This window comes from Chironomus tepperi, unplaced genomic scaffold (assembly GCF_022539635.2).
Source record: "Chironomus tepperi strain 1889 unplaced genomic scaffold, CSIRO-AGI_Ctep_v1 contig_13, whole genome shotgun sequence".
In the NCBI taxonomy this organism is placed as follows: Eukaryota; Metazoa; Arthropoda; class Insecta; order Diptera; family Chironomidae; genus Chironomus; species Chironomus tepperi.
The window spans coordinates 534277-651796 of NW_027226135.1; the positions used below are offsets into that span (position 1 = coordinate 534277).

A 117520-nucleotide genomic window follows, 5' to 3' on the forward strand; every position below is an offset into this window, starting at 1 on the left:
ATTGATCCAAAAATCTAGTACAAAAAAATTTATCCAAAAATCTAGTACAAAATATTTGGTCCAAAAATCTAGTACAAAATATTTGATCCAAAAATCTAGTACAAAATATTTGATCCAAAAATCTAGTACAAAATATTTGATCCAAAAATCTAGTACAAAATTAAACTTTTGTCAATAATCTAGTACAAAATATTGGATTCAAAAATCTAGTACAAAATTTGAATCAAAAATCTAGTAAAAAATTGAAATTTTGTCAAAAATTTAGAACAAAATCTAGTACAAAATTTTTAAAAATCACCAAAAATCTAGTCCAACCACCCCAATTCAACCCCAACCCAATCACCCACCCCCACAACCCCCAAAATCAGCACTTTTTACATCATAAATAAAATTCTATAAAATTTTAAATATCTTTAATAATTATTAAAAAATCTAACAAGATTTTTGATCCATTTTTTTTCGCAATTTTTTTGTTTTTTTAAATTTTTTACTTTTGTTTAAATTTTAAACAATTTTTTATTCTTAAATAATTTGACCCGTGCATGGTCAGCATGAACTTCGAGCGTGCCTTGATTTTAAATTTTTTTGGGAATTTTTTTGAAGTCAAAATTTTGAATTTTTTGACAATTTTTGACAATTTTTTGAATTTTTGTCAAAATTTGAATTTTTTTTGACATTTTTTTGAATCTTTTCGAGACCAAAAATTGAAATTTTTTGCAGAAATTTGAACTACAATATGAATAATAATACTGGAATGTTCAAATTTGTCAAAATACGTTGAAAAAAAAGGAAATTCAAGCAAGGCCGCATTTCTAGCGTGGAAGTTCGCAAGTCCTCAAAGTCAATCAGTCGAATACTTTCAAAATTTTTTACTTTTTTGTCAACCCCTGAAGTCAATTTTTTCTTTATTTTTAAATTTAGTTCAATATCAAAAATATTCTCAATGATTTTTCAAAATTAATTTTTTTTTCATTTTTTTGAGTCCTTAAAAATTATTTTTTAAATTTTCTCAATTCTTCATTATGCTAGAACTTTTTATACACATTTTTATTTTCACTTTTTTATCTCAAGACGAAGCTTTTTTAATTGAAATAATTATCAACTTTTCTTTTTTTCAGTCACTTTTTTCATTTTCATCTTTTTAATCTTAAAATGTTCAATTTTTAAACATTTTTTTACCGAAAATTTTCCTCATAGATTTTTATTTTTTATTTTATTGTTTTTTTTGTAATTGAGGTTATTTTATTTATTTTTTTAATTATCGAGTATTGAAAAATTTGGGAATGGACTAGATTTTTTTTGGAGTTTTGAAATTGAAAAATCTAGTACTTTGATTAATAATCTAGTACTTTAGATGTCATTCTAGTACTTTAATTGCGAATCTAGCAAATTCTTTGAAAATCTAGTACTTCAAAAAAATCTAGTACTTCGATTGATAATCTAGAACTTCAATTCTATCAAATCTCGTACTTCAGGTCACATTCTAGTACTTATTTCTTTCTTAGTAGTTATTTTAGTACTTTTAATCTGATTCCAGTTGTTCGACTGAAAATCTAGTACTTGAATTACTACTTAGAACTTAAATCTAGTACTTGAATTTGAAATCTAATACTTGAATTTAAAATTCTAGTAGTTTAACACAAAATCTGGTTCTACAAATGATTCTTCAAAGAAATTTATTTAAAAATCTAGTACTTAGTCTCATAAACTAGTACTTCAAAATACAATCTAGTATTTTTAGTCTCAATCTAGTACTTCAATTCAAATCCTAGTTTTTCAATTCCAAATTCCAGTATTTAATTCCAAAATCTAGTACTTCATTTATGAAAATCTAGTACCTCAATAAAAATCTAGTACTTCAAAAAATCTACTCCATTTTCCCAAAATTTTCCATTATTCTCAATTTGATGATTTATTTTAACTATTTTTAATTAATCTGTATAAGTTAACAATTGTCTGTATTTTTTGTACTATTGCTGCTGCTGCTGCTATGGAAACTGTAAAGTAGTTTAAAATAATTTAATTAAATAAACTTTTTTTGATTGTATTTTTTGTGATTTAAGTAGATTTGCAATATAAAAGAATGTATTTTTAACAGAATCAGACTCAGTTCCGGTGTGAGGAACCAAGTCCTATGTTGGGGTTTAATAAATAAATCAATAAATATTTTGGCATTTTTTTTATGGACGTTTGTGATTTTTTTTTAAATTCTATTTTGATTTCCTATTTTTTGAACACTTTTGTGTTCCTTTTGTTAATTCTATTGCATTATTTGTGGCTTTATATTGTTGTTGTTGTTATTCCAGTCTATTGTTCTGTGGTGGCCAACCCGTTTACACCTGGAAGTTTTTTTGAAAATTCCATGAACCGCATGCTGTGTGCGGTTTACGTCCAAGGTGAATTGAGGGTTAAAAAAGGTTGTCCACCACTGGTTTAGTTTAAAATTTGAAACTTAAAATTTAATTACGTCATTTTTGAAGCTTTTTTTGAAGATTTTTTTCATTTACAGAATATCCAATTTGAGTCTGGAATGGTGGAATTATTGGGACTGATATTCATATGCAGAATGCATTCTCATAATTTAAGGATCTTAATTCGATTAATCATTAAATTAAATATGGTAAATGAAAAAATAGAAAAAAATGTTTCTTTGATAACATTAAACAAGAAATTATTTTTCATAATAAATAGTGAGGTTGTTCAATATGAAGGTTTTTGGGTGAGGTGTTGAAGGGATTGATTGTTGAGTATTGTGTGACAATTAGGTTTTAATCTTGGTCTGTATTAAGGTAATGAAGGACTTTTATTTTAAACCGTAATCTAGTACTTCAGATTCAAAGTCTGGCACTTAAATCTAAAAATATGGTTCTTAAAACCGAAAATCTAGTACATCAGACCAAAAATCTAGTACCTCTGACTGATAATCTAGTTTATAAACTCGAAAATCTGGTACTGAAATTCAAAAATCAAGTACTTTTGATTGAAAATCCAGTACTTAAAACTAAAAGTCCAATAATCTAGTACTTAAGATTGAAAATCTAGCGCTTCATATTGGAAAACCAGTACTTCAGACTGAAAATCTAGTACTTCTGACTTTTAATCTAGTACTTTGACGTGAAAATCTAGTGATTTAGGACAAATATTAGTCCTTTTAACCAAAAATCTGGTACTTAATACTAAAGTTTAGTACTCAAATTTGGAAGTCTAGTACTGCAAAGCAAAAATCTAGTGTTTGAGGCTCCAATTTTAGTTCCTAGAACCGATTTTCCTTTTACTTTAGTAATTTAAACAGAAAAATCTAGTACTTATAATCAAGAATCTATTACTTGATTCCTAAAATCTAGTACTTTAGACTGAAAATTTAGTATTCATTATGAGAAATCTTGTACTTAAGGCCAAAAATCTAGTACTTGTAACTAAGATTCTAGTATTATTGATTGAAAATCTAATACTTCAATCCAAACATCAAGTACTTCAGCCCATAAACACCAATTCCCCTTTCAACCCATCACAAAGCCCCTTACTGTCACAAGATACTCGTTAATCACATCCACCAATCCCCAACAAATCAATCAACCTCACCACCCATCATAATTCAGAACAAAATTAAATAAAAAAAAACATTATTATAAAAAAAAATAACTACTAAAATCAATTAAAGGTTTTTCTAAATTAAAAAAGGAATTATTTTGATTATTTTCTCGGTAATCTTCGTGTGGTGGTAAGCTCAAATCTATCAATAAGTAAGTTTATATCTTCAAATATATTTTCAAATATATTATTTTAAAAAAAGAACATTTTTTTTATATGAAAAACTTTACAATCATATTAAATAATATTTCAGACTAGCGTCATTTCAAATATTGATCGTTATTATTTGAATGAAAAAACGGGGATGAAAACTATATTTTTAAAAAGTAAATGACCGTTGAAAATTTTTAAATTCAAAAAATACGTTACAAACAAAAAATCCATGTTTATTCAAATTCTGATGCATGTAACTGTTTTCTTTCAAATGAGCAATGATATCAATGATCATTTGAGTCTTAACTTTATGGAATTTCATGAAAAGAACTGATAATTTTTAAAAAATATTTATCGTTGTTTATATTTATATCAACGGTAAAATATTTTTTGAATTTTCGCAATCAATTTCGAATATTTTCGAACTAATTTCGAATTTTTTCGAAATGAAATGACGCAAGTCTGTAATATTTAAGAATCATAAAGTGTGTCATTTGGGGGTTTTAGGGGGTTTAGGGAGTTTTTGGTCAATTTGTTTAACATTGGGCGATTGTTAAAGGCTGTAGAGGTGTTGAGGAGGAAGTGGGGTTGGGGGATGACCCCCAAATCTACCCCCAACCTCCTTAATATGCATTGGGTATTCAATTTTGAGTGATCGTAGTCGATGAGAAGGGCGTAAGGTTGAAAGTCAATATCCTGCTCTGGATGAGCATATTCTGGGGGTTGGGGGAAGGGTAGTTAGGTGTCAAACTCGCCCTGGGGGGTTTTACCCCAGATTTTTTATCAATATTTTGAAAATTCTTCAATTTTCTTGGTTAATTCGTGAAATAATTCAATTTATAATGCAACCCCCACCTTGGGGTGTAAGTATACTCACCCCGGGGTAAAAGCTCCCCTACCCCGAAATAAAACCTCCCCAATTGTCCCCCAAATGACTTAAAAAACAATTAATAAAGTTAAAATTTCTTTGATTATTATTTTCTGGTGTATTTTTTTGTTCATTTTGTCTCATTCGAGTCTAGTTCTGATGAAATATTCTTGGTAAGCTTGTTTAGGTCTCAAAACTAGGCTCAAAAATTGTTAAAATTAACGTTTTTTTAATGCACTTTCTATGAGGTATTTTTCATTTCATTCGAAAGGTGACCGAAAAATTCATTTTTTTTTTAATTTCAATTTTTTTTTCAATTTTAAATCTTAAAACTTAAGTGGCATCTTTTAACTTTTTTTACTTCCATTTTGTCGTCTCTACAATGTATATATGTATATATATATATAATTATTTAATTTATATATTTTTTTTTCATTTCATTCCTTAAAATTTATGATTTTTAATGATTTAATTACTTTGTGAAATTTTTTATTTCTCATCTTTTTTTACTTTACTTTATAGACTATATATACCCTTTAGTGCCATAATGAAGAATACTCGATAAACTTGATAACATTTATTATTTTTACTTTTTACTTTTTCATATTCTTTCAATTTCATTTTTGGTATTTGTTGTTGCTTTTTTGATGGATTTATTATTGTGTGGACTTCGTGGTTCGTTCAGCAATTTTGGTACTGATTTGAACAACTCTGGTACTGCATTTTATGAGAGAATCTAGTACTGAAATTTGACAGAATCTAGTACTAAATTTTGCAGAAATCTAGTACTGACTTTAATAAATCTAGTACTGAATTTGGTTAGAAACCAGCACTAAATTTAAGTAGAATCTAGGACAGAATTTTTAAAAAATCTAGTACTGAATTTTAGCAAAAATCTAGTCCTGAATTAAAAGAATCTAGTACTGAATATTGATGGAATCTAGTACTGAATTCAACTAGAATCTAGTACTGAATTTAGCAAGAATCTAGTACTAAAATTTACTAAGAATCTAGTACTGAATTTAGCAAAGAATCTAGTACTGAAATTTACTAAGAATCTAGTACTGAACTTTACTAAAATCCAGTACTGTTTTCCAAAAAATTTAGTACAAAACTTTTCAAGAATCTAGTACAAACTCCTAAAAATCTAGTACCTAACCCTTAAAAACTCTCAATCTTTCCTCATAAAATCTAGTACATCATCTAGTACCTCAACTTATCATTTTTTCAATTTCATAGCAATTTGTACTGGTTAAATGTGATTTAAATGCTGATGTAGATTTTTAACTTTTTTTCAAATTCAAAAATTACCGGTTTTTAAAATTTTAAACAAAAGTTTTTCCAAAAAAATAAAAAAATAAAATTTTTTATGCAATTTACATCAAAAATTGCTTTACAAAAAAATAAGAATAAGAATAAGAATCACAATCAGCCTTACCACAAATTGCATTACAATAAAAAAAAAAATTTCCTCATCAAAAATGAAATTCGAAGAAAATTTTTTTCCGTTAAATTTTCCATCAATTAGTTCCTTTATGTCCTCCAATTATGACTTAATAAGGTATAATATTCAATATTCATTAAAAAATTTCTTTTAAAAAAGATAAAACAATAATAAATAAGGCATATATTTGGTAGATTTTTCATGTCCATCGCATCCACTATTTTGTGAATGGTAAGCTATGGCATGCGATGGCTATTTTGGCCTTTAACGTTGTCAGCCATTTTCATGATAATAATTTAATCTTTTTTTTATATACAAATTTCTTAATTATTTTATGAATTTTTTAATTTTTCATAAATTTTTGATGTTGTTTTTTTGTATTTTTTTTTGCTTTTGCTTTGTTTTCTCATTTTTTACCATTTTCTAAAGTGCCTTTTTTGTGATTTATTTGATAAGTTTTTTGGGAATCATTTTTAAATAATTTTTAAAAAAATTTCAAGTTTTTTAATTTTGAAAAAAATAATTTTTTTAATTTTTTTCAAAAGAAAATTGAATTTTTTTAAGTTTTTTTATTTTTCAAAATTTTGAAAACGATTTTTAAAAATTTTAAAAATAATTTTCAAAAATTTAAGTAACAATTTTGAAAAATTCAAAAATTAATTTTTCAAAATTTAACAAAAATAATTTTTAAATTTTAAAAAACAATTTTTAAATATTTAAAAAATAAAATTTGAAAAATTTAAAAAATAATTTTAACAAATTTAAAATATAGCTTTAAAAATTAAAAAAAATTCAAAAATTTAAAAATATTTTATTTTTTAAGAATTCAAATTTTTTTAAATTTATAAAAATAATTTTTAGTTTCAAATTTAAAGAATTATTTTTCTAAATTTAAAAAAAATTGAATTTTAAAAAAACAATTATTTAAACATTTTAAAAGTTATTTTTTGAATTTTAAAACTATTTTTCTGTTAAATTTTTTAAAGTTATTTTAAATTTTAGAAAACCATTTTTTTAAATTTAAATTAATTTTTTCAAATTTAAAAAATTATTAAAATTTAAAACTTTTTTTTCCTCAAATTTTGAAAAATCAATTTTTTTTTTTTAAATTTGTTCTTAAATTTTCAAAAAAATTTTTTTACTGTTTAAAAAAAATTTCTTTAAATTTTTAAAATTAATATTTTTTAAATTTAAAAAAATAAATTTTCAATATTAAAAAAACTCAAAAAATTCAATTTTTTTTTCAAATTTTAACAAAATAATTTTTTCAAAATTTAAAAAATTTAAATTTTTTTAAAACTTATTTAAAAATTATTAAAAAATTAATTAATCTCAAAAACTATTTAAACCTTTTTTCATATCATGAGATTATACATTATTATTTTTTTTAAAAATCAAAAATTAAAAAGAAATTGTCAAATTTTAATAAGTTTTTTTTATTTTTGCGAATGTTTTTTTTGCTTTTCTTTGTTCGACGATTTATTTTGGCTGAGAAAAATTGGCTGCGGATATTGTTTTTAATTCATTTTTTATGTCTGTGTATTTTGAAGATATTTAAGATGCATTCGATTGATTCTGTGACTTTGATTGTGGTGTTGATGGGGCGGCTTGTTGTTGCGGCGTCTGTTGACCGGATGATGCCTTTGGACGTCCTGAGGCTGGTGGAGGATTTGTAATGGTTATCATCGTACGGATACGACGTTGAGCTGATTGAACGCTGAAGAATGGACCAATTATATGTACAGTGGTCTCTTCATCGACTGTTGGGGTGGAAGATGTCGCGTGTTCTGGTAATTTGATTATGCTGCCCGTCACGCGTTGCAATTCTCGTACATTTTGACCTCCTTTACCGATAATGCGGCCGACCTAAGGATTGACATGGACATGATTAGTTTCATTTATGGCATAATTAATAGCTATTAGGACTAGAGTTGGTGGGGAATTGGGAATTTGAACTTCCAGGTGTATATGGGTTGGACTACTCTTCACTAGAGCAATGGCTGGAAACCTGTTAGCCATGGCACATCCTGGTGGTAAGCCACAACCAAAACCACACACGATAAACGGTTCAAGGCATTTTAAAAAACTTCCAGGTGTAAATGGGTTGGGTCATTCTGAACCAGAGCAATGACCAGCAGCCTGTTAGCCATGGCACACTCTAGTGGTAAGCTATGACCATAAACACACCCGGCATACTGTTCAAGACATTTCCAAAAACTTCCAGGTGTATATGGGTTGGACCATACTGCACTAGAGCAATGATTGGCAACCCACGGCACACTCTGGTAATAAGTCATGGATTGCCTTTAACCATAACAACACATGGCATATGGTTAATGGCATATCTAATAACTTCCAGGTGTAAAACACCTCCAAATTGAAGTCATCCCGTCCCCCACAACTCAAATCTTGACTTAATCTTACCTGTGAACTTGGTACAAGGATCTCAACAGTCAATCGTACATCATCAGTTCCACTAACGAAACCTTCTTCACGCATCTTTTCATATATAAGATATTGTGCCTTCCATTGGGCTTCTGGTGTACCAACAATTGTGACTTTTCTCTCGGTCTGCTGTTCAGCTGGCTTATCAGCCTCTAATGGTGCAATCTTAACGTTTGCACCACTAAATCTAATAATATTACGGATGTGTGAGCCTTTTGTACCGATAATAGCTCCAACAGCATTATTTGGTATGTAGAGGTAAGTAGTTTCTTGTACATCAGCGGCACCGGGTACGGCAGTCATACCAGTTGCTTGATACATTGGTGGATAACTTGTTGTTGATGGGAAAACATTATTTGGACGTCCGGGAAAGCCGAGACCATTACCAGCCGTTGACATCATTGCCATTGGATGTAATCCGGGGAACATAATACTTTGTGGTGCCAATGCTTGCAAATCATTCTCATAACTTTGTCGTAATTTTGAACTGATTTGTGCCTCACCACGTGACATATTCTCAATTGATCCTTTAATCGTTATAATGCGTTCAAGATTAAAACTGTTGATATCATTTATTGAACTAACAGTTATCTTTGTGTCTGTATCTTGCATAATACGCTTAATCGTGTTACCCGATTTGCCAATAATACGTCCGATTAGGTTATTGTGAGCGAGAATTTTTAGGCAAATTTCACTAAAATTAGAAAGAAAATAAGAATTAATTATTGAATTAGATTAAAGATTTTTAGATGTTTGCCAGATATCTGGCAGATGTGTGCCATATTTTGGTCGGATATGAGCCAGAAAAAAGTCGGATATGAGCCAGATTTATTTTGGACATTTTTCATATTTCTGGAAGATATATTCCAGACTTATGGCAAGTATTTGCCAGATATATGGCAGATATGTGCCATATTTTGGTCGGATATGAGCCAGAAAAAAGTCGGATACGAACCAGATCTAATTTTGGACATTTTTTTCACATATCTGAAAAACATATGCCAGATTTATGGCAGAATTGTGCCAGATTCTAGTCGGATATGAGCCAGAAATAAGTCGGATATGTGCCAGATTGTAAAAAATGCCCAAAATTACTCAAAACAATATCTTACCCCTTCTTGGTGTTGTTAGCTTCCTGTTGCATAACCTCAAGTATCTTTTTACAGGCCATTGTACAATTCTCTGGATTACCATAAATCGTAATTGCCTTCTCCAATGATCCAACATTATCCTTTCGATGTACATCAACACGTGCACGTGACTGTTGAGTAATTTGCCTTATTGTACTACCCTGACGTCCAATAATAGCACCAACCATGTCACTAGCAACAAGTACACGTAATGGAAAGTCAGTTTGACGTCCCGGTCCACTTGCAGCACCAAATGTTGTACGACCTTTTTGATTCTTTTTTTGTAGCGATGATGGACCGACACCGGATTGGGATTTATTTTCAAACAGTAGTTCCGTTGAGAGTTTACTGCCTTCAAAATCAGCACCATTTAGGCCATTTGCAGCTCTGTAATTGGAGGTAATGAATAGATAAGGATTAATAATTTGATAAATTAGGTACGGGAATGTAGTAAGGAACAAGGAGGAACAAAAAATTGCAAAAAAAAAGTCAAGGATTTGTGTTAAAAACCTTTGCGCCTGCTCATATGACTCAAAAGTGATGTGAACGGTTTGAGTTTTCGGATCTTTACTCGCTACCGCATCGCATTCTTCGACATTGCCATACTGCTTCAATAATGGCTCAACATCACTAAAATTTGCATGATGCGGAATTCCGCTTATGACAACTTTTGTCGTTGAACTGAGCGAGAAGAAAAAAAAAAAAAGAAAAAGAAAAAGATAAAAATAATGACGAAAAAAACTGACGATTTTGAAACATTTTTTAAGGAACTAAACATTGATTCTAATTTGCTTTAATTTGGGATGATAAATAATAAATTATAAAAATGCATGGATGGAAACTAGCATTTAAAGGATATATAAATATATATAAATTTATGAGCCATATGGAACATTTAAAAGTGCAAATTTATTTAAAGGATTTTTTTTCGTACTTTTTTGAATTTTGAAGCTACAGCGATTGGTCGTTCATTCACATTTTATAGTCATGCAGTATATAGACATGCTTGATAATTTTACAAATTAATTTGGAGTTGAGCATTTAATTTTTGGGATTTTGTAACAAACTTTAAGATTCGTCCGAAACTACAGACCTGTACCCGAATGGACAATTTGACATTAATGTCCAATTAATAACTTGACCTACATGACCACTAATGACATTTTGTCCGGAATGTTCCATAAATGATGTCATTAGTCAATCGCCTAGTTATTAAATAGACATTAATGTCAAGTTATCCAGTCAAAGCAACCTTGGACAAACTATTAAAAAGAGCCACATACTGCTGGCCTGTGATTCTAAATTGCAGGAATTACAGGCCTACGGTTCTTGATGGAACCCTAATTTACATTAATTTAATTGCAAAACTTGAAAATTCATGCATTTTTAAAGGAAATTTATTGATTGGTTATAAGGAAAATAACTTTTAGGCATAAAAATTTGATAGGATTTACTTCTTTAATTTTCGTATGTTTTGTAATATTGGTTCAACTGTGGTGTATTGGTGAAATATGACTTTAAGGAACCTGGAGTAGAATTGAAATTCAACAAGCCACTATCAAAGAATTTGAATTGACCAAATTGATTAATACAGAACAGTCTACATATATTTACTGACAGAAATGAGCTGTTTGATACAAAAGCATTTTGATAAGGCTTGTGACTGAGCAAAATGGACTCTGAGGATACATAAAACTGTAGAAAGTCAAACTGGGTCTAGTAACATCCGAAAATCCAAAAAAGATGTTACCTGAATTATTTAAACCGATTAATCAATCCAAAATCAAGCAACAGATCAACATGACTCTTACATGGTGAAGGATTTAAGACGAATTTGGAAGTCAGAGTCAGAATCACTTGGACCGAATATTTTTGATCGATTAATTGATCGGTGAGATATTTGTGATCGTCCATCTAATCCGAGATTCGAAAACATAGACTTTATTAATGAGTGATCCGTAAGTAGCTAACTAGATTGTTTGTTAATTTGGAACAAATGACATGTAAAATAACTAAAAATTTATTGTTTTTGGTTGATCACAAGGGTCAATGATTCAATGAATTTTTAATGAATTCAATGAATTTTCGGTGGCATTTTGGTTTATTTCTAATTAAGCAATGGTTAAATTATGAAGCATTGTGATCTAGGTGAGATTTTGAGCTCAAAAGCGACTCTTATTGGTTCATTCAGAAGTTTCGTAAAATTTAGAGAGAAACAGAATTTAAAATTTCACTAAGCCCAAATGTTGGTTCATGATTCTGTTTTAAAACGTTAAGATGGTCTAAAAATGATATTTTAGCGTGAAGTAATTCCCAAAAAGTTCCCCAGATTACCCTCCTGATTCATTTCCTCATTACTATTTCATTAAACTATCATATCAATTCAAATCTCAACCAAGGGTTTAACGCATGAATTTATCAGCATAATATTCCAATAAAAATTCATAAAATTCTCAAATTTCCATCACAAAGTCATGCTTAACAGCCAACAATATCTCATAATTGTCATTTATAAATCCGAAGGGTTGACACGGAATTTTTTTTTGCAAAAATATTAAATAATATTAAATCAAAAAGCTGTTAACATTTCCGCATCAAATTACTTCATTACAATAAGCAACAACAACAACAACAATGCAAAAAAACAAGCTACAACATCGAGAGATGATACTGACTTGATGTCAATAAGAAGTGGTTAAGGAACGGTAAGTAAAGGATGCAGCATAATAAGGAAATACATTTTTTTGATGATTTATGAGACATAAAGCAAGGAACACGCGGAATTAAAAATAAAAACTTGATTTCCATTGGCAAACCTGTGTGCCTTTAAAGGATCCTTTCCCAAAAATACTCAAATTCTTCCGCCTTTTTTCACTCACATGTGCTGCATGTTAAGGAAGCAATGGCAATTTGCCTTGTGTATGTTAAATCAATGAGCAGCACATACATGCACAGATTTTTACATGCTCAATTCCAATTCCATCTGGCGGTTTTTTTGCCAAAAAAAAATTCAGTTCTTCTTGTTGCTGCTTTTCAGCATAAAAATAAATTTGCCTTGAATGAGGATCCTTTCCTATTCAGTCATAGATAATTGAATAAGTTATGGGATATGTAAATAATATTTTTTTAATTTTCTGTGCCTGCGAGCTGTGATTTGAATGTCCAAGAAGAAGAAAACTTTTGAAAAATGGAAGCAATAAGAAGCATAATTACAGGAACTTATATAATAATATTTCTATTATACTTTTGTGTTATTAACCTTATTTTTTTGAGATTTTTTTGAGATGAACTATGGACAATGGATGGATGTTAAGGTATTGAGAGAATTTGGAATTTATTTTTGAGGATGTTTACCATTTGAATTAGGCTATTTTGAAAGGTATTGAGTTTACCTATGAACTCAATAGGTAAATTTTGATTATTTAATGTACAAACAGAATAATCTGCAAAGATGCTAGAGTTCGAGGCCATGGATCACAATTGATCTGTACTAAATATGGAGAATTTGAAACCTGAATATCAAGAAAGGATTTTTCAAAGATTTTTCAAAGATTTTTCTTAAAAATTGTGGAAAAACGTGAATTTGAAGGAAATATAATTCGTATTTCCAGAAACTGGTATCGGTTTTACAGAACAATATGATCACAATATAAGATAATTCTAAAACAATCTTAATATTCTAACTTGGGTTCTTAATTGTAGGATTAAATAGAATGATTTTCCGGGACAAATCTTTAGTTCAAATAAACAATAACATACTTATATGCCAAAATATACAGATTAACATTAAACTGTCTTGAATGAACTGTTTTCTTCATCTACCAAATACTCTCACAATATTTTCATTGAATTTTATTATAATCTATCAAATGCACTATCCCAAAAGGCATACGGCATCAAAAAGTTGTGTCCCCAAGTCCGTAAGACTCTGATTTCAAGCTAGATTCAGCAAATTTTGTGTTTTCACCACCAAAGTCATGTTGGCCGATATTTGATGATCTTTTCATTCAAAAAAAATCATCATCAGCTCATTCAGGCTTTTTCTGTTACTTATGTGGAGTTTTTTGTATGAAATAGAGATCATTTGCTTAAATCCTAATTACCTAGTGTTTAAAACTAGGAATTTATCCTTCATCAAGCAAAACTAAGATCAGTTTTCAAAAACAGTTAACTGAAGTCGATAGATCTACTCTTACTTGCCAATAATTTATTCGTTAAGAAATTGCTTGTCAGAGCAAACAATTCAGTGAGCAAGCTGCATCTTTAGTTAAAATTTCATATTAATCAAATAATTCGGTTAAGTTATACCATTAAATTTGGTTAAAAAAATGAGTTTTCTACAGAAAAATACGAATTTCATTCAATAATATTTCAAATAATTTATGGATAATTTGAATGCATGAATGAATTAAGAACGCAGTTCTGGATCTAAATAATCTTAATAGTTAATGAATCCCATTCGGCAAATGGCTTGATTTTTGCTATTTAAGTTTGCAATATGGATGTAAAAATGAAAAGAATCAGTCAATTACGTCGATATTGCACTTAAAATTGACAATTAGAAGACATAAGCTTAAATTGCATTAGATTGACAGTAACCAATCATTAAGCATAATCTTAGTGTCCTCAAAGATCTCATTTGATCTGTTCACCCATCAATGCCAGATGAACCTGAACAACCGGTCTATAATTCCTTTCAGACCTAATTAAACAATTTTCAATTGCCACATATCTTCAGCTAAACATTCATCACCCAATAAAAGTGTCTATATTGAGACTAAGAAAAGTTCTTCACAATTTAAAATAAATAAATATTTAAATGATCAAAAGAAATAAAAAGTCGACCCCTTTAACAAAAACAGCATAAAATAAAATAAAATAAAATAACAGTTAAATAAACTAGACACAATTCACATCCAGTAAGTGCACTTGATAATGCACAAAACCAATTAAAGTCCACAATTAGCCCCTAAAAAAAGCAGTCATATCCGCAGTCTACACTTTCATCCACTGACCCACAAAAAAAAGAGCTAAAAGCATAAAGGCATAGACGAGTGAGAACAGCAATGCAGCGAACGAAGGTCTCAAAGCAGCATAAAAGGAACAGGCAAAAATAGAAGCGAAAATTGAAGAAAAAGAAGCAAAAAATTTGGGAATTTTTTTTTTTTTTTGGTTATGCTGCATATCAATGTATTGGTTCCGTTCACAAATACACCGTCAATATCCAATACCCTTCACATAATTTTTTTGCACGTTTTTTTAAGCCCGCTCCTGGCTGGATTGTTGTGCCTACATTTATATTTTTGTGCTGCTTCTGTTGCTTGCTTTTTCAAAATTTCTTAGAAATTGACAACAGCCACAAAAAAAGGTTTTTTTGATGCTAGTTCCTTTTTTTTTGTGTCTTCTGTCCCTAATCAAAAGACTCGAAACTTGAATGGATTATATAAGTTGTGCTTCATTGTGGGGTCTTGTTATGTCAACATAATCATTTTAAAGCTTGTTTATAATTTTTTGACGAAATTTGACTACTTCTGTGGACTTAATGTGTTTGCATTGGGCATATTGCAATGAGTGGAATTTATGATGATGATGAGATCAGTGAATTGTTTTGTAATTTGAGGATAAATGGCGCTTGGTGATATTTTTGAGTGTGGAGGTATTTATTGAGAGATGAACTGTTGTAAGAGACTGTATTAGAGTGACACACTAGTTTGCCACGGCATATAGTTTACAATTAGTAGCTTTCCATAGAGCCAGCGACCGGCTCTATCTAAAAGAGGCTTTGAAATGCAAGTGACCTGTACTGTCAGTGAAATTAAGTATCTAAGTTGATAATACTGAATGCAAAAGGATGTCATTTGCAATAAATTAACCAGTCTTGAATAGACTCGACTAGCTCTGGACTAGTGATTTTCTATATTTGGAACAGATTAAGCAGTATTCCTGAATTTGTACTCCACTGGAGATTAAATTAGAGGCTTTCCAACTCTGTCTGAGAGTCTTCGATTTGATGATTTTTGATTTAGAATCTTCGTTTAAGATCAAATTGGATTCAAAACGGCTGTTAGGTGTATCTAAGGTATCTCAACTAATAATTAGTAAGCATGAATAGGATTCGTTAAAACATTTATCTCAAACTTTAACCTAAAGTGTGGAATTCGAGCACTTTTTTATTAGAACTGATATTTGATTGCCTACATAGAAGTTTTGATATTATTGTAAATGTCAGATACTATCATGATAGTCATGACAGTATTGGTTCTATCCCTAACAATCTCAGTGATGAAATTAATGAATGAGATGAAATAAGGTAGGAACATTGAGTGTTTTCAGGCTTCCTTTTCTCTATATCGTTATGCTTTGTGAGATAAACATGATCCAAATATTGTAATCCGTGGCAAAACTGTATCACGTGGATCAGGAAAGAACTCTTCGTCCTTTTTATTTGTAATATACAAACAGAAACCAGTGATAAGTAACCCAACTTTATTGCCGTAATAATTTTGAACCGTTTCTAGAAATATCTAATCCTTTACATGATTACATACAGAAAGTAGAATTGTTTGATTCCGACTTTATGTCAAATCTAGTTTATATCCATGCCAGAGTCACACCAACCTACTCCCCAGTTTTAGAACAATTAACAAACTTATACTGCTCGGGATTAGCATTGATATATTGTCAGTTACAAGAACCTTTTTCCATAACACATATCTCCATAGTAACAACACCATCAATATCCCATAAAGACTAATAAACGATCACATAGTGTGATGTAACAATCAGATCCGCTAATGATGTAAGAATCTTATAAATATTCAGATAATAAAAGCATTGATTTCATGAGAAAAACAACAAAAAATTTGGCGCGCAAAATGGATGTGGAGTAAGTATCAAAATATAACATGAATAATGAGCAAGAGAGAGAGTGAGAGAGAGAGAAAGAGAGAGTAAAAGGAAGAGAATTTGTGAGAGCAAATAAGCAACAACAACAACAAAATTAAGAATCACAGAATATACACATTAAGGTAAGGTTGTGTGGATGAAGAAGAAGTAACAAGAACTAAAAAGTATGGATATGGGACATTGGAAGGCATTCGTGCAGGTAAAAAAAAAAAAGACACAAGCAAAAAAAAAAGATTGAAACTCACCTGGAACCATTTTGTGGTGTATGTGATTGAGCGCCTTCATGTGGATCCTCGAAAATTTGTTCGCGATCCTCCTTCGACAGCTCAAGATCAGCAAATTGATCAGCGTTTGATGCCATTTTTAAATTTTAAACTTTTTTTGAATTTTTTTTTTAAAAATTAAAAACTTTTTTTTTATGTCCAAAAAATGTACGCCAAAAATTTTTAAAAACTTTTTTTTTTATGCTCAACACTCCGGAAATTCTCACGGACACATCGATACGTCTACTTATGCCTTTTTGTGTGTATTTTTTTTATATTTTTTTAAAAAAATCCTTCTTTTCACTTTTTTTCACTTTTTTACTTTCAAGGCTGTTTCTTTGCCTATTTTTTATGTATATATCCACTACGTTATGTGTATTAATAACAGCAAGGGATGTAGTTTGATGCCTTCAACTTTGAATTTCTAAAATTTTTAAATTTTTTTTAGTTTTTGAGGAAAATTTTAATTTTGAAGATGAAAAACTAAAAGGAAATTAGAGACCGAGACTTTAGAAGCTGGATTTATGCTTTATTGGAACTATCGCGATATTTTTTATATGTGCTGGATTTGATGCTGCCTGATTTTTTTTTTCGTTGAACGAAAAGAATGAAAATAAAAAAATTTTAATTTTTGCTCAGGAGACTGCCTGCAAATAGAAATGGAAAGTTAGGGATTAGTGATTGATTTTGTGATATTTTGAGGTTAGAATTTATTTACGGAGAGAATTTTGGATGTTAATTTGTTGAGGTTCTGGTGATTATTGTGGATAAGTTGATGGTCAGTTGTGAATTTTATAGTTAAAAGTTTGTGAATTTTGGTAAAGTTTGTGGATGTTTTGGAAACTTTTATAACAAATTGATAACAAGTACAATTGTTATCATGACTTTTTGATTTCAAAATCGATTGAAATCTGTTAATTTTTTTAATGTTTTGAAGTTTATTAAATTTCGAATTCTAAGATTAAGTTGTAAATTAGGGGTTTGTAAAGTTTCCCAAAATATCTTAGATATTCAGATATTTTGAGCTGCGATGGGACTATTCGCGGTTAATCATTGTTTAACGAGTGAGGATACGTCAGATCACTGCACACAGAGTTTCCTAAAGTATTGGCTTTTCACCGGATTTTCGGGACCAAGACTGATATCAAGACTGAGACTGAGATTATGAGAGTACAGTTTTTCTAAATTTAAACTGTTTCATGATTTTACATGTTTTAAAAGTTTAAAATTTTCAGACAAATTTTTGTGAAATTTTCAACAAGACATTCAATCTTTAAGTAAAAACTGCTGTAATTTACAAATTATTAAATTCAAGGGATTGACACTCAAAATGATTTCATCCAAAGCAAAGAAGTTTCATCCAGGTGAAATTCAGTGTCAAAGCCTTGATTTTACTCATTAAAGGAGCTTTGAAATTTAGTTTCTAGAAAGATTTAAGGATGTTAATAGGTTTCTTAGGTAAATTTACAAATTTTCAATATTACTGAAGTTAGGTAGTAAGACAGTAAGTAAGTCAATTTGTTTAAAACCTTTTGAAATTGTTGAATTTTAATGAAAATCTTCAAATTTTTGGACTATTTATAATTTCAGAAAATATTTAGATTCCAAAAAATTCTAAATTCTATAAAAACCAAAATTGTTTAGAAATTGATACAATTTCATTGATTTTTAAATTCTCATTTGTGATAAATTTTGAAAAAGTTTAGAAATTCTTAAAATTTTAAGCTTTTTGAATTATTAATTTCAGAAATTTAGTTGCAATTAGAAATTAGAAATTTTGAGAACAAATTTTGATTATTTTGATACTTAAACTAACTTCTTTCTCAATAAACATAATTGGCAGAGGTTATCAAAAGATAGAGCTGTCTACAAACGTTCTATAACCGGCAATGAGGCCGGTTAAGGGAATAAGTAAGAATATAACTTATTGAATATTTTTATGGAGTATTATTTGAAGTTCGTGAAGAAATTTCAATCAAAAATTGACAAATTAAGTCAAAAAGTCAATAAAAATTTCATTTCAACTTTCCCAAAAAACTTTCAACTTTCAAGTTAATAAAGAATTTTGGTTCAATTTTTCACATTTTTAACAAAATCTTCCAATTTTCAATTTTTAAACAAACTTTTAATTCACAAATACAAGAAATAATCTTCAATGTTTTGAAGCTGACAGAATCTCTTTCCTAACAGCAGAAAGTAAGACAGAGTAAAAAAAACAAGTCCATAACAAACCCCACTTAACATTTTTACCTAAAAAACAACTCACAATAAACAACAAAAATAATTCTTTAACCAATTTTTATGCTCAAAACTAAGGACACAAAAACTTTGCATTTTGTACTGAATGAAATTTTTATGCTTCCAAAAACATCTGCTATTTTCGATTATGTATCTTTAATAATTTTTTGAGCAGTTCCTCAATTAATTATTAAGAATTTAAAAATTTTTAAAGATTTTTATTTAAAAAAATTTAAAAATAATTAAATTTAATTGAATTTAAATCAAATTAAAATTTTTAAAAAATTATTTAAAATTGTCCTTTTTTCAACTTACTTTGATGAAATTTCAAACTAAACTAAAATCGAGTGCAAGGAAGAATTTTTGAGGCAGAGTTTAGAATTTTTTTTTTCTGCTTCTTCTTGTTCTCTCGCCTCTTTTTTTGAGAGCAGCACTGCTCTCAGTCCCGAACCAAAAATGCCAAAATTGAGAGAATTAAAATTTTTTTTTTGGAAGTTCTGCTTATTTTTTTTTTGGTAATTAAAATGTGGAATGTCTTTTCTCTTAACCCTTTTTTGGATGTATTTGTGTGCCTGAATAAATTATTTCGGGTTTCTGCTTACTGAGCGGATTTTGTGGCTGTATTAGTTGAGAATTTATGCTTAGAATAAGTCCCGAGCGCATGCTGCTTTTGCCCGCATTAATATGAAATGTGAGAGTTTTCTAATATTTTTTTTTTTATTGCTTTACTTTTTTTTTTGTATGTCCCTAATCGTAAAATCGTTCCTTTTATGCATGCTCGATGGTATATTTTTGAGCGTCATCAATTTTAGATGAAGAATTGATTTTTTATTTGGGAAGATTTTTGAATCAATTTCTAATTTTGATTTTTGAAGGCATCTTTTAAAATTGATCAGGTAGCGACTTATTGCAACATTGTTGCATATTTTGAAATCTAGTCCCAATAAGGATGCTCAAATTAACGAATTAGTGACTTAATCAGTGACTGTCTTAACAGGCAAATCACCGCTTTTAGGTACCTTAGTTGTCTTTCTGTAATAGGAATGCCAATAAAACCTTCTTGGCTCTTAAAAGGCATACGGAGTAGAAATAGTTGAAAATAATTGGAAAATTCGGTCCTAGTCTATCATGACTCTGGATCCATGTCAGATTCAATTAAATTTGACCTCAATATAGTGTCAAATCAGCCTGTGACCAGAATTTTGACATTTTCTACGTCGTGTGCTTCCCGGGGCTGTCGCTTGATTCATCAGAAAAAATAGTCTTACAGACAATATAATTTTGATGACAGAGCTGACAGAAATTCATTTTAGAGTCCGAATTCTTTCAAGTCACTCGAAATAAGAAAACCGAGTAGCGGTTAAGTGCCTTATTGGTTAAATAGATAAGGTGCCTAGCTCAAATATTGTATGATAACTCGAAGATCTTGAGGGAGGCCATGGATCACAGTTGATCTGTTCCTCCAGTGGAGTAAGTAAGCAAAATACTCAAAAATTGTCGCTTCGAATCCAGCCATTTCCAAATTTGCTTAATGTAACATAGCAAACCTGAATTGGCAACTTTGGATTAAGGATCGGGTGAGTAACTTGAAATGTAGTGGGAAACAAAGGGATGAGAGATACAAGGCTACATGATGGTTGCAATATTGACAGAAAGGACCCAAAAGTGTCATTTTATGACTTTAGAAGATCGTCAAGAGAGTCTGAATTTGCTTTTTTAATTGAGACTGAATGTGAGACCGAAACCAGCAACAGAATCGAGACCAATACTGGAACCAGGCCGAGACTGAGACTTGATCAGATATAGAGACCAAGTTGGAGTCATGATTCCCAAATTTCAGGCATTTTGCCCCAAATCTATCAATTTGACATCCATAACAAAGCATTGACACACGTTTCATCGGGATGAAAGTTTGTATGTGCCGAATGAAAGCTGATGAAGAGTGCCAATGCCTTGATCCACAACAAAGTCTAAAATACACCGAAACCTCGCTAATCTATTGACCTGCAGACTTTAACCGCCACAATTTATTAAAAGCCACTTTCAAATTCCAAAAAGTCATCCCATCCCCAATACTCATAATGCATTGTCTATAAATAAATCCACTCTCTCTCATAATCTCGTCCATAACAGCCACAACAATACAAAATTTAGTCAAACTCAATCGAAAACCAGCAACAAAAAAAAAAAAAACTTTAAAATTTCATCGAAATAAGCCAAAAAAAAAAAACTGAAAGCTATAATTTTGGAGCACTCAATAATTCTGCCTGCACATTTCATTGTTTTTGTTGTTTTTCATCATTCTCAATTTTGCTCTAATTCACGATATATACGGATGCATGCTCAACATTCATATATGTGTGTATAAATTTTGGGTCTCGCTAGATCAGAAACAAATGAAAATAATTCTTGGAAATCCTTGAAAATCACAAAAAATCACTGTTTTTGTGCAAGATGCAAACTATAAAAAAATACAGAACAAAAAAATTGTTTCAATCCGTTCACTGAAATGTGCAGTGTGTGGATAGATAGAGTAAGTTGGAAGTTAATTATTTGGATTGGAAATTTCTCAGAATTTTTACGGATAAGTATTTAAATTTAGATTTGTTTGGATCAGTTGTGGACAACCTGTGTGTCATGATGCCCATTTACACCTGGAAGTTTTTTGGAAAATGTCATGAAGCTCATTCATCCAATGTGTGGTCTTGATCTAGGCTTATCAACAAAGGTGTGCCACGAATAATAAAAGGTTGTCCACCACTGGATTAGTTTGAAGGAATTGAACAATTTGAATAAGGCTGGGAATGAGTTGCAATCTGCAATTGTCTGGAATTGCGGTTGTGTGAAATCAAATTCAACAAAATTGAGGATTTGAAGATCAACTAGGATTGTTGTTCTGTACGATTAATGACTAATATGAATTATTAACAAAAGATACTGATAGTTGAGTCATCTTCTTTGACATTTAATCTCATTTATCATTATTTGGTGACATCAAAGATCAAAGTCGATTCGAATATCGTTTGAAGTTAAGTCAACTCATTTCGACTTTTTCATACAAAACCTGACACGATATTGAGCTCTGCATGACATTACAAATAAGGGCACGTGCAAAATTGAAGGCCTTTCTTCGACGGCTATGAGGTACAGCTAAAAACTGCAAGTAGACTTGTTGTTTCAACTCGAATAATGTTAATAAATGAGATTAAGGCTCTCATGGAAATATGACAGCTTAGATGGCTAAAAATCTATCCCGAATAGCACAAATTGCCTAATAGACCCACAATGCGACATCAAACTCAAGTGTCTCAGGCATTGGAGTAAATTTTAACTGAATCTGGTATTAAGTCATTGTCCCGGACCATAACAGGCAAAGAAATTGCTTTTAGATGCCAAATAGGCCGGTTTTGGGCTGTATTTTAGATCAATTAAATGATTTGTGCTATTTGGGAGTCACCAGATGGGCATAACATTGGCCTGAGACCGAATTTCATCAAATTTGGTTTAAACTCTAAGTCAGAGTAGGTAAGAATCCGGGTATTTTGACTTTGGACTCTATTTGGAGCACTAAAATCGAAATTATAGGGAATTTGACATCAGTTTTTCTTTTAGGGGTAAAATACCCTCGTTTTTGTATATAAATTGTCTAGTGAAGACACCATTTTGAAGATTTAGAGCTCAAAGTCTTGTCAACTCTGTTTTAAGCTCCCAAAGTCCTGGCAATCCTCTACATCCCTCTCTATCATCCCATAATTATCTATATTATAATCATTCAATTCCATTGCTGATACAAGAACGGAAACCATGTGAAGCCGAAAATTGAGGGATATCGGGGGAATGTGGGTGTAATGTGATGCCACATGAAGCTTTCTGAAGCTGAAAATTCTGAAAATGGGCGCCACGGGCGCTCCCGATACTCTAGTATATTATAAGAGCCATATTGACCATACCATAGTAATGCTAATTGTCATAACTGAAATAATTTAAGTCTCATTAAAAATAGAATTTCCAGTTCCTTTAGACTTCATTTTCATCCTTTTTTTAATATATTTAATAGAAATTCACAGATTTCTTTTCATTTATTTGAATAGATTCACAAAATCAAAAAAAGATTTATTTTCTCATATTCATCACGTGATGCTTAACAATATTTGGACGGTGTTATGAGGGGTTATTCATGTCCTAGGACTATCAAATTCTATTTTTCTGCCGCGAATTTCAATTCTTCTTTTGTGTAATGTAAAACTGAATAGATTTTTTGGTAATTTAATAGAAGTTGAGCTAGTTTTTAATAGAATTCAACAAAAAAAGAGTCTATCCATGTGCTCGCGATACCCACAAATCCGGACAATTGACACACACAAAATTTAGAGACTGGGGTTGGCAATAAATTTGCAAGATAAAAGGTTCTGACCTTTTGTTCATGGACTGGTCCATGGGAAAAATAAAAAGAATGGACAGATTCTTGCTCCAGTTCTAACGATGATTTTATGGAAATTTCTTAGACTTGCTGGATGAGAAATTGATATTTATGGCGCGATTTCTCACGAGATGCTGACTGGTCATGAACGAAAAATTTGTGTCACTAACGATTTTTCTATTCTTTTTTTGTGTTACAGGCACAATAAGAAGACTAATGGTCAATGAATGGGAATATCAACGGATTATTGTTACAGTTTGAAGATTTTTGTGTGAGAAAATTGAATTTTTGGAAAGGATTTGAGCAGTTGGAATTGAAAAATGATGCAAATTTGCGACAGCTTGCTCTTTTTGTTGGTTTTACAAATCAAATGTGATTCATGGCTTGTAAGACTTGAGACAGCATCTAATGTAATGAATGTAGGACTCAAAGTTGTTATATCGATGCTTAACTGTATTGTGGGAGCTTTTGGCTGTACGTATGCATGGCTTGGCAGAGTTAAAATGGTTTGAAATCCCATTAATTTGCCTCCGCCCTGACAATCAAAGTAGACTTAATTTTGGTAGTTCGAACTCCAAAGAGTCATTTCCACTATTTTGGAGGGAACAAAAGCAGGCTCTTCTGCTGCCTCCTCTGCTTGGTATGCCTAGCGACACTTCTATATGCAGGATGGGCCTACGATTCATTCACGCACCCAAACAGGCAAAAAGCATGCTTTCATGGTACAAAAATGCTAATACAGTACCTAAAATTGGTCTTTTTGGTTGTAAGGGACATTAGGTAATGCCAATAATCGAGTTTTTGACTCCATCCATATCAAAATCTCACTCCAACCCTCCCCCAAAGAGCATAATCCCTTCCTCCTGATTATTTTCTTATTATTCCCAATTTCCTAAATTTTATCAATTATATCAAATATCCCACAATTTAATACAAAACCCTTAATATGTCATCTTAAATGCCAACAACATCACACACAAAATTTAATGATTTCTGGTTAAAAACCTGTAAATAACAATTACAGAAGGTGTTGCAGGAGTTGGCGTGATAATTAATGTGTGGGAAAATGCTAGCATAAAAGTGTGCAAAAATTGACACCCTTAACATTTTCAAGCTTGCTGATGTTGTTATGTGCTTTTAATAGCTTAAATTACTAGGAAAAGACTTGATTTTAGGAAGCTTTTTGATGATTTTAGATGGAAAAAATTGAAAATATATTGAGTTTGGCTTTGTATTGATGTCATGTGAGGTGGTTGTGAAGTTACGCAGATTATGAGAGCAGAAGATGAGATTGGATGAACATTTTGAATGGCACAAGTCGGATAGTCGGTCTAAACTCGACACTAGGTCGATGAAACTCTAAATTGAGGCTAAATTCGATGAAATTTGGCTTTAGGACAGAGTCAAGTTGGTCTGAAGCTCAATTTTGGTGCGTTTTTCAGGAAAACAAGCTTATCGACCAAATGTTGGCACTTGTAGATTCCTGAGCTTCCTGTGATTTCACTAAATGTCTCATTTAGCCCTATGTGGGCCCTAAATAGCTCTAACAAGCTACCAATCTACCCAAAAACCCCTAAATCTCTCTAATTCTTTTCAATTCCAACGACATAATTCAAACTATTCCTTCTATTTCTTCAATAAGCCACCGACATGGCCTTGAACTTAGAAACATGTAATTTTAATCGTCTAAAAACTCTAAAAGGCATCAAGAATCTTATCATCACATAATTTCTACAGAAAAACAAAACAAAAATTTTTGCTATTTTTAAACACAACCAAAAAGTGACGTAAAGCAGGGCCAAAAATAAGAAAAAAAGTCACAAAAAAAATGAACGGAAATGTGAAATTAAAGAGCTTTTAAGGGGAATTTTAAGTCAGTCCAAACTTCCATGCTTCCCGGCTTTTTTGTGTCACAAAATCTGTTTGTAGAATTTTTTTTTTGTCAATGAAATGAAGTTATGAATGAACATGAATGAAGTGCTTAGTCATTTCTTATCATGTTTAGTCTACTGAGAATCCATATGTTTCGAAAAATGTGGAGCATATGTTGAACTACTATGAACATTTTGAGTAAAAATGTGTTGAATTGAGAGAATTTTTGAATGAATTTAATGCTTTTTTTGTTGGAGTTTTAGTAATCAACATAAAGTTGGAATTTTATGAGTAATTTTGCGGAAATTTGTCAATTTAGACTTAAATGTTGGTGAATTAGGGGATGTAAGGTTGCTTGAAGACTCGATTTTGATGAATTTTTGGAGACCGAGACCAGGACTCAGACAAAGACTCTAAGGCAATTCTTCAAAATCTTGGTCTTAGCAAATCTCAAGACTCAACAGACTTGGTCTTGGTCTTGAGAATCCTCAAGAGAATGATGTCAATTTTAATAGATATAAGGTGTTAATCAGGAAGGAAATAGAACAACTCAAATCGGTTAATCGATCAAAAATCAAACAACAGCACGGTGCAACTTTGACTTAGTATTTAATTCAAACCGAACCATGTTGTAGTTATTCCAGCCTGATGTCGGATATTACATCAATTACTCAACATTTTCTATTTGAGAATAATCAGAAAAATGTATTACGAAGGGTCTCAAGCTGTATCATGGCAGTTTTAGCATTTTCCTAGAAATTATCTAGATTTATAGCTAGTATTGCGTAATGTACCTTATGTTGACGCATTGCCTAGCTATGTAACCAAGTAACCAGGCTAAATTTATTCAAAAATGTTCATTTTTCTCATCGTTCTTCATAAATTATTGAACAGGCTTAAGACAATTTCGGTTTCGATCATGATCTAGGGTCAGTTTTAATCTCGAAAATGCATCGAAATTGGGATTTAAAGAGACAATACCATGCTAATAATTGTAAAGAGGATTATTAAATACTTTTGACATTAGTGCCATATTGTGCTTGGATTCTAAGCATTCTCGAAGTCCTGATTTCAAAGAATTCTCGAAAATCATGATTGAAATTTATAGAAGAGCTTGAAGTCGACTTGAACCTTACATGGAGTCGAGTAGACTTTTTTATACGAAATTTGAGTCGATTTCAAGCTTTGCTTTCTAGTTTGGTTCAATCATCGGGAAACCTCGGTAATATGTGCATTATAAATGGAAATTTCAACAGATTTCAGAGTCTAACAGGCAAAAATCATGCTCTACTCTAAATGTACTACATGAGCTTGGTCTTGAACCGTACTTTGCTTTTAAAAGCATGCTGATTGCCCCTTAGTAAGCATTTCAACCCCATTTCATCTAAATTTCCCTATTTACTGCTAACTTCAATCTGAGAACTGAAACTAAACCGTTTCAAATAGTTCACTTTGTTTCAATTCCAATCAATCTCAATCCGTCGTCTTCTAATCAAAATCCAATCTAATCCTTCCCAAAGCCATTCCAAAAATTGTACAAAATTCAATAAATAATCAAAAAAATAATAAATAAAAAAATTGTTCATTTTGTGAATGAAAAAATAAACAAAAAAAAAAAAAAAAGTTCTTATCATTCTTCTTATTCCCAAGATTAATATGAGTGACTTTTTATACTTCATTATGTACATTTCCACTCTACAACTATACGTAAAGGAACGGAATGAGAAAAAAAAAATAAAAAGAATTTCATTCATTGACCGGCATATTTTCAAATACATCCACAAAAAAAAAAGAGTAAAAATGTCGAATAAACAACCGCGCAATTCATCATTATAGTCATCTCTAGATTTGTGCCTGTATGCTTGACAAAAGGGGAAAATTGGACTAGAGTGAGATGGAGATATGTGCTGTAAACAACTCTTACTCACACATATACAGCATGTCTATATACGATGTCTTATGTAAAAAATTCTAGTTTGACTTCTTCTTGTTCGGTACGTAAATATGAGTAAGTGCGTAAATGCGCGTTTGACGGGGAACCAACATAACCATAATTATTCAATAATCATAAAGAAAAATTTGGGAATTTTATGAAGCTTGAGATTAGTCTTTTATGCTGGATATAAAGTTCCATGTCCCAGATTATTGACCTTGAACCTGATAAGAATTTTCACTTTTTAATTTTTTCTAATTTAATTTTGGACATGCCAAAAAATCAATTATTTTGTAATATTTCCCATGTAACATAACCTCAAAAAAAAATTTAATTTAATTATTGCAAAACTAGAAAATTGAGAGAAAAATCATCAATTCCGAAGGACCATGAACAAGTTCATTCAACTTTGGAAATTTTTTTTTTCTCTCATTTTTTCTACGTTGTGCTGCATCACTAGCTCCTGTCAGCCTTAATACGCACCCTAATAAACTAATTTCACTTTTAATCACTTTTGTAATCCAACAATCAGGATGGAACCGGACCAAACACAAAATATTTTTTTTTATTATTGTGCCTTTATTTTGCCGAAAACTTTTTTTTTTTTGTGTCGCGAGAGGAACAAAAAATATGGAATTGCAACCACGTTTCCAACTCAACTACTACGCTTATGTTTTTTTTTTTTCTTTTTCGTTTTCTTCTTGCTTGTTGTTGTACGGCCAAAAAATAAAAAATAATAAACGCAGAGACTATCATAGATGAGAAGTAAATGTTTGTATATAGAACATACATTCTTATATGATACTAGCATTGGGGTATCGACCAGATTACATTTGGATGATTATACGGATTATCGTGAAATCTTTGGAAGGAAGGGAGCAAGTGAATGGCATTTAGGAGTTAGAGTGCATCATGTTATTCTGATTCTGACTATGCTTTCTACCGAAATTCGTCCCGATCCCGTCCTGGTCCCGAAAATCTTCCGGGATTTCAAGAAAGCATAGATTCTGATGTACCTTTTAATGGCATATCATTGACATTTTGTAAATTCTTGTGTCTTAGCATTGATGACTTGCTCACACTCGAGTTAATCAACATTTTTGGAATTTTCACTCAATTTTCACCATTGAATGCTCTTACTTATGTCTGAGCAAAGTGAAATATGCAATATCAAGCCATATCTAGGCAATACCCTCAATTTGTGAACCCCCAAAAACCCAAATCGATTAATCGATCAAAAAACCGATCCTAATTCGGCGTGGATCTGAATTATTGCCATATTCGGTGTAAATTTGACACTATATCAGAGTCACACCGGCCTGGTGTCTGATTTTGGATCAATTGATCGGCTTATTCTATTCAAATCTGTGAACGAAAGGATAAGAAACTTAATATCACTTCTTATGAGTACCTGGATTCGATTACCACGAGAAATGATGCATCTCAATCATTCATCAATCATATTGGCATTTTTACAAGGATTCACACAATGTTCATGACATTACACTACAAAATCGATTGATTATTAATCATTTTGTGTTCCATATAGGACAGCAATGTTACTGTGTTGATTTACTTGACATTAAGTTATTACATTTTCAGTTTCTAGTGGGAAAATCCTAGAAAATTTTTGTACAATGTAAGTAATTTGGATTTGTGAAAAATTGATTTACAGGCAATGGTGGAAAATTGGGGTTTTTCACAAAAATATGCTTTTGGCTTTGTAAGATTTTGATCCTTTCGAAAATCAGATTCAAGCCGAAACCAGTCCAAGACAGGGTCACTCTGGTCTTGGGGTTTGAATTTGAAATTAACTAGCAAATAAGTGTTTTTCGAGTATGCAAGATTATGTTGCTTAATTGACTAAGAATTCATAAAAATTTGAATCTACATGACATCTTGTAATCGCTTTTATTTTATCAATCATTAGACTTTTTAGGAAGGCATACATTGTAGAAATGGCTGAGTATATAGTCCTACACATCCATGACTCCGACCCCAAACCAGATTCGATGAAATCCGGCATCAGACCTGAGTCAAGCCGGCTTAGGGCCAGGGTTTTAGTCATTTCTACACCTTATGCTGTTCTGGTTTGAGCTAAGATGAGTAATAAACTCTTTTCTACTTAAAAATACAGTTCTTATTTGAATTGAGGATCTATGAAGAAAATGAGGACTCAAATATTCTTTCATAGATGAAAATGCATAATGACACATAATGTTGAAATCAAAATATGTACTATATGCCTTAAATTCCCTACATTTCGCCATTATTTCAAATTATTTTGTTCCTTACTCATCAATTTTCATCAACTATTTCTCAAAAATTACGCGATTTATTTTATGACTCACGCATCTTGTTATGGAAGATTCTAGAACTTAGAAGGTACAGAACCTTAAATTGGAATGTAGAAAATTGTGAAAAATGTTTGAGAATTTTTAAAGAATTTTTTTGGGATTTTTAAAAGAATTTTTTGAAGATTTTTTGGGAATTTTTGAGAGTTTTTTTGGATTTTTTGAGGATTTTGAAAATTTTTGATGAAAAATTGAAGAATTTGAGCATTTTTATCGATAAAATTAAATTCGTGATGGACACAAATTGTTTCTTATATGACACAACGTAAATAATACACAAAGTAGTAGGGAGGTAAAGAACATGAGTGCGTAGCACAAAAAAAAAACTCAAAGACACCAAAACAAAAAAGTACATGAAATGCTATGGAAAATGACACAAAGAATGGCGCGCGTAGAAAAAGTGCGTAAAAAAGTTCTTTTTATTCCCTCCGTCCACAAAAAAAAATACATTTGAAGGTGCTATGGCTGTGTATGTGCTGTACAGTCGTGTTCGTGTGACACAAACATTCCGCGTACATTTTCATCTCTTTTCATTGTTATTTCCATTAAAGATTGAACATTTATTTATTTTATGATATTTTAAATCCACAACTTTATCCCACAATTTACCACAAACTTTACATCCAAAAAATCCTCCGTCCAAATTACATCCGCAAAATTTTCACTAATTTTTCATAATGAAAAATTTTTTTTTTCAACTTTTTTTTTCACTTCAAATTTATTAAAAAAATGATCGTTCTGGACAAAACCTTTAATTTATCAACAATAATCATTAACTTCACCTTTAAATTGATTAATTTTTCATCAAATAAAACTCAAATTTATGTCCAAAAATGTTTAATTTAATTTTTTTTTGTCGTTGTTTTGTACAAAAATTTTTCACTTTTTTAGAAAAAAATTGGTAACACAAATGAAAGAATTAGCTTTACAATGTTTTTTGCTTTAAAATCATTTTTTGTAGACATTTTGTTGAGCTGAATGTTTTTCCACATCTACTTGCTCTCTCCGATTGGATATACTGTGTTGTTGACTGTATTGTTGTTGTTGTAATGTCGAGTAGAATTTTTTTGGTTTTTTGGTGAGTGTTTTATTGGAAAATGTTTGCATGAAATGAAGTTTCGTTGGCGACTCTTGGTTTGAATGTCTACATTTTGCCGGTTTGTCAATATTCTCAATAGAGTTGAATGGATCTTTTTTTGGATGGACTACTGAAGAATTGTGTCTTTGGGTAATGAAATGCAGAATATGACTCAATGTGACTTATTTAAGACACAATTACTGCCTAATTATACTCATTTCTCTTGAAATTCCTGATTGGACAAATTGACATTATGTCTACTTAATAGCTACACCTACTGTCAACTAACGACTTACTTCATGAATCGTTCTAGACAAATCCAACTGAAAATCTACTTAATAACTAGAAAATATGTCAAATTGTCCTCTCACACCAAGTATTGATAACAATAGATCAGTTGTCTCTCTTTAAAGTTCTCTGAGTAATCAATTGAGATGGGCTGAACATTAATACAAACGCCTACAAGATGCCCCATTATATTAAAAAATATTATCAGGTTTAATGGATTCTTAAAGATCTGAAGGTGTAGAACAGAACGCTTAAGTCCAAAATATTTCGAACTGCCAGAAGAAGGTTTTGAAGAATAAAGCCAACTTTAGACATTCAGTGAGATAGAACAACCCACTTATGCTCCAGGTGCTGAGCCGACAAGAATTATTCTAGGAAATATACTCACAAAATTGAGCATCCTCGATTGTATTGATTTCGTTCATTTGGGAAAGTTTCTGATCATTTTTTGAACTTTATTTTCGAATAAATAAAACTATCAAAAGCAATGTTGATGTTTGCAGGATTCAAGGACTCTAGCTTGTTCATTTGATCTACTTAGTTTGGAATATAGGTTTCCCGAAATCTCAAGCATATAAACATATTGAATAGAATAAAATACTGTCAATAGCAGAGCCACACCGGTTTGAGCTAAATTTTTCTTCGTTTTTAAGCATAGTACTTTAGAAATAATCATTAAATTTGTATTATTTTCAAAAATAATCTGTCCTGAGTTTCGCGTGGAAAGTCGAACTTCTACCGGAAGAATAACATAATATCGAAATAATTCAATATGAAGCTATGCAGAATATCACCCAAAATAACAATAAAATCTAATGCTTAATTACCAGAGGAATGACCAAGGAGACCACTAAATAAGGTCTTTAAATCAGACTTCTTTGATGGTAAGAGAGCTCATGTTAGACCGAAGAGCTCCTTTCAGGAAGCTGTCGATAGAGACAACATTGCATTTGGTATTGGCAACTGGCAGGCAATAGAACCAGCTTTATCCGACATCTGAGGGAGGCCTTGGATCACAGTTGATCTGTACGACCATCGAAGTAAGTAAGTAAGTATGATCAAGAAGGCAAATCCAGTGTGGAGGCTAAATACAAAATTGAGGAAATAAAAGCAAAATAGAGTCCTGTCAATTGTCGGATATATTTTTAATTGGGTTGGTAGGGAATGATTAAAGCATTTTACAGGGATAGCTATGAATAATATCGTGATATTTTACCTTATATCTAAGCATATCAGTATCGGAGACAATGGCTCCTGTTATCAGCACCTGGTTAAAAAGGATATTCCCAAATCTTATTTTTGTGAATTTTAAATGCGCCTTTAGTATAGGCAACATCATTAATTAGTCTATTTCATATGTTTTTTAATAATTATTCATAGAAAATTGTAAAATTAATGAAGTATTTAAATGTGTTAATAATAATAATTTCCGTTAAATTTCAATTTAAATCCTCTAATTCAGAGCTTTACAGGACCAACTTCATCAGAATAAAAACAATTAAATCGACCTCAATTTCAATCCACATTCGCGAAAAAAGAAGAAATTTTAAAAAAATGTCCATCAATGTTTCAAACAATTCAACAATTACTGACCAATCATATTGAAATCAAGATGCTATATACATGCTGTACACAGTATACAATGCATCATACACTTGCGTAAATATGCGTGCATGTAAAATTGCACATGCAAATATTAAAAGGGTTGCACAGTCTTAATTGCACTTGTATTGCAATTCCCGCCTTTTTAACCCATTTTTTTTGTATGCAACACGTGTTCCTGCTTTAATCCACAAAAATTTCATATCAAAAATGATTTTTTTTTATTAACCTTCACATTGAACCTTTACATACTCTGCATTATATATGTAGCTACAAAAAACACAAAATCATATTTTTTGTCGTATATAAAATTTGTGAGCAAATTTATTCTCTCGGAACTTGACGGAGACTTGTTGAGAGTGAGAGGGAAATGGCTTCATAAAAATGCAGGATTCGAATCACTCTTTAATCAGTTTTAAATTAGCTTTTGATGCTTAAATGCTCAGCAATTGATCAAGATAATTAAGAAAATTGATAAAAAAATTGTGATTTTTTGTGCTGCAAATATGACTAAAGTGATCAAGTAAGAGCCGAAAGCATCCATTTTGATAATTCTTTAGTGCCCTAAATGTGAAAAAATTGAGAAGTTACTCAAAATTTTGGTCATTTATAATGAGTTGAGAATTAACAGTGAATTGGCAGCTATGGCATAGTTTTAAGGAGAGCTTTATGATTTTTGTATGAAAAAAAATTGGCTCAAATTCGAGTGAAATTCAAATTTTTGGAGCATTGTCTCTTTATTAACCAAATTTTGGAGTTCCAGTTACTCTAATTAACGACCTGAGGTTCATCTTAGCCCGAGCGATCCACCACGGACAATTTAAAGCTCCACTAAATCTCTTTTATTGACAATATACAGAAGCGATCACTATTTGGCAACCATATGAAGACGGTTTCTGTTTTGGGTTAATAAATAAGCTTTTGCGGTACCTGAAAAGCTCCGTGGTAGAATGTTCTACATATATGTTGCTCGGGAAGTGGAAATCTTGTCGGATTTGTGCACTTTTTCACTGTTTTAGGCCAGAGTTGACAGGAGTTCGAACTCTGAATTCCAAGAAAGACACCTTAAATTATGGAGTCCTATTAACTCTGTTTTCGAGGCTCTAGGCTTTAGGAATGATTATTCTATCTGTACTATTTGAAATTGGTATTATAGTATTGTATCCCAGGTATAGACTCACGATATCTCAACTTTGACAAATTTTTGACTAAGATGAAGTCAAAACCGAGATCAAATTGGGATCCATATAATCCCAATATTGACAAAAAAGGCACAATGGTTAAAAAATATCGAAAAATCCGGTTCCAGGTTGGTGTTAGCCTGGATTAATTCTGGACTTATTCTGGATTTCATATAATCTGGCCCGAGGGGAGCTTGGCTCTAGAATCTGAGCTTGAATTTAGCTTAGGACCAGATTTAATGAAACTCATAGCAAAACCAGCCATAAACAGGATTCTTCTCCTTTTCTACATCCTATGCTATCTGGGTCATATTAACTGATCCATAAAATTTAATCTAATTAGCAAATTTACAGCTCAAAGGTTACAAATCTATGCACTAAGCTCTAATTTTGATTATTTGTTACGAATTCAGTAATTTTAGCATTTTTCCATAATTTTTAATCAGCTTAATCAGCTTCTATTTTGTAAACAAAGTCCTCAATCATCCCAGAATGATTTGCAAAATTCATTCAATTAATGCTGACTTAATCCTTTTTTATTCCAATTTTCTAATCTAGCCTGCTACTGATTCTATCGATGCTACATCTTGATACCTCAGACTCAGTTACTCTACAATGTCAATTTCAGTCCCAAAGCTGGATTGTAATCCACAATACTTATTACTGTCATGTCCAGAATCCAGTCAACATCTTTACAATCGATTCAGCCTACATCGACCAAATTACAGGAAGTCACTTGAACAACGGCACCAACAATGACGTCACTGGACTGTACATTCCGAATAAAATGACTTTTTACTTCCCGCGTGGACTTGAAAAAGTCTTTAAAAATCTTAAAGGAATTGAAATTTCTGATTGTGGACTTAAAGTTGTCCATCAATCGGATCTTAAAGCACATCCAAAATTGGTCGAACTTTATTTGAATAACAATCAATTGGATGTGCTGGAAAATGGACTTTTTGACTTTAATTCCAATTTGGAACTGATTCATTTGAGTGGAAATAAAATTTCATTTATTGACTTTAATGTTTTTGATAATTTGGTCAAGTTGAGGTTCCTGTACCTTGATTCCAATAGCTGCATTGACTGGAAAATTGAGAATGACTTTATGGCCATCCATGGACTCATCAAGTCAGCAATAGGGCGATGTAATGATGCTGATTATTTGGCTATTGACCAGACAATCAGGAAGCTTGAAATTGAGTCAAAAAGCTTGAATTCTGTGGACTTTAAGGACAAGCTGAATGTCCTGGAAATTGAAGTAAAAAAGTCAAAATTTGTCAATTATTTTGAACAAAAATTGCAGTTCTTCCAAGCTGATCAAATGAAACGATCTTTGGAGGAAATTTCGACAGTTCCGGACACAATTTTGACAACTTCAGTACCGGCATCGCCAATTGTGCCTGCAGAATCCATAAAATCTCAAAATTTTTCATCAAATGTCGATAAAATTGACAATTTTAAGCCACAATCTCCAAAATCTGAACCTCAATGTCCATCATTCAACGAGACATTGTCAGGTGTCAAAAATAATATTAAGGATGCAGTCATGAGATGCACAAGTAAATTTACAGGCGTTAATGAGAGATTGACGAATCTTAATGACACAATTTTGGACATTCAGAACTCAATTTTGAGTATTAAGTACAGCAACATCAATCAAGTCACTAAATTACAAGCTATAGAAGACAATTTGAACAATTTAAGGACATCATCGAACTTGAAGTTTGAAGAAATTGAAGAAAAGATTGAGGATACTAAAAACAGCTTGATAGCAATGTCTAAACATGTAATAAACAGATTTGAAATGAAATTTGAGGAGAAAATTGGCAAAATTGAAGAAAAATTGACAAAAATTATGAAAGCATTGAAAATTGAGGATTGATGAGATTTGGGAAGGGATGGGAATTGTTGGAATTTAATAAAGAATGTTGTTAAAGTTTACATTAAAATGTTGAATTTTGGGAATGTTTGGAAATTACAGAATGCTGTAAATAGCATTTTTAGGCACTTCCATCCCTCAACGTAAGGTATTGCATCAAAATCATTAAACAAAATTTCCTGAATATCACAAATCGATATCTTGACTTGACTTCCTTGACTAAGACATACGTGAGCCTATAGTCGTATAAAGCAGGTCTCTATCCTTCGAGAACTACTGAATAATAAAGACTTTAGCCAGAGTGTGGCCGTCTCAAATTCGAATTCTTCGACATTTGATTGTCGAAGAAATTAGAAACATTCGAACTCAACTTATTTTAAAATGAAAATTTACGTTACGAAGAAAATTATAAGTAACGGTCAAAAAAAATTTGAATTTTATCGACAAAAATATTTTTTTTTGAAAAAAATTTACAGTCGTTTTTGAGACAGCCACACTCTGACTTTAGCTTTCCTTTCTACACATCAAATTCAGGATTTCTTTGATTAATTGATCCAAAATTCAGCACGATGTCGATGTGACTCTGAAATCGTCCCGAACAGAGTTGATAGGTCTCTGGGAATCAGACTCTCCTGAACTCCAAAGTCCGACTCCATTCGAGTCCTATAGAATCAAACTTCAGTAGAGTCGGGCTCTTAAATGGAGTTCTGCCAAATTTTGATGCCAAATCTCACATGAAATCATATTCACCTCGGACTTTAAGTAAGGCTGTATTTTTTCCGGGACGCTGCTGTACTTTTCAGCCTTGCTGCTGTATCACGACAAAGCCTCATAATGTCCCGATTTTCAAGAAGTCAAAAACTCCATAAAAATTTTGGAATTTTGGTTAAATATTGAACATTTTCCTTTTGAAGGTTCAGGTTTGATTCCCGTATTAGAAATGTCCCGATTAATTTTCAATGTCTTGCTCCCCATCTGACCATTAAGTAATTTCCAAACATTCTCTTCTGATTCAACCTATCTCTATTCCTTTTAATCTTTACTTGTTGAACTTCATTGCAATTATATTCAACCTTGATTTCAGCACTTCCAATTCAACCAATCATAAAGTTTCATACATCAAGATGCACTTGCGTAAATTTGCGTATGCAACATGCATTTGTGCAGCATATGCAAATATTATTGAAATAAAAAAGGGTTGTGAAGGAATAAGAAGAGTCAAATGCAGCCAATCATGGACTTATGGTCGTTTTCATCAAAATCATTTGATGCTGTTTATTTCAGAACTGTTCCAAATTTCTGGAGCACTTGTTTACGTCGATGAGGAGCACGTGGATTGTTTGTAGGCCGATAAGAACATCTGAAGCTTGTTTTTGTCATTCTTGAATGAACAAAAATACGATTTTAGTAATTAATGTCCAGTCTAATTAATGTGATGTGGACTAAGAGTATGGGCAGAGTTGGTATGACTTGATTTTGGACAGTCCGGTCTCTGCTGGTGAAGGTGGTAGGACTTTTGGAATCTGGACTCTAAAATGGAGTTCTGCGAATTCTAGCCTGAATTTTGGTCGATGTCACATTAATTAATACTTCTTTACTTACTTCCTTGGCTGGGGCGCACGGGGGCCCATTGCCGCGTTTAAAGAATGTCTGTAGACAGCTCACATTAATTATACTGGACATTAATAAATTCAAAACGTATTTTTGTCTGGTGTCCGAACTCCAAAAGTCCAAAAAGGCGCTTCAACTATCGGTTCCCAAAAAAAAGTGGAGGAGCCTCCTTATTGGAGTCCGGATTCCAATGAATGTGCCTTCACATTGGAATCTTGCCGACTCTGTCTAATGTCTGGAGTCTTTTGGATTCTGAATGTTGGAGTCTTACAAAGATGGAATTTTCTATGGAACCTTTAATGGCAGTGACTGCTTTGAGATTTTTGTTAAGAATTAAAAATGGTGAAATAAGTGAGAAATTGACTGTTTTGACTCTCAGATGGATTTTTTAGAGTTGGCAGGACTCTAGTGGATCCGGATTTTAGTCGAGTCGAACCTGACAACTCTGGACATCCTCCTCCTAAATTTGTATCAATTCTAATTGTACCCAGCACTTTATTATCCAATAATCAACCCCAAATACCCCAAATAATCCCATAAAATCCCCAAAAATTCTAAAATTTTATTACAATAGACCTGAAAAATTCAAAATTATCAAATATGAACAAAAGTTATGTTTGTTATTCCTCAATACAGCTGCAAATTCCACAAATGTGTGTTTTTATGAATTTCTTGATCATTTCCTGACAGTCGTTGTGAGATTTAGAGCGGATTGAAGCTTCTTCTTGACAATTTTAAAATTTTATAATTAAAATGACTGGTAAGTTAAGAATATTGAGGATTAATGTCTATTAAATCACATTTTATTCAGGTATAGAAGCTTTGTGGGTTCCAATTGATCGAAAAGTTAATAAATCTCAACTTGTTAATGCTGCAGTCGATCATAACAATGATAATCTTTATATTGGAAGGTAAGAAGAAGAAGGCAGGCTTGATTTTCTGTGTATTGGTGCTGATGTTGTCAAAATTTGAAGCATTTTGTGGTTTTTTTAATCCGTTGCTTTGTTAAGTATTGATAGAAATTTGAAGTAAATTGTTTTAGTGATTGCTGGTGCTGGGGTTGATTTAGAGGTGAAGGGGAGGAGATGGGGTTGATGGTTTAGAGGATTTTCTCAATAAATCAGAGAAAACTGAAGAATTGTGTCCAAAAAGAGGTGGAAAAAGGGAGTTGACAATGGTTAGACACTCAAGAAGTGAAGTACTGTATCCCTATCCCTCCCCATCCTGTCCCTATCCTGTCCCTATCCTGTCCCTATCCTGTCCCTATCCTGTCCCTATCCTGTCCCTATCCTGTCCCTATCCTGTCCCTATCCTGTCCCTATCCTGTCCCTATCCTGTCCCTATCCTGTCCCTATCCTGTCCCTATCCTGTCCCTATCCTGTCCCTATCCTGTCCCTATCCTGTCCCTATCCTGTCCCTATGCCTCTTTATCTACTTTTAATGACTCTGTATCCATTCCAATCACTCCCTATCTCACTATGTTGCTCTCTGCAACTCCCTGTCACTTCCTGTCACTTCCTGTCACTCCCTGTCACTTCCTGTCACTCTCTGCAACTCCCTGTCACTCCCTGTCACTTTCTGTCACTTCCTGTCATTCCCTATCCCTCCCTATCATTCCCTATCCCTCCCCATCTCTACCAATTCACTCAAAATGTACAGTAAATACAGTACTACTTAATCATGAGTGCCTAACCCTGCGAAGTTGGACATCCGTCTATTTTTTGGACGAAATTATTTAATTTGCTGGAATTTTTCGAAGAAATATCTAAAAAACTGCTAATTTATTGGGTTTCATATTTAGGGGAGAGGATGCCCTTCTGCCTAATGTCTGGCTGCATCCCTGATCAGATGAGAATAATATACATGCTACTTGTATCTTCTACTCTGTTTAGCTTACATAAGACCATGAAAAACAGCAACAATTTCTCAAACTTCCAATAATTTCCACTTCCAGAGCTAAATTCATGAGAGACTTAATCCCAGGAAAAGTATCATCCGATCTCAAGTCTATTCGTATATGCTACGACGGCAAGGAATATTCTTTAGATAACTTCGAGGTTCTGGTCAACGATGTGAACTTTATATGGATTGAAGCAAGCAATGGAGATGTTCCAAAAAATGCCGTAATTGGTGGACGTGCAGAGGATGGAGAGACTTTATATGTAGCACGTGCTAAATATTTATTCTTGACAATTCCTGGCAAACTACATCCATCACATAAATCTGCTTATGTTCCATTTGATTCGAAGGAACTTGCTGTAAAGACTTATGAGGTTCTTGTCAGATTGGAATCAAATGGTGAAGCATTGAAGCCGAAACCTGAAAAATTGGTATCACCTGGATGTAAGTCTGTTGAATCTTGAGTTATTTCCAATATTTACCTCAAATAATCTCAATTAAATCCACAGTTGAATGGGTAAGATTCATTAAAAAGTCAGGATGGCCTGAAAATGCTGTAGTTGGTGGAAGTGGCTATGATGGGGTACAGCAAATGGATCAATACATTGCGAGAGCCAAGCATGACACAAATGTCATTATTGGATATGCCTACAAAGATGGAATCTTCTATGGAACCTTTAATGGCATCGAAATTCGTACCGAACGTTATGAACTATTTGTCAAGACATAAAGGACATGATTTATAATTATTTTATTGACATGATTATAAATGTATAGAATAAATCATATAAAGGACTTTAAATACATGAAAAAATAAATCTGAAATTTTTTAGTCAACAATATGCAACATTTATGGATGTTAATCCACAGCAGTCACTAAACTAACTTAACAATGAAGACTCAAATAGTATCAGTCTGAATTACGTCGATCACCGACTGGATTCTTTTGTGGAATTTGTCCTAAATTTTCAGTTCTACCAACAACCGGCTTAATCACTTCCATTTCAACTTCACGACGATTCTTTTGAAGTAATTGACTTGCCAGCTTAGTCACACGATTACTTGGCAATTCATAGTATGGATTATGACTTAATTTCTTTGTTGTTGTAGACGATGTGGATGGAACATTAAGGACATCATCCTCATCATCATCAGCTTCACATGCTGTCTCAATTGGTCCACATTCATCCATTAAATATTGATATTTTGGCTTTAATAAGGAACACAGTTCCTCAATGCCATCGAGTGTCTGATGAAGTTCATCAATTTGATTGCCGGGAATGTATTTCCTTAATATTGACAGATATTGTAATAATTTGATCCTAGACACAGACATAATGCCATAGCTGTCTTGTAGTTCCATTTTAAGGATCTCTGGATCATCCAGTGAATATCCATCAACAACACCATCATCATTTTGTGATTTTCGATTGCTTTTTGCAGCTTCACGTCGGACATCGTCACTAAGTTTCCTTGGTGATGGCATTTTTGGCATTGACGCACGTGACATTGTCGACGGCTGTTGATATCCACGCGGTATTCCAGTTGGTCGCTGTTTTAAATTATTAACAAGATATACAAATGCTTTTGGTGGACATTCATACTTGTCAGGTTCACACATATAAAGTGCATGACGTATGATAAGTGATACATCAGCATTTGATGGATATCTCATTAATATTGTAAGGCATGTCGTATAGTCATTCGTTAATAATTTATCTCTAATATGTGTAAGCATTGCAACAACAATATAATATGTAAATTTTAAATTATCTCCGATGCCAAAAATTGCATCCCATAAAATGAGCAAATCTAATAAGTTGAATTCACGGCCAAATAGTAAGCGTAACCAACGTCTGGAAATAAAGAGAACATATTGTTGTGGATTAATTTGATGTTAATTGAAGGGTGACTAGATGTTGTGTTGATTGGTGTGGAAGGTATGGTCAATTTTGATGGAATTAAAGTTTATAAGATCAAGAATCTGCACTTTTGCTACCCAAATTGACATGAAAGAGGTTAGAACTAGACAATTTCTGGATATTATTTGGATATAACATATTTTTATATATAATAGACTCGGCATGTACACTCTGGAATACCTAAGAACACCCAGGTACATCTATGAACACCCAAGGACAACCTCGGAACACTTAAGAACACCTAAGTACACGTAGGAACACCCAGGAAAACCTAGTTAAATCTAAGTACACTTAAATACACCCAGGTAGACCTAAGTACACCCACGTACACAAAGATACACTCAGGTACATACAGATAAATTCATGTACAGCTAGATACATAAAGGTCCACCTACTAGGATCACCAGGATAAAACCAGATACATCCATCTTCACCCAAGTGTACCAAGATCACCAAGATAAACCTAAAAATACCTAAGAACATCCAGATAATCCCAGAAACATGTAAGTATAACCATGAACATCCAGATACATCTAAATTCTTCCAGATAATTCCAGATACACCCTGGCACACCTAGATATACGCAGATATAACTATGGACATCCAAGAACACCACAGAGTCAGACGAAAGGCCTTTGGTAATAACCTAGGCTTCAAGTCGGAGCATTGTTCCAGTAAGTAAATAAGTTAGTAACCCAACAACACCCAGGTACACCTAAATACAATCAGGAATACTTATTTGCACCTAAGTACACTTTGGATTGACTTAAAAATACCTAGGAACACTTAGGAACATCAATAAACACCCAGGTATATCCAGTAACATCCAAAAACACTAAAGTACACTAGGGACACTCAGGAACACCCAAGTATACTTAGATACAACCAGGAACACCTAAATACTTCCAGATACACTTAAGAACACGTTAAAGATTCACCCTACAACTATTCTAAAGAATATACTAGTAAAGTGGCACGCTGGTTTAGTGTAGATGTAGATCTACGTCGAGATACGTATCCCACCCCAGACTAGCATGAATCACGCTAGCATGTTGCCAGATTGATGATCACTCAACCGACTTGTGCTATTCAACTTGTATTAGGAAATACAGCCATAAATTGAATGAAATTACTCAAAAATAACCATCTGCACTTCCAACACAACCAATTAAATTAAATTTTTTACAACATAATCACTTATTTCATAGTTCCATAGCCAGAGTTGCAACACAGGTGCCTGTGACAGTCAAAAACCGTACAAATTCATGACAATTTTTCTTCCAAAACCGTACAAATTCTTGATAATTTGTATGGTTTTGGTAGAAAAATTATCAAGAATAAATTTTCAAGAATTTGTACGGTTTTGGAAGATAATGTATCAGGAATTTGTACGGTTTTTAAAAGAAAAATTGTCAAGAATTTGTACAGTTTTTTGCTTGTCATAGGAACCTGTTTTCCAACTCTGCATCCATACTTACATTCCAAACAATGCCAACGGTATCTCCAATTTCAAAAAATGATTGTGCAAGTGCAGATCATACTTGGCAAATATCTTATCCCTAACCATGTTAAGTTGATGTACAACTTCAATTTCCGAGCTCTTTTTTGGATCCTTTTTTGGACTGTCTTCCTTCGGGATATTCGACAGCTGTCCACTTTCGGATATTGTCATGTCATTAACACGATAAAATAGTTCAAGGCTGTTCATCAGGTGACTAAATAAATGATAAGAATCCTCTTCGATGTGTCCTGGATCTAAGACAGTCAGCAATATTGGATCTAAATTAATTGTCGTTTCCTCCTGGATATGACCAAGACTTTGATGATCGCAATGCATGACAAAGATGAGCGGTGCCAATATCTCATGCATACCTTGACGGTAACAGATTAATGGATATTGTCGGGCATAACAGAACAGGATATTGATCATGACTTCCTGTACACTTTCCGTCCGGTAATAGTCAACATTCGGGTTGGTACGGACGACATCCTGATGAATTACGTTCCGCAGTTCCGTATCACAAAAGTGCTGATTCCATAAACTGTCTTTGGATTGTGACAGTGGATTGTCCTTTTCCTCGACGACACGAAGACTTGCTGGATCTAAAATGAACTTTTTTTTTAGGTCACGATACTTGTTCCTTTGTTCTTTACGTTCCTCTATCCAATTTTGTGGATCATTTGATAATCCACCGAGTAATACATTCCATATGACAGATCTGAATTTTGATACTTTAAGGTCACCGGATATTGAGATTGTACGGAGCTTCTTAAGGTCGGGTTCTGTGGCTATCATCATGCACAGGTCACGCCATTCTGTTCTGGAAATTGGAATTGATTATGAAATATTGAAATTTTCACTTTTTTTTGGGTAGACTTACTCATAGTTCTTAACATTTTGGCCATAACGGCTGCTGCTGCGGTGCAGATGACTAATGTGATTGTCATCCTTATTGTCATCGCTTAAATTGTTATCATTTTGGATATTTTCATCATTATTTGATGATTCGACAATCTCCCAGCTGTTTAGATCCATGACTGATGACTTTGACTATTGTGACTGGATGTGCTGATTAGCTTATTATGTCTATTTACTTAGTAATCTCATGTAAAAATAAATGAATCAATTTTTTTTTTCTTTTTTTGTGTATTTTGAAACTTTCTTTCTTGTAAACATTTTAAAGTTGCGTACCCCCGGAAAAGGGGTTTGAATTTATTTTGACCGTTATTTAGTTTTGGAAGTTTGAAACTTGTAAGGTGAGCTTTTGAAACTTAATGTTGAGATTTTGATGGGAATTTTTTCAATTTTTTCAACTTTTTCAAATTTTTTAATTTTTTAATTTTTTTCTTCAATTTTGTAATTTTTCAATTTTTTTCAGTTTTTTAATTTTTTTCAGTTTTTTAATTTTTTTCAATTTTTTAATTTTTTAATATTTTTTTCAATTTTTTAATTTTTAAAATTTCTAAATTTTGCAATTTTTAATTTTTTTCAATTTTTCTTTGATTTTTTCAATTTTTTCAATTTTTTCAATTTTTTTAATTTTTTTAATTTTTTCAATTTTTTCAATTTTTTCAATTTTTTCAATCTATAAAATTTCTAAATTTTGATTTTTTTAAATTTTTTCAATATTTTCAATTTTTTTCAATTTTTTTTTTTTTTCAACTTTTTTGAAATTTTTTTCAGTTTTTTAAATTTTTTTCAATTTTTTTAATTTTTTCTTTTTCAATTTTTTAAATTTTTTCAATTTTTTAAATTTTTTTCTCAATTTTTTAATTTTTTAAATTTTTTAAATTTTTTCAATTTTTTAAATTTTTTCAATTTTTTCAATTTTTTAAATTTTTTCAATTTTTTCAATTTTTTCAATTTTTTCAATTTTTTAATTTTTTAATTTTTTAATTTTTTAATTTTTTAATTTTTTAATTTTTTCAATTTTTTTTTTTAATTTTTCAATTTTTTCAATTTTTTTTTTCAATTTTTTTTTCAATTTTTAATTTTTTTTGTTTTTTACATTTTTTCAATTTTTTCATTTATTCCATTTTTTAGTTTTTCTTATTTTTTCAATTTTTTAATTTTTTCAATTTTTTATTTTTTTTAAATTTTTCAATTTTTTCATTTTTTTCAAAATTTTAACTTTTTCAATTTTTTCAATTTTTTTATTTAATTTTAATTTTTTTTTTTTTTAATTTTTTCTTAATTTTTTCAATATATTTTTTTTTTTTATTTTTTCAATTTTTAAATTTTCTAAAATTTTTTAAACTTTTTAATTTTTTTCAATATTTTGATTTTTCAATTTGTTTTCAGCCCTAATTTGCCCCTGCCCTAAGGAATGTCAATCATATCCAATAGATCATTTGCCAGCAATTAGCAGCAGCGATAAGAGCCATAATCCATTTGTGCCTCAAAACTTGTTCATGTCCAACAGTACAGGTTAATGATCTACCAATGAAAACATAAACAAAAGTCAATTATGCAAGCAACTTTTTCGGCAAAAATGCACGTGCTGATGACCAAAGTCAATTTATGGTCCGATAATATCTAAGTCCTATGGATGTATGCAGCATGCATGCTTGAGTCTAGTCGGTGAGCAGATCAAGGAACAATAAAAAATTGGAAGTGAGAAGTTGAAAAAAAAGAGTAAAAAAGAAGAAATAAATTAAGTCAGTCAGTCAGGCATGATTACAGTTCAATTGTAAGGATATTGTCACAGTCTATAAGCAGTCGTTCAGCAAGTCGGACCGATAAACCGAGTCTTGATGCTTTGAGCAAGTCAACAAGTTTCTTTTTTGGGGTGTTGACAAAAATTCAAGTTTAAAAAATATTTGAAAATACTTAAAAATTAATTAATTTTTTTTTTTATGAATTGAAAATTGTGAATTTTTTTTTTGTTTTCTTCTTTTTTGATGTTAGATATTTGAAATCAGTTTAGTGACAGCCATTGACTGGTCTAGTGATTAAACTAATAAAATATTAGAGTTCAATTCTAATAAAAAAACTTAAAAATTTTTTGAAAATAAGTTAAAACTTAAAAAATAATAAAATAATAAACAGTGACTAATTCTAAATTTCTTCAAGAAATTGTTAAAATAAAAGGTGAGAAATTTATTTATTTTAATTTTTAAAAATTTTTCGGGATTCTTATTGAATTATTGTATTGAATTTTATAATTTGAAAAAAAAATTATTATAAAGTTGAAATTAAATTTTGAGAGAATAAACTAATTTTTTAAAAATACAAATTAAAATTCATAACAGTTTTCAAACATAATTTTGAAAAATGTTTAAATTTAGAACTTAAAATTTTTGAAAAAAAAATTTAAATTTAAAACTAAAATAAAGAATAAAATTGCAAAAATTTCTACAATAAAATTAAAATTTTTTGGGAATTAAAATCAAAGTTTTATAAATACTGAAAAATTTAAGAACTTGACACAGATGTGAAAATTAAAAGAATTCAAAAAAATATATTTTAAATTTGAAAAAATTCTAATCAAAAGTTTAAGAATTGAAAGTTGAATCTTTTTTCAAATTTAATGTTAATTGATTCAAGTTACATTTTTTAAAATTCAATTTAAACGTCGAAAAATTCATATTAAAATTTAAAATAAAAACTATCAAGGTTATGAAAAATTGAAATCCAAAATCAATTCAAAATTTTCCAAAGAATTTAAATAAAATTAAATTTAAAAGAAAAAAAAATTTATAAAACAAAAATTCAATCTCAAATTCAAATTTCATTAAAAATCTAAAGCATTTTTTTAAATTTTAAATGATAAAATTGACAAACAAAAGATTTAAAATTAAAAAAATTACAAAAGTCCTCGTGTTATTGATCGAGGGACTTAAGCGCATTTTTGTCCCAGCGATCAGTAATTGATTAATAAGTCACTTCCAGACCTCAAAAACAAGATCCAGTAGGTTCCAGTTTACTTCCCGACCCACAAAACGAGATCCGGTAGGATCCAGGTCACTTTCAGATATAAAAACCTAGATCCAGTAAGATACAGGTAACTTCCAAACCTAAAAACCAAGATCCAGTAAGATCCAAGTCACTTTCAAATCTTAAAAACAAGATCCATATAAAACTTCCACAAATTTAAGAACTTCATCATTTAACAGATTTTCATAATTCAAACCTTATAACGGTCAAAAAAAAATCAAACATTGTGCAGTAAACACTGTAAAAACATCGACAAACATTGAAAAACACTGTAAAACAATGAAAAAACGTGTTGTTGTTTTTGTTGTTGTTGTATATGAAAAAGAAAAACTGTTAATTATAGTATTTATGCGTTGATTTGAAACTTCTAAATGACCGATAACCCAATAAATCGATGGAACTGAGCTATTAAAACAATCCTGAGCTTTCTACGATGTCTAGTTCTTGAGATCTCGCGTTCCAGCCGACCGACCGAACGAACGAACGAACGAACAAAGTGCATTATTAAGCTACCTTTTTGAAAACAAGTTTCAAAAATGCGCTAAAAAGACGAAATTTAATTTGAATGTAAATTTAAATTAACAAAATCGAAGTTTGCGTCATTTAAAATAAAATTTAAATTAAAGTTTTTGTTGAAATTTGAAATTTAAAAAATGAAATAATTCAAGGTTCATATTTTAATTTGTACTTAAAATTAATAAACTGAATTTAAATTTTTTTCCATTAAATTTAAAACTTATTTAAATGATGAACTTTAAATTCACTAATATTAACTTATTTTTCCATTTAATTTTTCCAATTTTAAAAATAATTTCTATTAAATAAAAAAAATTAGATCAAAAATTCAAATTAAAATTTTTAAAATCAAACAATTTAAAAAATATTAAATTTAAAATTCAATAATTCCTTTAATAAAATTTCCAAAAATAGTTTCACTTCCGATATAGTGCAATCGATCTTCCGAAATAATTTAAATGTCAATTCAACAATTAACCTTGAAAAATGAAAATTTTAAACTTTATTTAAATAATAATTTTTATTAATCTTTAATTAATATTCATTGCATGATAAAAAAAAGAAGAAGAAGTAAAAAAAAAAAACAGTTTTTTTGCCATAATTACATCTTCGTTGCTATGCGGCATTGAAATCAGCTTGAGTCAAATTCGCATGTTTATTAAAATATTTTTTATTGTGACATGATGAGCTGCTTGGTGCCATCAAAGGGCTGGCTTAAAACATTAACTTGCTATTTTACACAAATTATTATCAATAAATGCCTTAATGGATATACTTGGATATTTAAAAGATAATTTCTCGGAAAGATCACTTGACACCAAGTTGAATGTGAAGTTGGGTACATCTGTGCAGGCAAAGAGAATGGTTTTATGATACAGAAAGACCTCTACGGTACCTAAAAGCAGTCTTTATGTCTGTTGGGGGTCACTAGTAGTTCTTTATTACATTTATAGTGACGTCAGCTACCCAAAAGTCAAAAATTTACCAAAATGATCAAAATTTATCAGATAATCTACCTTAGTTCATTTGAAAAGCACACGATGTAGACCGCATGACCGTTGGATTTAGGTTAAGCCTGAATCCTTCTATTAAGATTGAAGTCCGAATCCAATGGATTCCAGTTCGATTTGAGTTCAATTGTAGTCCAACTCCCGGAGTCCTGCCAACTCTGGTTGGGAATATCTTATTAATCAGAGCTTGAAGTCGATATGATTGAAGTTGACTCAAATTGACTTCGAGCTCGCTTACTAATGAAGACGTGGAATGTATGCTTTTGATTAATTAATTCATGAATAAAAGTTGATTGTTCTTAAAAACACTTCAAAAATAGAAATTTAATTAACAAAAATGTCAATACATAATTCAGTAGCTGAGTAGCTGAAGCTATCAAGACTAACTGGTTGTTAAAGTAATAGTCAGCATAGCTATTAAAATAAATATTAACATTTTTGTAGAAAGAGAACAATAATCAACTTTTATTCTTAAGTAACAGTATTTTACAAAGCAGTAAGTCAATAAAATAGCCAGATCAAGGTGTTATCTAATCCACGTGCTGCCATATAGTCTCTAGAACCTCTTTACATTGTCAAAAATCCTGCATGCCACCATGATGGCTAGTGTTTTCAGACTGAGGTTCCTCTCGGTTATAAAAGGACGCTGCTTAGATTTTCAACTTTGCTGCTGTGTCCCCAAAAATCCTCAATGTCCCAAAAAGTCGGAAACTCCATACAAATTTTAGATAAATTTTTAAATCTTTATTTTTTAAAGATTTGGGTTCAAGCAGCCCAGGACTGAGTCATATGGTATAGTCAGATGGAAGGCATTTTATAGAACCCTAGACTCCATATGGTTCCAGTAAGGGATGTAGCCAGAATTTTTTTTTAAAGAGCCGTTACTGGTCTTGGATGGGGATTCGTGCCCGCTATGGCCCCCCTGGCTACGCTCCTGGTTCCAGTGAGTAATTAAGTACAACATTTCCATAAATCCCTTAAGTCAAAAGCTGTGAATTCAACAGTTCTGAATATTCCTTTTATGTTCTGCCTTAATTATGTGCTTGTCGATATGATTTCCAATTTCCAATTCCTTTATTATCCAAAAAGCTCATAAAATGTAGTCGAATTAATCACTGACCAACAGCAGTAAACTTAATAAAAGAAGAGAAATTTTTTTTTAATATTTCAAACCGGTTGAAAGGCCATGAAATTTCTCCGACTGACCTTGCCTGTGTCTTTTCAGAGGTTGAATCTTTTTTTTTATGCTGGCTTATTATCTCACCCAGAATTTTTTTTTTTTTGCGAAATCGGAACTCCTTGAACTTTTTGGACGGAGTTGAATTATTTTAATCTCTTATTTTATGGATGGAAATTAAATTGGATTATTGGGATATGCTTAAGGGGTATAATGGGTGTTGATGTTGAAATATCAAGTCAATATGAAGGAATCTTGCACAACTGACCTAGATGTAAGATCAAATTGTGTAAACAAAACATGCAACTGTGCATAAGAAGTCAATTAAGGGTTTGTAAGAACATGAAATCATCTTGAACTGTTAATGTCAGCATGCAGTTGATGGAAAATATTCGAAAGCGGGGTTGTTAACCCTTCATCAGTCAACTTAAGCTACTGTCTTAATCAACAGCACACATTCCATGACTTCATTAGTAACAGAGCTCGAAGTCAAGTCGAGTCGACTTCAAGCTCTGATTAATAAGATATTCCCATCCAGAGTTGACAGGACTCTGGGAGTTGGACTACAAATCGAGCTCCAAAGTCTGACTCCTCTTGATTCCATTGAACTCGGACTTCAGTCGAGTTGGTCTCATAAATGGAGTTCTGCTAATTCTGTTCCCAACTCAAAAGTGAATATCATCAAAAATTACAATTTTGCGTGTAAATCTCAGTGTAAAATTCATTAAGTCTTTAAGATAATTAATCTCAATATCTCTTTTTTAGCTGTTCTTACAGAATACTCAATATTGAATCATTTTTTAAACGAATTATTAATTATTTATGTGGATACATGCACTGAGACACTGATGCAACATTTAATGGGGTTTTTGGTTTATAAATTGGATATTCTTATGGTGTAGCATCAGTTGGTCATTTTTAGTTAGTTAATTTGCTGCTCTGGCCGTTTGGATCAACTGTGATCCATGACCTAACTCAAAGCCGGCTAGTTCTGCCAAGTTAGTCGCTCAGTGTTGTGAATCATGGCACAAAAGTCGATAATAATGCTTAAGAACTAGAAAATTGTATGCAAATTGACTAGCTATACATTTGGGTTTTGTTCACCTGGTACAATTGCTTACATACTCACCGGAACCATGCTCCGACTTGGATACTACAAAAGCACATTTGACATTTCCACATTACTGTTCAAAGCCATAATGCTGACTGGTTCAAAAAAGAGGTTTGAATTCCAACCCACTGCCCTCTTCTTGGATATGCCATGGATATGTCTCATGTCCAGAATCTAAAATAATCCAATCCATCTTCTCCTTCAACCTCAAATTCCATACACCAAAATCCACTTCCTCCCAATAAATGCGTCTAATCCACAATACCTCAATCCCACAACCATACTCAATGATGTAATATTTTTTTGCAACACTCGTGCTTGCCGACCTTGAAAGAAGGAATAATAAAAAAAAAAGATTTTTTTTAGCGGCCGGCAAAGAACTCAGTCGATATGTTGTTGATATTAAACAGTAATAAAGTCTCTTTTTAACCTCAATTAGTAGGCGAAATTCAAGTAAAAAAGAAAATTTCTCTTTATTGCAACATTGCGTATTTATGGATATGCTGTATTATCCCATTCGGGTTATTGACATCCGTGCATGTAAGGCTGAATATATTGACATTGCAGCATTGTTGCTGTTCCACATTGTGAATGACGTCGACAATTGAAGGTCGGATTGGAAGACTTCATAGCCAAAATAATTACGGCAATGCATGTTGGTGGTTGTGAGATAAATCATGTGCTGATCAAGTTTTAAATGCAATCTTTATGATAACGTGATTTTGTGCCTGCATTTTTTTTTATTGGACGTTTCGAAACGCTTTTTTATGAGATTTATGATGACTAAATTTATGTCAATTTTATTACTGCTGATCTTCATTCATCACATTAAGTCGTGGATCATTTCCTTTTTGTTATTTATGGACTGTTGAGGATGTTTGTCTCTTTTTATGGAGTAGAGTAAGACTTTTATGAACTGGATGGTTAAGATTTAGTTTTGATGATGATGTCAAAGATCTTTTGATGCTTTTGATCATGTTAATCCTCAACAGGCATAGATTATACACTCATGGTACTGAAAGACCACTATGATACCTAAAAGTGGTCTCTTTGCCTGTTAGGGGATACTAGAATTGGTTTTTTAACCTACCTGAGGTTTACTACACTATCTTACAAGTAAACATGGATATCTAAGGATACTTCTCTTACAACGGCTCCTGGGAATCCTCACTGAATCTACTAGGGTAAACAGAACAATTCTAATGTACTCCGTCTACCCTAACTCTGTCCCAAACCTAAGTTACCTAGCACAGCTCGAAGTCAAATTAACTTTTGTTATATAGTACCATGATTAATCTAGTCCCTAAGATAGGATTAGGGAGGATAACCCGAGATTGAGTCTGCTTAAAGGATAAGGATAAGAGACCACTATCCGGTCTCACCACTGAGCCGTCGTAACACAGGTTCGATTTTTCCGATTAAGGTACAAAACAGGAACACCACCTTATCAATTAGATTTCCCGAAGTTTCGATCTCGAGAAAGGAATGGAGACCGAGAATACCCGAGAAAACTTGGTCTCAGCATTGAGAAACCTTAGTTGCCATACCAACTGTATCATTGTAACGTATTAATTAGGAATGCAAGATACGTTTCACTCCCGAAGTAATCAGACTAAAAAAGTCCAATAGGCGCCTCCACATAGTAATGCGGACTCTAATAAAGTCGCCTCCAAATTGTAGTCCTGCCGACTCTAAGTCTTAGTCACACTGACGGTGATAGGATTGTCGATCGATTATCTGACTTGTGGTATTCAAGAAAGGCATTCCTTATTCGAAAGCAGTGGTGAGCAACCTGTGTGCTGCAGCACAATCAAATATTGTTAAAAATGCCATGAGTTCTATGACAAATGCAATTTCGGTTAATGATTATGACTAAGGTGTCCCTAGAAAAATACAAGGTTGTGCACAACTGCATTGTTGACAATTTTTTAATTGATTAATAATTAATTCCATGTTTTTCTTAGTTCTTTTTATTGATTTAATCCAATATTCTATCATTATATTGTCAAATTAATACCCTTGTTAATCTGTGGTGCTTAATGATATTTACTTACTTACTTTCTTTCATCCAAATGACTCTTAATTGTTCCTATTATTCTTAATTCTTAATCCCATCCTTTCATTCAATTTTTCAGCCTATAAAAAGTCATCAAAATCCACTTTCATTCTCATCATTTACAAATTCACAACAGCACATTCCACAACAATTCCAATAATGACTCCAAATCCAAAAGAAGAAGTCACAGCCGTAGCTGAAAATGTTGAGTCTTTTAAAAATGTAAGTTTTAAGTTTTTTTGTTCATCCAATTAAGTAAATTTAATTAATATTCAACAGACTGTATGCGATAAAAATTCATTAAATGTGATTAACGAGTCACGAGAATTTCCTGCAAATCTTCCGGGTCCTGAGTACACGATGGAACTTGTTTGGCGAAATATTATCATTTTTGCAATTCTACACATTTTATGTATTGTAAATTTTTTTGTTGACAAGAAATGGGAGACAATAATGTTTGGTAAGTTATAGACACACTATATACACTCATATTACTGTCAATTCAGTCAGTCTTGTCTGATTTATAAGTTTGCAAATGATGAACTTGTAATTTATATTCAATGCATGTGGTTTGAGTGTCTTTTGAAGCTTAATAAGGCAGATGAGCTAAAACTTTGTAGTATTTTGTGGTTTTGTTGATGTCATTTTGATGTTTTGATGGAACTGTTGGAGTTCTAGCCGCAGAGTTGCAAAAAAAGGTGCCTGTGACATGCACAGATAACAGATCTGTCATAGATTTAGCCATTGCCTTTTACGGACAACGCACAGATTGCAACTCTGGTTCTAGGTGTTGATATGACAATATATAGCATGAGGTTGAGTAGGAATAGTCATAAGGTCCGATAGGTGTCAAGTGGTTCAAATTCCACTATAACCTGTAGGTTTAAATATTGTGGCATTTGATAGGGATCCGCATACCCGCCTGACTCGCTTGTAATCGCCTTTTGGCTACCCAAATCCTCTAATATGATAGATTGTCAAGTTCCATCGACAAATTAGACCAAAATATGAAAAGCTGATCTAAAAGCTGACAAAAATCAGCAAAATTCCCATAATTACCACTAATTTTTTAAGCTGACGAACTTACTGCAGTGTTGCTCAAACAGTGTGCCGCGGTACACCTAGATACGACACACCTGATCACCACGGCAAACATTTAGGCCTTTAATTGTCTAAAAAATCTCAAAAAACATCCATTTTAACCCTAAAATTAATCACATTTATTTCCCTCAATTTACAGCTATCCTCTATGCCTTCATGAGTGGCTTTGGAGTGACTGCCGGTGCACATCGATTATTCTCACATAATTCATACAAAACAAATACAGCCTTAAAGATTCTATTGCTGTTTTTTCAATCAATTTCATTCCAAAATAGGTAAAATTGTCAATTCCACATAACCTCAAAAATAACCTCAAAATCCCACTCAATTCCAGTGCCTACGAATGGTCCCGAGATCATCGCGTACACCACAAATACACCGACACAAATGCCGATCCACACAATGTCCGTCGTGGCTTCTTCTTCTCACACATGGGTTGGCTGTTGTGCAAAAAACATCCAGACGTCTTTAAATTTGGCAGTCGTGTATCAATGGCTGATTTAGAAGCTGATAAATATGTCATGTTCCAGCATCGTCACTTCCTGCCGATCATGTTTTTGGCATCGATTGTTATTCCAGTCTTCATTCCGTGCTATTTTTGGAATGAATCGTTCTGGGCGTCGTTCTTGTTTGTTGGAATCTTCAGATATGTACTTACATTGCATATTACGTGGCTGATTAATAGTGCTGCACATACATATGGAATGAAGCCGTTTGATCAGTAAGTAGATGGATGGGACAATTCATCCCTAGCAGGCAAAGAGCGTGGTCATAAGAGCATATTAGGTAGAGTTGCAAAACAGGTGCCTATGACAGTCAAAAACCTTACAATTTCTTGGTAATTTGTATGGTTTTTCTTGTAAAATTTTATAAATTATCAAGAAATTGTACGGTTTTTGCCTGTCACAGACACCTGTTTTCCAACTCTGATATTAGGTGATCAGGCTGATATTAGGTGAGAGCCTCATCACATGCTCTTTGCCTGTTAGGGTATATTAACCTACAAACAAGACCTTCCTGAGTCTTAAGACTGCATACTCAAAATTTTGACCAATGCCACTCAATCTAACACTTGAATTCAATTTTGACAGGAACATTTCTCCATCCGACAGCTACCTTGTAGGGTTCTTAGCAATTGGAGAAGGTAAGAACAAGCACCCCGAGTGGAACAGATTGAGATTGGTTGACCGATAAGCGTTGCTTTGTAAAATTGAACACTAAATATAGTGTCGACTGATTACAGCTTGTTCTGCTCGGGTATCTTCAGGGGTGTAGCCAGAAATTCAAATTTTCTAGCGGTTTTTTTTAAATTTTTTAAAAAAAGCAAAAGAAAAATTCAAAATTTAGAAAAACGTTACAAAATAAACGGTTTTTCCAGAGTTAACTTGAATTTCGAATTTTAACGGTTCAAAAATATTTGAATTTTGAATTTTAACGATCAAAAAATATTTGAATTTTGAATTTTAACGGTCAAAAAATATTTGAATATTAACGACAAGAAATATTTTTTTGAAGAAAAATTAACGGTTGTCTTTGAGAAAGCCACACTCTGGGTTTTTCAATTCTCTAAGGGGACTTGTACCCCTTAATGACCCCCTCAGGCTATTCCCCTGACTTCTTTACATCCATACTTCACTAAAATCATTCTCAATACCTAACAGGATGGCATAACTATCATCACGTGTTCCCATATGACTACAAAACTTCTGAATTGTCATTTTATACATTCAACTTAACAACAGCATTCATTGACTTCTTTGCATGGATTGGTAAGTACTTTGAACTGTCAAAATGTTGATATTTGAGTTTAAAGCAATACCAGATCTGTAAACGGCTATAAACCAGACTGACACGTGCTGTAGTAAAGGCGATGATGGTCTGGGGCTGAATTTTGATAGATACAAACGAGTACAGCCTTAGGATTGAGTCTTGCAGGCTTTGTACTGGATTTTGTTGGAATTTCTATGGTTTGTGTTTTCCGGGGTGCTTTGTAGCTCTAATTGAGCATTAATTTACCTCAATTCAGTTCTTGCAAGTCGGTTAAATGATCTAAAATTCGGAAGCAGATTGTCATGACCCTGACATGCTGCTAGATTCAAAACTGAGTCCGACATCAAGTCACATCAGTCAAATACCGGATTTTGGACCAATTTATGCTATTCTAAATCAAATTCTAATCCACAGGTTGGGCACACAATCTCAAGACAGTCTCAGTCGATATGATACGAAAACGTGTATGCAGGACAGGCGATGGAAGTCATAGATTCTCAAAGGAACTAAAACAAAAGTCAGATGAGGAACTGATTAAAGATTTTGTCTTAAAAAAGACAATTGATGAGAATGGCAACATGATTCATGGATCGGATGGGCTTGTTTGGGGCTATGAAGATGCAATGATGAGTCAGGAGGATAAGAACTGTATTAAAGTATTGAATCCGCATGTTGATTGAGGATTTTAAGGCTTAAACTCATTCCCAATGGAAAACTATTTTAGATATTTTATTAAATTTATTTTAATTAGAGTAATTTTGAATAATTTATGGATTTTTATGAATAAAATTGAAATTTTTTTTCATAATGAAATTTGAGAGATTTTTTGTATTTTTTTTGGTTGTTCTTTGAAAAATTTTGTAATTTTTTTAAGCTTCAGCTTGTTAATGTATATGTTAATGATCGAGTAACCGATCGAGTCAGTCTGAAACTACCCGGAAAGACTCGATCTCGGTCTCCTCATCGGGAATCCTTTATCTCAAGTTATACGGCGAACTTAATTAAGAGACTTTGAAATTTTATGTACGAATCATTAAAATTTAGGATTTTTATTATGGAAAACCACAGCAAATTGCAAGAAGGAGCACGTTTTGATTACAAAACCCACCCTAGCAACCCTTTTCCGACACTAGACCAGCGTGTTCCTAGCATGGTCCCTGATTCAATCCGAATTCAGCAATAAATACAGAAACACGAATTAATGAAGCCGTATTTTTTGAACGTTTAATTGTCTTTCTGTAACATGAAACATGCTATTTGCTAATTTAAGGGCAAGCATGTATTCTTGGATAATTTCACTGGTTTTCACAAAGTATTTTCTACTATAATGAAATAAAGCAACTATGTATGTAAGCAACAAGTATGTATGAAGATTTGTTCAAAATAATGTCAAAATCCAAATAACTAAACTTGCTTTACCTAAAATTGCAACAAATCCAAGAGAATTTAAAGCAATTAAATCCATTAAAGCCTTTCCATCAAAATAACTCAAAACCACAAATTTTTAAATCCATACACATGACTAGAGACATCTAATAGAAGGTAATTGAGTTGTCTATTAGCCAAATTTGTTGAAAATTTTCTATTCTGCATTTTTGTCGGATGTGCTAATTGAAAATTAATAATTGCACTGACCAACTGAATTGACCTATATTAAGGTACATCCAAGAATTCATGTCTACATACATATTTCACTTATGTCATGCATATCCATGACATTCTTGAGCACCTTAAGTAGAAGCACTGCACTTGTTGTTCATGCAAGTGTGCATGGTCATTTTCTGTTAGGTGTCTACAGTTTGAGTCTTTGTCAAGAATTCCAACACCATTTGAAGTGCCTCAACAACAGAATCTCTCAATTATAACGAAAATAGCCAATAATTCATCCCAAAATTCAATGACAAATCCACAAAAAAATACTCAAATAAATTCTTTAATAAATCATAAAAATCCACATTACAAAGTTCCATCCAACAACAGACACACATCAAGCTACATTGCCTAATTATTATTAACGGTCATAAAATATTCAAATTTCAATGTCAGTGCAGCTTTATAAACTTTAAAAGCTTCTTAAAATATTTCCAAATTTTCAATTTTTTGACGATTTTTTTCAATAATTTTCATGCATTTTTCAGTCAATTTAGTTCCTTGAATTGTCAACAGCTTCAACTTTGTGTCATCACGTTCCAAATAGTCACCAATCCATTCAGCATCACAGCATCGAATTATAGTCAATTCCTCAAGTTTCTTACAATTTTCATAGTCAAATGGACGTCCAGCCTCTAATTTAGCCAAATAGCACAGCTTAAGTCTTTTGACAGTCGGAATGTTCAGGTCCACGACTGTATTGTACTGAATCTCAAGTTCCTCTAAGGAACTGAATGTTTGAGCTTCTGCTGTTGTGTTGTAGTCATAATCAGACATCTGGTGGAGCTTGAGATGCTTAACATTCGGGAACTGACGTGCCCAACCTTCACTGACGTCCACATTAATTGTGAGATTCTCGACGGACCTGAATGGCTCGGGATTTGTGAATCTCATGGACGGTATTGTCACCGTCTTCAAGTTCCTTAAACTTCCAAGTAAGTTGAAGACTTTCCATTGATTTGTCTCGAATACTTCCAACGAGTCAGCCTGACTGCGGATGAAATTGCTAAAAAATGGAAGTTGCGTATAAAGGTCAAAGTTGTTAAGCTTCAGTTCCTGTAGCTTAAAATTTGGACTTGATAGGAGATTGTCATCAAACAGCAGGAACACATCAAGCTGATTATGTAGCTGGAACCGCCTTAAGTCAGTTTGTGATGATAAAAATGATTTAAGGACTTGTGGATGCTTAAAGTTGCCAATCAGTTCCATGTCCAGAATTGAGGAGTCATGGAATATTTTAAGGACATCAATTGACTCCGGTTCAATGTTCAGGAAGTGAAATTTTGTCAGCTTTAAGCTTGGCATTGGATATAGCTCATCTGACAGGTAGACAGTCAGGCTTATAGCCTGCATGTAAAGTTCCTTGACATTTTGGCACAGCAACAGCACTTTCCTCAATATTTTCAAGTCAAATGAGCTGTACCGGATCTCCAATGTCTCTAAATCATGTCCAACATACTCAAAAATATCCAAAAAGTCCTCAAAACTTTGACTGTCAATGGATATTTTTGTGTATATCCTCGTCGGTGTCCAATTGAGGCTTTTTTTGTGGTCAAATATGAAAATTTTAAATTTTTTCATTAAGGCATTGCAGCTGTTGATGGCACAATGGAATGTCCTGCATGTCTCACTTAGGGATATTAGGTCTGATGACGGTAAATATGAGAAAATTTGTAGTAAAATTTCTTGTGGAATGGCTGATAAATTTGAGTGACTCATTGTTGTTGATTGACAGCAGATGAAATTGGATTTATGCTGGATATGCAGCTGGTAGTGACACAAGATTGTGATTGTGAATTTAATTTAATCAGTGAAATTCAAAATTTTTGTTTATTTTGGAACTGATTGTTAATAAAACTACGCAATAATAAAAAAAATGTAGATTTAATTTTTGAGGATGAAAAAGTCGTTAATTTTAGTTGGAACGGCATTGGATGTGTGGATTATTATATGAAAATATTGGTATAGGCTGCTGATGGTCTATTATGGTCCCATCTAATAGACGGAGGCATATTCAGGACTCAAGGGGGTATTGGGGTGCGGTAGGGTGCATGCCAAACCCCCAACCCTCATTTAGCCACTCCTAGTGTTACCTAACTTCCGAATATTCCCCGATAAACAGTCAAAATGCAAAATATTTGAATACAAATTAATTTTTTTTATTAATATTTTCAATTTTATCCAAAATTTCTTAAAATCATCAAATTAATCAAGACTTGGCTGGCTGCTTCCACTTCCATTTGCAGCCCATCCTTCTTCATAGACCCCTCCCAACTCCAAATCCAATCATTTAATAAATTTCAAAAGTAAACGCAACTTCAGCATAATTTTCACGTTCCTTACTCTCAGCCACAAGTACAGCCTTATAAATTCCATTCGGTATTATTGTCAGCACTTTATATCCAATACTTAAATTTCCATGTTCAATTGCAAATGGACTCCATGGACATGGCTTGTTAAGTTCCGGAAATTTTGATTTAACCAACATAACTGCTATTGCTGTTAGTGGATTTGATGGTAATCTGGAGTTCTTGTGGGCTATTTTACACCAATCAACGGCTGGGGCATTTTTGAAAAGTTCACGGAACTTTTTGTTCTTGTCGAGTTTGGAGACGCGCGGTTTGAACTGGAATTAGGAGATTTTTAGGTTAATTTGGGGTATGTGTTGGAATTTGGATTTTTTAGGGGTTGAGGTGTCAGGTATTGGTATGGGATACTCAGAATAGGTAGGAATTCAATATGAAGGCCCTTTTTGGATCTTTTTGTGTCCAGAATTTAGAATTCAAGCTAATTTTGGGTCTTTCCATCATATTAACACCTTATAATGATGTCCTCAGCATGGTCAAGTGCCACATCTGCATGATGCCATCCAAATACCTTAGAACTCGATGTCAGCCTGCTGTCAAGTCTTGCACAATTGTCAAAAATTGACAAAATGTCAACCAAAGCTCAAAATCGACTTAATTCCACTTTTTCATACAAAATTCAAGTCGACTTTAAGCTAAACACTCAAAAATTCAAAACTTACAATAATCGTGTCCACATGCGACACCAAATAAGCTTTGACCTCAAACAAATTGTCGTCCAAAATCTCACATTTTTCAATCACCAAAAACTTTTCATTTCCATAACATTTTTCCAAGCTTAAAACCTTCAAATCGATTCCGAATGTGGAAAGTGCCATCAAGCTGATGAGAACAATTTGTATGAACAGCTGCATAGCTTCTTGGTGTGTCCAAAGACCGTCACTTGACTATTCTAATTTGACTGTGGACGTGATGATGATTTATATACTTTTTGGGAAATTATCGGAACTACAATCTTAATTAATCAGAATTAAAATTTGATGATAATTTTAATTGATTTAGTTATGGACATCGTTAGATGATCAAATGACGCACGGCAGTGATTTTGTTAAGTAATGTGAATCAGTGTCTAACTGGCTTGAGGTCATAATTGATGGAAATTGCTAAAAAGTAAGCAAAGAGACCTGAAATTTTCGGAATAAATTTGGATTTAAAGAAATATTGCTCTAGGTTGTGGTTTTTAAGGGTCTCATCCACATGTGCATGCATGCAACAATACCGGAATATATGCGAATGACACATGCGCATGCTACATGTATGTACTAAGGCAGTGTGAATTTAAGGCTAATTTTGAATGATTTTTAGACACTTTTTAGATGCTTCAAAGTGCCAGCTGGAGGTACCGTCAGGTTCTTATCAGATGCGTATTCAGGGAGTCTAGAGCAGGGTCGTTGTTCTTGCCCATAATGCCTTAATCCACTCTCTCTGGCTACGCCCCTGATCTAGAGATCAAACACCTACATCCCCTTTTTGCAAGACTTTATTCTGCTATGATTTCTTGGTGCAATTCCATATCAACTGTCGCACTTAAATTGCTACCCCGGTCTACTTGGCTACACCCCTGGTTCTTATTAAATTGTCCTTTTTGGAAGTCAGATGCATGCAAAATAACTCAATGTGTCTCAATCAGAAACCCACTATTATCAGCCTCTAAACATTCTCACTTTAATCACTTTCATTCACTCCTTATCACATTATTATTAACATCCAATTAGCTGATATCAAGTAACAATTTTGGCACACAAAAACACAGAAGGAATTTCCAGCCATAAAAAGTGCTTCAAGTGTCAATAAAAAAATATTTATTTACTCATAAATCATCAATTACAATAAATTGTGTGCCTTAATGTCAATTTATATGCCAACATGTGATGTTATCCAGTTCCTGACTGGTCCATGTTCAACTCTAATGTTGACTGATGGTGATCCAGCTCCGCAGACCTTAAAGGAGTCAAAATTAAGTTAATTTTTCAATGATAAGCAATTAAATGCCAAACTTACGGAAGTTCCAAAACTGACAACAGCAACTTGAACTCTATTAGCGCCGGTGCCAATTACCAATGGACTTCCAGAGTCACCACTGCACTATAATTGGATAAATTTGTTAATTTTTGGGGATTTAAGGCACAAAATTCATTTCCTTACTGTATCACGTCCATCAATAACAGCCTTACAGACGAAACTTGGTCCATTTCTATTCCAAATTCTCATACAGTCATTCCATTCGTGTACGGGTGCTGTAAGTTGATTTAGGGAGTTTGATGATCCTTCTGGTGTTCTCTGAGGTGCAAAATTGGGGAAAATTGAGGAATTTTGATTATAAATTTGAATTTTGGGTACTTACACCCCATCCTGCATGTCCATGACAGGTTGTATAGGAAGAAAAATTCAAAAATGAGTTAAATTGTTGGAATTGAACTTGATCAGCACATTATGTTCACTGCTACGTAGCTATGTCAACAATCAGACGTAAGATTCCTATGACGCAGCATCTCCGTACTCAAATGACACTCAAAAGCATGCAAATATCCAGCTACAACTTCTAAATCCACTAAAATACAAAAAATATTCCCAAAAACTTACCAGAAACAAGCAACTAAACACAAAAAATCCACAATTAATATTTCAAACTCCACAAAATCACTCAACCAAGTCACTTACAGACACTCCAGCACAGACATCACAGCAAACTTGCGTATCAGGACAAATTGGCGGCAATGGAATGAAGGCAATATTTGTACCAACAATTGGTGAATTGTCAGGTGTCCTAACAAGACCAATATCATACTCAAGTCGTGCATTATAACTTGGATGCATCCAGTATGCCTGAACATTGAACAGGACACCGCCAGTATTGCGTAATGTTGATCCACCACGAAGTTGGAGTTGATTGACGGGTGTCATGATTTCCAAGCAGTCTAAAGGGGTTAAAATGGTTGAAAATTGATGGAAATTATTGAGATTGAGGATATAACTTACGAGCAGCAGTAAGAACCCAATGTGAAGCGATTGCAGATGAACCACAGCGGAATCCTAAATTTGAGGGTTGATTAGTAGGTCTAATATGGATTTGAAATGAGTTATTACTTACCACCACGAGTTAAATCAAGGTATGCAATCATGTATGGGAAGTCAGCAATTTCAGCTATGTGGAAGGAAGTGTCAATTAGGTTTTGGTATTAAATGCATCAATATTTGGGGTAGAATTGGTCTGGGACTAGCTTATTGGGTATTATAGCATTGGTTGCAGGTTTACCTACTCATAGGCTACCTATCCTTAGGCTATCTACCCTTAGGCTATCTACCGTTAGGCTACGTACCCTAAGGGTACATGCCCAAACCCTACATGCAGCCTATCACACTTAATATGCCACTTCACTGATCTAATGACTTAATATGCATTGGTACCCAAAACACCAGAGCTTCATGTGCCTACCCTTCCAAAACTCAGTCCCCCCTAACCCCAATCTACCTCATAAATCCCCAAAAAATCACAAAATCCCCAAATCCCCCAAAAATCTCATACCTGGCTCTCCACCAAAAATTCTCTCATTAGCATCATCCGGAATGACTCTGTCCATCCATCTAGTCGGCACTAGCTCATCTTGTACAAATCGACCATTGGCAGTTGCCAAAAATGCAACAATAAAAATCACCAAAAATTTCATTTCAGCTTTGCTCAATGTTTTGGTAATGACTGAAAGGTTTAATGTGAAATTGGTCGAATTATAAGGAAATTCGAGGAATAGAGCTGTAAATCAATCAAATCAGGTGATAGTGGGGCACTTGAAGTTGATGGAGATTATAATTATCAAGAAGCTACTGATAATGGCTGGTTATTTTTAGAGGATAGACATTTTTTGGCTATATCATAAACAAAGGAGGTGATAGTTGGGTACCCTCAGGACAGTCGATACCCTCGGGGCAGTCAATAACCTCAGATACCTTCAGATACCTTCAGATACCTTCAGATACCTTCAGATACCTTCAGATACCTTCAGATACCTTCAGATACCTTCAGATACCTTCAGATACCTTCAGATACCTTCAGATACCTTCAGATACCTTCAGATACCTTCAGATACCTTCAGATACCCTCAGATACCTTCAGATACCTTCAGATACCTTCAGATACCTTCAGATACCCTCCATACCCTCAATATCCTTAAGCATATAAAGTCAAACAATTCTCAATTTTTTAATCCTCAATCGCATTTATTTCTATCATAATTTGCAAGAATTACACAATTAGATTTAGTCAAATTTAGTGCCATCCATAACTTAGATGCCACTGTGTGATGTGATCCAGTTTCTCACACCACCATGTTCAATTCTGATGTTGACTGATGGTGATCCAGATCCGCAGACCTAAATTGATTGAATTGGAAAAAATTTAGAATATTGAGTTGGATTAAGGATGAGCAATTGGTCGGCATGCAGACAAAGATGAAGGTCTACAGCCTTAAAACTATGCATAAGCTCCATCCAATGCATATTTTCCACCAACTCCAAATAATACCAAACAACTTACCGAAGTTCCGAAGCTGACAAGAGCAACTTGAACTCTATTTGCACCAGTTCCAACTACCAATGGACTTCCAGAGTCACCGCCGCACTGTAATGACAAAAATTTGTTAATTTTTGGACATTTAAGGCTTAAAATTAATTTCCTTACTGTATCACGTCCATCAATAACAGCTTTACAGACGAAACTTGGTCCATTTCTATTCCAAATTCTCATACAGTCATTCCATTCGTGTACGGGTGCTGTAAGTTGTCTCAATGTTGTTGTTGCTCCATTTTCTGTTGACTGTGGATATGTAAATTGAGTTAGGGAAGTGATAAGAGTTGAATAAGGTTTTTGTACTTACACCCCATCCTGTGGTTGGCAGTGAATTTTGGGAAGAGGAAGGAAATTATTAGAAAATCAGACCTAAGAGGATCTAATGTTGAGTACGGTACTTACCAGTAACAAGCATCTGAAAATTAGCAATAAAAAAATTGATTAAATTTATCAGGAATTGTTCATTAAATGTCATGATTTAGGGAACATTCGGAAATTTCGTAACCCTCAAGGACCCCCCACCCCATCCCTTGGGTCTTCAATTTTAGCCACGAACTCCAAATTCTGGTCCATAAATCATTAAAATAGACTCATAATGTCCACAACCCCAATTAATCCCCCATTCCATCCCATAACTCCCAATCAATCTCCCTCAAAGCTACTCACAGGCACTCCAGCACATACACCACAGCAAACTTGTGTATCAGGACAAACTGGTGGCAATGGAATATGAGCAACATTTGTACCAACAATTGGTGAATTGTCAGGTGTTCTCATGATACCAATATCATATTCAAGACGTGTATTATAACTTGGATGCATCCAGTATGCCTGAACATTGAAGAGGAATCCACCAGTGTTACGGTTTGTGGATCCACCACGAAGTTGAAGTGAAACGGCAGGTGTGTTGGTTTGGAGACAGTCTAGACATTATTGGAAGTGAATTTGTGTACCAAATTGTGTCAATTAAGGAACAACTTACGAGCAGCAGTCAATGCCCAATGTTGACCAATAGCTGATGCACCACAACGGAAGCCACCACGTGTCAAGTCAAGATATGCAAGTTGGTATGGGAAGTCAGCGATCTCAGCTGTAAATGTGTCAAGTTAGTTCCAGTCATAGCTTAATGTCCGCCAAATACTTACCAGGTTCACCACGGAAAATTCGTCCTTCTCTCTCATCAAGCCACACTCTATCCATCCATGGTGTCGCTACCAATTCCTCCTCAACATAACGTCCATGACTGACTGTAGCCAAAAATGCAACAACAAAAATTACCAAAAATTTCATTTCAGCTTCGTTCAAACTTTTGAATTAGACTAAAAAGTCCAAGTCAGTTCCAATTGAGTTTTATTACATCCCCAAAAATAAAAATCAGACACTTGACTTTTTTTTTTGATGATAATGACATTGCTGCGTAGAGATTACATTGGTAATCAGTATTGACTTGCTTGATAGCTACGACTATTTATGGATTGATTTTTTTTGAGTATAAGTTGAGTATAAGATGACAATACAGTAAACAAAGGGAAGGGATTAATGACATTGAGATATCGAGATTGTGTGATTTGGGTTCTTGAAGACTTTTGGGTTTTTACGTGACGTTGCTGGTTAAATGAGTTCAATTTTGAGTGCTTTTAAGGGAATGAGCAAGGCAACAGGGCAAGCCACAATGGACAGGACAAGAGACAATAGGGAACAATGCGCAATGGAGGACAAGGCGCAATGGGGGACAAGGCGCAATATGAGACAATGCGCAATGGGGGACAAGGCGCAATAGGAGACAAGGCACAATGAGGGACAAGGCACAATGGAGGACAATGCGCAATAGGGAAAAAGGCGCAATGGAAGACAAGGCGCAATGAGGAACAAGGCGCAATGGAAGACAAGGCGCAATGGAGGACAATGCGCAATGTGGGACAAGGCGCAATGGGAGACAAGGCGCAATGGGAAACAAGGCGCAATGTGGGACAAAGCACAATGGGATAAAGCGCAATGTGGGACAGGGCCCAATGGGAGACAAGGCGCAATGGGAAACAAGGCGCAATGTGGGACAAAGCACAATGGGATAAAGCGCAATGTGGGACAATGCGCAAATGAGGACGAGGCGTAAAGGGAGACAAGGCGCAATCGGAGACAATGCAGAATTGGGAACAAGGCGCAATGGAGGACAATGCGCAATGGAAGACAAGGCGCAATAGGAGACAAGGCACAATGAGGGACAAGGCACAATGGAGGACAATGCGCAATAGGGAAAAAGGCGCAATGGAAGACAAGGCGCAATGAGGAACAAGGCGCAATGGAAGACAAGGCGCAATGGAGGACAATGCGCAATGTGGGACAGGGCCCAATGGGAGACAAGGCGCAATGGGAAACAAGGCGCAATGTGGGACAAAGCACAATGGGATAAAGCGCAATGTGGGACAGGGCCCAATGGGAGACAAGGCGCAATGGGAAACAAGGCGCAATGTGGGACAAAGCACAATGGGATAAAGCGCAATGTGGGACAATGCGCAAATGAGGACGAGGCGTAAAGGGAGACAAGGCGCAATCGGAGACAATGCAGAATTGGGAACAAGGCGCAATGGAGGACAATGCGCAATGGAAGACAAGGCGCAATGGGAGACAAGGCGCAATGGGACAAGGCAAAGCAAATCCAAATCCACAACAATTGACACTAATTAAAAGACACTCAATACCCAGGAATCATCTTAACTCCATCAACAACCATCAGTCCATCTTCATTCATCCAATGCTCCACAAATATCACAAAACAAAACAAGACACCGGTTACGTCCAATTGAGAGAAACATAAAAAAGATGTAAACAAAACAAAAAAGTCTTTATTGATGGATATACGCAATTCTCATCTTCTCTTTTTGCTTCTTCTATCTGCTAACAAATGTGTGAATTTGAATTTTGTTTTAGTTTTTCGGTTGGATGGGATGTGAACAGACGAAGTTAAATATCTGCATCGGAATAAACAAATTAAATAAACAAATTAATCAGCTTGTTGTGCTTAGAGGCATGTGAAATAGATTTGTTTTGAATAAAATAACTTAAAGCAAGGCGGGTCTGAGAAAGACTTCAGATTTTGATACTAGAAGTGCGATTCAGTTGACCGGTGATAAAATTTATGATTTTTTTGATTGGAAAATTCAAGTTTTTAGTGAAAAATCAAATAAAAAGTTGCAAATTTGAGTGAAAATTAGACTTGATTTCATACCTTATTTACTGGTGTTCTGTGTGCTTATCATCAAGTGCTTATTACCAAAATGAGGATACCAATAGCCCTAGGAGTTGTAATCTGTTTAGTGTTAATGTTATCACAGTGTTCTGGGAAAGGTAAGCAGTTATTATATTGTGAATCTCAAGATGTGAGGGAATGACTAGGATTTTTACTGCAATTTATGGACCAATCTGGATCTATTCCTAATAATCAGACGATATCTGAAGAGAAAAATGCATTAATATAGTCCAAGCAAATGGTATATAGACACATCGACTTACAGTTCAGTTAGAATCAGTGTGATAATGGTTTATGGTTGTCGCTTGCATGATCATCTTCTGCAGGTGACCACTTCGGCAATTTACTGCATTCAGTATTTGATATTACTGAATCTTAGAGTACTGTACATATAAAAGCTCCAGGAACATCTAAAATACAAGATTCACGCACAAAAAATAGCTTATAACTTTTTGAAGAGTTTGGGCATATCAGCGTTAAGCTTGCAATGAACTGTTTTTTGCAAGGGGCCACCTGCAGATGAAACCGTTATTCAGTTGCTAGGGCGTTTCGTAGCTAACTAGTGAGACTTCACCAAACCACTGTACTCAATAAATCTAGAGTTTATCTCGGGATCAGAATCATTCCAAATGGTTTCTCCTGCCGAGTCTAGAACCCATGACCACTTGGTAGATTTCACAATAATTAAGTAACAATGTTTGAAACCATTCCGCTACCGAGCCAGCTTAGCTCACGTCTTATTAGATTAAACCAGATATTTATATTAGAAATTTTATTTGATTTCCAGCATTCATCGGAAGATGGATAAGTGGAATATTTGGTGAGAGCCTATACAACTACCAATATGATCTACAATCAGGAACATCTTACTATCAACGAAGTGATGGAACTGTTGACTCATGGCAATCACCACAACGGAGAGGTAAAATCAATTTTATATTCAGAATTTTTATGCAGAGTTGGGAATCGGGTTTCTATGGTACAGAATTGGCTGGAATCGACTTTTTTGTGTGGGAGTCTGGACTCCAGTGGGGTCCGTGGAATTTCATACAAAATTCCCTCTAGCCCCATAGGCAGTTATTCGTCCTGGTAACTGCCAATAGTAGTTGATACTCTGCGGTCATTTGCTTATTCCCATCGGCACAATTCCAAACTCTATTCTAACAAGAATAATTGACTTATAAATAGACATCCATTAGAACATTCCAAAATTAATACTTTAGGCATCAACTTCTTCTTACAAATCGACATATGATGTACAAGTTCAAGGCTACGATATGCACAATAGCACAACGACTTTTAATGTTATGTTACGATAGTCACAACAGCGTATTATACCCGAGAATTTTTAACGCCATGTGAATTTTAATGACCACTCTATTAAGTCATAGAATTTTGTGCTAATGAGAATCTGCTACTTTTTTTGGTCTAAATTCTGACATTGAACTATGAAGACTCGTGGATTAAATTAGATGGAATTTGAATATGGCTTAAGAATCGTGACGTTCTGGATGATTCTTAGAAAATTAATCATGGCTGTATTCTAATTGGTCAATCAATCAACTTGCAGAAAATAGAAATATTTTAGTGAGGATGATCAATTACTTTTTATCATACTTTGCAATTATTTTGGGTTTAAGCTTGAGGCTGAATATGATTTTTTATAGGAAGATTGTTGTTGGGCTTGTCGAAGTCTGGAATTTGATAAATTTTCACGAAACCAGGACCTAGAGCGAGACTAAGAATGAAACCGGGATCGAGACCAACTCTTCGGTCTTCGGTTTTCTTCGGGTCTTCGAGGTTTTGAGTCTTCGAATCTTTGGGTGTTCGGTCTCTTTGGTCTCTTTAGTCTTCGGTCTTCGGTCTTCGGTTTTCCGATCTTCGGGTTTTCGATCACGGGACCTTCGGCATTTGATCTTCGGATCTTCTGGTCTTCGGGTCTGGCTTCGTGTCTTGATGTCTTCGGGTCTTCGGCTCTTAGAGTGTTCGGATTTTCGGTTCTTCGGTCTTCTTCAAGTCTATGAATGGTTCTTCGGTTCTTCGGGTATCATCGGGTGTTCGGATCTCTTCAAGTCTCTTCGGGTATCTTCGGGTCTTCGAACTTGAGTACGATGACTTTTTAACATCGAAGTCAAATTAGTCGTTGTATAAGGAGTTGTTTATTACAATTTTTTTGCACAAACAGTCAATTAATGCAACAAAAAAATTATAATAAATCACTTCCAAAAGCTAATCCATACTTAAATAATTAATAATTTTAATACAAAAAAAAAACATTAAAAATGCTAATTGAATTCCAATAGACAAGGGACGGGATCATCTTCATATTATTTATTACCCGAGTGGACAACTTATCACAATGTCTAGCAGAGTTGGCAGGACTCCAATATGACGGCGCCACCACTGGTGTCCGGACTCCAAAAAAAAGTAGATTCCGACTCAACAAACGATTTAAACCGGGACTCGATGGAGTCCAAACTTCAAATTCCTGCCAACTCTGATGTCTAGTCATTAGCTAGAGCTAAAGAACTAAACCTGGCAAATTTTTAGGGAATTCCTCAAAGAAAATGTCATTAGACAACCATAGTTCTAGTTATTGACTAGACATTCTGTCAAGTTGTCCGTTCGAGTTAGTCATTGGCAAAAAACTGACTTTTGCTTGATTTAAGTCACCATAACTTATTAACAGCCTATACACAGTCTGATATGCTGTCGATCAAATAACAAAAGCATTCAAGTTACATCTTCTTTACATCTTCTTTTGATTATGTTGATTTCTTTATATTGTTCGCCTTCGACAATTTGGTGACAAAAGCATAAAGAAAACTTGAATTTTGTAACATTTTACAAAACATAGACAAGCCCTTTGTTACGTAGCTATTTTGAATATTTTTAATTTAATTAAGTAAATTTGAATTTGTAAATTAACCTAAAATTAATTTTATGACGACACAGTGACTTCAGGCTATGGCAAGTGCGTCATATCTCAGTTGTACTAAGGGAATGTCGGATCTTGATTCTACTTACATTGGCCGCTTCATTTGTTGATCAATTGTGATCCATACCTACCCTCAGGTTGTGTCTAACTGCTAAATTTGCTTATTTCTTGCAGAATTCTACCCCAACTCATATAATATTGTCGAAAAGAGGCAAAATAGAGGATCGACTAAGAACTTGCAATGGTACACAGATCTATTTCTGAGATAACATGCTGAGCAGAACTCTTCGGTTAATATCAGTGCTGTCCAACCTTTTCCATGTCAAGTCACACCTTGGTAGCAGAGCTTGAAGTCAATTCGGATCAGAGTTGCATAGCAGGCACCTATGGCAGGCAAAAATCGGAAATTTTTACGGTTTTTCTTAAAAATCCATTCAAATTTTCAAGATTTTGTACGGTTTTTGACTGTCAAAGGTGCCTGTTTACCAACCCTGACTCAGATTTTGTGTGGAGTCGAGTCAATTTGAGTAGAACTTTTCATTCAAAATTCAAGTCGACTACAAGCTCTGCTCCACGATTGAAGGCATATACTGCATGCAATATACACTAGGGTACCGCATCACACAGCTTAGACAGCACTGCATTAAATCATAAGATTCCCTTAAAATTAATCACATTTGTATTAAAAATTATTTTGATTTATTTTAACATATAAATTCTACTATAAATATTGTGATCAAAAAATCCCGAGCAGCACATGACTTTTTATATTAATTTTCAGAAATTCTCCCTTCTCACATCCTCATTCTCAGTCATATCCAATATTGGCTTTCCATACTCATTCCAACTCCTCAACATCGTTGTATTCACAAATCCCCACCTCCACTTCTGTTCAGCCTTATTCTCATCACAATGTGCAGTCACAACATTTTTATTGCTCATATTCACTTCCATACACAACTTGTCCCTTTTTGGTCCACACATTATCTGCTGCGTGTCGAGATTGTATCGGAAGTATTGATTTCCTTGACTAAATTGACATCGGGATATTGAGACGACGTTAGAGACTACAGTAAGGCAGTCATTGTTCGATAATTCAACATAAATGTCACGATGTCGTCTGAGTAAGAACATTTGACGTGCATTGACTTTTGTGAGGTTGTAGGGCGTCTTGCAGTAATAGACTCCAATTGCTTGACCATATTTGGCACCTATTGTGTCGATGCAGAGGTTTGGTTGGGCTTTGCTTTGGATCTGGAATGTAAAGGTTCATGGGTTAATTCCGAGTGACTCCGAATAATTCCGAAAGACTCCGAGTGACTCCGAGTGACTCCGAGTGACTCCCAAGTGACTCCGAGTGATTCCGAGTGACTCCGAGTGACTCCGAGTGACTCCAAGTGACTCCGAGTGATTCCGAATGACTCCGAGTGATTTCGAGTATCTCCGAGTGACTCCGAAGTGATTCCGAGTGATTCCGAGTGACTCCGAGTGACTCCGAAGTGACTCCGAGGTGATTCCGAATGACTCCGAGTGACTTCGAGTATCTCCAAGTGACTCCGAGTGACTTCGAGTATCTCCAAGTGACTCCGAGTGACTCCGAAGTGATTCCGAGTGACTCCGAGAGACTTTTGAGTGACTCCGTGAGATCTTTGAGTGATTCCGAGTGATTCCGACTGACTCCGAGTTTACTCATAATAATTCCGAGTGACTCCGAATAATTCCGAGTGACTTTGAGTAACTCCGAGTGACTCAGTGTGACTCCGAGTGTAGATATAGACAATACTCACAGCTCCACTAGCAAACACATCCCATTCATGTGGTGGAAATTTCTCAAGCATATCCGGTGCGACAACCTCAAGGAAATATTTGAATGGTTTGCATTTTAACTTCTCCTTGATACCTTTCATATAAGAGACATCCCCAAAGTCTAAGGAATTCCACTCATCAGGATCCTTTTCATATACATTTTGAGCATATTCATCCATCCAAACCTCAGCGACTCGTTTGTAGTTCCTGAAGGTATGTAAGTAAAATTAAGGTTGAGAATCTGATGATTTATGTCCATACCTGTGTGAATAGTCATAAGTAGTATTAATGGAACTAAGAAACGGTCTTGGACGATACAAATGACCAACTCTGGAACATGGCGCATCCAATTGTACTCCATGACACAACCAAACCTAAAAAAATGTCTAAAAATTACTAAAATTTTCACAATTATTGCCACAAAGCCTACCTTAAAGCTCAACTCATACTGCTCACCACCCCATATCTCCATACCCGTGTCATATCCACCAAGTTCCCAAAAGAATTTTGCCGATATTGCAAAAACGCATCCCATCATGACCGGTGACTTGAACGGTTCCGTTTCATCTGTCTGATCACCAGGTCGAAGTGGTAAAAATTGATAGTAGAACTGCCAGTTGAAGACACCCCTGGATGCCCTTCCAGTTGAACTATATCCATAATTATTGGAATCAATCACATCAATGTATGGACAGACACAAGTTTTATAATTTAAAGCAATTGGCTCGATTAATGGCGGAAGCCAGTTGATGTTAGCTTCTGTATGGCAGTCCATGAAGACGAGGACATCGCCAGTTGCAGCACGAGCACCAGCCAGTCGTGCCCACATCAATCCACTCCTTTTTGACATTACCAGCAGTTTGATTTTATTGGAATCAAAATATTCAGCTATGTAATTTTCAAGTGGACCGTAGCAGTGCTCCTTGTCGCTATGGTCATTGACTAAAATCACTTCCTTTAGCAGTTCCGGTGGTGATCTATTAAAGACACTATGGATCGTCCTAGTCAATGTGCTTAATACTTCATTATGAAATGGAATAATCACAGACACTGATGGAAGGTCATTAAGGTACAATTTAGTTCTACAGCCTATTGGACGAGTGTCTGGTAAGGAACGATCTCGGGCAATCAAGTCACTCACATATCCGTTGTGCTTATTTTCTTCAAATATACTTTTAGCTGCAATTAGCTCTTCGGGTTTAAGTTCAACGCCGTGACCTTGTTCGCCTGAAAATGGAAGGAATTGTGGATGTTGTGTAATGAGTCGTGACTGATTTTTGAGGGATTTGGGTGAGAAATTGGACAAACAACGGGGTCTGACTCTAAAAGTGTCCGACTCTAACAGTGTCCGACTCTAGCAGTGTCCGACTTCGGCCTAGTCCGACTTCAACCTATTCCGACTTCAATCTAGTCCGACTTCAACCTAGTCCGACTCCAACCTAGTCCGACTACAACCTAGTCCGACTTCAATCTAGTCCGACTTCAACCTAGTCCGACTTCAATATAGTCCGACTTCAACCTAGTCCGACTCCAACCTTGTCCGACTTTAACCTAGTCCGACTTCAACCTAGTCCGACTTCATCTTAGTCCGACTTCAACCTAGTCCGACTTTATCCTAGTCCGACTTCATCTTAGTCCGACTTCAATCCAGTCCGACTTCAACTTAGTCCGACTTCAAGCTTGTCAGACTTCAATCTAGTCCGACTTCAACTTAGTCCGACTTCAACTTTGTCCGACTTCATCCTAGTCCGTCTTCAACTTAGTCGGACTCTAAACTTCATCCAATACACACTCACCAGGTCCAACTCTCATTGACTCCCTCTCAATCTGTAAACGATCATGCCAATCCCTCTTTTCTGTCCCATGCCGGAATCTAAAGTATGAACTAAGTGGTTCTATATAAATGTATGGCTTATCAACTTTGTATGGATCATTATTAAATGACACAATAAGATAAGACACTAGAATCAATAATATAAATGCCCAACATGCTAAAACTAATATTCCACGTGGAGTTCTTAGTGATTTTAATATTAAATAATTTATTTTAACAACACAACGTTTGAGTGACATGATCAGACTGGACTGTTGGACATGGAAATTTGGATATGGATTTGTAAATGGATTGAAATGGCTTTTTTGAGTCACGAAAGTTGGGGCTTTTATGTTAAAGTCGTGATTATGGTCTTCAAATAGCTTGAATTTATCAATTATTGCAGTAATGGACAACCTGTATGCCGCGGTACTCTAGTGAACAGCCAATAAATGCTGGAAATTGCGATGAGCTGTAAAAAAATCCAAAAATGGACGATTTATCTGATTTAGTAATGACATGACTTCTGAAGTCGGACTGCTCAGTTTGGGGGCAAGATTTCTAAATTGATGGTACAGTACAGGTGATAGGTGTACATTTGGTATGGGACAGTCATGCCACTTTGCCATACCAGGTGTACCGTATCGTACCATACTGCACTGTACCGTACATTACCACCACTAGAGAATCCGACACCTGACTCCATGGGACACCGGACTCTACTGGAGTCGGACTTCCAAATGGAGTCCAGTCAATTCTGTCACTTTAAGCTGTAAATTAACTCAAAAATTCTAAATTCATTAATTTTCTGTACAAAATAGTTTTTATTTAAAAATTATAAAATTTATATGAATTAATATGGGACCATCCATCAGTTAGTTATGTAACGCTGTGAATAATCTAACTGAATCCGTGAATCCGTGAATCCGTCATAATCATTGAGTCAACTCTTACCCTTGAGACCACTCAACTCCTTCAGTCCACTCAACCCCCAACATCCCAACTTCCCATCAGTCATCCCAACCTTCCCCCCCATCACTCCTTCTCAATCCACAAATGATACTTTTCACCAGCCGTCGCAAAGCACATAAATACTGGATTGAATATAATTTTTCCTGTCGATCCAGTCGCTGGTTTGTCGAGAATATCCTTGTCATGCGTTTCAAGATTCCAAATGTGAACCTTTCCATCCTGACTACCACCAAGAACAAACTTTGAATCTGGTGAGAAGCATGTCTCTATTGGCAGTCTGTATTTGTTGTTGTAACCTGGAAGTGATGATAATTTTGTTAGAAATGAAAGAGAGTAAGAAGGAAAGTGATTATAGGTAGGGTGTGGGGCAAGGCTGAGAAACTAGGCAGTATCGTCGGTATTTATATTAAATATTGCGATATTTGTATGGAACCGTTAAGGGGAAGGGTTGATATCAGGATAAGGGGTAAGGGAGACATCAGGGTAGAGGGATTGAGGAGATTCGAGTAGGTGGAAAGGTGGCATCAGGGTAGGGAGAGGAGTGACATTAGGATAAGGAGATTGATGACATCAGGTGAAGGGGAAGGACGACATTAGGGTTGGGGAAGGGGTGTCATCTGGATATGGGAAGGATTGACATCAGAGGTGTGGCAGCAGGGAGGTGTGGCAACAGGGTAGAAGGAAGGGTTGACATCAGAGTAATGGGAAGATTGGGATCAAGGTAAGGAGCAGGGTGACATCAAGGTAGGGTAAGTGGTGACATTAGGGTAGACTGAAGTGTGACATGAGGGTAAAGGGAAGAATTGACATCAGGGTAGCAGGAAGATTGACATTAGGATAGGAAAAGGATCAACATCAGAATGGATATCATGTCTAAATACCAAAAATTCATCCAAAACAGTCCAACCCTTTCCTACCCGAACCCAACTAAATACTATTCCAATATTCCTAATTCTACCTACCATATAGTCGACGGCACATCTCTCCACTATCTACATCAATGATTATAGTCAAGGAACTGTTCGTGTTGATCATTAAATATTTTCCATTATTTGAAAATTTCATTAATTTCCATTGAGATTCTTGACCATCAAAATGAAGCCTTATTATAGGACTATCGTCATCCACAGTCCGTAAATCATAAATTTCAATAATATATGAAGTCTTATCAGATGGATATGCGACAGCAACTTGAAGTTCCTTTGGATGGCATGCAATTATTGAGTATGGCTTAGTGCTGATTGACTTTGTACAGTTTTGATGCCGGACATCCCAAAATTTCACCGAATTATCTTTCGATGCTGACACAAAGTTCCGATGCCACAACGGAAATACATCAAGTCCCGTCACTTCCGCTGTATGTCCTTTAAAATAAATGTCATATCCATTTTTACAAATATTATAAAGTCTCAAATCATCATTGGACTTTGTTGATGTATGAATGACTTTATCATATGGATTAAGGAACCGACACTGTCCACATCCGTACTTAGCAACATGCAGGACATGATCTTGAGGACGTTCTGGATCAAGCCAAATAAATCTAATTGTATTTTGTGTATTATACAATCCAGCCATTCCACTGGCACAAAAGTCAATTGACTTGATTTCGCTCTCGTCTGGAATTTCGGATGTGTAAGCAACACGGAAGTTCCTTAGGTCATCAGCTGTAATTTTATGGTCAATTTCATGATGTTTGTGGTAGTAATTGCTGATTTTTGATGATTCTGCTGGATGTTGTGGCTGCTGTGGTGTCGATGGAGTTGCTCGGTAGACTGGACTTGATGTGCTGGATTTAGGGCTTTGGATAGGTGTAGTTGGAACTGAATTTTGTGGATGATGAGGCATTTGAGGCTGATTTTGAGTTGATGAAGCAATTTCGATGTTGTTTGATGACATTTTGATGGATTTTTGGAATGTCTTTGGTATTGGTGCTGATGTCAATATTGGATATGGACTATGATGATCTTGTGGCTTATTGTGGCTTAATATACCCTAAAATTCTAATTAATTCCTTAATAAACTATTGAGATTTAATAGTTTTGATTGCATTAGGGTGAGTACCTACACTTGGTAGGAGGAGCTGTAGGTATATACCAAGAAATGGACCCTAGGACCTTTAGGGTCATGTAGGGCTGACTATCTACCATTTAACCCCCTCATACCACCATTCACAGCCTCCTAATCCTCCCTTACAGCTTATTTCAGTTTAAAACAACAAAACTCAAAATTAACGGTAAAAAAAAATTCAAATTTCTCATCAACCGATCATTTGTTCAATGTAGGGTCATGTAGGGTCAACCCTCAACCATTAAACCCACTCATGCCACTTCCAAACCTCCAAATCCTTCCTTAAAGCTTACTTCAGTGTCAAACCACAAAAATCAAAATTAACGGTCAAAAAAAATTCAAATTTCCCATCAACCGATCACCTGTTCAAGCTGTACTGCAGCCATACGTTATGTTGTTCATTTATTTTTATTATTAATCTCTTCCAAATATTTTTCACAATGAATGCCATCATTAATTTAAATCATTTTTGTGAAGTTCACGGACCTCAAACAATATTCACAACCCAGACCATCCGCGATAAGTCATACATCCAAAATTCATCGTCAACTGATTGTTCTAGTCAAAATATAATAAATTGTGAATCATGTAGTTCAATTGGAAGTAAAATGTATTTTGTTAGTGAGGATAATTCAATCATGTTTGTGAGCAGTGAAAAGAGTCTGTTTGGTAAGGAACATCAAAATGCTTTGAAGCAGGCAGCACTTAGATCGTTGTGTGAGGTGAGAAAATTTTGTGTTGTTGACATTTTGGATTTGTTATTGTTTATTTTAGGAGTGATTGTGATGTCATTGGTCATGTGCTTTTTGTTGATTTATTGATTGACATTTTACTGAGAATTATTTTGAATATTTTTGAAATTTTGAGTCAATTTTGTGTCATTTTTGAGGCACAGGGATTGGTTTATTAAGCTATCTGAGATACATTACCATACCATACGCTGTCAGGGTAGGCAGGGCTATCTTAGGGTACCCAACCTAGGCTATCTTTAGGCCTAACCTTAGGCCCAACCTTAGGCTTCCCTAGTTCTCCCTACACTGTCTTTGGTACACTAGGACTGAAATAGGAGTAGGGTCTGAGACCGGTATACTGGGCTGTCCTAGTGGTCCACACCTTCTCTATCTCAGCTGTTCTAGGTTATTCTACTTCAACTCTACCCTGCCCCAACCTATTTTTATTGCCATTGGCTACCCTATCCCATCATATCTCAGCTGCCCTAGGCTATTCTACTCGCCCTAGTTTTCTCTACTTCATACTTAGATCCCTTCCCAAGATATCCTACCTTACACTGCCTCTTGTAGGAAGGGCTATTTGAGGACATTCGACTTAATCTTTCCCTACTTCAGTCTTAGGATACCTAAGATTGGATGAGGCATATTGAAGCCTAAGACAACAAAGATGAATTGGGATACAGTAGCCAAAGGCAACAAGGATAAGGTGGGACAGAGTAGCCTGGGGCAATAAGGGTCGGGAGGAGCAGAGTAGCCTATGACAATGAGGATAGGGTGAGGCAGGGTAGTGTAGGGCAACAAGAATTGGTGAGGTAGGAGACCTAAATTGACCTAATATTGACCTAAAATGAATTTCCAATCCCCAAAATCTCTAAATCTCAAACATTTTCCATCTTCCCTAGATCTCATCAAACAACCAAGAGAATCTCGTATTCTTCGGTGACTCCAGAATCAACTCATTATGCTACTCATTCAAAATTAAAGACTCATATGCCCGTGGATTTGAGAAGCTTTACTCAATAGTCATCATCATGAAGGATAAAATGTTCTTGCTTAATGCACAGCCATTTTTGGCACACAATATTAAGGAAATAGCAAAGCAGATCCAAGAAAGTGCATTAAAAGTTTATGAAACAGAACAGAAGCAGTTCTCGCAACGTGCTGAACGACTGAATACTGGAAAATTGTCAGATTTACCGTCAAGATCCTTAAAGATTTTAGTCGGCGAGCAGCACATCTTTGCACAGCTACATTCATTATTTTCATGGATTTTATGGGCCGGTGCACGATATTTTACAGAAGTATTGACCCTGGGAAGTCCATCAATGCCGTCATTCTGTAAAGACTCACCGGACGGATTTGCATTTATAAGCATCGATAAGGAGGAATTTATGATGCAAAATTTTCCACAACTTGGTGACAATTCGATCTACGACGGCGAGTACAACTTGAGGAACCTGAAGCAAGTCAGCAAAATGTCATTTAATCAGCTCCTGTACTGTAGTCTTGTTGGCATACAAATTGTAATTCGTGGTAAAAATAACGACTTTTATAAGTATTTTAAGGAATTTATGCCACAAGCATTTCATCACTTGATTGTTGAGTCACCAAAGTACATGACTGTCCAAAAATGTCGAATTCTGTCGTTGCCATCGACTGACATCTTCATACCGCAAAATAATGTCTGTCGGATTGACTTTATGGACGAGCTGGATGTGCCGACATTTATAAAATATCCAATGGAATTGCCATCAAAGTTACCGACTTTAATGACTAAGATACTTTATGCTGTCGATGAGAAATTATTCACAAATAATACAATGTATAAGTATATTCAGGCAATCATTGAGGAATGGAAGAATAAGATCATATGTCTGTCACATCATCATCATCATCATGATGACATGGCTAAGCTTAAAAAGGTACTGGAAATACAGTCACATGATGAGGAACTTGTTAAATATTGGATTAGTGTGCTGTGAATTTAGTAAGGTTTCCTGAAGTTTTGGTTCTCGGGATGTTGTCGGCAAGGTCTCGGGACCTTGACCTAGACCTAGACCTAGACCGAGACCTAAACCGAGACCGAGACCGAGACCTAGACCGAGACCGAGACCGAGACCTAGACCGAGACCTAGACCGAGACCTAGACCGAGACCTAGACCGAGACCTAGACCGAGACCTAGACCGAGACCTAGACCGAGACCTAGACCGAGACCTAGACCGAGACCTAGACCGAGACCTAGACCGAGACCTAGACCGAGACCGAGTCCTAGACCTGGACTATTCAAGAAGTCCGAAATTAAGACAGAAACTTAAACTATCCAGGAAGTCCAAAACCAAGATCTCGGTCTCGATTTTGGACTTCCCAGATGGTGTAGGTCTCGGTCTCGATCTCAGCATCCATAACCCTTATTTTTAAAGTCGTGGCATGTATTGAAGGAGATTGAAGGGTCAAATAGGACAATGTGGTCTGTTCTGCTTGACCGGAACTAGCAGATTGGAGCAATTACTAAACTTACAACCCTAACAGGCATAGAGACCAATTCTATGGACCATAGTGGACTGTCTGTTCCATGAATCACCATATTATATGCCTGTTTTGGGAACCGATAAGCCATCAATTGTTGAATCTTTTGTGAATTGTTATATTTTTTTAAAATAAATCATCAAATTTTATTTATATTTATTAAATTAATGCATTTTGAATTTATTGGCGACGTTGAGAACATGAAGGCTCAGAAATCAGATTCCTCAACCCATTGATCGTATATACAGTCGACGCCTGAAGCTGACTCTATTTCTGGCAACCGTTTGCCAATTTCCGATTCCAAATGGAATAATTTCTCGATCGTCAGCTTCTTTTCAGGCGTTATTTGTCCGTCTTTATGACCTTTTGCCATCTACAATGTCTGCCTTTAAGATCTTATTTACTCAAGCTTCCACAGGCCTTCTGTAGAAAGTGGATCACGAACCAGAATTGGTTGAGTGTTAAGTGTTGGTTTGAATTAATTCTAGAAGCTTACATTGAGCTAAAGAAACAATCATCCATGGTCTTGGTACCGTTCGCTATTTAGGTGGGAGGGTCTGCTCTACTCTGTATAGAGACTTTGACATGTGTTACAGAAGTATACAACACTTAGAATGAAGTGGAGGTTCAATGACTCTAGATTCAGGTCAGACTCAGTGAAATCCAGCCTCAGTCATTTTACCGTAGTGGTATTTCTGTATTATGACAGCATACTCATTGCCTGTTAGGGTGTCTGAGCTAATACATCTGCAGAAACAACACAAAACAGAAGATTGTTGCACATATTTCAGAATTTTATGAACCTTTAGCCTTCTCACTATGGTGAAATTATTCTTATATCTTCTGGGGATTCATAGGGGGACGTTCGTAAATTACGTAACATTTAGAGACATTAAATGTCAATTTTGATGCAAATTGCAAATTCTCGCTACAAAGCATTAAAGTGGCAAACCTGAAAAAGTCAATTTTCCAACGTTACATCACTTCCAAACATCCCCAAAACCTTAATATTCCGTTAAATATTTAATTTATTCAAATCACATTTCTAGAACATTCACAAAACATATTTTAACAATTCAAATAAGATTCTTAAATGTTATTCATCCTAAATGGCATCAATCCACAAATATCAGTCAATAATGTCTTACTTCCTATATTACACATACAGTTCCTAATCATCCGTATAATATTCACATATAAAGTCCTTCTCATGATAACAAGCCACATCATGAAACTTGATGCCATCACTATAGACATTATGTAAAATAGCCAGGCATGACTCATTTGTATTTGTTACTTTAATCTCAGCATTATCAGGTTGTGGAACTTTTCTAAAACCAGTCTGTGACCAAGGATTAAATGACCATCCAGGCGGTATATCGTTAGTCGGTGGCATACGTTCATTTGTGTCCAACCATCGCCATCCATTAATATTAATTGGATATGACTCATCATCACATTGATTCATCTCACAGACATGACCGGATGTCCAAAAGTAATCAAGTTGTAGCTGCTCCATCACATCCTTCATCACAATAAATTCTTCTTCGTAATTAATTGACATTAAGTCAGTGCAATATGATTGACATGCTGCACGTGCCTTTGACCATGATACGGGTTGACTTATGTCGTCAAGGTAGACATTGACAAAGTAACTTTTATCAAAAATTTTAAAATCAGCACGACGATTCTTACATTTGTCAATTTTTAATGTTTTATTGATGTTAAGGCACAGGGCAAGTGAAAAAAATGCAATTAATGGAATTAGAATTTTTTTAAACATTTTTTAATCTTTACACTTTGATGGTCACAAACTAACTGATCAAAAGATATCGATGATGTTTTAACTTGTATAAATCACATTCTATTGAAATATCATTTGGTGACCTTGGAATAATCATTAAGAGCTTTTTTTTTTGTTGCTTGTTTGTTTGGTGATGTTGAGTCGTTGACAAAAAATAGAATTGATGCAGTTTTGTTTATTTTTTTGTGTCCCGAGCTGTGGACATGGATTTGTCGAAGAACCGAAGAACCGCAGAACCGAATACCGAAGATAAGACCCGAAGACAAGACCCGAAGACAAGCCGCGAAGATTTGAAGATCGAAGAACCGAAGAACCGAAGACCGAAGAACCGAAGACCCAAAGACCGAATAAGACCGAAGAAACGAAGATGACCGAAGAACCGAAGACCGAAGACCGAAGACCGAAGACCGAAGACCGAAGACCGAAGACCGAAGACCGAAGACCGAAGACCGAAGAAGACCGAAGAACCGAAGACCGAAGACCGAAAACCGAGGACCGAAGAACCGAAGAACCGAAGAAGACCGAAGAAGAACGAAGACTGAAGAACCGAAGACCGAAGACCAACGAGGGAGGACCGAAGACCAACGATCGAGGACCGAAGACCAACGAGCGAGGACCGAAGACCAACGAGCGAGGACCGGAGACAAGACCGGATGACTTGATGCAGGATAATTTAACTAAATGCCATAGAAATGCCTGAAAATCCAGTCCCAATCAAGCATGTTGTTGGCGTCACACCAGATTCTATGAAATCCAGCCTCAAGCATGAGTTAAGCTAGCCTGGGAACGGATTTTCGGTCATTTTTACAGCATTTGCTTTCCGGCATGTCATCTGACCACCCGGTCAGGCTATTACCGATGCCAGTGCTATCGACAGCTTATATCCATAAGTAAAACATAATTTTAAATATTGAAAATTTTATTATAATTTATTGAATATAATTTGAGATTATAAAATCATGAATGCAGTCACTGGAGTCGACTCAGTCTACTCAGTCTGCTCAGTCGTCAGTCTAGTCAGTCGTCAGTCTAGTCAGTCTAGTCAGTCGTCAGTCTAGTCAGTCGTCAGTCTAGTTAGTCGTCAGTCTAGTCAGTCGTCAGTCTAGTCAGTCGTCAGTCTAGTCAGTCGTCAGTCTAGTCAGTCGTCAGTCTAGTCAGTCGTCAGTCTAGTCAGTCGTCAGTCTAGTCAGTCGTCAGTCTAGTCAGTCGTCAGTCTAGTCAGTCGTCAGTCTAGTCAGTCGTCAGTCTAGTCAGTCGTCAGTCTAGTCAGTCGTCAGTCTAGTCAGTCGTCAGTCTAGTCAGTCGTCAGTCTAGTCAGTCGTCAGTCTATTCAGTCGTCAGTCTAGTCAGTCGAGTCAGTCAAGTCGGTCCTCTAAATATTTTGTGCAGCCATAAGCAATGTATCATGAATCTCCTTAGCATATGTAATTTGTGTCTTAACAAGATCCAAATATTGCATATAAGTTAATGCATTCTCTTGTGCCATATTTTCACTTCTTGTTGGTACAACTGGAACTGGTAAATAAACTTGTGATGCATAAGCCTGTTCTGTACATTTCTTAGCTGTTATTAAATGTAACTCAATTTGATCACAAATTGAATAAAATTCTTCAAGATATTTATCAAATCTAGCATTTGATTCCGTCTGTTTAACATTACCACTTGTATCCTGATTAAGTAACTGTGCAGCTGATTGAAATATATTTTTAAGTGATTCCTTTAATGGACCAACAAGTGATTTTACTTTTGTTATATTATCGGGATTCGCTGATGGCATTAAATTTGTCTAAAATTAAATTAAATTTATTTAAATTTAAAAAAATCGTTATTTTTTTACCATTTGTGGTGGAACCATTGGCTGCATTTGTGATGGTATATTCTGTTGTGGTGATTGTTGCTGGATTATTCCTTGCGGTACATTCATGATTATGATATTGTTTATGTTTATTTTATTATGATAATACGTACGTAATGGTATGAAGCTATGTGAGTATATAGGAAGCAAAATAAGCAAATTGATGCAATAATTTGAATTTAAAAAAATACGTTAAAAAAAGAGGCAAAAATGCATGAGACATAAATTAGTAAGGATGAAGTCACGTTGAAGGCAGTCATGCCTCATCCATCTTGTTGTCAAATTCTGAAATAATAAATTAAAAATTAAATTTTGACCCCATTTGACCCCCACATCCCCCTAAAAATTGACTCACTTAAATCATGTCAATCAGTTGTCGTGGTCATCAGGTCTAGCCTGAATCTTCTTATAAATGATGACAAGTACGATTGCGATCAACAGAACACAACAGCCAATTAACATTGGTATTGAGTAGTCTTGAATTAATTCATTTTTATCAATTTTATAGTTGGTGATTTGCTGTCCATCCTTTAACTCGAATCGGAATTGATTTGATGATCTGATGCTGGATTGAATGAAATCTTGTAGAATTGATGTTAAGTTGGCGATTCTTTGGTCCATGGCTGATATATTGGAATTAATGGTGGACATGCTGGTGTCAAGTGCTGTGACTTTGACGTCCATGGCTGATACAGTGGAATTAATTGTGGACATGCTGGTGTCAAGTGCTGTGACTTTGGCATTCATGGCTGATACAGTGGAATTAATGGTGGACATGCTGGTGTCAAGTGCTGTGACTTTGGCGTTCATGGCTGATACAGTGGAATTAATTGTGGACATGCTGGTGTCAAGTGCTGTGACTTTGGTGTTCATGGCTGATACAGTGGAATTAATGGTGGACATGCTGGTGTCAAGTGCTGTGACTTTGGCGTTCATGGCTGATACAGTGGAATTAATTGTGGACATGCTGGTGTCAAGTGCTGTGACTTTGGTGTTCATGGCTGATACAGTGGAATTAATTGTGGACATGCTGGTGTCAAGTGCTGTGACTTTGGCGTTCATGGCTGATACAGTGGAATTAATGGTGGACATGCTGGTGTCCATGAATGTCATTTTGGTGCTAATTGCTTTACTCGAAATTGACTGAAATCGTTCCTTAATAGACGTTGAATCAGGTAAATGAAAATGTTGGAATCGACTGCGAAGGTTTTGGAATCGACTTTGAAGATTTTGGAGATTTTGGTCGAAAATTGGAAATGAATCAGAATTGACATTAAGCAGTGAATTTTCTAGTTTTTTCAATTCCTGATCGATGCCAGAATAGCCAGAACATTTAAGTTTTGCTTGTCCGATGACTTCTTTTACTGCTGTTTTGTTGTTGTCAGCAAACATGTCGATGCATTCGTTACTTCTAAGATACAACCATGCCAATTTATTTAAACTCTCAAAAACGTCAGTTCCAATATGAATTAATTTATTACCCCAAAAACTAATAACTTCCAACTCCAAATTGTAAGCAAAAAGACCATCCTCAAGAAATTCAATGTCATTATCATCCAAGTCAAGATAAACCAACTTTGAAAAAGGCCTCAAATCGCTCTGCTGAATTTCCTTCAAACGACCATAGTTAATCCAAATCACTCTGAGATTAATGAAGATATTTTCTAAATTACGCGGGAAATATTCAATGATACGAGAGGAATCGTGTGTATAAATCCAGTAACATCTGCGTTGCTCTTTTCGCCAATTTTAAGAGATCCATTCACGGAATCAATCACAGCTAATTCTTTTGATCTTATGTTAAGAGTATTTTGGGCAACGCATTGATAAACAGAACCAACAGAATAAAATGAATAAGTCTCATAACGGCACTCCATATCAACTGAATCACCAAATCCACACAGCACAGCCAAAACAGCAACAAAGCTGTAATTTTATTATTTTACATTAATTTTATCAGCTGTACATTAATGAATAATTTTAGGGATTTGTCATTGTGACTTATTATACTTAAATGTGACTCAATACATGACTATGACTGATTCTCCACTAATAGTCAGTCTAGCCAACCAACCAGCCAGCCAGTCTGGGTCATAAACCAATGAACAAATGCTCAATAGGCAATTGAACCAAACCCAGTCAAAAGATGATGACTAGCCTTGGTAAAGAGTCATACATTATTAGGGATATAGCCTGAAGTGGTTTCGGACGGAGGATGATTTTAGGGTGGAAAATGAGGGACAAACGGAGCAGGAAGGGAGGGGGACATGGAGGGAAGAATTTTGTCCCAAAAAAGACAGTTGACCCCAAAAATTCACCTATACCTGGATATACCACCTATAATAAGACACCTGGATACACTTCGGACTATCAAAATTGACTACACAATTTAACCGAATGTGTCTGACCTAAGATTCTGAGCCATAAGCCGCCTAGCCTGCATTTCTGTGCCTTTTGCTCCAGACCGGCTGATTTGGATGATCCCTAGTCTGACTATTGGGTAGGAAATCCTTAATTTGACTAGTAAAGACATACAATTAAGTGCGCACATCCAGCCCATCCCTAAATTACTCATCACTTCCTTAATTCTTAAAAAATTTAACAAAAAACTTACATGAAAATTTCCTTTATGGCCATTTTGTGATTATGCTGATTTTATTCACTTTTTAAGGCACAATTTCACTATTTTTGACAATTTTTTCACTTTTTTAGATTTTAATTTATGTTAATTGTTCAACTGATGACTTTAAAGTGATTCAATTTTTCATAAAATCTGAGCTTGACAAAAGATTCATTTAATGAGTCAGTGACTGATGTTTCATGTTTCATTGTGGCTTTTTGATAAAAATAATTAGAATTATAGGAATTGAAGAGAGACCGAGATCCGAAGACCAAAGAACGAAGAACCGAAGATCCGAAGGCCTTAAGAGCCGAAGACCCGAAGACCGAAAACCGAAGACTCGAAGACCCGAAGACCTGAAGAGCCGAAGATCCAAAGATCCGAAGATCCGAAGATCCGAAGATCCGAAGATCCGAAGACCTGAAGACCTGAAGACCCAAAGACTCGAATACCTTAAGAGCCGAAGACCTGAAGACCTTAAGAGCCGAAGACCCGAAGACCTGAAGACCTGAAGATCCAAAGATCCGAAGATCCGAAGATCCGAAGATCCGAAGATCCGAAGATCCGAAGATCCGAAGATCCGAAGATCCGAAGATCCGAAGATCCGAAGATCCGAAGACCTGAAGACCCAAAGACTCGAAGACCTTAAGAGCCGAAGACCTGAAGACCTTAAGAGCCGAAGACCCGAAGACCTGAAGACCTTAAGAGCCGAAGACCTGAAGACCCGAAGACCTGAAAACCCAAAGACTCGAAGACATTAAGAGCCGAAGACCCGAAGACCTGAAAACCTGAAGAACCGAAGACTCGAAAAACCGAAGACTCGAAGACCCGAAGACCTGAAGACCCGAAGATCTGAAAACCCGAAGACCCGAAGCTCTGAAGATCCAAAGATCCAAAGATCCAAAGATCCGAAGATCCGAAGACCTGAAGACACAAATACTCGAAGACCTTAAGACCCGAAGACCCGAAGACCCGAAGACCCGAAAACCCGAAGACCCGAAGACAGAAGACCCGAATTCCCGAAGAGCCGAAGATCCGCAGATCCGAAGACAAGACCCGAAGACCAAAGACCCGAAGACCAAAGACTCGAAGACCTAAGATCCGAAGACCGAAGAACCGAATAACCGAAGAACCGAACACCCAAAGACCGGTTCAATATTGCACATGTTCATCAACAGCTAATCACGCAGATCCTCTCAATTTCTCACTGTTATTCTCTCACGTTTTCAACTCTCTCAATCACATAAGCATTGAGAATTTCTCTCACATGAAACTTTTATAAACAATAACAAATAAAATAAAATAAAAAAAAGTTTCATCAGCTCAGTAAAGTTGAGTCACGTCAGTCGTCAATCAGCTGTTCCAGACAATTGTACATTATTTATATCGGTAAAATGTTTAGTAAAATTATCAAGTCATCATTTAAAGCAACATCATTAAGGTCCAATGGACTGTCCACAAAATCACAACCGGCATTAGGCTGGAAAAAATATCAAAAAACTTTAATATTTGGCAGTTCCATTGGATGTCTTTTATTTTATGACTTTATAGTACGGGAATGTGAAACAATTGGTGAGTTGTGTCATGTCCAGTGACTTACTTCCATGACGAAGTCGTCGGATGTGTCCAGTGACTTACTTCCATGACGTAGTCGTCGGATATGTCCAGTGACTTACTTCCATGACGTAGTCATCGGATGTGTCCAGTGACTTACTTCCATGACGTAGTCGTCGAATATGTCCAGTGACTCATTATTGACCCTATATCCATCAATTTTTTTAGGTGCAATTCATCGATTCCTTCGATCAGCTAAAATAGCATGTCAAATGTCACTCGATTATCAAATTGACCTTTATGGACTGGACGAGAAGTCAGATGAGTATAAGAAAAAAATCAAGGAAGTTCATTTAAAGGCTGCAAATCGTCTACTTGATGGATGTCTACTTAATGGTGGACTTTATATTAAAATTGGACAAGGATTTTCAGCTATTAATCATATCCTGCCAATTGAGTATACAGACACGCTTAAGAAGCTTGAAGACAAGTGCCTGGAACGTAAAAAGGATGAAGTAAATCGACTTTTTATTGAGGATTTTGGTAAGACACCGGATGTGCTGTTTGAGGAATTTGACTATAAACCGATTGCAGCTGCAAGTTTAGCACAAGTGTTTCGGGCACGAACAAAGGATGGACATGATGTGGCTGTTAAGGTTCAATACATTGACTTACAGAAGCGATTCCGCGGTGATGTTGGAACGATTTTATTTCTACAAGACTTGATTGCTTTCGTCCATAAAAATTATAATTTTGGATGGATGCTTAGGGACTTGAAAAATTCAGTCCAAAAGGAACTTGATTTTGTTAATGAGGCACAAAATGCTGAACGTTGTGCTGCGGAACTTAAGCATTTTGATTTTATACACATTCCAAAGGTATATCATGAATATTCGGGTACGAGAGTCTTAACGGCTGAATATATTGATAATGCATGTAAAATTAGTGATATGGATGGAATTAAGAGGATGAAATTAAGTTTAAAGGATATTGATGTTAAATTATTTGAGACATTTGCATATCAAATATTTGTGACTGGATTTACACATGCTGATCCACATCCAGGTAAGTTCAATCACAAGCTAAGGTCTCAAGTTGACCTGACTCTGGCTTGAGATTTCCTTAAACTGACTTGAATCTGACCTGACTTCTCAAGCTGACTTGATTCTATTATTAAGTCTCAAACTGACTTGACTCTGACTTAAGGCCTCAAGCTGACTTGATTCTGCCCTGAAGTCTTTTAAAGCTGACTTGACTGAGACATGAAACCTCAAGTTAACTTGAATCCAGCCTAACGTGCCTTCAGGGTGTCCTAATTCTGAACTGTGACGTCAATATAACTTGAATCTAGTCAAAGACCTCAAGTTTACTTGACTTAGACATGAGATCTCAAGTTGACTTGAGTCCGACATAAGTCTTCAAGCTAACTTGACTCTGTCTTGAAGTCTCAAGTTAACTTGATTCTGGTCTGAAGTCTCTAATTGACTTGACTCTTGCCTGTAGTCTCATAAAACTGACTTGACTCTGTCTTTGGGCTTCAAACTGACTTGACTCTGTCTTTAGGCTTCAAACTGACTTGACTCTGTCTTTAGGCTTCAAACTGACTTGACTCTGTCTTTAGGCTTCAAACTGACTTGACTCTGTCTTTAGGCTTCAAACTGACTTGACTCTGTCTTTAGGCTTCAAACTGACTTGACTCTGGCTTGAGGACTCAAGTTAACTTGAATCCAGTCTAACGTCCCTTCGAGGTGTCCTGATTCCAAACTTTAGCTTCAATTTGACTTGAATCTGGTAAAATACCTCAAGATTGACTTGACTCTGAAGTTAGACATCAAGTTGACTTGACTTAGACATGAGATCTCAAGTTGACTTGACTCTGAAGCTTTCAATTTGACAAAATTCTACAATTTTTAAACCAATTTCCTTCCATATTTTTTTTTCAGGAAACATATTCATCAGAAAATCCAAATCCGGCAAGGCAGAGCTAGTCCTCCTCGATCATGGCCTCTACGAAACTATTCCAGAAGAAATTCGCTACAATTTATCCAGATTTTGGGAAGCAATTGTACTTCGTGACTATGACATAATGAAGCTCTACAGCGATAAGCTTGGCGTATCCGATCACAAAAGATTTGCTGAAATTTTACTCCAAAAGCCACTTGACGTAAATAAGTTTAGTTTTGCGACCAAATATACCGAAAAGGAAGTCGAATACATGAAAAAAATTGCATCTGAAAGATTTGATATAATTATGGATATACTGCGTGATATGCCAAGGAACTTACTATTTATTGTTAGGAACTTAAATATTGTACGTGCAATAGCACGTGAGCATGGCGATATTGTTGATAGACCTAAAATTATGGCTAGATTTGCCATATCCTCACTTATTAAGTCCGGTGGAAATGTCTTGTCATATTTAAGGAGGAAAATCTTCTTTGAGTATCGATTGTGGAAAATTTTTATGGAATTTTGGGTCATGAGGAATTATTTGAAGTTATTGGAGTTACTTGGACGTGCACCGGAGGATACGGCATCAATATTGGATATGAATTTTGATGAGCAAAGATAGTGATGATGGATTTTAGGGACATTTTATTGGTTGTGTTATGGAAATTGAGGAACTGAGGATTAATTTGGAATTATTTAATAAAAATTGACATTTTTTAGTAAATTTTGAGACTTTTTTTACTTAATTTGTGGTAAATTGCAGCTTTTTCTAGATAACGACGCAACTAGAATGTCAGAAGACCTCTAACCACCCCTCTACCCTTGTTTAAACCCCTCCACCCTTGCATACACCCCTTCTCACCTCTACCACATGTAGTCCAGACTCCAAAATACCCTAAGGCCTTGCCAACTCTAGAAAAATATCTCATAATTTACACAAAAAGGTTGACAGAAGGTTTCGTAGGATAAAGTATGTCTTTAGACATTCCTTATGGTCGGTAATGGACCCTTATGCATGACAATGGACTTTTATGTTCGACAATAGACCACAACGCATGACAATGGGCCTCCATGAGCGGATATGGGCTTCTTTGTGTGACAATCGGTTCCTATGTACGGCAATGGTCCTCTTTACAACGCAATGGGCTCCTATACACGGCAATGGGCCTCTTTGAACAGCAATGGACCCCTATGTACGGCAATGGGCCTCGATGAGCGGCAATGAGCGGCAATGAGCGCCAATGGGCTCCTATGTGCGGTAATGGGCTTTTATATTCGGAAATGGACCCATGTACACACCAATGGGACCCTATGCTCGGCAAATGAGCCCCTATGCATGACAATGGGCCCCAATGCACAGCAATGGGCTCTTATACTCGGCAATGGGTCTCTATGCCCGGCAATGGTCCTTTATACACTACAATGGTCCTCTATATACTGCAAAGGTCCTCTATACACTGCAAAGGGCTTCTATGCAAGGCAATGGGCTCGTATGCTCTACAATTGGCTCATTTGAACGGTTTAATTTCCCTATGCACGACAATAGGCCCCAATGAGCGGCAATGAGCGGCAATGAGCGCCAATGGTCTCCTATGTGCGGTATTAAGCTTCTATATTCGGAAAAAGGCCCCTATGTTCTGCAATAGGCCCCTATACGCTGCAATGGGTTCCTATACACGAAAGTGGGCCCTAATACGTGGCAATGTGCTGCTATGCTCCGCAATTGGCTCCAATGTGAGGCAATGGGCTTCTATATGCAGCAATGGGTCCCAATGCAATGTCATAGACCCCTACGCACAACAATGCCTCTCCCCATCCGCCCTAATCAACAAAGTAACTAAGTTACACAAAAAATAATAAAATTTTATTCAAAAATCATTCCAAACTCTCTTAATATTCAGTAACTGGACGTTCAGCAATCCACTTCTTAATATTCTCATTTGACTCAACAGCATCAATGACCTTCTTCAAAGCTGGATATGTTTCGAAAATATCTTGACCATTGCTGATGAAGCTGATCAATCCACTCAATGCTGTGACATAAATGTCAGCCCAGGTGAGACGCTTGCATGCCAAAAAGCCATCATTCTCCTCAGCAAGTGAGTTGAGTTTTGTGAGATAAAGTGGAATTGTTTCTTCCAAAACTTTCTTCATTGCTGCCTCTTTTTGGTCGTCTGGGAGCATGAAGGCTTGTGTGACTTCTACAAAAATTAATTAAATTGTTAAATAAATTGGTCATTTATGGAATTTTGTAGGCAGAGTTGGCAGGTATTTGGGAGTTGGACTCAAAAATTGTCCAGACTCAAAAATGAAGCACTGCCAATTCTGCATCCAACTTACTAAGTCTCATGTCAACAAATGTGTCAACAGCGCTGTCAATCTCCAAATTCTCTTCAGCATCCTTTCCAGAAAGTCCGAATTTTGCAGCCAAATAGCGACAGATTGAGACAGATTGGAAGTATTTCTTGCCGTCAATTTCCAAAACTGGCATTTGCTTCATTGGCATTTCTGAAAATAGATGATATGAGTTAGTAAAGGAATTTGAAGGATTTGATTGGGGTTGTGAGTGGAATGGGTTCCGGATCGTACTGTAGTCGACTATATGTTCAGTTATAAAATTGGCATCTCATGTCAAGTCACAGAAGATTCAATATAGATTGATTATTGATAGGTAGACAAAGTAGTGCAGGTTGGTCCACTTGGTGATATGTTAGGAAGAGAGGGGAAGCAAGAAGGAGGTTGTGTCCCCAATGAACCCCCCTGGCTACACCCCAGTATTGTATCATTCTGGAGAGCAATGAAGCATGAAGCAGCAACAATAATAATAATTTGGGTAACAACCTTGACTTGACGTAATTTTAGACAAGTCATTGTGTTTTTGTATGTTTCCAGTCATTATCAAATTCATCATTTATATCCAATGACTGTTAAGATTATTGTTCCCATTTATGGTGTGTAGGAACAAGTGTGGCTTGTTATCTTATCAATATTGAATCACAAATCGCATCAGTGCTTGCAAAAATGAATGAATTGGATACAAAAATGACAAATTGGAAGTAATAATCAGCATAAATCCAATCCAGACGCATTGCATCATCACAAAATTATTTAAATTAATCCAGTACATGGGCGTGTAGCACAATATTCTTAATTAGTCAATATTGAACCTTTCCTTATATGGAATGACTACACAATACCAATAAACAGTCACTGTACTCAAATATTCCGGCTTTTTTTTCAACTTACGATCTTTCCAATTTGGCCAGTCCTCACGTTCAATGCGAACATCCTCAAATTCAGTTCCGTTGTATTTCAACAAGAATCTAATTGGTTCAGCTAGTCCACGGAAATTGAAATAATAAACTTTATATGACATTTTGTAAAAATATTTTAGATCTGTACTGAATCACGGTCGCTATATGACTGTGGAGAAGATGCAGAGAATCATATGTTGATATAGAACTGATTGTACTGGTGTGTGTGACTTTATATACATGATAATTAGTTCTAAAGCTGTATGCTGTTTGTTATTATGTAATTTGAGAGTAAATGGAACTTAATGTGCTCACTTGATGCGATGTTTGTGGAATTTTATTGATAAACACAGCAAATAATGCCGGCTGAATTTTTTAATTTAATTAATGATTTTATGAAGTTAATCAACAAAGTAATGGTTGGAAATTAAGCTGATGATGCAGGACGGGTGCAATTTGACTTGACGACAGAGTCACACTGACCTACCGAATATCAAAAAATCGGTTAATTCATCCAAAATCCTGATATTAACCAGGCCGGTATGACTCTGACTTGATGTCGGATTCAATTAAAATTCAGAGACTATGTCAGCATCAGTTCGACCAAGTACCAGATTATGGATCAATTTAAAGTTGCCAAACAGGCAAAAATTGTGAAATTCTACCGTCTATACAACTCCCTTTCGTCTCCGAGCTATAACCCTTTGAAGTTGAAAATCGAAAATGCGCTCTATCTTCTCACACAAGCACTTTCGTACTTTGGTGTCAAGGTACGAAAGTTGCCTCTTGCCAATACCTTTCCAACGCCACTTTAACCATCTCTTAACTCCTTTCCATTTAGGAGATATTTCACTTTGAAATTAAACAATGGAAAATGCTGACTCATTCTCCATTGTTTTCGAAAAAAGCGCTCAGGTGCCTCACAGAAGGACTTTCGTACTTTGGTGTCAAAGAACGAAAGTTGTTCCTTGCTGAGACCTATCCAACGATGTATCACACGTCTCTTAACTACTTTTCGTTTAGGAAAGGTAGGGGTAAAATTCTCTACCAGACAAAGAGCGTGCTGTCAATACCAGAGTAAGCTAAGAGCATATTCTTTACCTGTTAAGCAATGCCTCATCATTTATACAAAAAATTCAAAAAAATATATTTAAAAAATTCAAAATTAATCACAATACATTCAAAATTCAGTAACTGGACGTTCAGCAATCCACTTCTTAATATTCTCATTAGCCTCAACAGCATCAACGACCTTCTTCAATGCTGGATATGTTTCGAATATATCTTGACCCTTACAGATGTAGCTGATCAATGGACTCAAAGCTGCAACATAAATGTCAGCCCATGTGAGACGCTTGCATGCCAAAAATCCGTCATTCTCTTCAGCAAGTGAGTTGAGTTTTGTGAGGAAAATTGGAATTGTTTCTTCCGAAGCTTTCTTCATTGCTGCCTCTTTTTGGTCGTCTGGAAGCATGAAGGCTTGTGTGACTTCTACAAAAATTAATGAAATTGTTAAATAAATTGGTCATTTATGGAGTTTTGTAGGCAGAGTTGGCAGGTATTCGGGAGTTGGACTCCAAAATTGGAACAAATGAAGCACCGCCAACTCTGCATCCAACTTACTAATTCTCATGTCAACAAATGTGTCAACTGCGCTGTCAATCTCCAAATTCTCTTCACCATCCTTTCCAGAAAGTCCGAATTTTGCAGCCAAATAGCGACAGATTGAAACTGATTGGAAGTATTTCTTGCCGTCAATTTCCAAAACTGGCACTTGCTTCATTGGCATTTCTGAAAATTAGAGAGAATAATGTAATTACTTGCTTACTTACTTCGCTGGCCGTACAGATTAAAGTTATTAATGTCATGTATAATATAGTCGATAGAACACCATCATGATGGGACATGAGGGATATGTTGAGGACGAGAAGAATTGTCAAAATGACGTGGATGTCAAGGTACTCTGAGGAAATTGTTTGGATCTCACCAAGGCATTGGCAATCCGCTTTCATCTGGTCCATACAATCTTTCATCCGGATGAATTGTCAATGCCTTGAATCCCCAATTGTAGGTCTCCAGGGTGTGGTACAACAGATTTAAATTGCAGTGCCTCCAGGTCATAAGACTAGGTCCTTCAAGCATTTTTATTATAAACACCCAATTTCGTTGCTGATACAAGAACGGAAGCCTTACGAAGCCATTTTGTGAAGCTGAAAATTGAGGGGTATCAGGGGGAATGGTGGATGTAATGTGATACCACGTGAAGCTATGTGAAGCTGAAAATTCTGAAGATGGACGCCACGGGCGCTCCCGATACTCTAGTTACATATAAACCCTAAGCAGTGGATTACCAGGCAATTTAGTGAAATTTGAGATTTTTGAGAAATTTTGGATGAATCAGCTAGATTAAATTGGTTGTGTGGATAAGGACACTAGAGTTCTTAATATCCTAAAGTAGCAGAAATTATCGAAAGATAGAGCTGTCTACAGACGTTCTTTAAACGCGGCAATAGGCCCCCGTGCGCCCCAGTCAAGGAAGTAATTAAGTAAGTAAAGTGTAAACCAGAGGGAGGAGGATGGGGTACCATATATGGGAGCCATACCATTTATGGTATGTAATTTAGATAATGACTCTCAAGTGTGTCTTTTATCATTATCACAATATGCACCATTACCTCATATAGATTAACTTATTGAGCTTAATAACTCTCAAAAATACTCAAAATTAGTCTATAGATCCAGGAATGACTGACCCAAATAACACAACTCATTTAATCAGTCCAAAATTCGACACAGTCAGATAACATTCAGTATGTCATCGTTTCTCATTAATTTACCGGCTTTTTTTACTCACTTTCTTTCCAATTTGGCCAGTCCTCACGTTCAATGCGGACATCCTCAAACTCAGTTCCACTGTACTTCAGTATGTATCGAATTGGTTCAGCCAATCCACGAATATTGAAATAATAAAGTTTGTGTGACATTTTGGACTATATTTTAGATCTGTACTGAATCACGGTCGCTATATGACTGTGGAGAAGATGCAGAGAATCATATGTTGATATAGAACTGATTGTGCTGGTGTGTGTGACTTTATATACATGATAATTGATTCTATAGCTGTGTGGCTGTTTGTTATTATGTAATTTGAGAGTAAATGGAACTTAATGTGCTCACTTGATGCGATGTTTGTGGATTTTTATTGATAAACACAGCAAATAATGCCGGCTGAATTTTTTAATTTAATTAATGTTTTTTGTGGAGTTAATCAACAAAGGATAGGGTAGAAATTGAGATCTGGAATGTCAATGTTTTGGCTAGGGGACGTTGCGTCATGCTAATTTAGTGCTATATGCTCCAAACTTGACTAGACAATCCAATATCTGCCATAGTCCCAGATTCAAGCCAAATCCAACTCCCAAGTCAGCAACCCACCAGCCCCGGCACCGAATTCTTCATCAATTAACAGATTAGTCACTCATTCGATGTGCTGATTGGCTCAACATGACATGAGAGAATGAGTATGAAGAAGATCATACTTAAATGATTCAGCAGATTTCTTACATACTTGTTGCATACCAATATTATCAAGTATTGTGACAAAAATGATTTTGAGCATAGAAAATGACCTTCGGAGATTCTAAGTGACTTCTCTCTATATTTTGGTCAGAGTGTGGCTGTCTCAAATTCGAATTTTTCGACATTAGATTGTCGAACAATTTGAACAATTCGAACGATTTACGATAAAAGAAAAAGAAAATTTACGGTCAAAAAAAATTTGATTTCAAAGTAACGGTAAAAAAAAATTTGAATTTTGAATTTTAACGGTCAAAAAAATTGAATTTTGAATTTTAACGGTAAAAAAATTTGAATTTTAACGACAAAATAAATTTTTTTGAAAAAACTTAACGGTCGTCTGGAGTCCGGACTCCAAAGTCCTGCCAACTCTACATTGGTGCAGGTCCATAATAGACTAATTTGCAATATTCCCTAAATGCCGTCCTCACCTTCAGTTCCTATGACTTATGCTTCACACTTCTGTCACCTTAATATCATCCATGACTATAATTTCACTGATAAACACGTGAAAGTGATAAGAAAATGTCCTTAAATGTAAGTTAAAACATTAATCAAGTGATTTGCTCTATTTTGGATGTCTTTTATCAATAACAAGTGACTTAATAACTTTTTTGAGAGTCATTCGACGTGTGCTGTGAATGAGAAATTTTATGATGAATTTTTGAAATATTTTTTATGAACATTATTTTTTTGTGATTGTTTCGAGTCATGATGACTGTATTGAGTATGGAGTGTGGAATACCTTAGGGCAGTGGTGGGGAACCTGTTGTCCACGGTACAATTTGGTGGAATGGCTCGACTGAAAGCGCATGGATTCGTGACATTTTCAGAAAATGTTAGCGGCACTTCAGTGTGCCGCGGAACAAAGGTTGTCCATCACTGCCTTAACCGATAAGATTAGACAGTTGAATTGAAAATTATCTCGAATTTTCTTTAAATTTAGGCTTGTCATGAAACTCAATAGACAGGCTTACATTGAAGAATGTTATCCAAAGGGTTAAGGGGGTACAGGGGGTCCAGAGGTCTCTTAACACCCCCCTAAATAACAACAAAAATTCCATTCACTTTCAATTAATAGGTTATTAGGTTTATGCTTGTCATCAGACTCAATTGACAGAGAAAATTGAAGAATCTTGTCCGAAGAGGGGTATGGGGTACTGGGGTCACTCAATACCCCCTAAATTATAACTAAAATTCCACATTTTTTCATAATTTTTAATCATTTTTTATTCAAAATTTTCAATTTTTTAAATCCACAAACATTCATCCTCAACACATCGTATCCGGTCTCGATTCCACCCACTTCTTGATATTCTCATTAGCCAGTGCATTGCTGACGACTTTTTGTAAATTTGGATATCCCTCAAAATCATTAAAATCACCCTTCAATGCAAAATTCAAATACTTTTGGAAGGCAGCGATGTACAAGTCAGCCCATGTGAGTCTTTTTAGTGCCAAATGTCCGTCATTTTCGGCTGCAATCTCGTCCAATTTTGATAAATAGTAAGGAAGTGTCTCTTCGACTAGCACCTTGCGCTTCTCGGCTTGAATTTCCTTGTTTTGTTCGTAGAATGCTGCTGATATTTCTGGAAATGGATATGAAATTTTTTAGGGGTTAGTTTGAGGTTCTGGGTCGTGTCCAGAAGGGGCTGGACTGGAGAAATGGGAAAAATATGGATTGAGGATCATTTGGGTCTAGTTTAGAGCCGGATTTGGTAGAATCCGACCTCAAATTAGACTCACATCCTCAAATTAACCCGAATAGCACTAATTGGCTAGCTGATCCGATTCTAGGTCTACCTGACGCTGACTTGGTGTCTTATTCGACTTACCAGAGCGTCCCAGCCTCACTACAGCCTGTAATCACCTTCTAGATCCACCACCCGACTCATGCTACCCAAGATACCCACCATAACCCTCAATTCCACTCATCCTCAATACTTACTCAATCTCAAGTCATTAAAGATGTCCAAAACCGAGTCAACCTGTAAACTTTCAAAGTCATTATCACCAGCAAGTCCAACAAGCTTTCCCAAATAACGGCAAATGGCACCAGATTGAACAATTTTCTTGTCGTCAATCTCTAAAACTGGCATTTGACCGAATGGCATGTCTGTTGAAAAATTAATGGATATAGATAAGATATTGGAATTAAGATTTGGAAATGGCACAAGGCTGAGGAACTGGCTGTAGACTGACTTGACTCTGGGTTGAGGTCAGGTCAGTCTAGCTGCCTAAGGACTCAACTAAGCCCTGATGCAGTGTCTAACTCAGCACCAGAGTCTAACCAGCCTAACCCTAATTCCAGCCATTCCTACACCAGTTCCTTTCCAAAATACACCAAATACTCACTCTTCTTAGCTTCTGGCCAAGCCTCAGCATCATACCGGATGTCCTCAAACTCAATTCCACCATATTTAAATAGGAATCGAATTGGCTCACCAAGTCCGGTTATATTGAAATAATGAAGCTTATAAACAGGCATAATTGAGTGTAAAAATGACGACTGAACTGTTCAATATCAAGCACAGATTGCTACTAAATTAATTGAATATATTCGAAGCTGTTTGTGTGGATGGATATAGATTTATGTTGTATATCTTGTGAATGTGTTATGGATGTATAGTGATGTGGATGTTGTAGATGTGTTGAGGCATAGATTGAAGATGTTTCATGGGTATTGGGTTAGAAATAGAGATATGGAGAGATAAGTTGAGGCAAGGCATACTCACTGGAACTAAATATAAGGTAAAATATGGATAATTTATGATGAATTATGAATTACTGTCTTTAATGACGATTATGGAACTGGAACTGATCAATTAAAGCATTCAAAAATTAGTACAGCTTTGCTGATGTCTAGGAACAGGCTGCGATGGGCTGGATATGCTATTAGATGACCTGTGGAAACTCCATTAATTAAGGTCTTCAAAGCTGACTTTCTGGACGGTAAAAAACCAGGCTGAGAAACTCCGCGGAAATACCGCAATATCCATTCATATACCGCTAAGTACCGCCGATACCGCCTAGTTTCTCAGCCGGGTAAAAGAGCTCATGGACATCCATGAACTCTTGGAATGAAGCTGTCGATAGAGATAGTAATGCACTTGGTATCGGAAGTTGGAAAGTGGAAGTCAGCGATAGAGCCAACTTCCGGCGACTCCTGTGGGATGTCATGGATCACAACTGATCTGTACGATCAGCGAAGTCAAGTCAAAGTGATGTCTAGACTTCGGCTAAGAACTGCAGACACCAGCATGGAATATTGGTTATTTTTTATAGTTTGTCCAAGGTTCCTGGACTAGACGGACACTAGTTATGCTTGATACATCTACATCAGCTTACTCAGAATAGCTCAAATCGGTTAATCGATCAAATATTCGGTCTTCTGGGTCTAAAGAGTCTAACTTGGTGCCAGATTCGGTTTAAATCCGACATCATGGTAAAGACAGGCTCTTCTGGTGCTGATTTTTGGAATTTTTGTCGATTACCAGTCTATATCCACCACCGGCAGAAGGGACTGTGGACTATACTTCGCTGGCCGTTCAGATCAATTGTGATCCATGACCTCCCTCAGATGCCGTCTAAAATCAGTTCTATTGCCGGCTACCGACCTACTGACCCTATGGAACCCTTTATTCAGTGAATTGTCACTAATTAAAGCAACCTTCATGTCAATTGTGAGCTATTCCGTACCATAACATCCATGATCCATAGAAATTGGCTACAACCTCTGCTTGCAACCCCAATAAGCAGTCATTCATCAATTCAGCTGTTCAATTCACAATAATCCATTGATAAAGCTACAATATCATGTCCTTAACAGTCACAGCCATCAAAAACAAGGTCAACTCAATAAAACTGCATCAATATTTTTCCCACAAAGACCAAACTTTATTGCCGTCCATAAAGCAATTTCCGTTCAGCTTAGTCAATAAACTACGACAAAAAAGAGATTTTTTTATCAAAGAAAAACAATCGCAATTAAAAAAGCAGAGATATGAGATTGTCAAGGCACGACTAAGGCTTAACCTCAGTATTATTCGATAATATCACAAAGACGGTCTACATCCTCAAAAAAATGGAACTAAAATTTGTGATTTTTCTTTTAATTCTCATTAATAATTTTTCAATAATCATGTCTGCATCCATGCCAGACACGGAAGAAGATCAAGTATTTGCTGAATATATGAACAAGTTTAAGATTCGACTAAGGAAGACAGCAAATGAGGTTGATAAAGTCAGGAACAATGTCATTGGAAAGTATCGAATGATAAAAAGGCACAATGAGAGGTTCAGGAAAGGAAAGGAAAAATTTGAAATGGAACTGAATAAATTGTCGTATTTAAGCTTTGAGGAACTGAAGAAAAGTACACTTGGATTTAGGGGGAATGAGACGTCGCCGTATGCATCGAAGGGTGAGTTGTTGTTAGAATTGAAATTTGAGGCTATAGAGGCTGTCCAGAAGGCAAATGACCTAAATTTGTCTCTACCAAGAAGGTACACATCCTGAAATTGTCTGAAAATCATGCACCGGACCAGCCTAACTCTGCTGTCAGTCCAGATTCGATGATATACAACCTCAGTTCAGAGACAAGTAGGTCTGGTGCTGAATTTTAGGAAATTTCTTTGCCATGTGCTTTCCAGCTTGAATTATCAAGTCTGATCTAGAGTAGATTCATGTCATACTAAAGATGAGGGAAACTTGGGTTGTCTTGAGGAACAGACAGATCTGAGGAACCATTTTAGACCCCTTAGACCCCTACCCATAATGCTTCCCCTATTCCTTTTCCATAACTTGCCCTACCCCTTTTCTCTCTTCCGTATCCCTATTCCCCTATTCCCTTTCTACCCTATTCTTCCCTATTGTTCCCCCTATTAACTCCTATTGTCCTCTATTGTTCCCTATTCTCCCCTAATTCCCACTATTGTCCCCTATTGCCCTATTTTCTTCCTATTCTTTCCCTGTCAACCATTTAGAGGAATTTCCATAAAACCTCACTTTACCCCTTATTCTATATCTTTATTCACTAAAGGATAGGAGATGGGGAATCCTCTCTCCTTGCTCCTTTTCCATATCGTTCTTCCTTTATCCCCCTTACCCTATTTCCCACTTCACTTTCCCAGTTCCCCTTCTCCTATCTCCCCAAAATACTTGCCCAATCTCATCCTCACCTCTTTCCCTTCTCTTCTCCATTCCCTATCTTACTCCCTTACTCTATTCCTCCTTCCTTTAACCCCTCAATTTCCCTTACCCCCAATAATATCTCCTCATAATGACTCAGACAACATTCCCATTCAAGGTTTACATCACTAAAAACTCATCATTCATGATTCCGATTAATGACTTATCAAAGTATCATAAAACATTCATCATATCAATCCATCATTACTCATTACATGCTGTCTATTACAGACATTATATTGCCTAAAATCCATTCTTAATTTTTTTCCAGCAATTGTCGTTCAACCGATCTCAAAAACATCTCGTACACGACGTGAAGCACCTTTGCCTGAATACTGGAACTGGAATGATAAAGGAATCGTTCGACCTGTACAGGATCAAGGTACATGTAGCAGTTGTTATGCATTTGCAGCTATTGGTGCTATTGAAGCGGCTGCTTGTAAAACATTGGGACAGTGTCAGAAGTTGAGTGAGCAGGAAGCTATGGAATGTACAGGTAAGTTGATTGATAGTCAGGAGGTTGAGGATTGACTTGATTCAGGTGTGGATAACTTTTTTTGGGCATTGGACACTTGGATAAATTGATGTGTCGTGGCACAGAGGTTGTTGACCATTTTGACACATTGGTGGACCGTGACACAAAGATTGATTACAATTTTGGACATTTTTGTGTATCGCGGCACAAAGTTTGCTCAACACTGTAACACACAAATGTCTCGCGGAACGAAGGTTGTCAACACTTCGACACAGCAGTGTGACACGTCACAAAGGTTGCCTATCTGTTGTCCACATTAATGTGTCACGTCACAAAGGTTGCTGAGCACTGACTTGACAATTTGTATATCGCGGCACAATAGTTGTACAGCACTGACTTGCCACTTTTGTGAGTCTTGGCACAAAGGTTGTCCATTACTCGGACAGACTAGTGTTCCGTGCCACAAAGGTTGCTCAGCACTGATCAAATTGACTGCAATTTCATGCTTTGTGTGATGTCTGACTGTTCATATCCAACAGTTCCTCTCAATGACCTCAATGACATTTCCAATTCCTAACCTAAAACTAATTCCAATTCCTTCCAGACTTATGCAGCGGTGGCTGGGACGATGCAGTTTACACATACTCAATATCCACTGGTGGCTGCACATCCTCAAATTATGCATATTATGGCTACAAACGTCAAGAATGCAGCACATCAAAATTGAGAAAAAGAATCACAAATACAAAAGTCAAGGGATGGTACCTGCTGCCAAATGATGAGGAGACTATACGGACTTATTTGTACAATGTTGGACCTGCTTTTGTGTCATTTTATTTGTATGAGAATTTTTACAATTTTAAGTCAGGAATTTATTCGTCATATGAGGGTGAATATGCAGGTGCACATGCGGTGCTGTTGACTGGATATGGAACTGAAAATGGAACGGATTATTGGATTATGAGGAATTCATGGGGTGAGTCTGATTGACCCCTGGACTACACTCCAGCATGTCTTTATGTCTGTACCTTAATAATATAATTCAATTTAATTACAGGTGTAGAATTCGGCGAACGAGGATATTTTCGAATGCAGAGAGGAATAAATTTGTGCAATGTTGAAGGCTGGAAAGTAACAATTCCAATTGTGTGAAGAAGCAGAAACAAGAAATGCCTTTTTTTATTGTCAAATTAGCTGTACAGATGTTCTCATTATTTCAAATAAAATAATTAATTGTAATTTTTCATATTAATAATAAAATTAATTTTAAACAAGCATTTGGATTTGTATAGTCACTGATGATAGGACTTGAAGTAGCTTTAGGAATATTTGGGGAATTGCAGTTTTTCTCTTAAAGCTCATCCTTTTTTCTATTTAAAAATCTTAAAAAATTAGGCAAAAAAACCTTTAAAATCTTGACCTTTTCATCCTTTTGGTTAACATAACCTAAGGACATCCTAGCACTTTGACAACAAATTTCAGACTTGCGTGAAAAAATAACAATTAACTTCCATGCTTAAACATGTGGATTGCTATAGGATGGTCATGGATCGCGATTATTGATCCGTTTGACCAGCGAACTAAGCAAGTAAGTAAGTAAGTAAGCTTAATGTGCTTGCTGCTGTAGAAATAAAATTTGATTAAGATGGCCAGAGGATTTTCGCAAAATATCGGGACATTTTGAGGCAAAATCGGGACACAGAATGAATATAGCAAAGTACAGTAGCGTCCCGGTAAAAATACAGTAATTCGCCCTACTAGTCTAATCCGACAATGCACAGCAGGTTCAACTTGAAAGTGGTTTGGCAACGACATCGTGGAAGTTGTCGGCTTTCAACATAAGTTGCACTTTTTTTAATATAAATTGATCATTTTTGACGGTCAATAGCTCATTAGTTTTGATTCAGCACTTTCAACAACACAGGCAGTAAAAATGTCCAAAATAAAAGTCAGATTTGTGCCAAATTGTAAAGAAAAATTAATTTTTCAACCTGGAGACGAAATTAAAGGTTCAAAATTGTCAAGTTTTAAATGTAGCAAACTTCTTAATATGCAAAATTATTAAAAACTTCTAATTAGAGTTTCCAGGACTTTATTTTGGAGGACTCACTGGATTTACTAGAGTCCGACAGTAGAGTTCGACTCCCAGAGTCCTGCCAATTCTGTTTCTAATAATCAACTTTACTTTAGGTTTTGTTGAACTAAATGTCCAAAAGCCAATGAAAGTCAATTGTAAGTAATTTAATTTAAAATTTTAAATTTTGGGGAGTCGTTCACATATTATGGAAGGGTTGAGAATTTTGGATAATGAGTAACAGATCAAAAGGAGTCGATTTTGTATGAAGTCGTGACTTATCCATACAAAATTCGAGTACGACTTCGAGTTTTGACGTAATAATTGAATGACCGACCCCTAAAGCAATTTATGGCAAAATGAGCCTAAGGTTAACGATCCTTAAGCAAGTACGTGACTCTGAAGTCTGACTTAGGTCGGTTAATCGTTCTTTGTACGCATATACCGAGAGTCAAGTCATTCCATTCCTGGTACCGAATTTTGGATCCATCACCCAACTATTGCTATTCCTACTACTTCAATAAATTAAACCCAATCAAAATCCTTTCAATTTTCCAGCATTCATCATCTACATTGGCGGTGAAGTCACAACACAAGTTCAATTCAAAAACATCCTCAAAATTGGAATTGAAACTTTATTTTTTGATAAAGTCAAAGAGTTCCAACACGTAAAATCCATCAAAATTCCAATTGGCATCTACAGATATGAAATATGTTATGAATTACCCAAAAATATTCCATATACAGTTCTGGTCAACGAACTTGGCGAGGAAAGCTTCATCACATACTTCATAAAAGTACGGTTAAGTGAGGATGGACAGCCTGAAATTGAGCATTGTACCCGATTTAAGGTCATTAATGATCTGGACCTTAATTTATATCCGCTGCTAAAGTCTGGACAGGAAAAGCAAGAAAAAATCATTTTTAGTCGATTCTGTTGCATTAATGAAAGCATTTTGATGATTGCGTCGATTCCAGTCAGTGGATATGCTGTCGGTGAGAGGATTCCAATCACAATTAAGTTCAAAAATTACAAAAGGAACTTCGGACCGCTTAAAATTCTTATTAAGCTCATCCAAGAGACGCACATTCGAGTCGAAAGGTCAATCGAGCCTGCAAAAAAAGTCAAATTTACTTTAAATTCCCAAACTTTTGCAACGGAACCGACACATGACCATGATAAAGCTACAGACTATTTTATTGATGTTCCTGATAATTTAATTTTTATATCCAATGATCATGTCTGTAATTTGATCAAAGTTAAGTATCGGGTGCAAATTAATGCTTTAGTTCCGTTGTGGAAATGTTGTAATAATTTGGAATTTCCAATTAAAATTGGAACTAAAAAGATTCAGGCAATTTCACCAAATTCGACAGTTTCAAGTTCGGATGGTGAACATTTGAAGAGTGGAGTTGTTGGGATTGAGTTGGCACATGGAATGACGTCATTGATTGACTTGTTTTGAGGAAAATGTGAGGAAAAATTGTCAAAAAGTCAAAGTTTAATTTGCTGTAATTCGTGTGAAATTATGTAAAGCTTAGATGATGATTAATGGGATAATATTCAATATTTTAGACCAGATTTGACTGGACTCTCACATGGATGTATCTAGCAGGGCCATTTAAGACACGGACCCTCATTTATATGCCTACATACCTGCTTATAATTATTGCATAATTCACCAAAATTCAAATAAAGAATTTAAAAATTATTAATTGTGTTTTAATTCCATTTTTGCAGCATATACTATTTATAATTGCAAGATAGCAGTCAATCGGGACAGTCTCGCATTTGAAATCGAAAATTTTCAAGCGGTATTCGACAATAGAGCTAGTTTTGAGAGGCATCTGAGGGAGTTCATGGATAACAATTGAGCGAAATAAGTAAGTAAGTATTGGCAATGTAAACCAATGTTCAGGCTAAGGATCAAGATTCTTCAAAATTTGCTTCGATATCTGTCTTGAATTCGCTGTCGGTCTTGAGAACAGTCATATGAAAATTAAAGTTAGACAAGTTGTTTACTTTTCAATTGAATGCATCATGGAAATTTGATAGGGATGATTGGATACAATTTAAAAGGGTCAAATGTTTAAATTAACAGAATTGCTTTTGGCAAGACATTTTTCAATTTATGTTTTGTAAGCAAACCTACATTCCTGGAACTTCGATTAAGATTAATTTAAGTGTAGGTGAAATGCAACAGCCCTTTTATATTTTGTCATGAAATTCTATGAAATCAATCGAATTTAATTTACAAGGTCAACACTTGTTTTGGACAGATGAATTAATAGTCACATTAATCAACAAATGGATAAAAATCATGCAATCAAAATGATGAGCCATCACATGATTATTATAAGCTCATGCTTGAGACTTTTACTCAGATTTATGAATAATAAATGATTTGATGGAACATGCTTGTTATTTGCTAAAACTTCACGTGGAGTTCAAGTCATTACAACAACAAAACTATTTAAGGGTATAGCTTGGAGGATTATGAGGAGGAGTGTTGAAGTTTTTTCATGAATTTTTCAAACTTTTTATCAATGTTAGAAAATTTCAATGTTTTTCAATGAAAATTTTGTTTGGCTTCATACTCACAGAGTTGACAGGAAGGTGTCAAAACTTCAAAAGTCCAAAATCTAGAACTAGTCATCAATTGGACATTTTATTGCCATCAACAAGTTGTAACGTATTTTTGTACTCATTCGAGATTGTTTCTGCCAACTCAGCCCCTGACTATGATCCTGTATTGAGTGTCTGCTTATCTGTTCTAGCAATCACAATGTAATTTGCTCAAGTCAGCCTTTTGTGCAGCTCAAGACATTTCAAAATTAAAATCCATTTTCATTCATAATCCTTCAGTGTCTCAGTCAGCTCAAGTTTCTAAATTCAAGTGTTAAAGCTCAAAATGTCTGAAATTGTAGAACTAAATCCACTTTTAAAGCCACTACAAATTGTCGGACTTCAATATTTCTCAGCTAAATCAATCAATTCAGGCATCAGTTCCCCCAAAAAGTCATTTATTTCCTATTTCCTATTTCGTCTCCTTCTATTCATCATTGGAACCTCATTCACATGGTTCCATTTCTACTCCGAGATCCAAAATAAGTCATTTGAGGAAAATGTCGTCGCATTCATATTCAAAGGCTGTACAATCCTATTATCAGCAGTCAGGATGCTTGTGGCATTCACAGAAGCCTTAATTAAAGTCAAATCAAATCAAAAATTTTTGCTGCTTTTTGCGGAACTTGCTGGATTTATGGACAGTGAATTTAAATTGAAATTAAATTTGTCAAAATTCAAAAAAAGTCAAATTTTTAATTTAATTCGAGTTTTGACATTGTCGGTGCTTTTGGTCGCTGCTGGAACTATTGGATATATTAAATCTTCAATGCTGCACGTTGCAGTTCTGGCACTGAATTTTTGCATCAATTTTACAACAATTTTTTTAATTCTTTACAAGTTTTGCTTCTATGTGGACCTGATTGGATTGAGTTTGGACAGTTTGCTGACAATTATCGACGACTTTTCATTTTACAGGCATGATAAGCACTTGCTGTTGATGAAAATCTATCAAATGAAGAGAATTTACATTTATATCATTGAAATGAGCAACGAGTTGAATTACTTTATGGAATTTACAATCAGCACATTTGCAACATGTGAATTTATGTGGATTTTGACACATTTTCATCAAATTTTTAGAGTTTATTTGGGTGGAATTGAAGCTGCTAAGAGTTTGAGTAAGAATTGAGTTGAATTGGGCAAATTTGGGTAATCGGTCAATAATCTGGGCCTATAATAACGTGACTCTATTTCGGTGTCGAATTCAGTTAAAGTCAGGCTTGATGCGGAGGTCGCAAGTTGGTTGGTCCATCAAAAATCGGATTCTAAGCTTGACTCAGATTGGGTTCTAGATTCGATTAAATCTGGATTCTTATCAAATTTGGCACTAAGCCAGAGTGACTCTGAACCGGACTCAAACCAAATTTGACACTGTCTCAAAGTCATATCAATCTGGAACCGGATTTTAAATCAATTAACCGACTTATGCTGTTCATAACTTAAATAATTGATTATTCTCTTAAAGGTACATTCGTGCAGCTACTTAATGGACTAATCCTATTTGCAATACTATCAAAATGCTGTCAAAATGTTCAAAATAAGGTAAATCTGATGATAAAATTCATTAATGTCACTAGAACATGGACACAAGGCTCAGGCACTTAACAAAAATTGTGAAAATATTTATACAATTTTTTTGAGTTTCGGCAAACCCTAGAAAATACAATTTCAGATAGACGAACTAATCACAAAACTCAACGAAAAAGACGATAAAGTTCTCATCAGTAAAGAATGTCAGAAAGCTCTTGGATTTCTGTATGATCAAGTTGTTGTGCAATCTGTTGAATTTTATGGCACAGGAGGACAAAAAATCAGTAAAATTTATTTTGTTGAGGTAGGGAAAATGCACACAATTTGAAATTGTGGACAAAAATACATTAGATATGATCATCAACTGGACAATAATCCATCAACTAGTTATAATGTATTGTTGTTCATTCGGGCATTTGACATTGTATTATTATTATTTCTAGATGCTGATGTCAATTTTGTCATATGTGATTATACTTATTCAATTTCAAGAGGTCAACGATGATGATTAAAATTTAATCCGTGGATAGAAATGCAATTTTGGGGTAAACTTTGGAGTTACCTCTCCTAACAGGCAAAGATACCGCTTTTAGGTATCTTAGTGATATTTCTGTAATATGTGAAACATATTCTTGGCCTGTTAGAGCTCGAGACTCATTACATTTGGATTCAGGATTGAAAACTCTATGTATGCTTAAAGTTTGTAGCTGTTGAATGCTTATATTCTGATGTATTAAAACTATTCACTTTAAATTGATAAAATCTTTTGAACTTTTAATAAACGTTACGAGTCACATGCTTTAATGCTATTAAATAAATGAGTTGAAATGACTTTTAAAATCATGTTTGGATTGTACATGGCTTTTGATCATTTTACATCAAAAGAGCGATGTAAAGCAATTTTTGCTGATTATGATGAAATTTGTTGACTATATTCCTGTAGATTTGTGTAAACCTTTATTAATTGTGGATTTAGAAGACTTCTTGATAATTCGGGCCATTTTGAGTCTTTGTTAGGAAACAGCAGCAAAAGAAAAAAGCACAGAAGAGTCCCCGCCAAAATACAGCAGATAGCCGTCCTAATTTAAAGCTCATCAGTTCCATTCACATCCTTTGACGTTTCTTGTGGAATTTTAAACTTTTTATCAAATTCCAAAAGCTTATCCTTAATTTTCTTATCCTCAGCTTTATTTGAACCTGGATTATTCCACGACTGTAGTGATCCATCATAAAATAGCATATAGACAATCCCAGTAGCAATCATAATCACTGATGTTATTGTAAAGATTTGCTGCCATGCCTCAACTGTTTGATTCTCAAATGTCAAATATCCAACGACCTGAAATTTGGAAAATATTGAAGCTTTAGATGAATTTTGGAAGAATTATTGAGGGAAATCAGGTCTATTGATCGAATATCCAGCTCCAAGCTGACGAACTCCGATTTAGTGCCAGATTCGACTTAAACCTTCATCAAGCAATTCACCCAGAGGCATAGCCAGGGGGTAAGGCCATTTGAGGTACATCTGGCTACGTCCCTAAACTCACCATAGGCGACACCAAAGCCGAATTAATCGATATTGTTCCAACAGCTCCTAATATGACTCCAGAATAGTTCGGACTATTATCAATGATGCCAGCCAAAAGTCCAGCTGTTACAGCTCCATTAAGTGCTAGTGAAACAGTCAATGATGCCACAGCAAGTGCAAAATCACATCCTGAATAAGCCAGACCAAGACAAACTGCTCCAGATAGGACTAGATCTGAAATATTGGGATAAAATGAGATTTATGAGGTTTTTGGGTAGCACAGTTCAGGTTCGAATCCCAAACTTACGAAACAATGCCGCCAGCTTCCTAACATTCTCCCTAGACACAATACTTCTCGTCAACAAGCAGTCAGCTATGGACGAAAACACAAATGATGCCAAAACTCTCATTAAATGCGGAAATCCAGACAATATTCCGACCATTTCAATGCTTAATCCATGAATAAATCGGAAATATGTTGGACTTTGTGTCAAAATTGTAAATAATCCCCAAACATTTCCCAAATCAGCCAATACAGTTATCCATGTGCATCTTGATGTGAGAATTGATTTCCATGGAATTTCACGCTTTTCATGCTTGTCCTTTTCGCGGAAGACTGACGATCCTAAGGACTTGATGATGTACTCCTTCTCAGCTGGATCGATCCTTGGATGAACTTCTGGACTGTCAAATACAAAGTACATCCACAGAATGAACCAAATTGTTCCAACAATGAAGCAAAAGTGAAAGACCCATTCCCATGATGACATTTTGATGATGTAGCCGAATATTGGGAAGGCTACAGCGGCACCTGGAATGGAATTGTGGGATTTAGGGTTGGATTTGGGGTTAATTAGGGTTTGGCAAGCGAATCCAGGCTTAAATGATAGGATTGAGTCTCAGTCAACCTAAAATGGTCAAATTCAGGCTTAGTCAGCTTGACCAAGTCAATTTGAGTCTTAGTGACCCCAAATTAGTCATCCAATCCTCAATTACCTATTCCAGTTCCCAAATACACAGTCACAAAGCGACTTCTCTCATTTCCAGGTATCCATAGTCCTATAAGATGATGCATTGCTGGCCATGACAAGCCTAGAATCAATCACAATAGTTCATAGCTTACTCACATACCTCAAACAACTCAATAAGTCATTACCAGTGCATATCCCCGATATTATCCTCAAAAACACAAGCATTGGATAGTTAAGATAGCTAGCAAGTGGAGTTATGAAGCATAAAGCACATGGAATGAAGTTAGCAAGTCCAAAAATCACTTTTGTTCCATATTTGGTCGCTAAAATTCCACCTGGAATTTGTGAGAGCCAATGCAGCCAGTAGAATGATCCCAGATACATGCCTTGCTTATGTTCATCCCATTTGAAGCCATCGTGGTCGTAGTCGATCTGAAAATTGGGAAATTTTGAGGATTTTGAACTTCCAGGTGGATATAGGATGTGACTTACCTCAAAATAGTCCAGGAACTTGCGTTCTAAGGATTTATATCTTGTGGTTATGTCTGACTCAATGCTGGAATTAAGCATGATTGTGGCATTGAACGTAGGCTTGACATCCGTACCCAAACACTCAGAAACAGCGACTGTCTTATTTGCATTGACTGATTTCTTATAATTCATATCAATCATGTCCACAATCGCAATACTGGAATTAATCCTCACAATTGTATTGACGGCAAATCCAAAAAATGCCAAATACCACAAAACCGTTCGTGTCTTAATTCCATTGACATTTCCTTCAAGTATAATGACTCGTTTCTGCATGTTACTTAACCTACTTGAATGACTGTCTGATGAGAACTGAATATTACAAAACAGTAGGCTATTGATAAGCAGCTATTACGTGTGACATAAATGTAGTTGATATTCAAATATTTATCTTGTTTATTGCTGATAGCGATTATGATGATTTTTTGTGAGTATTTTTTGATGAGATGAATGGATGGAAGTCGTAAGTCTGACATGATGTTGGACATTAAGCGAATCCAGCATGAAATCTGGGTCACTGACCTAGGATCGGATTTTTGATCAATTTATCGGGTATTCAGGTATTCAGGCAAGCTCTCAGAAGCCATACGACCAAGAACTAGCCTAAAATTTGACTCTAGACCACCGTGGATCTAGCCTCAGGTAAGAATCTAGTCAGCCTAGTTCCTTACTTACTTACTCACGTAGCTGATCGTATTGACCAGTTCCATGAGGCCCATCCTGGAAGGGCGGTAGTAGTAAGATCCGAATTGTAGTTGGATCCGCCAAATAAAAGTCAATTTATCTACTTCAAAAAATGAATTTTTATTAATTTTCATACAAAAATTAAGGAACTAGCTTAGGCACACTTCTGATAAGAATTCATCAATCCTTTGGATATACGATTCTGAAATTGACATTGTGACATGACTCTGACTTGCTTTTATGACTCCAAATTCAATAAACTCACCTCGAAGGATCTTCATTTGTTGCTACCGCGGGTGTTCCAATGGGTCGTCTTGTGGTTCTTCCTGTGGTTCTTCCTGTGGTTCTTGTTGTGGTCCTTCCTGTGGATGATCCTGTGGTTCTTCTTGTGGGTCCTCCTACGGTCCTTCCTGTAGGTTTTTCTATTTCTATGCTGTTTGCTGGTAAAACTGGACCCTTCTTAGATTCACAATCCCTAATTCTCTGAATCAAATATTGAATTAATGTCTTATCATCCCTTCCAATTTTAATCCATCCTGTAAATTCCAAAATGTCTGTAAAGACTGAATATGCCTTTAAATTACATCCATTAAGTGATCCAGTAAGTGATGCTGATACAATTCCACGCAGGTAGTAAGTTCCATTATGAACGACAATTAGTCCACTTCCACTATCGCCCGTACACACGCCAGTACCGTTTGCATATCCACCACAAATACCACGATGACTTAAAAGTAACTGATATGAATCGTGACTTGTATGACATTTTTGACTGTCATGTATTGGAACTGGAATAAGACGTGCAATATCTTGAACATCAGCAAATTCACTTTTACCATATCCAACGACAATTCCGTGTGTTTTTTGAGCTGGAATGGAATCAGCTTCAGGTATGCAAATTGGCTGAATAAATCGATTAAATTTAACGACTTCATTTAGTTCCAATATTGCAATGTCCGCATCATATTGATCTGTTAAAAGATTCCAATCACGATGGATATGCATGGCTTTGACTGTAACTGTAATTCTGCCTTTTTCGTACGATTGTTTGATGTTGTGAGCACCAAGCATGACGAAGAATTGATGACTTTTGATGACATAATGTCCTTTCTTTCCTATGATGCAATGTGCAGCTGTAAAAAGACAATTTGATGATGATTAACCCATCAGGACAGATCAGTGTGCCACTTCATGCATTCCAGACACTCTCCATCCACTCCATGCACTCTCCATCCACTCCAGGCACTCTCCATCCACTCCAGGCACTCTCCATCCACTCCAGGCACTCTCCATCCACTCCAGGCACTCTCCATCCACTCCAGGCACTCTCCATCCACTCCAGGCACTCTCCATCCACTCCATGCACTCTCCATCCACTCCAGGCACTCTATATCCACTCCAGGCACTCTCCATCCCCTCCAGGCACTCTCCATCCCCTCCAGGCACTCTCTATCCACTCCAGGCACTCTCCATCCACTCCATGCACTCAACTTACCTGTCATGACCTGATTTTTTGACATTAAAACTCCTCCACAAAATAGTTTACCATCGGATCGAATTAAGGCGGCAGTCCTGACAAATTGTAAAGTAAAATTAACAGGGTAATCTACAAGCAACAACTACATACCATGGAAATGCACCATGTCCAACTTGAGCACCAGAAAATACAGAATCAAGCTTTATTTTCGTTCGTCCACATGCCGGAATATTTTGAGGCTGTAAATATAATTTGCAACTATAAGTTGTGGATCTATTAATAGCAGACATCGAGTACAATTGACTTGGTTGATCCCTAGCAGTCTGTGAACCTATGACCCCATGTGGGTCATCCAAGGTGTCCGCCCAACCGACTCAATGTCTGTTAGAGGATATAATAATTAATCATACTAACTTCAAGTAAATTCCATGAAAATTTTGGTGTAGTTGATTCGAACAGATCAATAGGTGTTCCCGTTGGCTCCGGAGGTGGGAAATATGTTGGACCATCAATGAACAATTCTTCAACGAATTCTGTCGTTGTTCTAGTTGTCCTTGTTGTTGTTCTTCTTGTCGGTCTAGGTCTCATTGATGTTGTTGCCGGTCTAGTTGTCATTACTTCTGTTGTCGGTCTAGTTGTGCTTGTTGTTGTCACTCGCATTTGTTCAGTTGTTGTTGTCAAGCTTGCTTTAGGAATAAAATGGATAAGTTGTAGTTGATGGAGTAGATGGAGAGTGCATAGAGTGGATGGAGAGTGCCTGGAGTGGATGGAGAGTGCCTGGAGTGGATGGAGAGTGCCTGGAGTGGATGGAGAGTGCCTGGAGTGGATGGAGAGTGTCTGGAGGGGATGGAGAGTGCCTGGAGTGCCTGGAGTGGATGGAGAGTGCCTGGAGTGGATGGAGAGTGCCTGGAGTGGATGGAGAGTGCCTGGAGTGGATGGAGTGAATGGAGAGTGTGGATGGAGAGTGCATGGAGTGGATGGAGAGTGCATGGAGTGGATGGAGAGTGCATGGAGTGGATGGAGAGTGCCTGGAGTGGATGGAGAGTGCATGGAGTGGATGGAGAGTGCCTGGAGTGGATGGAGAGTGCATGGAGTGGATGGAGAGTGCCTGGAGTGGATGGAGAGTGCATGGAGTGGATGGAGAGAGTGCCTGGAGTGGATGGAGAGTGCCTGGAGTGGATGGAGAGTGCATGGAGAGTGGATGGATGGAGGCCTGGAGTGCCTGGAGTGGATGGAGAGTGCCTGGAGTGGATGGAGAGTGCATGGAGTGGATGGAGAGTGCCTGGAGTGGATGGAGAGTGCCTGGAGTGGATGGAGAGTGCCTGGAGTGGATGGAGAGTGCCTGGAGTAGATTTAATGGACAAAACTAGACAAACCTTGTTCTTTTATTTCTATGTAAAGCATATAACATCGATTCAGCTTTTCCTGCATCTCACTTTTATCCTCTAAATCTCCTTCATAGCAATTATTTCCATCCATATAAAGTCTCAGTTCTTTAAAACGTCCAATTAAGTCAGGATCGACAGCATCAATCTTATTGCCTTCCAGATCAATTTGAACGATTCCACTGTGAATGCCAAATGAGTCTGAATGGATGGTCGATAGATGATTTTGCCATAATTTTAGGTCCTCTAATTTTTTTAAATGGCTGAAAATATTTTTTGGAAGTTCCTTGATTCCATTGGCACCAAAATGTAAATTCTTTAGATTGATTAGTGGCTTAAATGCATCCTCAGATGGACGTGAAATTTCATTAAAATTAATGTTAAGTTCTTCAAGATTTTTTAAGCCATAAAAGGCATTTGGGGTCAGTTCCTTAATTTTGTTCTGATTTAACTTTAAAATTTGTAAATTTTTGAGGAATTGAAATGATTTGTCGGGTATGGAAGGTATTAGGTTGTCGGACATGTCAAGGTATTCAAGCTTTACTAATTTAAGGAACCAAACTGGCTTGAGGCTTTGAATTTTATTGGAACTAAGCTTCAAGACCCGAAGATTGACAAGTGCTGCAAAAATATTGTCCGGCAAATTTTCAATTTGATTTTTGGAAAGGTTCAAGTCGCTGAGATCTTTAAGGCTGCTAAAGACATTTTCCGGCAATTCCGTCAGCTGATTCTGTTCCAGGCTTAATGTCGTCAATTTTGAGTTACCGACAAACAGCCGTTCCGGAATTTCATCAATTTCATTTGATGCCAATGACAAAAATTTCAATTTTTCACAATCCATGAAGACATTGTCACTTAAGTCAGCTATACTGGCACTAATCAGCGTAATAATCTCTAAATTTTTATAATTTTCACAAAATGGCATTTCAATGTCAAATAATTCAGCACTATTAAATCCATCGAATTTAAATGATTGTACATTGTTGTCTGTCTTGCCAGGCAGGTGGCCAACGCCAGCTGTTGGCAGCAATTCACAGGTGTAGATTGAGGAAGTGTCGAAAAATTCACGAAAATTACAAAATAATTCTGAATTGATAAAATTGATGAAAAATAGAAGAATTAAGTGTGTCTGGATGAAATTGAACATTGTGACTGACTGATTTGCTTGAAACAGTTGCTGATAAGTTGAATGTAAAGCATTTAACCTGTGACACTTTATTATTGAGGGATTCACAATATTTAAGATTATTTTAAATCAACACAAATATTTTAAATTAATTATTTTGAATTTTAAGTCAATTTATTGTAAATCTTAAGATTCAAGATGCTTATTGATCACTAATTAAGTCTATTATTGTATTAACAATAACATTTTATGTCATTTTGAGATTTAATCTGCAAATTGCGCGAGAATTCTCAAATTTAGGCGAGAATTCTCAAATTTCAGTGAGAATTTACATTCGAGTATGATTGTCAGGCATTCAAAATAAAGAGAATAGATGAAATTGAGAGTTTGAGACTTATGGACATCAATTTATACCAGTGGTAGGCAACCTGTGCTCCACGGCATACTCATCAAGGTGTGTCCTGTCGAGTCTCAAATCCATGACCGCTTGGTCGATATCACAATAGTTATGTACGAATAAAACCATTCCTATACATATTCAACTCGACTTCAACACTTTGGGATAATGTAACATGAAAAATCGACTCCTACCCGAATTAGAAGGTCATTGATGCCTAACGAAACTGCAACATTATGATGACATTTGACAGAATTGAAAGCAGCATCTGGAAATTGATAATTAAATTAGTTACTTTAAAACATATGAATCTGAAGGAGAACAAACTCACATTAGTGAAAAATTGCTTCCTAATTTCAATATTTGATGATGTCATAATCTTTATTGGCTGCATAATTACTTGCATGTACAGTGATTTTAAAGCATTTTGACAATGTTGATTTGGGTAGATATTTTCGTCGATTTTATTGAGCTTTGTGGTGATTTTTCTCATCTGAAAATTGTTTTATTTTAACATTTGTGTCTTTTGTGAACGGGTAGGGCCGTTTGCTGATTACGAAACGCTCTTATGATAGGATAACTGAAATTTTGTTACGAAGAGGGTGGAGGGGTTGAGACTTTGCTGCGGATGAGGTCAAAAATTGAAATTCGTGCGTTAAGTAATGAGCAAACGGTTATGAAACATTAATTCCGTTTTGGTAGGTATTGTCGATTAAAAAATCAGCAACTTCCATCTCAATACTTACACTAATTTCTATATTTTGGCTGCTCATAATCAAAAATGTTATAAACATCAGAGCTGTTAAGCAATTGACACTATTGTCTGTGAATTAAGGATGATTTATTAAAATATAGACAAAAATAGAATAGAATAGAAGAACTCAGGGAGATAGGTTGTTGCTAGAGATAGCTAGGCATTTTGTACTACGGAAGCCAGACTGTAAATCCAGCTTTAGAAAACATCTAAGAG

General features: G+C 35.3%; 20 protein-coding genes and 1 long non-coding RNA gene across 23 annotated transcripts; 7 read left to right on the forward strand and 14 right to left on the reverse strand.

The window, feature by feature from the left end:
- Window positions 1-7503: 7503 nt before the first annotated feature.
- On the reverse strand, window positions 7504-30475 carry Imp (IGF-II mRNA-binding protein). Of its 2 annotated transcripts, XM_070641004.1 has the most exons (7): window positions 30400-30475; window positions 17303-17447; window positions 16783-17224; window positions 10142-10312; window positions 9614-10018; window positions 8481-9195; window positions 7504-7922 (listed from the first exon to the last, which is right to left on the reverse strand). In XM_070641004.1, the coding sequence occupies exons 3-7, from the start codon at window positions 16896-16898 to the stop codon at window positions 7611-7613; spliced, it is 1719 nt and encodes a 572-aa protein (XP_070497105.1). In that variant the 5' UTR covers window positions 16899-17224; window positions 17303-17447; window positions 30400-30475; the 3' UTR covers window positions 7504-7610. The 2 variants fall into 2 exon arrangements, with proteins under 2 accessions (XP_070497105.1, XP_070497111.1); XM_070641010.1 differs by lacking the exon at window positions 10142-10312 and having other exon boundaries at window positions 16783-17447.
- Window positions 30476-32967: 2492 nt separating this feature from the next.
- On the forward strand, window positions 32968-35651 carry LOC139089620 (putative leucine-rich repeat-containing protein DDB_G0290503). Its single transcript, XM_070639204.1, has 2 exons — window positions 32968-33108; window positions 34325-35651. Exons 1-2 carry the CDS (start codon window positions 33092-33094, stop codon window positions 35649-35651), a joined length of 1344 nt encoding a protein of 447 aa, XP_070495305.1. The 5' UTR covers window positions 32968-33091.
- Window positions 35652-37948: 2297 nt separating this feature from the next.
- Window positions 37949-39998, forward strand: LOC139090080 (uncharacterized). Its single transcript, XM_070639770.1, has 4 exons — window positions 37949-38019; window positions 38071-38170; window positions 39214-39602; window positions 39668-39998. Exons 1-4 carry the CDS (start codon window positions 38013-38015, stop codon window positions 39886-39888), a joined length of 717 nt encoding a protein of 238 aa, XP_070495871.1. The 5' UTR covers window positions 37949-38012; the 3' UTR covers window positions 39889-39998.
- TBC1D5 (TBC1 domain family member 5) lies at window positions 39891-43722 on the reverse strand. The gene is made up of 3 exons (XM_070639759.1): window positions 43462-43722; window positions 42559-43401; window positions 39891-41014 (listed from the first exon to the last, which is right to left on the reverse strand). The coding sequence occupies exons 1-3, from the start codon at window positions 43614-43616 to the stop codon at window positions 40069-40071; spliced, it is 1944 nt and encodes a 647-aa protein (XP_070495860.1). The 5' UTR covers window positions 43617-43722; the 3' UTR covers window positions 39891-40068.
- Window positions 43723-52470: 8748 nt separating this feature from the next.
- Window positions 52471-55968, forward strand: LOC139091205 (acyl-CoA Delta-9 desaturase-like). Its single transcript, XM_070641155.1, has 7 exons — window positions 52471-52609; window positions 52667-52847; window positions 53628-53763; window positions 53823-54209; window positions 54580-54632; window positions 55150-55257; window positions 55673-55968. Exons 1-7 carry the CDS (start codon window positions 52547-52549, stop codon window positions 55936-55938), a joined length of 1194 nt encoding a protein of 397 aa, XP_070497256.1. The 5' UTR covers window positions 52471-52546; the 3' UTR covers window positions 55939-55968.
- Window positions 55969-61053: 5085 nt separating this feature from the next.
- LOC139089402 (trypsin theta-like) lies at window positions 61054-62987 on the reverse strand. The gene is made up of 8 exons (XM_070638945.1): window positions 62801-62987; window positions 62366-62419; window positions 62254-62307; window positions 61936-62192; window positions 61619-61870; window positions 61420-61554; window positions 61276-61359; window positions 61054-61215 (listed from the first exon to the last, which is right to left on the reverse strand). Exons 1-5 carry the CDS (start codon window positions 62940-62942, stop codon window positions 61826-61828), a joined length of 552 nt encoding a protein of 183 aa, XP_070495046.1. The 5' UTR covers window positions 62943-62987; the 3' UTR covers window positions 61054-61215; window positions 61276-61359; window positions 61420-61554; window positions 61619-61825.
- LOC139089630 (chymotrypsin-like) lies at window positions 61129-61638 on the reverse strand. Its single transcript, XM_070639215.1, has 4 exons — window positions 61619-61638; window positions 61420-61552; window positions 61276-61359; window positions 61129-61215 (listed from the first exon to the last, which is right to left on the reverse strand). The coding sequence occupies exons 1-4, from the start codon at window positions 61636-61638 to the stop codon at window positions 61129-61131; spliced, it is 324 nt and encodes a 107-aa protein (XP_070495316.1).
- Window positions 62988-63461: 474 nt separating the features above from the next.
- LOC139089413 (trypsin theta-like) lies at window positions 63462-65179 on the reverse strand. The gene is made up of 7 exons (XM_070638958.1): window positions 64984-65179; window positions 64821-64928; window positions 64505-64761; window positions 64146-64253; window positions 63950-64084; window positions 63806-63889; window positions 63462-63642 (listed from the first exon to the last, which is right to left on the reverse strand). The coding sequence occupies exons 1-4, from the start codon at window positions 65126-65128 to the stop codon at window positions 64218-64220; spliced, it is 546 nt and encodes a 181-aa protein (XP_070495059.1). The 5' UTR covers window positions 65129-65179; the 3' UTR covers window positions 63462-63642; window positions 63806-63889; window positions 63950-64084; window positions 64146-64217.
- Window positions 65180-66696: 1517 nt separating this feature from the next.
- LOC139091236 (uncharacterized) lies at window positions 66697-70765 on the forward strand. The gene is made up of 3 exons (XR_011544494.1): window positions 66697-67183; window positions 67873-68007; window positions 70198-70765. It is a non-coding gene; the product is annotated as an uncharacterized lncRNA (long non-coding RNA).
- Window positions 70766-70800: 35 nt separating this feature from the next.
- On the reverse strand, window positions 70801-73902 carry LOC139089640 (N-acetylgalactosaminyltransferase 6-like). Its single transcript, XM_070639224.1, has 5 exons — window positions 73626-73902; window positions 72260-73056; window positions 72091-72203; window positions 71811-72036; window positions 70801-71277 (listed from the first exon to the last, which is right to left on the reverse strand). The coding sequence occupies exons 1-5, from the start codon at window positions 73900-73902 to the stop codon at window positions 70801-70803; spliced, it is 1890 nt and encodes a 629-aa protein (XP_070495325.1).
- Window positions 73903-74677: 775 nt separating this feature from the next.
- On the reverse strand, window positions 74678-76513 carry LOC139089651 (WD repeat-containing protein 82-like). Its single transcript, XM_070639234.1, has 2 exons — window positions 75577-76513; window positions 74678-74910 (listed from the first exon to the last, which is right to left on the reverse strand). Exons 1-2 carry the CDS (start codon window positions 76511-76513, stop codon window positions 74678-74680), a joined length of 1170 nt encoding a protein of 389 aa, XP_070495335.1.
- Window positions 76514-77051: 538 nt separating this feature from the next.
- On the forward strand, window positions 77052-80106 carry BHD (folliculin). Its single transcript, XM_070641626.1, has 2 exons — window positions 77052-77406; window positions 78318-80106. Exons 1-2 carry the CDS (start codon window positions 77125-77127, stop codon window positions 79395-79397), a joined length of 1362 nt encoding a protein of 453 aa, XP_070497727.1. The 5' UTR covers window positions 77052-77124; the 3' UTR covers window positions 79398-80106.
- Window positions 80107-81113: 1007 nt separating this feature from the next.
- On the reverse strand, window positions 81114-81725 carry LOC139089662 (uncharacterized). The gene has a single exon (XM_070639245.1). It carries the CDS (start codon window positions 81723-81725, stop codon window positions 81114-81116), a length of 612 nt encoding a protein of 203 aa, XP_070495346.1.
- A 1181-nt stretch (window positions 81726-82906) lies between these two features.
- Window positions 82907-83745, reverse strand: LOC139091105 (mediator of RNA polymerase II transcription subunit 29-like). Its single transcript, XM_070641052.1, has 2 exons — window positions 83584-83745; window positions 82907-83532 (listed from the first exon to the last, which is right to left on the reverse strand). The coding sequence occupies exons 1-2, from the start codon at window positions 83668-83670 to the stop codon at window positions 83119-83121; spliced, it is 501 nt and encodes a 166-aa protein (XP_070497153.1). The 5' UTR covers window positions 83671-83745; the 3' UTR covers window positions 82907-83118.
- Window positions 83746-83970: 225 nt separating this feature from the next.
- Window positions 83971-84993, reverse strand: LOC139089669 (uncharacterized). Its single transcript, XM_070639256.1, has one exon. The coding sequence runs from the start codon at window positions 84991-84993 to the stop codon at window positions 83971-83973; it is 1023 nt and encodes a 340-aa protein (XP_070495357.1).
- A 2332-nt stretch (window positions 84994-87325) lies between these two features.
- On the forward strand, window positions 87326-90449 carry Adck5 (aarF domain containing kinase 5). 2 transcript variants are annotated; one of them, XM_070639901.1, is made up of 3 exons: window positions 87326-87793; window positions 88004-88840; window positions 89719-90449. In XM_070639901.1, the coding sequence occupies exons 1-3, from the start codon at window positions 87616-87618 to the stop codon at window positions 90345-90347; spliced, it is 1644 nt and encodes a 547-aa protein (XP_070496002.1). In that variant the 5' UTR covers window positions 87326-87615; the 3' UTR covers window positions 90348-90449. The 2 variants fall into 2 exon arrangements, with proteins under 2 accessions (XP_070496002.1, XP_070496010.1); XM_070639909.1 differs by having other exon boundaries at window positions 87327-87610.
- A 1114-nt stretch (window positions 90450-91563) lies between these two features.
- On the reverse strand, window positions 91564-99096 carry LOC139089679 (uncharacterized). The gene is made up of 6 exons (XM_070639268.1): window positions 98911-99096; window positions 98504-98671; window positions 97835-98144; window positions 92972-93126; window positions 92066-92233; window positions 91564-91926 (listed from the first exon to the last, which is right to left on the reverse strand). Exons 1-6 carry the CDS (start codon window positions 99041-99043, stop codon window positions 91616-91618), a joined length of 1245 nt encoding a protein of 414 aa, XP_070495369.1. The 5' UTR covers window positions 99044-99096; the 3' UTR covers window positions 91564-91615.
- On the reverse strand, window positions 94102-96032 carry LOC139089394 (glutathione S-transferase-like). The gene is made up of 3 exons (XM_070638933.1): window positions 95834-96032; window positions 94603-94770; window positions 94102-94470 (listed from the first exon to the last, which is right to left on the reverse strand). The coding sequence occupies exons 1-3, from the start codon at window positions 95961-95963 to the stop codon at window positions 94160-94162; spliced, it is 609 nt and encodes a 202-aa protein (XP_070495034.1). The 5' UTR covers window positions 95964-96032; the 3' UTR covers window positions 94102-94159.
- Window positions 99097-100577: 1481 nt separating the features above from the next.
- Window positions 100578-103417, forward strand: LOC139090326 (cathepsin L-like peptidase). Its single transcript, XM_070640095.1, has 4 exons — window positions 100578-100976; window positions 102015-102239; window positions 102823-103194; window positions 103276-103417. Exons 1-4 carry the CDS (start codon window positions 100640-100642, stop codon window positions 103368-103370), a joined length of 1029 nt encoding a protein of 342 aa, XP_070496196.1. The 5' UTR covers window positions 100578-100639; the 3' UTR covers window positions 103371-103417.
- A 6118-nt stretch (window positions 103418-109535) lies between these two features.
- Window positions 109536-111928, reverse strand: LOC139089685 (sialin-like). Its single transcript, XM_070639281.1, has 6 exons — window positions 111443-111928; window positions 111136-111382; window positions 110976-111071; window positions 110287-110790; window positions 109999-110213; window positions 109536-109790 (listed from the first exon to the last, which is right to left on the reverse strand). The coding sequence occupies exons 1-6, from the start codon at window positions 111755-111757 to the stop codon at window positions 109536-109538; spliced, it is 1632 nt and encodes a 543-aa protein (XP_070495382.1). The 5' UTR covers window positions 111758-111928.
- Window positions 111929-112258: 330 nt separating this feature from the next.
- On the reverse strand, window positions 112259-116189 carry LOC139091461 (uncharacterized). Its single transcript, XM_070641576.1, has 6 exons — window positions 115019-116189; window positions 114057-114328; window positions 113793-113881; window positions 113661-113737; window positions 112431-113298; window positions 112259-112367 (listed from the first exon to the last, which is right to left on the reverse strand). The coding sequence occupies exons 1-6, from the start codon at window positions 116172-116174 to the stop codon at window positions 112346-112348; spliced, it is 2484 nt and encodes an 827-aa protein (XP_070497677.1). The 5' UTR covers window positions 116175-116189; the 3' UTR covers window positions 112259-112345.
- Window positions 116190-117520: the final 1331 nt, after the last annotated feature.

What these genes read in the sequence shown, in the direction of transcription:
- LOC139089402 (XM_070638945.1), bottom strand. Translation starts at nt 62,942, where the DNA reads ATGAAATTTTTGGTGATTTTTATTGTTGCATTTTTGGCAACTGCCAAT. An exon ending in AATTTTTGGTGGAGAGCCAG is followed by an intron (nt 62,420 to 62,800) that starts GTATGAGATTTT and finishes CCTTCCACATAG; the next exon opens with CTGAAATTGCTGACTTCCCA. An exon ending in TTGGGTTCTTACTGCTGCTC is followed by an intron (nt 62,193 to 62,253) that starts GTAAGTTATATC and finishes TAACCCCTTTAG; the next exon opens with ACTGCTTGGAAATCATGACA.
- LOC139091105 (XM_070641052.1), bottom strand. Translation starts at nt 83,670, where the DNA reads ATGAATGTACCGCAAGGAATAATCCAGCAACAATCACCACAACAGAAT. An exon ending in CAATGGTTCCACCACAAATG is followed by an intron (nt 83,533 to 83,583) that starts GTAAAAAAATAA and finishes ATTTAATTTTAG; the next exon opens with ACAAATTTAATGCCATCAGC.
- Adck5 (XM_070639901.1), top strand. Translation starts at nt 87,616, where the DNA reads ATGTTTAGTAAAATTATCAAGTCATCATTTAAAGCAACATCATTAAGG. An exon ending in ACGGGAATGTGAAACAATTG is followed by an intron (nt 87,794 to 88,003) that starts GTGAGTTGTGTC and finishes CAATTTTTTTAG; the next exon opens with GTGCAATTCATCGATTCCTT. An exon ending in ACATGCTGATCCACATCCAG is followed by an intron (nt 88,841 to 89,718) that starts GTAAGTTCAATC and finishes TTTTTTTTTCAG; the next exon opens with GAAACATATTCATCAGAAAA.
- BHD (XM_070641626.1), top strand. Translation starts at nt 77,125, where the DNA reads ATGAATGCCATCATTAATTTAAATCATTTTTGTGAAGTTCACGGACCT. An exon ending in CACTTAGATCGTTGTGTGAG is followed by an intron (nt 77,407 to 78,317) that starts GTGAGAAAATTT and finishes CATCTTCCCTAG; the next exon opens with ATCTCATCAAACAACCAAGA.
- LOC139089669 (XM_070639256.1), bottom strand. Translation starts at nt 84,993, where the DNA reads ATGTTTGCTGACAACAACAAAACAGCAGTAAAAGAAGTCATCGGACAA.
- TBC1D5 (XM_070639759.1), bottom strand. Translation starts at nt 43,616, where the DNA reads ATGGATCTAAACAGCTGGGAGATTGTCGAATCATCAAATAATGATGAA. An exon ending in CAAAATGTTAAGAACTATGA is followed by an intron (nt 43,402 to 43,461) that starts GTAAGTCTACCC and finishes TCCAATTTCCAG; the next exon opens with AACAGAATGGCGTGACCTGT. An exon ending in CCGTTGGCATTGTTTGGAAT is followed by an intron (nt 41,015 to 42,558) that starts GTAAGTATGGAT and finishes CTTTATTTCCAG; the next exon opens with ACGTTGGTTACGCTTACTAT.
- LOC139090080 (XM_070639770.1), top strand. An exon ending in GATAATCTTTATATTGGAAG is followed by an intron (nt 38,171 to 39,213) that starts GTAAGAAGAAGA and finishes TTCCACTTCCAG; the next exon opens with AGCTAAATTCATGAGAGACT. An exon ending in AAAATTGGTATCACCTGGAT is followed by an intron (nt 39,603 to 39,667) that starts GTAAGTCTGTTG and finishes TTAAATCCACAG; the next exon opens with TTGAATGGGTAAGATTCATT.
- LOC139089630 (XM_070639215.1), bottom strand. Translation starts at nt 61,638, where the DNA reads ATGGACATGCAGGATGGGGT. An exon ending in TTATTGATGGACGTGATACA is followed by an intron (nt 61,360 to 61,419) that starts GTAAGGAAATGA and finishes ATCCAATTATAG; the next exon opens with TGCAGTGGTGACTCTGGAAG. An exon ending in TTGTCAGTTTTGGAACTTCC is followed by an intron (nt 61,216 to 61,275) that starts GTAAGTTTGGCA and finishes GACTCCTTTAAG; the next exon opens with GTCTGCGGAGCTGGATCACC.
- LOC139091205 (XM_070641155.1), top strand. Translation starts at nt 52,547, where the DNA reads ATGACTCCAAATCCAAAAGAAGAAGTCACAGCCGTAGCTGAAAATGTT. An exon ending in ATGTTGAGTCTTTTAAAAAT is followed by an intron (nt 52,610 to 52,666) that starts GTAAGTTTTAAG and finishes AATATTCAACAG; the next exon opens with ACTGTATGCGATAAAAATTC. An exon ending in GGAATGAAGCCGTTTGATCA is followed by an intron (nt 54,210 to 54,579) that starts GTAAGTAGATGG and finishes CAATTTTGACAG; the next exon opens with GAACATTTCTCCATCCGACA.
- LOC139091461 (XM_070641576.1), bottom strand. Translation starts at nt 116,174, where the DNA reads ATGTTCAATTTCATCCAGACACACTTAATTCTTCTATTTTTCATCAAT. An exon ending in GGACATGGTGCATTTCCATG is followed by an intron (nt 113,738 to 113,792) that starts GTATGTAGTTGT and finishes ACAATTTGTCAG; the next exon opens with GACTGCCGCCTTAATTCGAT. An exon ending in AAAAAATCAGGTCATGACAG is followed by an intron (nt 113,299 to 113,660) that starts GTAAGTTGAGTG and finishes GTCTTTTTACAG; the next exon opens with CTGCACATTGCATCATAGGA.
- LOC139089662 (XM_070639245.1), bottom strand. Translation starts at nt 81,725, where the DNA reads ATGTTTAAAAAAATTCTAATTCCATTAATTGCATTTTTTTCACTTGCC.
- LOC139089679 (XM_070639268.1), bottom strand. Translation starts at nt 99,043, where the DNA reads ATGCCTGTTTATAAGCTTCATTATTTCAATATAACCGGACTTGGTGAG. An exon ending in CTTTAATGACTTGAGATTGA is followed by an intron (nt 98,145 to 98,503) that starts GTAAGTATTGAG and finishes ATCCATTTCCAG; the next exon opens with AAATATCAGCAGCATTCTAC. An exon ending in CTGGCCAAATTGGAAAGATC is followed by an intron (nt 92,234 to 92,971) that starts GTAAGTTGAAAA and finishes ATCTATTTTCAG; the next exon opens with AAATGCCAATGAAGCAAATG.
- LOC139089413 (XM_070638958.1), bottom strand. Translation starts at nt 65,128, where the DNA reads ATGAAATTTTTGGTAATTTTTGTTGTTGCATTTTTGGCTACAGTCAGT. An exon ending in AATTTTCCGTGGTGAACCTG is followed by an intron (nt 64,929 to 64,983) that starts GTAAGTATTTGG and finishes ACACATTTACAG; the next exon opens with CTGAGATCGCTGACTTCCCA. An exon ending in GTGTATGTGCTGGAGTGCCT is followed by an intron (nt 64,254 to 64,504) that starts GTGAGTAGCTTT and finishes GCTAATTTTCAG; the next exon opens with ATGCTTGTTACTGGTAAGTA.
- LOC139089640 (XM_070639224.1), bottom strand. Translation starts at nt 73,902, where the DNA reads ATGTCACTCAAACGTTGTGTTGTTAAAATAAATTATTTAATATTAAAA. An exon ending in GTCAATGAGAGTTGGACCTG is followed by an intron (nt 73,057 to 73,625) that starts GTGAGTGTGTAT and finishes TTCCATTTTCAG; the next exon opens with GCGAACAAGGTCACGGCGTT. An exon ending in ACTTATGACTATTCACACAG is followed by an intron (nt 72,037 to 72,090) that starts GTATGGACATAA and finishes ACATACCTTCAG; the next exon opens with GAACTACAAACGAGTCGCTG.
- LOC139089685 (XM_070639281.1), bottom strand. Translation starts at nt 111,757, where the DNA reads ATGCAGAAACGAGTCATTATACTTGAAGGAAATGTCAATGGAATTAAG. An exon ending in AGTTCCTGGACTATTTTGAG is followed by an intron (nt 111,383 to 111,442) that starts GTAAGTCACATC and finishes CCCAATTTTCAG; the next exon opens with ATCGACTACGACCACGATGG. An exon ending in CGGCTTTGGTGTCGCCTATG is followed by an intron (nt 109,791 to 109,998) that starts GTGAGTTTAGGG and finishes TCCAAATTTCAG; the next exon opens with GTCGTTGGATATTTGACATT.
- LOC139089394 (XM_070638933.1), bottom strand. Translation starts at nt 95,963, where the DNA reads ATGTCACACAAACTTTATTATTTCAATATTCGTGGATTGGCTGAACCA. An exon ending in CTGGCCAAATTGGAAAGAAA is followed by an intron (nt 94,771 to 95,833) that starts GTGAGTAAAAAA and finishes TCTAATTTTCAG; the next exon opens with AAATGCCAATGAAGCAAGTG. An exon ending in ATTTGTTGACATGAGAATTA is followed by an intron (nt 94,471 to 94,602) that starts GTAAGTTGGATG and finishes TAATTTTTGTAG; the next exon opens with AAGTCACACAAGCCTTCATG.
- LOC139090326 (XM_070640095.1), top strand. Translation starts at nt 100,640, where the DNA reads ATGGAACTAAAATTTGTGATTTTTCTTTTAATTCTCATTAATAATTTT. An exon ending in GGAAGCTATGGAATGTACAG is followed by an intron (nt 102,240 to 102,822) that starts GTAAGTTGATTG and finishes AATTCCTTCCAG; the next exon opens with ACTTATGCAGCGGTGGCTGG. An exon ending in GATTATGAGGAATTCATGGG is followed by an intron (nt 103,195 to 103,275) that starts GTGAGTCTGATT and finishes ATTTAATTACAG; the next exon opens with GTGTAGAATTCGGCGAACGA.
- Imp (XM_070641004.1), bottom strand. Translation starts at nt 16,898, where the DNA reads ATGGCATCAAACGCTGATCAATTTGCTGATCTTGAGCTGTCGAAGGAG. An exon ending in TCATATGAGCAGGCGCAAAG is followed by an intron (nt 10,019 to 10,141) that starts GTTTTTAACACA and finishes CTCCAATTACAG; the next exon opens with AGCTGCAAATGGCCTAAATG. An exon ending in GCTAACAACACCAAGAAGGG is followed by an intron (nt 9,196 to 9,613) that starts GTAAGATATTGT and finishes TTCTAATTTTAG; the next exon opens with TGAAATTTGCCTAAAAATTC.
- LOC139089651 (XM_070639234.1), bottom strand. Translation starts at nt 76,513, where the DNA reads ATGTCATCAAACAACATCGAAATTGCTTCATCAACTCAAAATCAGCCT. An exon ending in GATGTGCCGTCGACTATATG is followed by an intron (nt 74,911 to 75,576) that starts GTAGGTAGAATT and finishes CATCACTTCCAG; the next exon opens with GTTACAACAACAAATACAGA.